The 119,865-nt window shown below is 47.0% G+C and overlaps 1 protein-coding gene across 1 annotated transcript; it reads left to right on the plus strand.

Annotated features, from left to right (window-relative positions):
- Nucleotides 1–1,073: 1,073 nt before the first annotated feature.
- LOC144804345 (bile acid-CoA:amino acid N-acyltransferase-like) lies at nt 1,074–113,788 on the plus strand. Its single transcript, XM_078671911.1, has 4 exons — nt 1,074–1,176; nt 56,959–57,453; nt 69,740–69,942; nt 110,862–113,788. Exons 2-4 carry the CDS (start codon nt 56,991–56,993, stop codon nt 111,456–111,458), a joined length of 1,263 nt encoding a protein of 420 aa, XP_078528037.1. The 5' UTR covers nt 1,074–1,176; nt 56,959–56,990; the 3' UTR covers nt 111,459–113,788.
- Nucleotides 113,789–119,865: the final 6,077 nt, after the last annotated feature.

The raw sequence follows: 119,865 nt of genomic DNA on the forward strand, positions 1-119,865 counted from the left end.
AGCGCCACATACTGCGCTTTCATTTTAATGGCGGGCTGCGACCGCACACCTTTCTTTAGACGCGGGTCAGCTAAAGAAAGTGGCGTGGCCACTATTGAAGTGAAAGCGCGGCATAGGGCCCTTCTACAAACAAGCATTTGGAATCAGGCGCGCAAAACCCATTGGAATCAAAGGGCTTCAGCCCCCCCACCCCCCCCGTCGTGTGTGGCAGCCCGGGCTCAGACAGCTCCCGGCACACACACAGCCGCACCCGAGCACTTCACAGGTCTTTAAAAGACCATGTGCATGTTAAAGAGGCTTTGTTGATGTTTCACCCCTTCTAAGATCCCCTGCAGCGCCACTCTACCTACTGCTTAAAGTTTCAGCCCCCCCCGAAATTTTTTCTTAGCCCCCCCACCCGAAATGTGGCTCTAGTTGCGCTCTGTTTAGAATGCAATAGGTCTCGCATTTGCTCGAGTTTAAGCAATTGGCATTGTACATGACAATGGCTTTTATTTATGTTGTAAAACCACAACATAAATAAAAGGCATTGTCATTTACAATGCCAATAGATCAAACTCGTATAAATGCGAGCCCTATTGCATTACAAATGCTTGTATTTAACTGCATTTCTATTTGCATATGTCCATAGACCTTGAGTAAAGAACTCATTTATTTCACTCAACTATTGTTTATTGTTTAATATCATGGTCCACACACGTCTAAAACGACGGTCTTCTTAGAAAGGGGCTGGAGGTCAGTGTCCTTCCATTTCAGAGTTTTGCATCAGTTTCAAATTCTTTTTACAGCTTCTCAGTGCACAAAAGGGTGGAATGGGAAAGGTGGCGCATAGGAGTTGAAGGAATGCCCCTGGAAACGACTGCGCAATAGTAACAACATCCCGCCTCCTGTCCTGACATGCGATTCACTCCCGGGAAGGATGAAGCTCCCTCCCAGCCGGATCCTGTCTGCTTGCTCCCAGTTTGCACAAGATGCATCTGTCTGTCCTTGGACCGTGGCTGCTGGGGGTTCGTCAATGATTGACAGGCCGCTCGTCCTATCAGCTTTGGGGTCGTAGGCGGGTGTGGTACGGAAGCGTGCACGTGATTGGTCCGATCTATCCTTCCTTCTTCATTGCACACTGCAGAACTTGTGAATAGAGTAGAGTGAACGCCTGGGGCCGTGTTCTCTTCGGAGGTAAGGGGGTCCCCGGTCCCACCAGGGGGGTGCGGACGAGGCGCTGTGTTGTATGGAGGGCGCAGAACCGGGATCGGGGTATTCGCATGTAACTTTGAGAGCCCCGGGTTAGGCTGTATGTAACACGCTATTGAGACGTGTCGAGCAGAGTTGGTATTGTTCCAAGAGAAGGTAGCGCCCGAGAAAATGCAAAACGCAGCACTGAGGTGTCAGAGGGGAAGCCGTGTGGTCGACAGACTATGGCATCTCTAGTTCTGGCCTTTCTGGACCTTGCACCCCCGTTTGTTCTGACTTCAGGACTACAACTACCAGAATGCACAGGGAAAAACACCTGACCTGCTGCAGCTGTTCACTCATGGCGCCGGGAAACTGGAGCGCCCTGTGTATAGCGTCCGAAAAATGATTAGTTATCCATTGATTGAACACGTTGGTAGACAACTCACGCCGACTTTTATCACACAGGTTTTATCACATGGATGTGCAACCCTGCCCGGGTGTCCCAGCGGCTGTCATGGCGGGATCCTTGGTTTTATTATTTTTATTTTTAGAGTTTTATATAGCGCTGGCTAGACCCAGAGGTATCGGAGCTCTTTACATGATCACGATAGTATGAGGCAAACATGGTATCAAAGCATAAAAATAGAGAAAAACAGTGTGAAATATCAAAGTAAAAAACAACATATTAACAAATCATGAAGGAGTAGAACAGGAGCTGGAGCAGTACATTAACAAGTAATTAAGGTAAAGTGGAGTACAGAAATGGGGACGTAGGAGCTGGAGCAGTACATTCGTATCGTATCGTATCGTAAGGGATGCTTATAAAGCGCACTGACACCATGGGTTTCCTGGCGCTGGTTGGAAGTAGAGGAGGCAGAGAAATTAACCAGATTGGGGAAAAAGCCAAGTTTTTAAAGATTTACGAAAAAGTGTCAAAGAGTTAGAAATTTTAAGGGAGAGGGGGAAAGAGTTCCAAAGCTTGGGGGCCAGGTATGCAAATCTCCGGCCCCCGGATCTGCAGAGCTTATAAGAGGGAACAGTCAGGAAGTGAAGATGGGAAGATCTCAAATTGCGGGACGGGCAGTAGGGTCGGATGAGAGATTTTACAAAGGTGGGACAGAGACCAGCCAAAGATTTGAAAGTGAGGCAGCCGATCTTGAAGGCTGCCCTAGAAGCAACAGGGAGCCAGTGGAGTTTGACGAGAAGGGGCTTGGCAGATTGCCACTTGGGGATCCCTAAGGCCAGTCTCGCCGCCTGATTTTGGACCACCTGTAGTCTGCCCACCGATGTTTTAGGCAGACCATGGTAGATCGAGTTGGAAAAATCCAGGCGGGAGAGGACGAGGGCCATGATGACCTGCAGGAGGGCATCGGGTGTCAAAAGATATGCCACTTTCCTGATCCTGCGCAGTTGGTAGATGCAGGACGAGACCACGGTCGCCACCTGCGGCCCTAGGGATAGGGCGGAGTCAATAGTGACCCCCAAGCTCTTCACCGAAGCCACAGGGGTGGGAGAAGGGCCCAATTCCACCGGCCAGAATTGGGGCCCCCAGAAAGTGGAGCTCCTACCAGGAAGGAGGAGCTCCGTCTTACCGGGGTTCAACTTTAGCTGGTTATGGCCCATCCACTGGAGAATATGGGACATAGCTGACTGAAAGTTGGGAATAGCAGAGGGGGAATTAAGAGGGAAGATAAGCTGCAGGTCGTCCGCGTAATTAAACACGGTGACGTCCCACAGCCTTAGAGAGAGAAGAAGGGGGCGAAGATAAAGATTGAAAAGAAGAGGAGACAGAGAAGAACCCTGGGGGACCCCACAGAGCAAATGCTCTCTAGGAGCCCTGAAAGCACCCAGGCTTAGGGTCTGAGACCTGCCCGTCAGGAAGGATCTGACCCAGGCCAGAGCCAGGCCCTGGATGCCAGCCTGCTCGACACGGCGGAGAAGGATGTTGTGATCCACCGTGTCGAAAGCGGCTGACAGATCTAACAATACCAGGGCCTGGGGGGTGCCCCTGTCAACACCGTCCCTCAGGGCATCCAGCACGGCCAAGATCACTGTCTCCGTAGAGTGGCCGGGTCTGAAGCCAGCTTGGTTGACCTCGAGGAAGTTGGAGCTCTCGATAAACTGTGAGAGACAGGTGGTGACGTGGGCTTCCAGGATTTTTGAAAAGAAAGGTAGAAGGGAGATGGGGCGGTAGTTTGCCGGAGCGGCGGGGTCAGCCCCCGGCTTCTTCAAAAGAGGCACCAACACGGCCTCCTTGAAGGAGCCCGGCACCGTCCCGGAAGAAAGGGAAGAATTTAGCAGGGGGAGGATACAGTCAGGTAGAGTATGACAGATGTCCCTCAGAATAGAAGGAGGGCAGCAGTCATCCGGGGATCCCGACTTGATGCGGGTGGCAAGAGTGGCCAAAGAGGTGGGGTCTAGGAGAGGGAATTGTGTAAAAGAAAAAGTGTTGTGGGGGGGGGGAACAGATCCAGCGCCAGGAGCCATAACAGGGATGGTGTCCTTAATCAGTGCGATTTTTTCAACGAAAAAAGTGCTGAGGGCATTACATGCTTCCTGTGTAGGGGCCTGAGTGGGAAGCGTCCTGGGGTCGGAGGTGAATTCATTAAGGATTTTAAAGATTTCCTTAGACTGGCCAGGAGCAGATGAAATTTTACCAGAGGCATAGGTTTTTTTGGCAGCCAGAATAGCAAGTTTATACCCATTGCGGGCAGCCACGTAGGCGTCTCTGCTCACAGGGCTGTAGTCTCTCCTCCACTTGCGCTCAAGCTGGCGAAGTTCCAGATGGAGGGCTTTTAGGTGGGGGGTAAACCATTTGTGGGAGTTACTGTGCCGGGATTGGGGGAACTCAGTGAGGGGAGCAAAGATGTCACTGGCTGTAGTAAGCCAGTCTGCCACGAGGCCGTGGAGCTCGTCGATACCAGTGTCATTAGGTGGCAGAGGATAGGTTTGGGACAGGTGAACCAGTAGTTTGGAGGGATCGACAGCCTTCCACTTGCGGGCCCTGCCATTCTCCCGTGGGGGGACCTTAATCTGGCCGACCGCTGAAAAGGTGGTATCGATCAGGCAATGGTCCGACCACACACAAGGTGTTATTAGTGGGCAAGAGGACGTGACTCCGTGGGTCCAAACATGGTCGAGGATGTGGCCACCCTTGTGGGTGGCAGACCTGACTAGTTGGTTGAAGTTCAGGTTTGAGAGACCCTCGAACAGTTCGGAAGCATGTGGGCCGGCGTCCACGTGTTGAAACCAGTAATTAAAGTCCCCAATGATGATGATACGGGACGAGCAGGTAGCAATACTGGTTAGCTGATCGATGAAGGATGAGGGAAAGGACGGCATGGAATGGGGAGGACGGTATAGTAGCACGACAGTAACTGCGCCTACCTCGGTCCCCAGGCTAAGAACCAGGGTGTCTACATCCGGTAGAGTCATGGCCGCAGAGGCAATAATCTTAAGATCCTTGCGTATTACCGCTGCCACCCCTCCCCCGGTGCGGCCCCCTGATCGGTTGTTGTTGATTAAAAAGTAATCAGGGGGTAACGCAGCCAGGATGTCTGGGAGAGAGTCGTCTGTAAGCCAAGTCTCGGATAACAATAAGACGTCGGGGCTTTCAGACATAAGAAGATGCAGGATGTCGGTTTGGTGCTTGACCATCGAGCGGGTGTTCAGGTATAGGACCCGGATGGACGACTCGGGGGGAGCCGGGGCGGTAAATGATGGTTTTGGAGCAAGCTTAGGGGTTGCAGTGCCTGCAATGCCAAGTGAGGTAATGCGGGCCCAGGTGTCGGAGGAGAGAGGGCAGGCCGAGGCGTGTACATTAACAAGTAATTAAGGTAAAGTGGAGTACAGGAATAGGGACGTATATTGCTGAAACAAATATGGTATGGTGAAAAGAGATCAGGAGGCGGGCACATGTTAGGATCCCAGTAGTAATTAAGGAGGTGGGTTTTGAGGTCTTTTTTGAAGCTGGCACAGGAGGGGTTACACTGCAGGTTTTTTGGGAGGGTATTCCAGATAGTAGGGGCATTGCCAGAGGAGGAGCGAGATTGTGCGGTTTTCTTTTTATGCAGAGGTGGGATTAGGAGGAGGGTGTTAGTGCTTCTCAGAGGACGAGTGGTACCAGCGATGAGGAGTTTCTTGAGAGGTATTGCGGAGTGTTTTGGTGGAGGGCTTTATGAGTAATGCAGGCAGTTTTGTAAGCTGATTTCCCTTCAATGGGGAGCCATTTGAGAGCTGGGGAGATATGATCGAAGCGTTTGCAGTCAGTGCTGAGTCTGGCTGCAAGGTTGATCATAGCTTTAATTGAAGCCAGGTGGACCTTGGGGATTCCGTTGAAGATGGCTTTGCCATAGTCAATACGTGAAAGAACGAGTGATTGAACTGCAAGTTTAAAATCATCGGTGGGTATGAATGGTTTCATTTTCTTGAGGTGACGGAGAGTGAAGAGGGCTTCTTTGGCAGAGTTTTTTATGTGAACGTTAAGGGTGAGGGTGTTGTCGATAGTAATGCCAAGAGATTTGACGGAGTTTGACAGTCCATGACTGAACAGGGAGAGTGTTCTTTTTAGGGGAGAAAAGAATGCTTTCAGTTTTCTTAGGGTTTCGTTTAAAAAAAAAAAAAAAAAACTTTCTTTTAAAGGTTTTGTGCTGTGGAGCATACAATAGAGATTCATCATATTTATGCGATTCAGTACATCATTAACACCTCATGCAAATACCACACGCAAAGATACAATACATGAGACAATGATACATTGGAGCAGGGGTAGTTTCACCCAACCAGTAACATTGGCAGGATAGTTCATCATGCTAGGGGGCATTGCAGTTCTCTAGAGTGACTGCTACCTATGGAGCATCACTCATCGGTGCGATAATTCACACTACTGTATGCAGTTTTATCATGCAGAACAGCTTGACATAACTATGAGGCAGTCCAGAAAAAAAGATAACCATCTATTCCACCATTATACAGTTCATCTGGTGCACCATTATCAATATAAACATAGAACATAGCATAAGAATTACCCAGTCAGGTCCGCCGTCTCAGGATCCCCAGCCTCTGCATTCTCCTCAGAGCCCCCTTCGTCCCCTCCCAGCAAGTACTGCAATGGTCCCCACACATCCCTTGGCCTAGAGGACATGGGTAGCAGTTCTGCATATATAGAAGATTGCTCCTGACAATATACAAGATCATGCATCCATTCTTTGAATTTCGGGGCCCTCCCCCGCCCCATCTACAAGCAATTCTACGCTTTGGCATCAGGAGAGCGATATCGAAAAACTTCTTTACCTGTTTTGGAACATGTATTGTGCATCCCAACAACATCACCAAGGCATCCATATCAAACGTCATGCCCACCATGCACTCCAGTGACCCATGAACCTGCGACCAATACTCATTAATAGCTGGGCATTCCCACGCCAGATGTAGGAAGCCCGTCCCAGGTCTCTGACACCTCATACATCTGTCATTATCTGATAAGTGAAAACAAAATTTCTTGGCAGGAGTATAATATATGCGTTGCAAAAATTTATAGTGGATGACCTTAAATCTGCAGCTACCAGATACACTTTCTGTGATATTACAGCAATATGTCCATTACTCATCTGAAATGTCCTGTCCCAAGTCTTCCGACTAATGCGTACGCTCGGAACCAGTAATTCCTGTTCTACCCGCCTGTATCGTCCTGTATAATTTTGACACTAAATGTGTCCCGTCAGACGAGCTAAGGAGAACATGTAATGGGGAAAACGTCTCCGGCTCCATAGGAAACTCTGGGAGCAACAGCCGCAGTCCCTGTCGCAGACTGATGTATAAAAACACTTCTAACGGCGTAGGATGCACACCCTGAAATAGATGCTCTCTAGTCCGAAACTGTCCGCCATAAAACAGGTCACCCCACATGTTGAGCCGCACCCGTTTGCACATGGACCGAAACCCTGCTTCCTGTAATATGACAATGTTCGGGTGATAGGTGAGGGGCAGTCGTGGCAAATACAAGAGCTGTACTCCCAGAACGCGTGCTATTCGCCTCCATGCATCCATTGTGCAGGTGACCGTTGTGAGAGGAGTCTCCACAGCGCTTATTGGTCCATGTATGGCCCCACTTAGTGGGATCGGGCGAGCCACCTAGTCCTCGGCAGCTAGCTGTGGCATGAACGGCATGGGTGCCATCCAATGATATGCATAGTGAGCCTGTGCACTCAGATAATAAGTCTCAAAGTCCGGGACATCAAATCCTCCTTTATCATATGGCTGTGTGACAATCGCCCATCTAAGACGAGGCTGTCTGTCGCCCCTTACCAACCGCAGCAACTCAGCCCGTAGCGTCTTGAAGAAATAAGCACCAGGATAATATGGGACATTTAGGAAGAGATATAAAAATAGGGGAAGCACAACCATCTTCACAAATGATGCTCTACCTGCCAATGATAAAGGCAGTGAGATCCATCTAGTAACCTTAGCCTCCAATTTAGTTATTGCTGTGCCATAATTCAATCGGAGCGTCTCCTCTCGATCTCTTGAGACTTGTATTCCCAGGTATCTAAGGTCGCTATCACACCATTGCAAAGGGAAGTCTAGCGGGAATTTAGTCACTGCAGGTGTAAGGGGGAAGGACTGAGATTTTCCCCAATTTATGTTAAACCCCGAAAGTCGACCAAAAACTAAGAACTCTCTAAGGAGAGGGTTTAGATTATGTTCAGGGTCTCTCACGTAAAGCGTGATGTCGTCAGCATATAGCGACACCAACAGCTGTCTCTGATTGCACCGGAATGCCTTATCATTATGAATTTGCCGCAACCTGGCCGCTAAGGGTTCAATCGCTATTGCAAAAAGCAAGAGTGAGAGCGGGCAACCCTGGCGAGTGCCCATGGTGAGCTCCATAGCCGATGACAGATGACCATTTACCACTATCTTGGCTGTCGGTTTATAGTACAGCAGTTTAAGCCACTCCACAAAAATGGGCGGGAATCCCATTCTCCTCAGTACTTGGAACAAATGGCTCCACTCCACCGAATCGAATGCTTTTGAGGCATCCAGGAAAACAGCCGCAACCGGAAAGTCAGGAGCTACCGTCTGTATCAGTGAGAATAGAGTGCGCAAGTTATGTGTCGTGGCACGCCCTGGGACAAATCCCGACTGATCTGGGAGTACGATCTTATCAATTAGTAATGTGAACCGGTTAGCCAAAACTTTAGCCAGAATTTTGGTGTCGCAGTTGATAAGCGACAAAGGCCTATAGGAGTCGGCCTTCTGGGTAGGTTTGTCAGGTTTCAGTAGTGAGGTAATGAGCACTTCCCTCATCGTGGGAGGCAAGATCCCCGCCTCCAGAGATTTTCAAATATTTCGCGCAACACCGGGGCCATAATATCCACGTAGCATTTGTAGAATTCGGCTGCTATGCCATCTAATCCCGACGCTTTCCCATTTTGTAAGGACATTATCGCATCCCTTATCTCATCAGTCTCTAAAGGGGCGCCTAAAACCTGCCTATGATCATTACTCAGCCAACAAAGTGCCACATCCCCCAGAAAGTCCTCCAAGTCTGCTTCTTCAGATCTTTGTGTAGTGTACAGAGCCTCATAGTGCGCCCTAAACACACCCAGTATGCCTTCCGTATCATGTCGCAGACTGCCCTCCTATGTTTCTATCTCCAAAACAGTAGTGCTGAATCTGGGACACCTAGTAACCTCTGCCAAAGCCCTTCCCGGGCGTTCCCCTTCTCCATACCTACGTGCCACCCAGTGCCGACCTCTAAATCTTGCTTCTCTTGCAGCTTCCTCCTCATATGCAGACAACACTTTTCTAAAGTCACCTTGTAGTGTCCCCTCCTCCCCTTGCACCATACGTTCCTCAATATTCTTCAGACCGCGCTCCAGGTTACTCATTGTACAGCGGATGTCCCGCAATACTCCAAAACTCTTGGAGATACAGTAGCCACGGATGGTGACTTTCAATGCTCTTCACAGAGCCCTTGTTCCTTTCGAAAAAATCTGTAATCTCTTCCCCCAGTTCTGTTCTGAACACTAAATCCAGCAATGTCTTAGGCTGTAGTCTCCATGCAGGCCTCGGTCTCTCAAATGCAGGTAAATTAGGTGTGATCACCACTGGACAATGGTCAGAATACGTGCGTGGAAGGTGCAGAGCCCGCTCCAAGCCCATGACCAATCCCTGAGACAGTAAGCAATAATCCAATCTCGCCCACATTCCATTGTGTGACGTAAAGTGCGTTCCCTCTCTCACATGGGGGTGTAATCGCCTCCATCCATCTTTCAAGTTCTCCTCCGCCATTAAGTCAACCAGCAGTTCTCGGGATCGATTATGATATTGTGCAGTGCCTTCCATCCTGTCAACTGCAGGGACCAGACTAACATTGAAATCGCCACCCCATATTATATGCGTGGAACCTATATTTAATATTTCCCCCCCATATCGTGGTAAAGAATTCCGGGGTGTTTACATTAGGAGCATAACAGTTGGCAAATGTGACTGTATCCTTGCCTAGATTCCCCCATACAATGACGTATCTACCTTGTGGATCGGCAATTGAGCCTACAAATGCAAATGGAACGCCTTGTTTGATCAGAAGGACTGTCCCTCTAGCATACAAGGAGTAAGAGGAAAATATACGAGTCGATGCCCATCTAGCCGCAAAGGTATTTTGGGACTGGGGGTGTAGGTGCATTTCTTGCAGCATCGCTATCTGGATTCTCTGCCTGTCTAAATACGCCAATACCTGTCTACATTTACGTGCATCGTTTAACCCCCGTACATTCCAAGATAAAATGTTTAGGTTAGGTTCCTTACCCTGCCCCATCATGTCCTCCATCCACCCACGCATCTGTCTCACATTATGATGCATCCAATACTGAGTCCACATATGCAGCATCTTTCCACCAGTACCGCCCCTTCCATCTACAATGTCCCACTTATACCTCAACACCAGCATCCATTGGTAACTGAATTTGCCAACCAATATCGCAAACATCCCCAAAAACACAACTCCCCTATCCACCCACCCTCCGCCTCCTCCCCCCGGAAAGCTCTCCTGCCAGCTGAAATGTGACCAACAATTATCCAGTCAGTGCAACAACATTCCTCTCCCCTACCCTCCAAACCTCCCACCACCCACTGAAGCAACCCAAACTTGCCAGAACACTTTGCCCTCCCTCCTCCCCCACTCCCCAACAACAACACCACCATCACCCAGGTGATACAATCCAACATAGGGCAGTACCCGTTGGGGGAGATCTCTAGTTAGCTACACAGCCACTCCCCCCCCCCACCCCCAACCACAAGCCCTACGACCGTTACGACTTCTGGGCTCAGTCAGGGGAGGGGAAGTGGGCCTGGAATACATTACCACAGGAACAACCGTTAATATCTTTGGTGTCTCGCCCATCCTGTGTCCTCAGTCCCATCGCAACACATTAACAAATCCATGTGTCCTGTACTGAAGTTCAGGGCCTGCTCTGCGGGACCTACACCTCATGATTCCTCATCCGTCTCCTGTGCATTGGCTTGCTGCGCAGACACTCGTCCCGCTCCTCCACGTTGCGCTCGCTTCACTGTTCGCAGGAAATCCTTCACTTGCTGTGGATATGTAAAGAAACGCTGCTTTCCCTGGTGCGTCACCCGAAGTCTAGCGGGATACAACAATGCATTGTCAATCTGTGCCGCACGTAGCTTCTTTTTCACATCAATGAACTTTCGCCTCTCCTCCTGCACCATTGAAGTGAAGTCTGGATAAATCGAAAGTGATACTCCTTCGTACGACAAGTTTTGCTTGGTGCGCGCCACACGCAGTGCCACATCCCGGTCACGGTAATTTAACAAACGTGCGATAATGGGCCTTGGCGGATTCCCGGGCGTCGGTCTTGGTCCAAGAGACAGGTGGGCCCGCTCAACGATGAACTGCGTGGAGAAGGCTTCAGACCCAATGGCGGCTAAGAGTAGTTTCTCCACATATTCCTCCATTCGCCCAATGTTTGTGGACTCCGGCACACCAGTCACGCGAATATTATTACGCCTACTACGGGCCTCCAAGTCCTCATTCTTTACTGCAATTACCCGTAGGAGCTTATCCATTCTCGCAAGCTGCGCCGTGTGACTAGCAGTGGTATCATCATTGTCCGAAATGCGCCTCTCAGTCTCCTTGATCCGTTCTTCGTGCTGGTCCATTTTGTGCGCTATCGCGTTCATTCTGGAGAACATCCGATCGACTTTGTCCACCACGGTAGCGAACCCTTGTCTCATCTCCTGCAATATCTGTTGCATATCCATTTCTTTAGATGCCGCACCACCTCCCGCCATATCTGCTCTACTCAAGTCACCATCCTCCGAGTTAGGCTTGTGCGTCAAAATTGAGTTTTGGTTGGCGGGTGTCCGGTTTTCCCATGTCACCGCTAATACAGGGCTCCTTGAATCCACCACTGCACCACTACGCCGATCTCCTTTGGATATCGCAGGATCTGTCCACCTCGCCTCATCACTCCAAACTGATCAGCACAGCCAGCTCTCAACCGCCCTGCACTCGTCCGTTGCGCATGTCTCAGGGCTCACCGCACTACCGGCGCCTGTCTGGTGTTTCTGCGAAAGTAGATGCCCACAATTAGCAGGGTCTCACCACTGTGTCACCGTGCAGCCAAGGTCCGGATCTCTAATGAGGAAGGGCCCTGGTAATAAACTTTCCACACCTCCACGCCCTCAGCAATGGCCCATGCTCTCCAGCCTTCTGCATCCCAGTGCACTCCGCTAGCGCAGCACTCCTGTTGGTAAAATCCTCGCCCAGATATGAAGCCCGCACCTGGTATTCGCCAATGTATGTTGCGCGTCTAAAGTTCATCCTTCACCAGGTCTTGCCAACTTCAGCCTTCCGTATAGCGGTTATTTATCACGGCACCCCTAGCAGGCCACTTGGCGCCAATTGTGCTTGTCTCCTACCGTCCTGTCCTCGCGCTCATACAGCGCTGTGGCATGCCGCCCGTTATGTAACCAAACGGACCGCTTCTGGCACTGCACGCCGGTCTGTCCCGCTGTTCTGGCCCTCCGGCGGCTTCGTACGCTCTTTCTGCCGTTGTCCGCCGCTGTAAAGCTCACCCACATCGCACTGGCCTCCGGATCATGCACTCCACCTCATGGCCCTCCGCAGCCCGACTCGGATCAGTCTCTCCTTCATGGAGGCGCCGTCTGCCGCCAGTCATACATCCGCCACCAGCGGACAAGGCCCAGGCACCTTGTGGCAAGCCGCAGTCTTTCCTGATTCCGGGGGCCGCACTCACTCCCCCTCACTGCTCCAGCGCCGACCTCTGGCAGCTCTTCCACGCACCTGTGCTCAGGCGAGCAGCGTCAGATCGCCTCCAGAATTTCACCGAGGCTGGGGCTCGTATCTGTCTGCGCTTCTGTTCACTCTCAGCCAAATCACGAACCAGTTGTTCAGGATAAATTAAGGATTTTCTTTTCAGGCAGCAGGAGCCTCACCTAGGCGCGGCCATTCTGCTTGTGCGCCCTCTTGCGCCCTCTCTTCGGGTTTAGTTTGAGATGATTTGAATGGAACCAGGCTTGGATAATGTACAAGGTATTGTTCAGGTGTAAGATGTCCGCATGAGTTTTAATCTTGTAATAGATTTGGGTGTCATTGGCGTAAAGGTGGTAATTGATACTTACTTGTTTAAAATTGAGAGTGAGGGGTTCCATAAAGAGGTTAAAGTGGGAAGGAGAGAGAATAGATCCTTGGGGGACTCCAAGGGAGACTGGAGTGGGTTTAGAGAGACAATTTAGAATTTTCATTTGCTGAGTTCGGTGTTGAAGGTAAGAGGTGAACCATTTGAAGGCGGTGCCATTAAGACCGAAACGGGTCCTAAGAACATTAGGTAGGGCTGAATGATTGACTGTATCGAACCCTGCGGAGAGATCAAGGAGGATAAGAAGGCAGGTCTCGCCATTTTCAAGTGATTAATGGATGGCATCTATGACATTGAGCATTGCCTTTTCGGTGCTGCAGTCTTTCCTGAAGCCAGACTGAAGGGGCGCAAGTAGCTTAAAGTTTTCGATGTGTTTGTCAAGTTGTAGTAGGACACATTTTTCAAGGACCTTTGAGAGAAGAGGGAGGTTGGTGATAGGGCGGAGATTGTTTAGGTCATTTGGGTCAGCATTAGGATTTTTAATTATGGGGGAGATTTGTCCAAGTTGAAGGGAGGTAGGGACAGAGCCCGTGGAGAGAGAGGTGTTGATGATTTTGTTCCAGAATGGGGCTATGACGTGCTTAAGGGTAGGGACAAGATTGGAGGGTAGAGGGTCTTTTGTGTGGGCGGGCGGTTTAAGATTGCCAATTATTTTGAGGACTTCTAGCTCAGTGACTGGGATGAAATTGAGCAAGGATGCATTATTTTTTTGTTGTGAGTTAGAGGAGTTGGTGTCCGGTGAAGTGGTAGCAGGGAGGTTAGTGGAATGGTTGGGGGGTAGAGAAGTGGGTGGGTGAGAAGGGTCGTTTGGGAGCGGGTAGGGGGTTGGTTGTGTGGGAAGTAAGGATTGATCAATTTTGGTATTTTTTCCGAGAAGAAATGGGCAATTTCGTCGCATCTGGCTGAGGAGGCTGTCATTTTAGGAGGTGCTGGGGAAGTTTGGTTACGAATGATATTGAAGAGTTCCCTGGGTCTGTTCTTAGCACGATCAAGTTGGGTGCAGAAGAAGGATGCCTTTTGCTTGAGGATGTGTTTTTTGTACCTGGATCTAGCACTTTCAGAGACGTGCAAGATGTGATGGTGAAGGCTGGTGTCTCCGGGTTCTTTCCACTAGTCTGAGTGACTGTCTTTCATTATTAATCTCTGTATTAAACCAAGAGTTAGAGGTGTGTCTTTGGTTTTTGAGTTTAGGCGGGGCCAGTTCATCAAGAATACCGGTGACAGTATTATTGAAGAGTTCAGTGAGCTCATTTGCATTTTGTGAGTGGGGCATCAGAAGGAGTTGAGCTTAGAGTTTAGATTGTAGAGCGTCTGGGGGGGATGCCTTTTAGGTTCCTTGTCAATTTCGTAGGCCTGTTAGCTTTAGAGGTATCAATGGTGAACAGTATAAGGTGATGGTCAGACCAGTCAATGGGGATGATATTGGTCACGGTGGACAGATCTTCGTTAGACTGAATGACATCAAGTATGGAGCCTTTGGGGCGCTAGAGGGCGCCGGACAAGATGGCCGCACTTACGTGAGGCTCCGTCTAGACCAACAAAAATTCGCTCATTAATCCTTCAGAATCGCTAACCTGTGCCCTGTACCTGGACTGAGAGGACCCCGCTGGTGTCCAGGGCTCGCTGGAATCTTCTGTACCTGTCATCCGAAGCTGCGCTCGGCGCTCCTGGACCGGAGCCGCGCTGAGCCGGGCACTTGCTGGCGGAGACGCCGCGCTCTGCGGGGGAGCCCGCCCGCTGCTGGAGGAGCTGGCCGGGGCTGGGACATTGGCTGATCCCGGCGAGAGCGGGCCTGCGGAGGTGAGCTCTGGGTCCTGCGAGGGTCTCACGACGGCGAAGTCTGTTGGCGGAGTGACCCTGAGGCGGAGCGGAGGACGGCCCGGACTCGGCCCTGCTGGTATCGGTGAGTGGGGCGGGGCGCTACGCAAGCCCGGGGCTGCGGAGGTGGCGCCGGGCCTGACTGGGCCCCGCCACGCGATCTGAGGCTGGTGGGGGCAGGGCGAGGGGATCCACAGCGAGAAGGAGCGGAGCGGAGGCACTCTGCCTCTTGAGCGGGCAATCGTCTGGGGATGTGTTGCTGCGTGACCCTGGACACTAGAGAGCTGCTGCGGTAATTGCTGCTCCTGGATGCCCGGTGGCTCGCGGGGCGCCCGCCATTTTACAGTACCTGCTCCCTGGGTGCAGTAAGCATTGACATTGGACCGGCGCTATGTATGCCAAGTACCACTGACCCGCATGGGAGAGCTGGCGAGAGGGGGACACGAGACTCCTGACCCTGGTGTTGTGCAAGTGTGATATTTATCGAGTACAGAATTACAGGCTGCAGGAGGGCTATAGAAACTTTGGAGGTCGCCCTGGGGAGGTCGATTCTTTCCCGCCGAACGCAGAAGACCTACTGGCATTGAGATAAAGAGCGCTGTAGGTGGTTGGGGCTGGTGTAGGCCCACTGGTATAGGCACTAGGGCATCCCTGCAAACAACACCTGGTATACCTACCATTTACATCTGCACCTTTGCCTGGGTTGTCCTGTATATCGCCATGGGCAGAACGGAGAGGAACCAACCTAAGATCACCTTTGAAGCCAAAAAAACTGCGCCCATATCTTCCCAGACATCCGCTGACGCAGACCAGGGGGGGGCTGCAGGGGGTGCCCCGAATTTGGAATCCACATTGGTAGCCATGCAAAAGACCCTACAATCGATTGAAGGCACAATGGAATCAGTAAATAACCGCCTCGACCAAATGGCAACACAATTTGACCGCCAAAACGAGCGGATGGGGGAAGTGGAACAGAGAGTCTCTGCCACGGAGGACGGTCTAGCCACAGTCTCATCTAAAGTGTTTAATATGGAAAGGGTATTGGCGGTCATACAAGCGAAGAACGAGGAGTTGGAAGGGAGGTCCAGAAGGAACAACGTCAGAGTCACGGGCCTGCCGGAATCAACGAATGTGGGGCGCATGGAGGACTACATGGAAAGAATGCTCATTGACATATTCGGGGCTGACCACCTGTCCCGTGTCTTTATAGTGGAACGCGCCCACCGATCCCTAGCCAAACGCCCACCGCCTGGGGCGACGCCGCGTCCAATAGTGGCCAGAATCCTGAACTATAGGGACCGGGATACTATTCTACGTCTTGCAAGGGAAAAGGGCTCCATTGAATATCAGGGTAACAAAATTGAGTTCTATCCGGACTTCACCATGGCGGTACAGACAGCTCGTAAAGAATTTGCCACGGTCAAGCAGGTGCTGAGAGCTGAGAACGTAGCATACGCCATGTTATATCCCGCACGTCTCCGGATTGGGCCTCCTGCGGACAATAAGATTTTTTCTACCCCTAAGGCGGCTATGGACTACGCCAAAAAACTGAAAAAACGGGCTAAAGAGCTGAACGGCCGTCGGGATGATGAAGAGGAGAGGCAGGATGAGGTCGCTTGACCTGATGGATGCTACTGACTGCGACAGGGGTGCCGTCACTGATCGCTGCGCTATGTTACTTCCATTGTTTTGCCTTTGGTTGATGTTGCCTGATTGTGAGGTCCACTGGCCCCTGTCATGCCTCAGACTCATACCATGTATGCTTTGGCGGGAGGGAAAAGATGGCAGGTGGGGACGTATTGTCTGCGGCTGCATTGATATTTGCTGAATTACTCCTCCCGTTGGCACAGCGGAAGGCAGGGCGGGGGGTGGTGGGGCATGGAGGAAAATGTGCCAGGGCTGCATTACTCGTTGGTGACACGCTCAGTTAGTCATGCGCTGTCTCATCGGGCACGATAACGTCAGGGGCACCACTGGCACTGTGCTGCTGTTTGATAGTTAAATACTGGCTGGCAAGGTCATGGGATCAGGGATGCAGGGGCGAGGATGTTGTTCTTGAGTTTGGTCTACACTCTCGTCATTCCTGGCGAGAGTTGTGTGCCGCTACGCCCCCCGATATGGGAGATCCCCACACACTAATGTTGTTGATACTGTTGGGGTTTGGGACAGGGGGGACAATGGGATTGCTTTGGCATATTGGGCACGCTGAAGTGGGTGGAGGGGTGGGGGTTGAATTTCTGGGGGATGTTGGGGTACTGTTCGTTTACCTGGTCAGGGAAGTGAGACCTATGTTACTCTTTAACTGCGCTTGGAATGTCTGGTACTGGAGCGGTCTTCGAGGTGGAGGGTCTACTGTCTCTTATGTGATGTTGGTGGCTGTGGATGGCCCTCTGAGATGGAAGCCGGGGAAAGACTATTGCATTGAGGGTGGATTGCGGGATTGGTGTTATGGAGGGGGGGGGTAAGATTAAATGCATTACTTGGAATGTGCGGGGACTCAATAGGCCACAAAAGACTAGACAAATGTTTGCCTTTTTGAATAGACATGGCGTACAGGTGGCATTCCTTCAGGAAACGCACCTTCAGGGTAAGGCGGCCGAAAAGGTGGGCAAACAATGGGCGGGGGTGAAACTGGCTACGAAATATTCTTCCTATGCAAGAGGGGTGATGATCCTGATTAAGAGAAATGTTCCATTTGAAATTGTGTATGAAGACATTGACTTGAATGGTAGATACATCTTAGTGCAGGGCAAATTATGTGGCACACTGATAACTTTGCTCAATGTTTATGGACCAAATGTGGATGACCCTGAATTTTATGTAACTCTCTGGAACAAGCTATATTCACTTGCACCTTCGGCTATCATATGTGGGGGAGATTGGAACATCACTCTAGATTCAGACCTAGATAGGAAACAAGACAGAGCTTCTGCACGTAGGAAGGCAGTGGATGCGGTGTGCGAGGGCATGGATGGGTTGCGACTGCTGGATGTATGGAGACTACGTAACCCGACTAAGCGGGAGGGCACCTGCTACACCTCAGCACATGATACTTGGTCGCGATTGGACTACTGGCTAACGACACGAGATGTCAGTGGATGGGTGGTGGGCGTTGACCATTTACCTCGTACTATCTCTGATCATGCTCCCGTCACACTGGTGCTGCAGCTCACATCTCATGTCCCCACTCCTTTCACCTGGCGACTTTCCTCTGGGGTACTGACGGATCAGGTGTTGTCTGTGAAACTAAGGCAGATTATTGAGGAATTTTTTACTAACAACGTGGGATCTGTTGATAAAATGGCTACGGTCTGGGAGGCCTTCAAGGTGACGGTGAGGGGTGCGTGCATTGGGCTGAGGTCAGGGGTGCTCACGTCCGTTAGGGGCTCCATGACCAGGTTGGAAAGAGAATTACTGATTCTGGAGCGGCAACTAGAGGAGGGAGTGAATGGCACGGTTCTAGCAGACATTCGAACGAAAGTGGACGAATATAACGATCTGGCGGAGCAGGAGGTAAAATTCCTCTCCAAGAAAGCCACAGCTAGGTACTATGGCGAAGGGGGCAGACCAGGCAAAGGCCTGGCGGATAGAATCAGGGAGCCATGGGCACGACACTGCACAGTGCAAGAAATTATGGATCAGGGAAAGGTAGTTACTGACACAGAGGGTATACTGGCCTGCTTCTCCAAACATTATGAGCAACTCTATGCACATAGGGATACAGCAGATGAGGAGGAAGTGAATAGATATCTGGAAGATGTAGCCCTGGTGTGGCTATCTAGGGGGCAGCAGGACTTCCTTATGCTTCACGTAACTGAGGCCGAATTCAGAGATGCAATAGCGGCCCTCCCTAGTGGTAAGGCGGCTGGTACGGACGGCTTACCCTCCGAGTTCTATAAAACATATGCGGATTTACTGATCCCGCAGCTGGCACAGGTGTTGGAGGAAGCGTTTGACTGCGGACAATTGCCGCCAACCATGAGGGAGGCACTGCTGGTGGCACTGCCTAAACCCGGGAAACCACCTGACAAGTGTGACTCATATCGCCCCCTTTCACTTATGAACACTGATGTGAAGATAATTGCAAAAATCCTGGCCACGCGGTTACGGTTACTGCTGCCTGTCATGGTCTTACCGGACCAGTCAGGTTTCATCCCACTCAGATCCACTACACATAATTTAAGGACACTCTTTGCTGTACTGCACCTGCTTAAACCTGAACTGCCTGCAGCTGCGGTCATGCTGGACGCAGCTAAGGCCTTCGATTCGGTGGCATGGAAATACATGATGGCTGTCCTGCACCGGATGGGGGTACCGTTCTTTTTCACGTCACTCGTTGCCCTATTATACACTGCACCCACGGCAAGAGTCAGGGTCAACGGCCGCGTCTCTTCCTCGTTCCCGATACAGAGAGGAACGAGACAGGGGTGTCCTCTGTCTCCATTACTGTTTGCCATTATGATGGAACCCCTAGCCTGTATTTTGCGTCAACGATATGCTGAAGCCGCATTGAAATTCCCACTTCGTGCTCTGGCGGTATCAATGTACGCGGATGACATGGTACTGTATGTTAGAGATCCGGCGCTCCACCTGGAGAACATCCTACGCGAATTCATTAAGTTTGGTCGACACTCTGGTCTCACCATAAATTGGGACAAATCTGTGATCGTGCCGCTCACGGAGGCGACCCGCCAGACCCAGCTGGAGTTCCCCCTGGAGTGGGCAACAGAGTCAGTTCGGTATCTGGGGGTCTGGGTACACAGGGACTGCCAGGAGATTATCCGAGCCAACTATGGTGTTGCGGTATCGAAACTAGAAGATCAAGTGGCGCGCTGGACTCGACTCCCGTTGACTCTAGCGGACCGAATATCCCTAATTAAAATGGTGGTGTTGCCAAAATTTCTCTACCTTTTCATTAATATTCCTATCCCGTTGAAGTCGCATTTCTTTGCAAGAATCAGATCGCTCCTAATAACTCTCACATGGGCTGGCAAGAAACCAAGAGTGACCTGGGAGGTGTTGACCAAGCCGTATGCACTGGGAGGGTTCGCCCTGCCGGACATGAGGCTGTACTATCTCTGCGCACAGGCGCATTTTGCGAGTTATTGGTTGAATGCTCCACCATACACCCCACACGTGGCGCTAGAGGCGAGTGCGGTTCTGCCATATCCGCTGAGGGCCATGGTAGTTAATGAACACTCGGTTTTTGAGAAGGGAGAGATAGACACAGTGCGGATTACAGCGACGGCTTGGGAACAACTTGGTCGTAGAGCGGCCCGCCTGCCGTTATATGCACCGGCTATGCCGCTACTTTACCACTCTGATATTTCAGTAACTGGAGAGATCGGAGGGTTGCAAGTCCTGAGGGAGGCCGGATTGCAATCCATGGGGGACCTTTTTCCCGGGGCGTCGTTTCTCTCTTTGCAGGCCATGACGGCTGGATCGGCTAATACATGCATGCCTACTTTTATTTATGCCCGGCTGCGGGCTGCGATAAAGGATTTGTACCCAACATACCCAGAGGAGCCCCCAACACTCGGTGCATTGCAGTTACTTTACACAGCGAAGGACAGGGCTAAATTAGTCTCTAAACTATACAAGGCTGCACAGGAGGATGAGGGTGGGGGGGCGGACCTGGCAAGAGCACGATGGGATAGAAGTCTTCCTGACCCGCTTACTGATGACGAATGGCATGAGTGTTGCAGCATGACGGGAGGATATGTGATAAATGGAAACTTCCGGCTCTTACATTATAAATTTTTGCATCAGTGGTACTACACACCGATTCAACTGGTCAGGTATGGGCTTCGCACTACTGCGTGCTGTGTGAGATGCGGTGCGGATGATGCTGATTTTATACATCTTGCCTGGGGCTGCCCGCGTGTGTATGACTTTTGGAAGGCGGTAACAGAGTGTCTGACGGTTATGACCTCGGTTGAGGTTCCACTTGATGTGCGGTTCTGCCTGTTGGGTATAGCCTCTGGGGTGGCAGCACAATCACGACGTCTAGTGGTACTGGCACTCCAATTAGCCAAGAGGAGAGTCGCTATGGGATGGGGGGGTAGGAGGGCACCAGACATGCAACTATGGCTGAAGGATATGGCACACTGCAGAGACCAACTGACCTGTTATTATGAGGATTTGCCGGAGAGATCTCGCCCGAGAGACATATGGGCTCCATTTACGCTGTATGTCTTGTCTCTAGAAGATTCAGATAGCGAAAGGAATACGATTGCTGATATACCGGAACATGATACTGTATCGGATTGACTGTTGTTTGAAAGCGGTGAAGGTGGCTGCGTGGTGCAATGTGCTCGTGCTGTTGTGCTTCATGAGTGATAAACATTTGATGGGATAGATTGAGCAGGCCGGACTGCATTATTCTGCCCAGCTGCGATCCGAGTATACGCTGTAAGATCGGCGATACGTCACCTAAGATGGCCGTGCACCCTAGGCCGGTTCCTGCGACAACGGAACCTTGAGAGTGGTATATGTCCAATAGTTAGGCTCACTTAGACCAGGGGTGGGAGGGGTGGGAGGGTGTTGGGCTTGTTAGTCGGTTGACTCCGTTCTGCACAATCAGAAAATGAGACCGAGATCACATGAGGGCTATACGGCTGACATCATCGTATGCTCTGACCACTGCAATTTGAACATATATGGTGCCTACAGGAGCTCAGTCTGGGACTGCATTTGTACCAAAGATGTGTATTACTGAGATCTAATGTGAATGTAAGTTGCACTGATTGCGGCCGGCCCTGCCAGGGGGTTGTAGGCACTCCGCTGTGTTTTATTCAACATGTGCAATAAAGGTCTACCAAAAAAAAAAAAAAAAAAAAAAAAAAGTATGGAGCCTTTGGCGTGTGTTGGGGATAGGCAGAGTTGTTTGAGTTCACTGATCTCAAGGAGAGTGGTGAGGAGGGAGATAGTGGGGTCATTGGTATCGTTCCAATAGAGGTTAAGATACCCAAGAAAGAGATTTTTTGAGTTGGATAATGCAGATTTCGTCAGAAGCTCATATCTCCTCAATGAAGGGCTGTGGTGGTCCCGGGGGTTGATAGATGTTGTGTAGGCGATTTGGGACGGAATTTTGAGTTGACAGTTCAGCTTCCTGGTATTCGTGTTAGAGATAAGGGATAACTGAAAATCATTTTTAAAGATAATGCGAGGACCCCCCCCCCAAACATTCCTGTGTATATATGTTAATAAATAGGACTTCTTCTTGTTCTCATGATTTTCATTTAAAACTGTTTTCTTCTGTTTAATTTTAGCGCTTGGACACCTCAGGGCAGCTATGTGCGCTTTACAAAAACCATTTTCATTTCATTTAATTCATTTCTCTGTCTTGTCTATCTTTTCTAAGAATAGAGTATCCAGGAGGGGAGAGTAGGTCAAGTATGCTGGTTGAGTGGTCTTTTAGCCAGGTTTCCGTGAGGAATGCGATATCAATGGATTCACTCAATATTGTTTCCAAAATTTCCGTGGCGTGTAAAACAGCGGATCGGCAGTTGGCGAGCATGCACTTCAGTGGAGTAGGGTTGTATATGGAGGGTGGGCACGAGGGGATCGACGTGAGTTGGGGCAGTGGTCTAGGGGAAGCTGGGGAGGAAGGGCCTCTATTTATACCTATAATAACAGGGATGGGGGCGTAGGGGAGTGGAGGGTTTGTGAGTTGAGTCGGTGGTCTGGGGGAAGCTGGGGAGGAAGGGGTTCTATTAGTGCCTGTGAAAACAGGGATGGGGGTGTGGGGGAGTGGGGGGTTTGTGGGTGGTACATTAGGAAGGTAGGAATTGCAAAGGTCTGCTAGGTCAGACGGAAAGAGATGGTTTAAGGTGCGGTGAGGTCTGTGCGTGCCACAGCGGAGAGGGAGCGATCTCCACCTGTTGTGTGTGGTGTGAGGGATTTTTGAGGGAGGTTGGGAGGGGGTTTTATGGTGGGGAAGGGTTTTGGTGCTGTGGAGGACGACATCTTTTCTGAGTCGGGCCAATACAGTAGTTAAATTAGAAAGGTCACGTTCAATGATTTGTAGGCTCTGGGAAATTAAGGTGATGTGAGGTGTCGAGAGGACGCGGTCTGTGTTATTTGCGGAGGGTGGACTGGTGAGTGAGGGGGGAGATGGGGAAGGAGATGTGTGGTAGATGGTGATGGGGCTGGGAGTTGTGAGGGGTTCGGTAGTCAAATTTGAACAGCCACGTTTGGTGTTGTGTAGGTTCGGAGCCATCCGGTTATGAGGGGGGATAGAAGGGGCGTAAGAGAAAAGAGGGACATGGTCTGGGGAAGGGGAGTGGTCTTGATTAGTTGTGGAAGGTGGCCGGTTGTGTGGGTGGGGAAATTGGGTTGTGGTAGAGGAGTGAGGGGTGATGAAGATGTTAAGTGTCAGTGGAGGGGTTAGGTTGTTCAGGGGGCACGGAGTCTCCAGTGAGGTGGGTGCTTGAGGGGAAAGGACGGTGGAGTACGCGAGTGGTTGGGACAGGGGGAGAGAGTGTGGGGGGTCAGGGGGAGGTGGGGTCATAGGAGGGGAGAGGTAAGTGGGGACTATCATTATTCAAGAAGGAGTCCGCAGAGAGGGGGTTTATGGGGGTAGGTGGAGAGAGGGAGATAAGAGGGGAATGTGAATTATGTGATTGGGGATGGGGGATGTCATTAGCTGTAGAGAGGTCCAAGGAGGGAGGTAGTGAAGTCCATTGTTGGACGACGGGGTTGGTTGGGTGGTTGAGAGTGGAGGTAGAGCAAGGGGGGAGGTAGAGGTATGAGGGGTGCTATTCGTTTGGGGAGGTGGAGTGTTGGGTGCCGAGAGGTCGAGGAGGAAGGACATAGTGCTGAAGTGGAGTTCGAAGATGGAAAGATGGGATGCCGTGGCTTGTATGAGGATGTTACCTGTTTTGAAGATGGAGATGTCAACATCACCCTGAAAGGCTGGGGAGGGAGCGGTAAATATTTTTAATCCAAATGGTATTTTGGCTGATTTAGAGATTGGGAGGTGTTGAAGGAAAATGCTCTTCTATTTGGAGGGGCGTTTGCAGTAAAAGATGTAGTTTGTGATAATGAGGCAGGTGAGGCTGATGTAGTTGTCAACCATGAGTGTTTCCGGGTTACGGATAAAGAGTTTATGTTTGAAGTTTTTTCTAGCATGTTTGGAGAGACTGGGGGGGTAAAGAATGATCCAGGAGTTAGGGCCATGTTTAGCGAGAGTAGGGTCCTGGGGTTGATGGACGTTGGTGTGAGGAGGCATGTTGGGAGGACGAGGGAGGAGGACTATGTGGAGACAGGAAAGTTAAGGAGATGGGGGGAAAGGGAGGAGAGGAGGATTGGAAATCCAAAAAGTGGGGCGCTGGGAGAGGAAGGTAGGGCAGGATCAGGAAGTAGGGTAGGCAAGCAAGGAATTGGAAAACCAAAAAGTGGGGGGGGGGGACGTTGGGAGAGAAAAATAGGGGCAGGGTCGGGAAGTAGTGTAAGCAAGCGAGGAGTTAAAAATCAGGCGCAGATAAGAGAGCAAAACAGATTATATTGCTGAAATGGAGCAATTGAAATTTTAAAATAAACACGATAAATATGATGATATTGATAGTGGCAATGTAAGGAGGTAGGTTAAACAAATGAGGAAAATTGAAGTCAGAGGCAGATTAGACAGCAAAAAAAATAAAACAGGTTAAACATCGGTAATATGGAGTCAATTAAATAGGTCCATAAACACAATACTTATGATGATTAAAATAGGGGCAAGATAAGAAGGTGGGGTAAGCAGAGGAGGGATAAAAGTCAGGAGCAGGTATTAGATAATAAAACTGGTCAACATCGCTATCATGGAGCAAATTAGAATAGGTAAATAAGTAAATAAACATTTTGGGGGTAGATCAAAGTCCAGGTTAACATCGCTAGCATGGAGCAAATTAGATAGGTGATTGTGATAATGAGGCAGGTGAGGCTGATGTAGTTGTCAACCATGAGTGTTTCCGGGTTACGGATAAAGAGTTTATGTTTGAAGTTTTTTCTAGCATGTTTGGAGAGACTGGGGGGGTAAAGAATGATCCAGGAGTTAGGGCCATGTTTAGCGAGAGTAGGGTCCTGGGGTTGATGGACGTTGGTGTGAGGAGGCATGTTGGGAGGACGAGGGAGGAGGACTATGTGGAGACAGGAAAGTTAAGGAGATGGGGGGAAAGGGAGGAGAGGAGGATTGGAAATCCAAAAAGTGGGGCGCTGGGAGAGGAAGGTAGGGCAGGATCAGGAAGTAGGGTAGGCAAGCAAGGAATTGGAAAACCAAAAAGTGGGGGGGGGGGACGTTGGGAGAGAAAAATAGGGGCAGGGTCGGGAAGTAGTGTAAGCAAGCGAGGAGTTAAAAATCAGGCGCAGATAAGAGAGCAAAACAGATTATATTGCTGAAATGGAGCAATTAAAATTTTAAAATAAACACGATAAATATGATGATATTGATAGTGGCAATGTAAGGAGGTAGGTTAAACAAATGAGGAAAATTGAAGTCAGAGGCAGATTAGACAGCAAAAAAAATAAAACAGGTTAAACATCGGTAATATGGAGTCAATTAAATAGGTCCATAAACACAATACTTATGATGATTAAAATAGGGGCAAGATAAGAAGGTGGGGTAAGCAGAGGAGGGATAAAAGTCAGGAGCAGGTATTAGATAATAAAACTGGTCAACATCGCTATCATGGAGCAAATTAGAATAGGTAAATAAGTAAATAAACATTTTGGGGGTAGATCAAAGTCCAGGTTAACATCGCTAGCATGGAGCAAATTAGATAGGTACATAAGTAGATTAACACTTTGGGGGGTAGATCAAAGTCTAGGTTAAAACATCTCTAGCATGGAGCAAATTAGATAGGTAAATAAGAAAATAAACTCTTTGGCAGGGAGGGGTGCCCAAAGTGCTTCAAGTGACGGCTGCTGCCTTCAGTTCCTATATAAGTAGCTCAAGCACATTGGTGGCAGTGCAGTGTGCGCGGAACGAGTGCCCTGTGTGCAGGTTGTGGGCTGTGGTGAATAATGTGTGGAAAGACAACCATTCCTGGATGGTTAATGCCAACAGTTGAAATTCTTCAGCTGACGGTTAAGGCAGGGAGTCTTCTGTGCTGTGAAACCGAGGGAGGGACAGACAGTTAACAAGCTTTCTGGCCAGGGTGCTGGCTTGTCTTGAAAGAAAGGCAAATGTGTACAACTGGTCACTCCGCAAACGCAAAAGAAACTTGAAAACTGGTATTGGCTTTAATTGTTGGAATCACATTATGCTTCCTGATGACACATGTATTGTTTTTGAGTTCTAATGCAAGGGATCTATTAGCTGAGCTGTGAAGTCTGCTTTTAAAACACCTCTCTAAACAAGAAAAACTAAACTGGCAGCCAGGCAATTGAGTAAATCATATTGGAGTTCCATTTCCTGTCGGTGTACATAAAATCAGGACAAGTGACCTGGTTAAAATAATAAACAAGCACGGAATAGAAACCTGTGGTGCGCGCGCACCACAGAGGAGCCGACGCGGGAATCGAAACCAGTGGTGCGCGCGCTCCAGAGGAGCGGGGGCAAGGGAGCGCGAAGACACGTGAGACGAGGTAGGGGATGTGTGTGTGTAAGCGCCGGGGGTTCTGTGTGTATGTGTGTGTGTGTGTGTGTGCGCACGGCGGCGGGGGCGGGGGGCGGGAGGAGGTTATGTGTGTGCGTGTGTGTGCGTGTGTGTATGCGCGGCGGCGGCGGGGGGGTCTCTATGTGTGTTCGTGCGTGTGTGTGTATGCTCGGCGGGGGGGGTTCTGTATGTATGTGTGTGTGAGTGTGTGCAAGAAAAGGCACCATGTACATTCTGGGTATTACTAAAATATATAATTTTTGAATTACTTTTTTACCCTAAAACATTTTGCCTATTTTTTAGAAGCCTATGTCGTACTTTTTGTAATGCAAGTTTAGAAAAATTACATACATATTCACAGTGCTTTCTGTCACAGACTGAGACCGCGTAGCACTTAACATACTCAAGTCACTATTCACCACTGCCCCAGCCAGGAATACATTATGTGGCTCTTTGATTACAAACACAGACCTACGCAGTGAACTAACTAATGGTGGTTTCATAATGGGAAACAGTGTTTACAACGCTGTCATCACATAGCAGTACTTTTACAATGCGGTCGTTACAACGGCCACGTTGTTAGTAGCAATACATTTACATCGCAAGTCATTCGAACGACTTGCTGTAGGGGGCACCAAGGTATTGGATATGAAATCCAACAGCTTCCCTGCTGTTGCACAAACTGGAGTAGGAATAGTAAATAATTATATTCCTAAGTCTAGCGCGCCGTACTGCAAGTTGTTCTAATGACTTGCGATGTAAAAGTATCTCGTAATAACAACGCGGTTGTTGTAACAACTGCGTTGTAAAAGCACGCAATATAATAGCATGCGTTGTAACCTGCAATATTCTTCATAACGTACACTACTGCATTTCCTACTGATTAACTAAATGTATTTTTCATTTATGTTTTGTGTTATTTTATATGTAGTTACATGAGGGTGATAGACCGAATGCTTGCAGCGTCCCAGTCCCCATACTTTTTTAATCCACTTGGACCGCTGCCTAGGGTACAGCGTACTCACAGGTAGGGCAAACAAATAGGGTCTCTGAGAATCTTAGCCCTAAATTCATAATTTCTATTTCAAAGCCCTTGAATAACCAGTACAGATGACTTGCGACATCTCATAGGCTTGATCAAGGGGCGACTCAAACATCTGTCATGAAAACGGTGGTGAATTTCAGGTGCAGTTAAGCACTGTGCACCTCATATGCTGGCATCCATCCATCACACATTAGGGAGAACACATGAGCACCAGCCGTGTGCCTGCAATTTGACGAAGATTCCCATGCGGACCTTGGATACAGAACTTGTTTTAACCACAATGTTTCTCCAAGAAAAAAAACTTACAATCGTACCTTCTCAGGAATGGGCCCCCAGGATTTGGAACGCCCTGTAAAGCGCTCCGATACCCGCAAGAGTCTTGTTCACGATATACAAAACTCTCAAAATAAAATAACATATATTTTGTTAATACCAGTATTGGAGGTACATTGATAGCATGCGTTTCTATTGTGGTCTTTTACCTTCATCACAATCATTTGGCAAGCTATGTATAAAGTTTGGTCATCGGTCCCAATATTTGTTAATATCCTTCCACACAATACGAGAATGTAAGTAAGTAATTTTTTATTTGCATAGTTAATTAAAACCATTGCAATACAACCATTACAATTTTGTCTACACGCAAGAATGTATATATCACTACAAACATTAAAATGTAATCTGCATACATAAAATAGTACAATACGTGAATGAGGAACTAAATAAAACAAATATTTCCCCTTAATTTGGCAATACAAAAACTGTCTTCCCTGACCAGAACATCAATAAGCCCAGTAGTCACACAGTTTGATAGTAGCAGCGCGCGCCCATATTACATTACTGTATCTAAGTCGACATCAATGAACAGCGTTATAGGGTGTCATATTTAAGCTCTCGTGTATCTTAGCATATCACTGTTAACCCCTAGAAACAAAGAGGAATCGAACATTTGCTAGCATTCGCGCCAAGAATTTTCAATTCTATTAAGGACACGGAGGCTTGGATTATGCTTGTCTCAACTTTACTGCAAATCACAGCAGCCAATAAAAACATACAATTAGTTTTATGAAACTACTTTGCCCATGATGCTTGCTCATAAGCCACGCCTCCACAGCCCATGAGAGCCGTCTGTGCAGCCCCATAAACAAAGTCCAGTCAATAACATGAATAAGTCCATAACTTCCTCCAACGTGGAGAATAACCAGGAACTTCAAGCTTAGACTCCTGTGACTATCCGTCGTCTAATCAGACTTCCTATCTGATCCTGAAACAAAGGGGAAATGAAAAAAAAAAAACACGTAACCACTGCATAACAAGACATGTCATAATAATTCATGGGCGGGCAAGCTTTAATACAAACAGTAAAGCTGGGTGGGAAAATCCTCGCCTCCGTGTCCTTAATAGAATTGAAAATTCTTGGCGAGAATGCTGGCAAATTTTTTATTCTATTACAGGACCGGAGGCTTCAGATTATGCTAGTTTAACGCTTTCCAAATACCACAGGTGTAATATCACCCACCGGCTTATAATAAAACGTTTTGAATGTTGATTCTGAGGACCAATCAGCACAACGCATGATATCCTGAATATTAGAACCCTACATGTAAGACTTAGAGGCCATAGCGCCCCTGACAGAGTGTGCCCCAAATTGTGCGAGGTCAATACCAGCCTCCTGCATGATAAATCTAAGCCATCTGGCAATGGTGGCCGCCGCCACTGGCTTCAATGGTTTCTGCAAGGAAATTAACAACTGCGAATAACCTTGTGGTCTCAAAGTACTCGTACATGTTTCATACACCTTTAAACAATGCACAACACATTACTTCTTATTTTCCAGAAAAGCATTGTAATCAATGTGTCTTGATAATGTCTTGGTACGTCCAGTTATATGAAAAGAAACTCCTTCGGGAGAAAATACTCTACCTGTAACGCCGAGAGCTCTCACATCCGATGAACGTCTGCACGCTGACGGGCACAGCAACATAGCTAACTTGGCCGATAACTGCTTCCTAGAAAGGAGATCATTAGTAGGCCAATGATTAAATAAGGAGATGACCAGGGAAACATCCCACAAACCCGTATATTTGGGTTTAGGTGGGTTAGGGACCCGAATGCCCTTAAAGAGCTTGCATACTACCGGGTGCATGCCCACTGGTTTCCCGGCCATTAACTCATAGCCCGCTGAAATGCCCGATCTAAAGTTATTAACCGAGCGGTAAGCAAGGCCTTCGGAAGCTTTATCCGAAAGAAAATTCAACACTTGGGGTAACTCAGCCCGACGGGATCCAAACTCCATTCCAGGCACCAACCCACCCAGCTTTTCCAGGCTGAGGAATAACGATTCCGTGTGGATGGTGCAGAGGCCTGTTTGATGTACTCTGAAGTTTTGTCCGAAACTCCTGGCATTTGCCACTGTTGCCGGAAAGCCTCCATGCCATCAGCGTGAGGCATCCCTCTATGATCATCGGCTGACGTTCCCTGAGAGGGCCCAGGAGTAGCGATGTCGACTCGGGGAGCAACCTGGGATGATCGCAACTCCAGTGCAACAACTTCGGAAACCAGGGCTGAGACGTCCACCACGCCGTCACCAGGACTATCTCTGCCCGTTGCCTGATCACCTGTGTCATCACTCTGGGTATCAGCAAGAATGGGGAAAGGCATACTGCAGTGCGCTCGACTGAAGGAATGCCATCGGGTCCGGCCTCCAGCTGAAGAACCGAGGAATCTGACACGTGAGCCTGGAGGCGAAGAGGTCTATCTGAAAGGGACCCCAAATGCTCTGTATCCACTGAAAGACCCTGGGAAGCAACTTCCAGTCGCTGTAATCCCTTAGATGCCTGGAGTTCCAGTCCGCCACCTGATTGGACTTGCCCGGGATGTACTCCGCAATTACCGAAATCTGGTGGTTGAGGCAATAATGCCTAAAATCCTTTTTGTTATCTCGACCAACAGAGACGACCTCGTGCCTCCCAACTTGTTGATATACCTTACCGCGGACACATTGTCCATGTGGAGGAGGATGCTGCATGAGGTCTGCCTTGGGGATAATGTCCGAATGGCGAATGAACCCGCAAGGAGTTCTAGGCAGTTTATGTGTAAGGACAACTCTTGCGGATAGCCATCTTCCACCTGTGGAAACTTTTCCGCAGCGCGCTCCCCAGCCCCACCGACTGGCGTCCGATTCGATTACCACCTCTGGTTGTGAACCGAAAATTGCTCTGCCGTTCCATGCGTCCATGTGGCCCAGCCACCACTGTAGCTCCATCCGTACTTCCTGGGTTAACGGTAGGGCGTCCGCGTAGGAGAAGCCCTTTTGGAGCTGTTGGATTTTGAGGCGCTGCAAGGCCCTGTAATGCAGAGGACCTGGAAAAATGGCCTGAATTGACGAGTCCAGGATCCCCCACCAACCTGGCTATGGCACGTAGCGAAACAGTGTTTTTGCCCAATAACGCCATGATCTCCTTCTTGAGATCCTTCAACTTCGTCTTGGGAAGGCACAACTGAGCTGACTGGGAGTTTATCGTGAAGCAGAGGAAGCCTATTACCTGAGTCGGTGAAAGGACTGACTTGGGGACGTTGAGTACAAACTCCAAGCTTTGCAGCAGCTCCGTCGTGAGCTGCAAGTGCTGGAGAAGGATGTCTGGACTCTGAGCCATCAGTAACATGTCATCCAGATAAATGATCAGCCGCACACCCCGTTCCTGCAGGTGTGCCACAACCGGCTTCATCACCTTGGTGAAACACCATGGCGTCGTTGAAAGCCTGAAAGGAAGGGCCAAATATTCATACCACTGATTGTTCCACCGGAACTGAAGGAACCTCCGATGAGGAGGAAAAATAGGGATGGAAAGATTGGCTAGTCAGATTAGACCTCAAGGACGCCTATCTCCCTCCTGCAACAAGTCTGTGAGAAGATGGATCCCTTCCATCTTGAAATGGTTGTAAGTCAGAAATTGATTGAAACTTCTCAAGTTCAAGACCACCTCCCTTCTTCTGCACCAGGAAAATGTTGCTTCAGAAACCGTGAGGGTCCCCGTTGCACAGAACTATCACGTGTTTCTGCAGCAAGTCTACCATTTCTCTGTCTATAAAATTGCATTCTTGTAGGGAAAAATGGAGTTGCGCTGGAAGATCTAGCTGACAAGGCCGAGGATAGATCTCTAAGTGAAAGCCCATGACTGTCTGCAGTACCCATGCGTCCTGAGTCAGAGCCTGCCAATTGTGAAGAAAGTGTTGTGTACCACCCCCCAAAGGCAGATGAGAACTGTCCACAACACTCACCTGAGGACTGTTGGGCTGTTGCCACCTCCTTGGAAACGTCACAGGTGGAATCCCATTCTCCTCTGCCACGTCCAAAGTCGCCTCTCTGGGGGCCTTGATTGAAGTTGCGGCCTGACGAGCGACCCCTGCCTCGTCCAGCCCTATTAAAAACACCCTGGAGAAAAACTCTTTTGATGCCTGTCTGGGCTTTGTCGAGGGACGTAAAGGTCCCTACGTATTTGGACACGTCCTTAACGAAGCGTCCTGGTTCTGCATCCACCAGCTCCGTGAGGTTGCTGTCCATGCGAATTAGAAGCGACTTACGTCTTTCGGCCGAAATCACACAGTTGGCTTTTCCGAGCAGACAAATTGCCTGTTGAGTCCAGCCTGCGAGGATGTCGGGGTTCATCGGGGTAGATCTGTCTTTGGCCACCAGGGCCATCTCCAATATCTTCGCCAAGGGCCCGATGACTTCTAGAAGTTTATCTTGGCATCCGCGCCAAGCGCGATCAATGCCTCTTTTCGGATCTTTGGAAAACTTTTTCAAAAAGGTGAGGAGACTTGCATCAATTTCTGGCGTCTCCGCCACCTTGTCTGGGATGTCCGGTCTAGGGCACTCCGACCGAAGTCGGCTGCGCACCTCCTGAGAAAAACCTTTGTGCAGATTATCGTGAATGTAAGCAGAGACCTCGGGCGGCGGGACCCAGTCCGAAGAACGGGGATGCATGATATCGCAGGGGTCAAATGTGAAAGGAGTGTTCACAGGCTCCAAACCTGATGGAGTGGATGTCTTGGCCCTTTTTGGTGGAGGAGGCTCCTCCGAGGTATCCGTATCAGTGTCCCTGCCCGTAGAAGTGGTATCTGTATCAATGTGCACTTTTTGCTTACTTTTGGCTTTAGCGCCAGCATGAGAGTGGTCATCAGGAGCGTTGCTAGGCAGCGTCGACAAGGCATGAGCGTGTGGCCATTTGCGGCCTGCATCCGTGTTTACAGAAGAAGTAGAAGTATCAGCTTTCTTCTTTGCAGGTTCCTTGCCATACCCTTGGCGTTTGGCAACATTTTCCAGCTGTTTTTTAATTGGACGCAGCGCAGCTGCTAACGCCTGGTGGACGGTCTGGGGGACCGTATTCTCAATAGCCTTATTAACGGATGATTGTACTGAAGCATCCAAGGCCTCTACCAGGTTATCCTCCATGACAGCATTCGCCTGTCCCTCATATCCATCCTTCTCATCATCGTTAGGATACTGCACCCAATCCTCCATGGCGTGCAGAAATGACTTATGCAAGTAATTGCAGTCTGAAAACAGCAGAATATGTTGTACAGGGAGGAGTACGGGAGGTGGTGGGGGGAGGGGGGGGTCAGCCCACGTGCACACTAGCCAAAGAACAAGATGTTAACAAGTGTACCCCCTCAGCAAAGCTGTATTCATCAGGCCAGTGGCCTATGCCAATAAAGTATGGGAAGCGTGTGCGCACTCCTAAAGGCAGGTTTATGCAGCCAACCAAGGTGATCTATTAACAGTTAACTGCTCCGGCGATCGTGTGAGTGCAGGCAGTGAAGGGAATTCAAAATTTGCAAACATTCGTGACAAGAATTTTCAATTCTATTAAGGACTAGGAGGCGAGGATTATGCTAGTCTCATTTCTTTATTGAAATGCCCAGCAGCCAAGTAAAAACTACATTACCCAGAAACACTTGGGTGATAACCATAGAGTCTCGTAGTATAAATAAGCACACAGACAATACCACATCCTCTTTCTTTGGTGAGGAGAATCCAGGAAACAGCAAAATAGTTCGAAACAGTCAATGCAACAGCAAAGGCAGTCCATGGAAAAGACGGCAGCTGAGAACCCAAACAGCCGAAGGCAGAACAGGAACAATCTTCAGAGAAGAAAACAGGTACTCCTACGGTGAACCGGAGAGACATCACTTTGGATCAGAGCCTGAAAAGAGACACAAAGCCGTAATACACGTCCAGTATAACAGGAACATGTCAAAACAAGGGTGGGAAAAAATAAGGCAATAGATACTGTGGAAAAACAGAATAATGCATAAACAAGTGTCATTATACACAATGTACAATCCATGGGTGGGATAATCCTCGCCTCCTAGTCCTTAATAGAATTGAAAATTCTTGTCACGAATGTTTGCAAATTTTGAATTCTATTGCAGGACAGGAGGCTCCGATTATGCTTGTTCAAAGCTCTTCCAACACCACAGATGCAACCGTAGGTACAGGTTTAAGGTAAAAGGTCTTAAACACAGAATCAGTCGACCAATCAGCAGCCTTCATAATGTCACTCAAGGTGACTCCCAAAGAAAAAGCCTTAGAGGCCATGGCCCCACGAGCAGAATGAGCACCAAAAACAGAAACATCAATACCTGCCTCTCCCATAAGCCACCGTACCCAGCGAGCCAATGTAGCAGGGGTAACGGGGCGGAAAGGCTTCAACAATGCAATCAACAATTGACCTTGCATATCAGAACGAAGATTTGAAGTACTCACCTCATAAGTTTTAAGGCATTGGACCACACAAAGGTTCGGACGAGCCGGAAAAGAAGGGTAAGAGATAATGTCAGTATTAGTTTTGGTGCGCCTGGAAAGGCGAAATGTAACCCCTTCCGGAGTAAAACTCCGTCCAGCAAGATCCAATGCATGAACATCCGAAATCCGTTTGCAAGAAAGTAAACATAGCAACATGGTAAGCTTGGCAGAAAGCTGTTTGCGAGACAGCAAGGCATTGACAGGCCAGGCTTCCAGAAAACGTAAAACAACCGAAACGTCCCATAAAGCAACATATTTGGGACGCGGAGGAACAGCCATACGAACACCTTTAAGGATCTTGGACACCAGAGGATGCTCCCCCACAGGTTTACCATCAATAGGAATATGGCCCGCCGAAATAGCAGAGCGGAAATTGTTGATGGTACGGTACGCCAAGCCGGAGGCAGAATACAGAGAAGCCAAAAAATTGACAATCAAAGAGACATCAGCCGATGTCGGATCAACTTGTCGTTGAGCACACCAATCACTCCAACGTTTCCATGAACCTCTGTAACGTTTGTGAGTAGCCGGGGCCCAGGCGTTGCTGAGGAGTCTGGTAGCGTCCGTCGAAAGGCCTGACACCGCCCAACGGTCCCCGAAATCCGCCACGCCAGGAGAAGGAGAGAGCCTGACTGAACTAGGGGATGCGGATTCAGAAGTGGATCTAACAGGAGATTCCGCTTCTGAGGCAGAAGAAATGGCAATGCGCAAGTCATTTCCAGCAGAACAGGGAACCACGGTTGAGCCCGCCACAGAGGAGTGATCAGAATCAGCTCCGCCTGGAAACGTGTCACGTAGGCCAGAACCCTGGGGATCATCATAAACGGGGGAAACGCATAACAGAGGGAGGGCGGCCACGGTTGAAGGAAAGCATCCGTCGCCAGAGCCTCCGGATCCGGTCTCCAACTGAAGAACCGGGGAAGGTGGGTATTGAGCCGGGACGCAAAGAGGTCGATCTGACAAGGGCCCCAAGTCCGTTGAAGTTGTCGAAACACCCGCGGATGGAGTCTCCAGTCGCTGAAGTCCCTCGGGTATCTGGAGTTCCAATCCGCCACAACATTGCGACAACCCGGAAGGTATTCCGCAATAACAGTGATCTTGTTGTGCAGACAGTAATGCCAAAACTCCTTGGCGATCTCCGCCAACAACCTCGAACGAGTCCCTCCGAGTTTGTTGATGTAACGGACTGCCGATACATTGTCCATCCGGAGAAGGATACAGCAGCGGGCCTGAAGCGGAGATAGACATTTGATCGCGAACGATCCCGCCAGTAACTCCAAACAATTGATGTGGAGAGAAAGTTCCTGGGGGGACCACCGGCCCCCCGTCATGACCGAGCCGCAGCGGGCCCCCCAACCCCACTGACTGGCATCCGACTCGATCACAATCTCCGGAGAGGACCCGAAGAGGGCTCTGCCGTTCCAGGCCTCCATGTGAGTCAACCACCACTTCATTTCCGATTTCGCATCCTCCGACAGAGGGATGTGGTCGGAATAACGAAGGCCCCTCTGAAGATGTTGAATTTTCAGGCGCTGCAACGCTCGATAATGCAGCGGAGCCGGAAAGATTGCTTGCAGAGAAGACGCTAAAAGACCGACAACTCGTGCCAACGATCTCAATGACACCGTCGGACTCGAGACAACAGAAGTCAATTCCCTCTTGATGTATCGAATCTTCTGACGAGGTAACAGAAGTTGGCAAGAGAGGGAATTGATTTGGAACCCCAAGAAATCTATCACCTGAGTAGGAAGAAGTACAGATTTGGGAACATTGACCAAAAAACCCAGAGACTGAAGAAGATCGATGGTCCACGACAGATGAGTCATAAGCTTGACAGGACAGTCCGCCAGGAGGAGGATGTCGTCCAAATAAATGATCAAGCGAACCCCGCGACTGCGGAGGGACTCTACAACCGGACGCAACAGTTTCGTGAAGCACCACGGTGCTGACGAAAGGCCGAAGGGAAGGACCCGATACTGATACCAAATCCCCAGCCACTGGAACTGAAGAAAGCGGCAATGGGGCGGAAAAATCGGAACAGAGAGGTAAGCATCCTTGAGGTCTAGACGGACCATCCAATCCCGTTCCCTCAGGAGATCCCTCAACAGATGGATGCCCTCCATCTTGAAGTGGCGGTATACTATTCCCGCATTGAACTCCTTCAGATTGAGGACCAACCTCGATCCCCCTCCCTTCTTGTCCACCAGGAAGATTGAGCTGGCAAAGCCCCGAGGATGGCGTACTGTCGGCACAATCGCCCCTTTCTGCTCCAGTGATCGGAGTTTGTCTGTGATGAACTCTTGACTTTGCTTTGAGAAGCGGAGAGGAAAGGGAGGATGGGACTGACGAACAGGCTGATAGAATTCGAGCTTGAAGCCCTGAACCGTGTCCAGCACCCATGCATCGCTGGAGATTGAGCGCCAGTTCTCTAGAAAAAGGCGAATCCTGCCCCCCAGAACAACACTGCATGCAGGAAGAATTCTCACCTGAAGTGGCGGAATCGTGATAGCCGCCGGAGGAACCACCAGCACGTCCTTTTTTAAATTGGCCACGACCTTTTCGTGAGGGATAGAAGTTGGAACGCTGGGAATATCCCGAATCCTGTTGGCCTCCACGATGGGACTGGTACCCCCTCTGGGAGGGCTGTTGCTGACCACGGCCGGAGGAACGTCCCCTACTTCTTCCGGCCCTGTTGAAAACCGGACGAAGGGTCCGGCGCAGAGATGCCTGTGCCTTATCCAGGCCACTGAAGGTATTTACGAAGTTGGTCAGTTCCTTAAGAAATGGCTGGCCGAAAAGCAGACCCTGCGCCGCAGGCCCCGACTCTGAAGTCGCCAATTCGGACAGCTTAGGGTCTAATTTGAGTAAGATGGAACGGCGCCGCTCGCTAGAGAGCGCACAGTTGGCATTACCCAACTGGCAAATGGCTCGTTGAGCCCAGTTAATGAGTTCATCAGGGTCAACCATCCTGTGTGTACTCTTCGCTAGAAAGCCCAGGTCTAACATCTTGGTGAGGGGCCCCAAGAGATCCAAAACCTTGTCCTGGCAAGCCCGCCAAGACCTGTCGAGACCCTTTTTCGGATCTTTCGCAAATTTGCGCAAATACGTTGTCATGGTAGGATCCACCTCAGGCGTCTCCGCCAAGTGATCAGCCAAATCTGGGCGTGGGCATTCGGAACGGAGGCGAGCACGTACCTCCTTCTCGAAGGGTTGACGTATGTGCTGCTGAACGTACTCCGTCACCTCCGGGGAAGGGAGCCAAGCCGTGGACTGAGGGTGGACAATGTCCGCCGGCTCAAAAGTAAGCACAGGAGGAAGGGCTGAAGCATCAACAAAATGTTCTTTACATTTCTTCTTTTTGGGAGGGGGTGGAGCGGGGTCTGAGGACGAAGAGGACCGCAGGTCATCACTCTCGTCATCTTCTACAATAACGGGATGTTTGGCAGAGGACAAGGAATGCGCCAACTTCCGAAAGTCCGAAGCATGTGGATTAGCAGGTGAAGAGGAAGAAGACTTCTTAGCCGCAGGGACCCAACCCTGCTGTTTTGCATAATTTGTCAAGTGTCGTTTGAGAGGCGTGATAGCACGCACCATAGCTTTATTCATAGAGTGCTGGACTCCTCGGTCCAAAGCCTCCACAAGATGTTGCTCCATGGTGTCTGGAGCCTCTTCATCAAATTCCTCATACTCCTCATAGAAATAGTCACTCATGTTTCACAAGTAGTGTGAAATATATGCCCACACACGAGGAATGAAATATATATAGAAGCCAAAGACTTCAAGTAAAGGGGGGTGAAAAAACCCTCACAGTAAGCCAAACTGCAGAAAACTACAGGTTAAAATATTAGAGAGTGGAGGGAGGGCTTACTGACACCAAAAACGTCACCCTAGGCAAAGCCTATGCCAATTATTGCAACCAGAATCTTTTCCCAGAGCCTGGCGTCTACAGGGTCAATCCTGGAGGCCGTGGGCGGTAACGCCGCAGGGGACGTCCTTCTGAAATGCTCCGGTGAGGAAAACAACACGGAGCGCCGGAAAGAGCCAAACGCGCATGCGCGTTGAAACCCGGCCGCCTACCAGGAAGGAGAGCAGCTCGCGCGAACAGCGCGAGGCTGCTACGACCCCAAAACCACTCCACTATTAGAAAAAGAGAACGTTGGCACAAAGCGCCCGAACTCAGGGTGGAGAGCCTCGCACCCAGCCGCGCCGCCCCCGAAACGGAAACCGAACGGAATGGCGAATGAAAGCGCGCGAAGCGCGGAAACAAAGTGGCAATGAAATATCAAATGCAAGCTGCGCAAGCAATACAAAGCGCAATGAAAACAATAATAGTAAGGTAAGAAGCACTTAACTGGCTGCGGAGCAGCAAAGAAAGAGGATGTGGTATTGTCTGTGTGCTTATTTATACTACGAGACTCTATGGTTATCACCCAAGTGTTTCTGGGTAATGTAGTTTTTACTTGGCTGCTGGGCATTTCAATAAAGAAATGAGACTAGCATAATCGGAGCCTCCTGTCCTGCAATAGAATTTCGCGCCGGTGTGCGCAGCCCAATCACGCCCAAAATCTGCCCAAATATAGCCCAATTGCGTGCGATTTGGGCGCGCACACCAGCCGTGAGCCACTCAGCAATTACGGCGTTTGCGGGCCACGAGGGAGGCCCAGACGCTCCCGCATAAGCGCATCAGGGGAGAAAGCTGAGAATAAACATCAAAGGCTCGTGCAGGCACGGAGCACCCAGGTCAGTGTCCGCAATTGGTAAATAACACAAGCGCGATCCGCCCGCGTCCGCCGCCCTGGGATCTAAGGGCGCGAACACCGTCGGGAGGCTTGCGCGATTAAAGGGCACATAAGCTGTTATCGCGCCGCAGGCGCCAGTCAGGAAAACCACAATAGCAAATATAAAGCACAATAACCCTGAAAGAGAGTGAAACAAATAACTGGCATATAGCTATTGCATGAATTACAAACTGAGAATACCCCAGAATATCTCTTAAACATTCGAAAGGAGATAATGAATAGTGCACTTAACTCTTGCTGTGAGCAGCAAAGAAAGAGGGTATGGGGCTGCACAGACGGCTCGTATGGGCTGTGGAGGCGTGGCTTATGAGCAAGCATCATGGGCAAGGTAGTTTCATTAAACTAATTGTATGTTTTTATTGGCTGCTGTGATTTGCAGTAAAGTTAAGAGAAGCATAATCGGAAGCCTCCGGTCATGTAATAGAATCAACAGGAGAACATGTTCAGGGAGCTGTCTCACTCATCGCTGGACCTATACCTAGCCTCTTTACTATGATTTTTCAGAAGCTTTGTCGGTTCAGCCATAGACCGCTTTTCAACACCACGCAGTCATGCTTCAGTGCTTGGCACCTTGTTGGCCTTCCATTGCATTACCATGTTTCTATTAACAATAACCAAAACTAGGCCTATGAACATACATACTGGTGTACTTTTCTTGAATCTAGGCATACATCCAAGTAAGCGCACCAAAAGATTGAGCTCAATAAACCTTTCAGACACTTCAATTAGCAGCTCCTGCATTTCAGACCTGTCGGAGCCCCTTCCAGAGGGCCACGGGGCAAGCAGGAGTTACTGGGCCCACCCGTGGGTTGATGCCGTTTAATCCTGCTGTCCTGGGCTCGGAGTAACTGGACCAAGTACCCCTTCAGCCCTTGACTCAGAGGTGGCGCGAGTCAAGCAGTCCAAGGCTTTTAAGAGAGGAGGAAGAGGCAAGGAGTACACAGGCTCACAACTCAACTTCCATTCAGCAACCGGAGTACATGTCCAGCCAAGGACTTACTTTTATTGAAATAAAAGTGCATTTAAAAAACACGCACAAAGGTATATACAATACACACTAGATAATAAGACTCTTTATAAGGTCTGTATCCTAGGACTGCCCTTGCGGACAACAATGTCCTGCTCTTCAAGCTACGGGCGGGGTTATGTCCCATTTACATGAGGCAACTTCCAGGCTAGGCTCAACTAAGGAGTACGAGACTTGGGGCCAGATGTAGGTAAAATCACTTTTGCGAATCCTTAATAGCAAATTTTACGGATTCGCTATTAAGGACTCGCAAAATTGAATGTAGGTAGGAATCGCTAAAATATTAGCAGATCCTTAAAAGCGAATCGCAAATTGAGATTCGATAATAAGGAATACCTACCCATTCATTCCTATGGGCTAGGAGGCGCCTGCTGCTAATGCGAAAGAGCCCTGGCGCCTGCTGCTAATGCGAAAGAGCCCTGGCGCCTGCTGCTAATGCGAAAGAGCCCTGGCGCCTGCTGCTAATGCGAAAGAGCCCTGGCGCCTGCTGCTAATGCGAAAGAGCCCTGGCGCCTGCTGCTAATGGGTAAGAGCCCTGGCGCCTGCTGCTAATGGGTAAGTGCCCTGGCGCCTGCTGCTAATGCGAAAGAGCCCTGGCGCCTCCTGCTAATGCGAAAGAGCCCTGGCGCCTGCTGCTAATGCGTAAGAGCGCTGGCGCCTGCTGCTAATGGGCAAGAGCCCTGGCGCCTGCTGCTAATGGGTATGAGCCCTGGCGCTTGCTGCTAATGCGAAAGAGCCCTGGCGCCTCCTGCTAATGCGAAAGAGCCCTGGCGCCTGCTGCTAATGCAAAAAAGCCCTGGCGCCTGCTGCTAATGGGTAAGAGCCCTGGCGTCTGCTGCTAATGCGAAAGATCCCTGGCCCCTGCTGCTAATGCGAAAGATCCCTGGCCCCTGCTGCTAATGCGAAGAGCCCTGGTGCCTGCTGCTAATGGGTAAGAGCCCTGGCGCCTGCTGCTAATGCGAAAGAGCCCTGGCGCCTGCTGCTAATGCGAAAGAGCCCTGGCGCCTGCTGCTAATGCGAAAGAGCACACCTGCTACCAGCACATATTGCTCCATGTGGCTTGCCTCTTATTTCACTAATGGCATTGTCGTCCGGGCAAGAGGGGAGATACACAAAGGTTTATAAGTTCATGTTAAAAACCTTTCACTTTTACATTGATGTAATTCAATTCAAATATTCAATTCAAATAATTTATATAGCGCGCTACATACCCAGAGGGTCTCAAGGCGCTTGGAGAAGGGTGGGGAATTACTTGTCGAATATCCAGGTTTTAAGTTGCTTTCTGAATGCTAGGTGGTTCTGAGTGAGGCGAAGGTGAATGGGGAGAGAGTTCCAGGTTTTAGCCGCCAGGTAGGAGAAGGATCTTCCTCCCATGGTGGATTTGTTGATGCGAGGTACAGCAGCAAGGGCTTGGTTGGAGGAGCGTAGCTGGCGGGAGGGGGTGTAGAAGGAAAGTCGTGTGTTTAGGCATTCGGGTCCAAGTTCGTAAAGTGCTTTGTGTGCGTGGGTTAGGAGGCGGAATGTTATCCTCTTATTGACGGGGAGCCGGTGGAGGTTTTTCAGGTGATCAGAAATGTGTTCATTACGCGGGATGTCTAGTATGAGTCTGGCTGAAGCGTTCTGGATGCGTTGGAGTTTTTTCTGAATTTTTGCGGTGGTGCCGGCGTATAGGGTGTTTCCGTAGTCCAGTCGGCTTGTAACCAGTGCGTGGGTGACCGTTTTTCTAGTTTCGGTGGGGATCCAGCGAAATGTTTTTTTGAGCATGCGAAGAATGTTGAAGCAAGAAGATGAAACGGCGTTGACTTGTCTGGTCATCGAGAGTGAGGAGTCCAGAATGACGCCCAGGTTCCGTGCGTGGTCTGTCGGGATGGATGCTTTTCCAAGGGACACTGGCCACCAAGAGTCGTCCCAGGCAGAGGGGGAGGTACCTAAGATAAGGACTTCTGTTTTGTCGGAATTCAGTTTCAGATGGCTGTGCTTCATCCACTCGGCTACTTCATTCATTCCTTCATGCAGGTTGGTTTTGGCGGTGTTAGGGTCTTTGGTGAGTGATAGGATCAGTTGAGTGTCATCAGCGTAGGAGATGATGTTGAGGTTGTGTTGGCGTGCGATGGCCGCGAGGGGGCTCATGTATACGTTGAAGAGAGTGGGACTGAGTGAGGATCCTTGTGGCACGCCGCAAATGACTTCAGTGGCCTCTGACTTGAATGGTGGGAGGCGGACTCTCTGGGTTCTTCCGGCAAGGAACGAGGTGATCCAATCCAGTGCTTTTCCTTGGATTCCGATGTTTCTGAGGCGTTGTAACAGGGTGCTGTGACAGACTGTGTCAAGGCTGCGGAGAGGTCGAGGAGGATGAGGGCGACTGTGTCTCCGTTGTCCAGTAGAGTTCGGATGTCGTCCGTTGCTGCGATGAGTGCGGTCTCAGTGCTGTGTTTGGCTCGGAAGCCGGACTGTGAGAAGTCTAGGGATTTGTTGGTTTCGAGGAAGGCGGCGAGCTGGTTGTTGACAGCTTTCTCGATGACTTTGGCCGGGAATGGAAGGAGCGAGATGGGGCGGGAGTTTTTGATTTCGGTGGGGTCTGCTGTGGGTTTTTTCAGAAGGGCGCTGAGTTTGGCGTGTTTCCAACTTTCCGGGAAGGTGGCGGAGTTGAGGGAGCAGTTGATGACGTCTCGGAGGTGTGGTGCTATGATGGAATCTGCTTTGTTGAAGATGTGGTGAGGGCATGGGTCTGTGGGGGATCCTGAGTGGATGGAGTTCATCAGGCGGATGGTGTCCTCAGTGGAGATTGGGTTCCAGTCATTAAGGATGTTCAAGGGGGGTGAAGGTACGGCAGAAGGTTGGGTGGGTATGTTTCCGGGTTGGTTGTGGAAGCTGTTGTGGATGTCTACAATTTTGTCGTGGAAGAACGAAGCTAGGGAGTTACAGAGGGCTTGAGAGGGAGTGATGTCGTTGGAGTTGGCAGTGGGGTTGGTAAACTCTTTGACGATGTTGAATAATTCCTTGCTATTGTGGGCGTTGTTGTCAAGTCGGTCTTTGAAAGCGGCTTTCTTGGCAGTCCGGATCAGTTGGTGGTGTATGCGGGTGGCGTTTTTGAAGGCGTCCCTGGTGCTGGTGTTTGGGTCTTTTTTCCAGGTCTTCTCAAGTGAACGACAGAGTTTTTTGGATTTCTTAAGCTCATCGTTGAACCAGGGGGCGTTTTTGTTGTGTAGTTTAATTTGACGTTTTTTCAGGGGTGCCAGGTTGTCGGCGCAGTTGGTTAGCCATTGAGTGAGATTAAAGGCTGCTTGGTTGGGGTTCGAAGGGTGGGCAGGGGGGTTTTGAAGAAGCGATGAGGAGATCTGGTCGATGATTTTGTTCCAGTTTCTTCGCAGAGTAGGTTGAGGGTGGTTGTGGGTTGTGGTCTTTTTGTAGATAAAGTGAGCGCAGCTGTGGTCCATCCAATGGAGGGCTGTGGTGTGACTGAAGGAAATATGTTTGCTGGAGGTGAAGATAGGGTCGAGTGTGTGACCAGCATTGTGGGTGGGGGTATTAACAAGTTGTTTGAGTCTGAGGTTGGCGAGATTGTCCAGGAGGGTGGTGGTGTTGCTGTCGTTGCTCTTTTCCAGGTGAAAATTGAGGTCTCCCAATAGAATGTAGTCCTCGGAGGGGAGGGCGTGTGGGGTGATAAAGTCAGTGATGTCTTCACAGAATTGTGCACGGGGTCCTGGTGGCCTGTAGAGGAGAGTGCCTCTGAGTGTGGTCTTGGGGTCGGTGTGGATCTGGAAGTGAAGGTGTTCGGCGCTAGCGAGGTTGACGTCTGAGTTGGTTGAGATGCGGATGGAATTCTTATGGACGATAGCGATGCCTCCTCCTGTTTGCTTGGGGCGGTCTTTTCGGATGATCTTGTAGCCTTCTGGGATGGCAATGGTGATGTCTGGGGCTGAGGAGGCGTTCATCCATGTTTCTGTTAGGAAGGCGACGTCCGGAGAGATGGTGTCTAGTAGATTCCAGAGGTCGATGGCGTGTCTGTGGATCGAGCGGGTGTTGAGCAGGATGCATTTTAGGTGGTTGGTGTCAGGTCTCTGTTTGGTGTTAGTGGATGAGGAGTTGGTCTTGGTGACGTCAAACTTGCAGGAGTAGCATGTGAAGGGTCCATGGGTGTGTCCAGGTGCGGCTTGGGCGCAGTTGGGGAGTCGACCGGGGTTAAGGGCTAAGAGGGTGGAGGCGGCGTATGTAATGCGGGTGGGGAGGATGGTACGGGGGCCAGGGGGTCTGGCGCTGGGCGCGGGCTTGGCGCAGACGGGCTTACCTTTGGCGCACCTTAGCCGTAGCGCGTGGACGCTGCGCGTTGGTGCATCTGCCTTAAATGGAGAGTGGAGGGGGGGCGGAGCGTGGGAGGGGCAGCTGGGAGGCGGGATCTGGGAGGAGACACGGGCTCACAGAGGTAAACAAACACTCCACAAAATGGCAGCCCGGTACCTGAAACGAAACTGGGGCACAGCTGGAGTGCGAGATAAGGTACACAAATAATTAAAAACACTGTGCAGGCGCTTTTTACCTTCCCCGCAATGCAAGGCCAATGTACATAAATTATGTAAGGCAATCAAACGATATCAGGCGCGAAATACGCTCTTATAGGGCAAGCAGGCAGCAGGCATAAAATCAATGAGAACGATACCAGGCGCTGCGTGCACTTCGAGGCGCTCAATCAGGCAGCAGGGAGCAAAGCGTCTGTTAGGAGGCACAGCGCGATGGGAGTGACCACTGTGGAGAGGGTCCAGATGGTCACAGATTGCAAGAGGACGGGGCGAGGTAGCTGTACTCGTGGGTGGGAGGGGCAGCTGGGAGGCGGGATCTGGGAGGAGACACGGGCTCACAGAGGTAAACAAACACTCCACAAAGTGGCAGCCCGGTACCTGAAACGAAACTGGGGCACAGCCGGAGTGCGAGATAAGGTACACAAATAATTAAAAACACTGTGCAGGCACTTTTTACCTTCCCCGCAAATGATGTAATCTCATCTAGTTACGCGAAACACTTCCTCACATTCAAGATGTATACTTTTTTGAGCCTTTATCATTTTTACACTTATAATTTTTACGATTTTTGTTGCAAGATTTGCACATTAAATGCTTATATGGCTCGACATGTGTGCAGGCTCTTAGAGCAGTGGCCATCGCCAACTGCTATTTCAGCAATGCAAAAAATAGTTTTCTATGTGGGACGTGAAGCCAGGTCGGGGCAGGACTGTACTCTCTGATGCCAGAGCAGAGTGAGGAGTGATTTGCACTCCTCGAAGTGCGCATGGCGGTTTGATCGGCCCCAGAGGGCCGGCCAAATCATTACGCGTTCTTAAGATCAATCAATCAATCAATCAAACATTTGTAGAGCGCGCCACTCACCCATGAGGGTCTCAAGGCGCTAGAGGGAGGGGAAGAGGAAGCAGCTACTGCTCGAAGAGCCAGGTCTTGAGAAGCCTCCTGAAGGTCAGCAGGTCCTGGGACTGTCGCAGGAGGGTGGGGAGGGTGTTTCATGTCTTGGCGGCGAGGTGGGAGAAAGACCTTCCACCGATGGTCGTTCGGCAGATGCGTGGGACGCTGGCGAAGGTGAGGTCATTGGCGCGAAGCTGGCGGTTCGGGGTGTAGAAGGTGTTTTGTTCATGGAGGTATGCTGGTGCGGTGTCGTTAGGTGCTTTGTGCCTGTGGGTGAGGGTGAGGAGCTTGAAGGTTATCCTCTTGTTGACTGAAAGCAAGTGTAGGTCTCTCAGGTGGGCAGTGATGTGGCTGTGGCGGGGGATTCCGAGGATGAGGTGTGAAGAGGCGTTTTGTGTGCGTTGAAGTCTTTTTTGGAGTTTGGCTGTGGTTCCTGCGTAGAGGGCGTTGCCGTTGTCCAGCCTGCTTCTGACAAGGGCTTGGGTGACTCCTTCTGGTTTCGGTGGGGATCCATCTGAAGATCTTGTGGAGCACGCAGAGGGTGTTGAAGCAGGAGGAGACAGCATTGTCTTGCTGGGTCATAGAGAGCGTTGAGTTTAGGATTAACCCCAGGTTGGAAGCGTGTGGGTGTAGGAGCAGTTCCCAGCGAGGCCGGCTACCAGGAGTCGTCCCATGCGGAGGGGTGGAGCCGAGGATGAGGACGTCCATCTTGTCAGAGTTCAGTTTCAGGCGGCTGGTCTTCATCCACTCTTCGACAGCCTTCATTCCCTTGTGGAGATTGGATTTGGTGGTGGTCGGGTCCTTGGTGAGGCAGAGGATCAGCTGGGTGTCGTTGGCATGCGAGATGATGTTGAGGTGGTGCGCTCAGACGATGTTGGCGAGAGGTGCCATGTAGATGTTGAAAAGGGTCGGACTGAGGAAGGATCCTTGGGGTACGCCGCAGGTGATCGTGGTGGCATCGGATCGGAATGAGCGAAGGCAGACTCTCTGGGTTCTGCCGGTGTGGAAGGAGGTAATCCAGTTCAGGATTTTGTCACAGATCCCTGCGTCATGGAGGCGTGTGCGCAGGGTGTGGTGGCAGATGGTGTTGAAGGCTGCCGAGAGGTCCAGGAGGATGAGGGTCACAGTTTTGCCGCTGTCCAGCATGGTCCTGATGTCGTCGGTGGTGGCTATGAGGTCGGGTTTGATGGTGTTGAAGGCTGCAGAGAGGTCCAGGAGGATGAGGGCCACAGTTTTGCTGCTGTCCAGCATGGTCCTGATGTCGTCGGTGGTGGCTATGAGGTTGGGTTTGGTGCTGTGATTGCTTCGGAAGCCGGATTGGGAGGAGTCCAGTTTGTTGTTCTCTTCAAGGAAGTGGGTCAGTTGCCTGTTGGTGGTCTTCTCAATGGCTTTCGCCGGGAATGGGAGCAGGGAGATGTGTTGAAAGTTCTTGAGTTCTTTTGGGTCTGCCTTGGGATTCTTGAGTAGGGCGTTGATCTCAGCGTGTTTCCAGCTCTCCGGAAAGGTCGCAGTCTCGAAGGAGCTGTTGATGATCTTCCGGAGGTGGGGTGCAATGATGGAGTTTGCTCTGTTGAAGATGTCGTCGGGTCAGGGGTCGGAAGGTGAGCCGGAGTGGATGGTGTTCATGATTTTGATGGTGTCTTCGTTGTTGACGTTTGTTCCAGGAGAACAGGAGGTTGGTGTGTTTGGTGGGCGTTGAGTCGGTGGGGGGGTGTCGGCGTCTGTCGTCGGTATCTGGGTGTCGAAGCTGTCGTGGATGTCTGCGATTTTGCAGTGAAAGTGGCCAGGGATTTGCAGAGTTCTTGCAATGGTGGGATGTCATTGAAGTGGGGGGTGGTGAGTTCTTTCAAGGTGTTAAAGATCTCTTTGCTGTTGTGTGCGTTGTTGTTGATGCGTTCCTTGATGGAGGTCCTTTTGGCAGATCAGGCACTAAGAAGGCATTCATCCAGGTCTCCGTCAGGAATCCGAAGATGAATCGAGTAGGTCTCAGAGTTCGATGGCGTGCCTATGGACTGAGCGGGTGTTGAGTAGTATGCATCTAAGATGGTTGTGGTTTGCTTTGGTGGGATGGGCAGGACGAGCAGGTGTGCGCTGGCTGGTCTAGCTGCACCACTGGTGTTTCTCCAAGAGGCTGTGTTGCACAGCCCCATGGAGAACAGTCCCAGGCTCCTGGGTAGTGCCTGAGAGGCCAAACGGGCTGATCAGACCAATCACGATGCTGCTCATGCAGCATCGTGATTGGCCGAGAGAGTACGGGAGCCTGAGTGCTTCCGGTGCTTCCAGCCACCTGCTGGTCTTCAGCTACCAGGGCGGAGGTTAGGCAGCATGGCGACGACGGTAAGTTTATTTTAATTTATTTTTATTTATCCATCCTCGTCCCCCTGGCCCAATACCCCCGTTCTGAGGTAGGCACCACAGTCTTCGAGCCAAGCCAGACCGTTACCTCTGCCTTCCCTGTTAATGTGTTAGTTTGTCCACCTCTTGTGCTTACTAATTTTAAAGACACCCTGGCTGTGTCCATATCTATTGTGCTCCTTTGTGCCTCCGCAGTACTCTGCTGTGCTCCTGCCATTCACTTCCTTGATCCCCACTCTCCCAGACATCCGAGAAGCAGTTCACGAGTAAGTAGTAGACTCAATAGCGTTAGTGGGTGACTGTGAGTAGGTGGGAGAATGTGGCCTAACGGCTAGGGCGGTCCACCTTGGTGCTGGAGAACCGGGTTCGAGTCTTCGCAGGGACGCTCAACATTCTGTGATTCTGGGCAAAACACTTAATCTCCCCGTGCCTAACAAAAAAAAATGTATGTGTCCGCCTGTATCTTAACTGGTGCTCATGTAAAGCGCTCCGATACCTCCAGGTTTAGTTCGTGCTATTTAAAATAATACACATTTTATCTTTAAATGGACGTTGCAGTATTGCAGGACAATTCGCCAGCATGTTTGGTAATAGTAGTGTAGCAAGGAAGCCAGGGGCCCTGGTACAAGCAAGGAAAATGGTCTCTTTGACTGGTGTTGGGACAGTAAAATACAGAAATTATCTGGGATGAATGGACCCCTCACAGTTTTGTTCCCCAGTGCTGCTGCTCCAGTGGTACCCCCCCCCCCCAGTTATTGTCATGAATGCAGGGTTTGGGGTCTCAAGCTGAAGATCAGAGGTAACTGGTGTGACTGCGTAAATGATGTCCATGCTCAGCAAGAAATGTGCTTGAGTTAACTGTACAGTCCATGGGCATTAAATACTTTTGCCCCACAAATCTATTTGTGAATGTAAATTGAGGATTACATGCAGAAATACCCCATCTTCCCCACCACTGAAACTTAAAACACTTAACATTTAGAGATGGCGTTTTTTCGCTTGTAAAAACGTCTCTCGGGTACATTTGATGAAATCTCCTTATAATCACAGGGGAGGCCAGTGTTCCAAGGTGTTATTTGTTCTGCCCGCTGTAGTTGAAGATGATAGGGGTTTGCTTACTGACCAGGAGAAAGAGTTTTCAGCGAGGGGACACTCCGTTGGAGTAACCAGGCGCTTTATGAACTGCTAATCTAACCTAATCGCATGATGGACTTTGCGGCGCTGCTGTCGGGTATATTTGTTGCCATTAATCATTCGCCAAGCTAGGAACTGCCCACATGTTTAGTTTGTATGTTGAGTGAAGTATCTTTATACAAATTCAACACTATGAGATTAGATGTACAGATTTAAAATGAATCGCATTGGCTGATAGTGTCATAATTGCCCAGAGTTCAAGATCATCAAATTTCCAGAATGTCACCAGTAGTTGTGAAGACTCCTTGGTTATCCCCAACCCACAGAACTGGATCTGGAGGACGAGCGCAGCGAGACACAAGGTGTGGTGCACACCTGCTTACAGGGCATCAGACACATGCCATTGAACACAATAGGTTCACATTTCACCTCACACACCACAGCAAGAGAAACGAGCATGGTATGACTTGTCCATTACTAAAGGGGTCTTAAGGTTGCCGAACATGTATGCGAAGCGCACATAGATTAGGGTCAACAGTTGTATATGCGCATGAGGAACACTGGCTACACACTAGGGAAATTTGGAAAGGCACACACACTTACTCTACAACGGAAGTCTTGTGCAACTTCAAGCTCTCAGGGACTATCTTATCTGAGAATTTATATAAACTAATCCCCTCGCACTGCACCGATTTGTTAGGCAATCGGTATATCAAACGGTTGAGCTTAAGGGAGTTAATGTCACCTGAAGCAGATCCAGAATCCAAGCTTGGTAGTCCGCTGAAGTGGCGCGTTCTGGCAATTCCTGGCAGCAGCTGCAGCTAAAAATCTCCATTGGCATCTTCAAGAAAAGGGCAAAGAAAAGGGGAAAAAAAGTAATTGATTACAGAACTAGGGGCGCATGTTCGGGCACAAGCGCATCATTAGTGCTAACCAACTAACGAAAGAAGCAGGAGTAACGATCAGGCTTATGCATGCGGCGTATGCGGCAGACGTAATTCAAGTAAAACTCATGCTTGGACAATCAAAGGCTTGAGAGATATTCGAGAACTAGTGTTTAGTAAATTGAAGCGCGTTTCTCGCTTCTCAGTTGTTTTGCACTGAGCCTTGAGCTTAAGAGATTCTGGATTGCTTCTTAGCCCTCCTTGGAACTGAGAGTTCAGAACATTTGCCAGTACACCATGTCTGCACTAAGTTGTTCTTTCACTGATCCAAGTTCTTATTGGGGCAGCCAGGTAACCAGGCTTGAATGAGCGTGGTATGAACGTACAATGTACAACAGTACTAAGATTGTTGTGATTACACAAATGTAATACTTGTGCATAATTGTTGGTAAAGAGGCACAAGCGTGACATCGCATGATCAGAGGTTGGCCTTTTTTCTTATTTTGTCCCTTCCTGTTGGAAAGTGGATTATTGGTAGGGGCAAATGTAGGTCTGCCACTGGCAATCAGGCCAGTAACACAGTATAGGGCTCAGAATAGGTCTTAGAAATTGATTCCTATGCTCAACACTTGGTAACATGGCTGCACGCAGGCAGGCTAAACTTCAAAGACCGGTATGTAAAGCATTTAAAAACAACAATTCAGTAAATAAGACACAACACAAAATAAAAAAACACCAATTTATAAAAATAGGAAATATTTGTATCTTTCAAATGACACTAAAACAATTTTTTTTAAAGATTAGTCACTTTCTAGAGCTTAGAAACCAACAGTGCCCCTTTTCGTCATTTCGTTAGCTCTGACAGGAGACACATTCACCTTTAGCAATTGTTCTGGAGGATTTCTCACCACTCTTGTGCAGCCCTCTCCAGTACGCGGGGTCCAGTTACAACTCCTTCCTGAAGTTCTTCTTGCGGGTCCCAAAGTATCCAACACACAATCCAAGGTTCTGGAATCTACAAGAGGGTCCTTCAAAGGGTGAGACTTCAATTCTCACATCTATTTGAACAAAACCCTTACGAATCCATTGGCAGTACTCCAGGCTGGTGATTCTTGTGGTGATGTTCCAGGTGAGCTCTGTTAACCTGTAGCTTTCAGGGAATCCTCTCTTTAGCCCTTTTACAGCAAAGTAATCCCCAGGTTGTAGCTGCAGATAGTGCAGCCTTCAGAATGCAGGCCTTTTGAAATGCACATCAAACTTCCAGAATGGCCCGTCTTGCTATCTTAAGTTTGAAGAAGCAGATCTGAGAGGCACCACCCCTCTCAGATACTTATTCAGTGATCTCTGGGGTCAAGCAGGAGGCCACTCCTGTCCAATGAGCTCCTGGGTTCCACCCAAAGTCTGACCACTTCCTGCAGAGTGTGGCAAAATGCTAACCCTGAAACCACTGATCTTCCAAAATTCAAAATGTCAGAATTTCCAGCAGGGGGAGCAGAGCTGCCTAAAGACACCCCATGGATGGCTAACCTCCATAGTCACTTCCCCTTGCATCTTCTAATTCTTAAGCCTAGCATCTGTCTTGGGTCAAAGAGGAGGGTTGTAAATTACACTGGGATCCTCGCCTTACTCTTGAAGTCCATGGTTTACGACTCCTCCCCCTGCTCTGGCATTCCTATGCCCAGCAACCTCTCCTCCCCGAGAGGCTTACTAACCTCAAGGGTCATTTATTACCTCTTCAAAGCAACCAGGCTCACCCACTTATATCTGACCAATCAGGGCAGAGCAGTACAGGGTTGAATTTTGGCTTACAGACAAAAAAAAGTCTTATAACTTCTTGTCTGTACATTTTACAATGAATTCAACAGTACCATATTGTTGGATTTATCATCACCATTCTACTGAGTCCTTTAATCCTAGTTTTCTGGCTTTTCTTTATCCAGTTATTAACTAATAACCTTTTCCAATGTTAACTGATGACATGGGATTTGCAATGGGAAAACTGACTTGGGCTGTTATTCCAGCACCAGGGCTTATGAAAACATATTTTGTAAGTATGCAACATATATATATAGGACCCCCACCCATGTAACACCCAGGTAAGACTTTAGGGGTCTGAATATTTAAAAATATTGTAGATCCTCCCTCCACAGTGCTCCTACCACCAAAGTCGATTTTGGGCAGCACTTTATCACAATGTGGAGAGTGAAATGTACAATTTTACTTTACCCAGAGCATATTAAACTCATGTTATAAGAGTCCACCTTATAGATACCTGACCCCCACCCATGGGACACCTAGGGGAGACCCTGGGGGTACCTAATATGCCCAAACATTCTAGGTTAAACATTTTAAGTGCCTGAAACACAAAAGTCTAGTTTGGGCACAATTTACTTTTTAAAAGCAGTCCTGCCACCCAGAGCCACTTTAACAAGCATGTCCAATGCAATAGGTCTAGCATTAATTAAGTTTGATCTATTGGCACTGCAAAATATTGCAACACCAATTGCAACCAAAGTCTATAAATTGTAGGCCAAACAAAATGTGAATTGTTTTTGTAGCAATGGTGGCATGCTGCGCTTTAGATGAATATGTTTAAAAGTAAAGTGTGCCATACTGCGATTGATACAATAGTTAATTGTGGATGCGTTAACAATGGATGTGTGCACTAATGGCTGGTGGTGTGTGTGCCTGTAGAAATTATGCACTGATGGCTGGTGGTGTATGTGCCTGGTGGAAGTGTGCACTGACAGCTGGTGGTGTGTGTGCCTGGTGGAAGTGTGCACTGATGGCTGGTGGTGTGTGTGCCTGGTGAAAGCGTGCACTGACGGCTGGTGCTGTGTACCTGGTGAAAGCGTGCACTGACGGCTGGTGGTGTTTGTGTGTGCCTGGTGAAAGCGTGCACTGACGACTGGTGGGGTGTACCTGGTGAAAGTGTGCACTGACGGCTGGTGGTGTTTGTGTGCCTGGTGGAAGCGTGGTATTTGTTCCCGGTGAAAGTGTGCACTGACAGTGTGGTTGTGTGTGTGTGTGGTTGTGTGTGGTTGTGTGTGGTTGTGTGTGGTTGTGTGTGGTTGTGTGTGTGTGGTTGTGTGTGTGTGGTTGTGTGTGTGTGGTTGTGTGTGTGTGGTTGTGTGTGTGTGGTTGTGTGTGTGTGGTTGTGTGTGTGTGGTTGTGTGTGTGTGTGGTTGTGTGGTTGTGTGTGTGTGGTTGTGTGTGTGGTTGTGTGTGTGTGGTTGTGTGTGTGTGGTTGTGTGTGTGTGGTTGTGTGTGTGTGGTTGTGTGTGGTTGTGTGTGGTTGTGTGTGGTTGTGTGTGGTTGTGTGTGTGTGGTTGTGTGTGTGGTTGTGTGTGTGGTTGTGTGTGTGGTTGTGTGTGTGGTTGTGTGTGTGTGGTTGTGTGTGTGTGGTTGTGTGTGTGGTTGTGTGTGTGTGTGGTTGTGTGTGTGTATGGTTGTGGCTGTGTGTGTGGTTGCGTTTGTGGCTGTGTGTGTGGCTGTGTGTGTGGCTGTGTGTATATGTGTGGTTGTTGTTGTGGTTGTGTGTGTGGTTGTGGTTGTGTGTGGGTGGTTGTGTGTGGTTGTGGTTGTGTGTGTGGGTGTGGCTGTGTGTGTGGTTGTGTGTATGTGTGTGGTTGTGGGTATGTGTGTGGGTGTGTGTATGTGTGTGGTTGTGGGTATGTGTGTGGGTGTGTGTGAGGTTGTGGTTGTGTGTGTGTGGTTGTGTGTGTGCGGTTGTTTAAAGACTGTGATTCGCCCTTAGGGAGCCCAGGTCAAACATCAGAGCCCGTACAGTCAAAGCATGGCTGCCCTGTGCTAGTCAAGCAACACGTTTTTAAAGCGTTGTCATTCTCATTAACACCTTGGCTGCTTGGGATATTCTTTTGCTGTGCTGGATCATAATAGAAATAGGTGTGGTCATGACGAGCTCAGCTTGTCACGAGCACCGTGCCTCATGACGAGCTGAGCTCATCATGAGCACAGAAGGGGTTAAAGTTTAGTTTAGGTTTTGGACACACAAACGGATGGCTGCAATTACTCGTACAGAGAATTTGCATAAAAAACTAGTGATATTAATAGCTGGGTAATAGTGTTTAATTGTGAAAACAGGTAGTGTAAAGCATGAAACTGGATCCTCCTAGGTGTGGCATGAGGCCCTGTGAGTGTTTGCGTATTTGTGGTAAGCTGTTTTTCAAAAAAATTTTTAAAGTGCAGCTTTAGTATTTGAAAACCAGTTATAAAGCATAAAATGTAAATAAATTAAATATACTCAATGAGCTAGTGGCGCATGGATGTAGGAATGTTCCTCTTCTGTGTCTGTATGTCCAGTAGTGCTAATGGAAGCAACCTCGGGGTACAATTCCCAGAGAGGAAAGGTCGACTTACAAGTTGATAGGAAAGTGTAAATAGTCACAGCATGTGGCTGAAAGTCAGTCCAGAATGGTTAGCTTTTAGCTGCAAATTCCTGTTGTCTAAGAGATGGTGAGATAGATAAGCATGAAAGGCCTGCGTTGGAGCCAGTCAAGCAAATTGCTTCAGGGCATGTATATGTCCTGTCTGCAAGTGTAACTGTAAGCAAATGTCAAACAGATGGCGACCCGGATAGGAATAAAAGTTCTTCCCACGCACACATGCTATAAAGACGTTTTGCATAAAATGGTATTATATTGTAAGGTCTGTGACTTAGAGGGGACATATGGATAGGGAACAGGTAATATTATAAGGACATTGATTCTAATACATTGTAGAAAAAGAGTGTTGTATAGAATTAGAGTTGTATGAGCAAAATGTAATTTTGCTTTGGAGCACTCCATGCAGTTTAAAACGTTTTTTATCGTAATATTAATAGCTGAGTAAGTAGTGTTACATTTTGAAAAGAGGTAGTGCAAAGTATGAAAGTAGGACCTGCTATGTGTGGTGTGAGGCACTGTGAGGGTTTGAGTATTTGTTTGTAGTAAGCACCATTCCAAAGAGAGTTAATGGACATGATTTTGAGGCATGGAATATGGGCTATGCATGAGACAGGTGTGAGCGCGCTGAAAGACCTATCAGCCTGATTACATTGTTATGGGGTCACACTTTGCTGGAGCACCAGGCGTGTGCACAGTCTCTGTTGTCTAGCCTCATATGGAAGTGAAAAGTGTTGGGTTAAAAACAAAAAGGTGTTTTGTTTTGTACTTGCTATACTTTTGCCTCCTAAATAAGTTTTCCTTTAGCCAGTAAGACAATTGCCAAATGAAACTTATTAGCATTTGTCTTGAAAGATGAGTTTGCCTTGCCCTTTTGGTGCCCCAGAATGTGGTATAAAGTGCTTAATAAATAAAATAATGCAATTGCTGCGTAATGTGTGCTATAAGGTAGTGGACTCTCCCTTCGTGACAGCACAGAGCTTGCAAGTTTCCATGTCATATGTCCAAGTACCTTAATTAATATATTTTTTTTCTCTTTTCGAAAGAACTGCTTTATTACAACAAAACCAGAGTTACAAAGCATAGAATGTGAATACATCAAATATACTGGGTCAGCTAGTGGCGCATGGATGTAGTACCACACCTGTGGAAACAAATTCAGACTACAAGTTCAAGAAACTATTGGGCTTTGCAAAGCGAGGTGACATATGAAGGGCTTGTGTGTGCCCAAGACTAATATGCGAGATTGTTCTTTTTGGAGCACTTTTTTATGGTATTGTACACTGTGCGCCCCACATGTATGCAGTGGGAGGAGGAGGGGAGGCAGGCAGATGGGAGAATATGTTCGTGCGGAAAGCAGCATGCAAGACACCAATTTTATTTTCTTAAAATGTGCCTACCTGTTGTTCACGTAAACATGTGCAATAGGCTGTAAACTATGTTGCACTGCGTGGTCTGCGTGCGAAAAGTAAGAGATAGGCTAGAAACAAAATACTAGCACGTAGAGCTCTGAGCAACTTCACGAGGGGGCGCAGCAGAATATAAAAGAAAATAAACTGGAAAACGATAAATTACCAGTACTTAGAGCAGGTGTGAGACTGGGAGGAAGAAATGGAGAGAGTTTTGTTTGTGATCACTTTTCGTGGCCGCTTTGATGTTCTCGGCTCACTGAGAACATCAAAGCAGCCGCGAAAGTGAACACGCAGGCTGACAAATGGTGCGTGCGCCCGGCGCACATGCACTGTACCTGATCCGCCTGCAGCCTTTGTGAGCATTTTCAAAATCCCCTTACTAAATATCTCGCATAGTATCGCTTACGCGATAGCTAGGCGAGACCTAAAAATTACCTTGGGCAGAAAGGTCTGCCGGCTTCTAAACTGCCATACCCTATTATATACTAGAGACTGATAGGTAGTTTTAATCCCCCTGCCCTATTATGTACTAGGATCTGATAGAGTAGGTCATGTCAATCACAGGGGTACTCCAACCCTTAGTGTACCCTAGTGTATGAAGCTGTTTTCACTGTATTCTACATGTTGTCAACATAGCACTGGCCCTGGGACTGGTTAAGCAGAGCCCAGGGTCAGTCAGTCAGTTACCACCAGTACCAGTCAGCTAAAAGTTGAGAGGTGCTCACGGCACAGGATGACATTGCAACACTTCCCCCATTCCCTTCAGTAATTCTTGGAAGTGAACGAGGTAGAGTTTACCCCAAAGAACATTGGGGGGCATGGTAGGACTTGCTCCATGCTTCACTTCCAGTGGGCTTGATACCACAGGTTAGTGCTTTGTAATTAGTATTAATGTTCATGGACTGGCACGTTGGTATTGTCCACATGGAACTCCCTATTCACTAGATGGTCTTTCCAAACAAATATAGTCCTGAAGATGGTGCCGAAACGTCAAACATTTACACACATAAGCCCATATAAAGTAGAACTATCCATCACAATTCTTTGTAATTTTACTCTAAATATTTTGGTTGCTAGGCTGAGTTGAGTTGAGCAAAGCTTGGAATGACTTCAAAGAAGAAGGAATGTCCCTCTGAATGAAAACCCCTTAGTAACAATGAAGTGCATATTTTCCAAATCTTCATCTTTGGAAATAATACACGTGAGCTGTTATTCTTTACCTGGCAACATATTAATGGACCTCTAAAAAAAGTTTCCTGAGACGTTTATCTCTCTATTGTTAGCCCTTGCTCTATTCACATACCTGTAGGCCATGACTTGTTCTGGTGTACTGTTGTTAAAGTAAGCATCTAAAGAGTCTGACCTGCATTCTAAGAGAGGTATGGTAATAATTCCTTCTCCTCTTTTGTGCTTTATGTGCTAGGTAACCGCTTCCACACAGAGATCGCCTCCACAATGGTTGATATCACCGTGCTCCCAAAGGTCTCGCTGGCGGATGAGCCCGTCAGAATCTTCATCTCTGGTCTGGAGCCCAATCAGCTGGTGACTCTCAGGGCCTCACTTTTGGATGAAAAAGGATTCTTATTCACCTCACGGGTATTCTACAGAGGGGATGCTTCTGGAGAGGTGGACCTGGAACGGGCAGAGGCCATCGGAGGGGATTTCCGAGGTGTGCTGCCCATGGGCCTCCTGTGGGCCTTGAGCTCCGAGAAGCCTTTCCACCGGCTCATGAAGCGAGATGTGATTGGCAGCCCCTACCGGATCACCGTGGAAGTTTTTGATTCAGTTCAGCTTGAGCCATCACCTACAGTCAAGCCTTTGGCCAGCCAGACATTTGAGCGGTGGTACGTGGCGCCTGGAGTGCGACGGATAGCGATCCGGGAAGGCAGGGTGCGGGGAGCACTTTTTCTACCTCCAGGTGAGTATGTTCTTCTGCCAGAGTTTTCATTCTTTTAGTAGGTGCTTTTCATTGGCCCTCTGTGTTCTTCCAGAATCTGCTGCCTTCTGAGATAGTTCACATAACATCTCTAAACAGTTGCATCCCTTGTCTGTCATAATTTCGATTGGGTAAAAGTTTATTTCTTTTTGGTGTAACGCAGGGTTTGCGTTTTCAATTGTCGCTTGGTGCATCTGGGTGTCTGGGATGCAGACCGTTGTTTGCTGTTTGTTGTGTTGACCAGGGGTCTCCAAAATTTTCTGTAACAACCGCTACTTATATTAAACGAAAATTATTCCTAGCTACTAGTAATATTAGTGTTGTAATAGTGACCACATCAAAAATGTGGCCATGTTATGCATGATAGCAGCAATGGTCACCTGCATCAGGCAGAGTTGCTAGCAGTAATCTAAAATAGGCTTTGCCAGTTTGGAAAGCCTTTACAAAGGTAATACTTAGCAGCCATAGCTACAATGCTCTTGGCACCAAGGTAATATAAGTAATAAGTCTCTTCATAGGTACATGATTTACCTTTCAAATATCCGCATTGTAGGAAGCTGGCTGTCTACATAGTACAACAAAACGAGGTACACTGTGGAAAGTCCAGGGGACCCTTGAAGCGCAAATAACAGTCCCAAGTGAATTCTTTTGTGCTAGTGTGGGCGAGCAGTTTAGGCTTATCAGAGGGTAGTGCTAAGCATTTATAGCACGCACAGAAGCAGTAAATGAGACACACACACTCAAAGAATAAATCCGAGACTATTTTAGAAAAATAACAATTATTTTTATATACATTTTCATACCAAGAACTTCGTAAACAGGTAAGTAATTTGTAAAATATTGACTTTCACAGTTAAGTAAAATGTTCACTTACATTTGTCTTTACCCAGCATTGCTTTCCTATGAAAGAAAAAGCATAAATTGCATACAGTTAGTTCAGTTCGGATTCTGGGGGTCTCCTTCTGGACTTAAGGTCGTACAGGGCCAAGAACCACCAGCAGTTAGTCGTTACCTACCCTGGAACATCCGGGTGCAGATGTGCTGTTTGGGATGGTAGCATTGCTCTCGACACCAATGGAGAGAGGCCACCTAAAAATAGGTTGCAGAGGGAGATTTGGGGACAAGTCCCGGAGTTCCCAATGGGGGCTCGGTTTCTGAGGGCCCTGGGAGCGAGAAATGACAGTCGGTTCTCTGGAACCCAAGCTGGGGCGCTCGGGTGCAGAGTGGTTAGGTCTGCTGGACTTATATGTCACAGGCACTCGTGGTTTTTAGCCTCGCCAGTTGAGGTTTCAAAAATCCGGACAGCTGGGACACTCTGGGAGTGGGTCTCTGTGGTGCTGACATCCCCTGATGGCTGTTTGGTGTTGGAGTTCGGATTGGACTTAACCAGGCTTTGGTTGCTGCAACGGGTCTGTTAGCCTGGGTATTGGTGCTGTGTGGCTCCAGTTGGACCTGGCGTCTTTTTACCTGGCGGGGCAACCTATCTGAGCTCCTGGAGCTCAGCACCATCCTCCTGGATTTTATATAGTTAAAGTGACCTTTGATTGGTTGAAATACCGGTTATTTATGGATTCATGTTTGAAGTTTAAAAGACTCTGGAATTTGTAGTCACAAGTTTTGCTATATTTGGCTGCTGTTCATAAATAAAGAAACTTACAAGCTTAATACTTGCCTCCTTGTTCTTAACAGAATGAAAACTTTTTGACGTGAAAGCTAGGAAAATTTGCATTCACCATCACTGGGAAGTGATTGCAGACAATTTCTTGGAGTCGTCATTCAACAACTACCAGATAACGTAGAAGACCTTTGTAATATGGCACAAACTTTGATTACCAGAGCGCTTCCACACACTATTTATTTTGTAATACGCAGCCATCTTAAAAGGGTTGAGAGTGCATCTACTACACTAGATGCGGAACACATATCTGAATAATAGAAAAAAACAGTCAATATTAAAAAGGGTAGCATTCACTATGAAAGATAGTCGATATGTACCTGTAAACTCAGAATGGATAACGGTGATTACTGGGCAGTGGGATAGTAATAGAACAGGATTTTACTTTATGCAGATTATTTGACAGAAAACTATTTAAATGGAAGAATATTCTACTAGGTCTTCTTTAGAACTTTAAACCAGTTGTCCCATTCTCAGTTTTTGAATGCTGCAAGATTAGCATTTTGTCTTGAAATGCCAGAATTATACAATGCTTAAAAATTCAATGTTATTGCCTTGAGACCTACAGAAATGATTAAAAATCATGAACCACAGGGTGATATTAAGAGAGCTTTTGATCATGGCCATGATACTTTAACCTTGGTAGCGCGGGGGTAAAATGTGAACTCTTGCTTTCACTCTGAACCAGTTACACTTTAAGGCGGTGTAAGCTGCTTGCAGCCATACTGCAAAGTCCTCAGCTACAAGCTCTGGCAGCAGAGAGATCTGCATAATTCCCGATTCTCTAGTCCTAGGACAATGAATGAGGGTCTAAGCCGGACACAAGGAGGATCTACTGTGCCCCCGAAAGCAATGAGACAAGGGGCCTATAAGCTTCAGTTCATCTTGGTTTATTTTAACCTTGGCTCAAAGCAAATTAAAATATGCAGCACCTCCACTTAACCCTCTCTGAATCTTTGAAACAGTGGAAAAACCTCACAGGAGTCAGAAATTGTCAGGCAGTGCAGAAGTGGCTTGGGGTGCTTTAGCTGACCTCCCCATCATCCTAGTCCATCAACACACGGCGGCAGGTCAAAGGCATCCGTGAAGTATTCCTAACTCACCTGTATGTGTGCATGCCCAGCTCAAGACTCAAGAATGAGAAAGCACAGGCCCTGTACATTCCAAGTGCTGAACATCTGTGAGATAGGGGTGCAAATGAGAGAACTCACAGAAACACTACATAGGAGCATTCACCATGAAGAAGGTTTTGTGTGGGAAGTGGATACAATGCTAGTCCATGTGTTACAATGGCAGTCAGTGTGAATGTTAGTAATAGTAGGTTCTTATGGAAGTCCATGAAGGTCTACACATGGCTAAAGAAAGTACAGAAATATTATAAGAGTCCAAAAAGGTTTTATCAGAGATGCAAGGTTCAGAGCAAAGGGCTGACATTGAGTACACAAGGCTGTGCATTAATTTAAGGATTGCGCCCAGTGGATATTTACTTTGGAACATAGAAGCAGTCTTGCCAAGTATCACGCATCAGTTGTGACTCTAACGCATTTCAGTGTGGTGATCCGCACCACCGCACTGAAATGCATTGTCACGCATTTGCATATTGTTGGAGCATCAGCGAAGCGCTGCCTAAAACAGTATATTATGGAGTGTGGCAGGAGCGCGGGCTGCTCCTGCCGGCATGGTGCTGTAGCTTAGCTAGGCTGAGTGCTGCTAGGCAGCTCTCTGGCTGCTATAATGTATCGGAATTATGACCGCTGCGAGGCTCTCAGCTCTCGCACGGTAGTGTGCAGCGCAAATGGCTACTAACGTCACAGCCAGGGGGGCCCCAGTGAGATAAAGCCATACTGCCACTGCCGGGTGAGGTCACATCCTTCTGCCGGAGGCGGGGAGTTTGTTTTGGAAGGAACAGTAAGCTGCGCGAGGGGCTGGTTATTAGTAAATTTGGGGCAAACATCACTCAAGTGGAAACTGGTCACAAGCAATGTGCAAAGTAATTCCCACTCAGGATGAGGGAACAATTTCAATCACTCATAATTAATCACGGCTGCTTCCCTTTTTATGTAGCTCTTCTGTTACAGACATGTGCCAAGTATTTTCAAATTAGACTTTACCTCTTGCAACAGGGACCGTATGATCACAGCTGTGAGGCCATGTCACATCTGAATAGAAACACACACATCCAAAAACCAGTTTGCCAATTTAGAGAAACCAGATTTTGGCCCCAGAGTTCAATCTAATCCGGAGTCTAGGTGCATTCTTTATGTAATTTGTTTAAGGAAGAAAGCTTCAGTGGGGACTGGTGGCAAAGCAAGACTGTGGAAGTGGAAATTGGGGGCAACACTGATGTGAAAAAAAGAAAAAGATGTAGGGAGGTTAAAGGAGTAAGTTAAGAATACTTAAGTGAATGCAACTTGTGCCACCTCTTCAAAACAGCAAATGAAAGACCAGATTGGGAACGGAAATAGAGAGGGAAAAGAAAACAAGGCTCACAAGGAGAAAACCAGTGCAGTTCAGCAGAGAAACAGCCTAAAAAAGAAACCTGAAATGAAGAATAACCAAGCTTCTCCAAACAAAAAATGGGAGAGAGATGGTATGGATAGTGCACATCAAATGGGCATTAAACAACAGAGAATAGTAATGAAATACGGAAAAAGCTCAACTAAACAACATTTTCTCCAAAACCTATATTGCCCACACTGTTAGGGTGGTCTGCTTGTTGAATGTCTTTCATGTGAAAAATGTATTCTAATTTAAAAAAAGGTGTCCGGCGCTGTTCCACCAGGTTTGCCTTCCACCAAGTTCAGATATAGTCTCCCCTGGCTACGCGTGTGGTGTTTTTAAAAGTTAAATGATTCAGTAACATTGTGACAAACACTCTTTAAGTAAGAAGCCTTTTCCAATAATTACATCTGCATGGCTACTTTCTCCATCAGTCCTCTGTGAGGTCAGTTTTTGATGCTGGATCCCCAAGATCTTGCTTATTCCAGCACTTGTATGGATGGACGTTGTTACTGTATGAACTTGAGGATGGATTCCAGAGCAGATTGTTTCTAAAAGTCCTCTTGGTATCTGTGTTTCCGATCAGTAGGGACGCTCAGCCAGCCTGAATGTGCTTTGATGCCCCTCCCGGGTTGGATCTCTGGTCCCAACTATTGTCCATGCACTTGAATCCCGGCTACAAGTCCAATCCTTTGAGGCTACTTGGTATGCTGGTGGGAGACCAGTCATGCCTTCTGGTTGGGCTAGAGTTGATGCATAATTAATAATTCATCCCTGGTGAATCTTCACAAAGGAAATAGGAGTTGTTTTCCCACATCTGTTTCCTTTTACGCCTACATACTCTGGGAGGTTTCACTATCTTTATGTGGCCTGGTCTAGCCTTGACATCTTTCTTTCGTTCCACCCAGAGTGTTTGTAGAATATATTGGTTTCAGGGACCAGCTCCTAGGGCTAGCCAAGGACGCTGCTGTGGTTTCCTCCAGGACAATCATTTTATGGCAGTGATGTAGGTGACACTCCTAGGAGCCTGTGTTTCACAAATATCGTAAACTCTGTGGGTTTTCTTGATCATCCTAAAAACAGAAGTGTTGGGCCTGTCATTCTTAGGGTGGTTTTCCCTCACCTTTTCGCCTGCTTCCCTCCATTATTTTGCTTTATCTTTTTGTTGGACTTAGGACTCTGAGCACTTTACCACTGCTAACCAGTGCTAAAGTGCATGCGTGCCTCCCCTAAAACATGTTGACATTGCTATATGATTTCCATATTTAGTTTACTTATAAGTCCCTTGTAGAGTAGTATACCATATACCCAGGTCCTGTAATCTAAATACTACTCGTGGGCTTGCAGCACTGGTTGTGCCACCCACACAAGTAGCCTTTCAAACTCGTCTCAGCCCTGCCATGGCAAGGCCTGGGTGAGAAGTTTACTGCCACTTCAACTTGGCATTTAAAACCACTTGCAAAGCCTTAAACTCCTCTTTTAATGCACGTAAGCCACCCCTAAGGCAGACTGTAAGTGACCCTAACAGCAGGATGCTGTTTAATTAAAAGGCAGGACATGTACTTTTAAGTTTTACATGTGCCTGGGGTGTATTACCTGTGCCAACGTAAGTTGTTACGGTTAATTTTCTCGAATACTGGCTATACTGTTGTAATCGGTACGTAATTGGCCTCAGGGCCAGAACGTACCAGTAAAAATACCAATAAAATGTGTTAATTAAAAAAACGTTTTACATGTCCTGGCAGTGACAAACAGCTAAATTTGTTTATCACAGCTGTGAGTCCTACTCTTTCCATAGGCTAGCATTGGATATTCCATAAAACAGTCTTAAGCTGTAATTTCTGATTGGAAAGTAGTAACTGCTTAATGTTTAATATTTTTGGAATGGCGGTTGTACATTTTCTTTAGTGGTAAAGTAGGATTTGCCATTACCATTTTAGAAATGCCACTTTTAGAAAGTGGGACCCAAAGGAGATCGGTCTATGAAGTGGACATTTCTCTGCTCTTAGCTTTGCTGTCTGTTTCTGAAGCCTGTCTCCAATACATGTAAGGGCTGAGAGACAGCTACACTTTTCCTCTGGACAGCCCAAACACAGTAAGGGCTCAGTGTGACAAGGGACTCATCTGCATTCTGATAGCCTTCCTCGGAAGCAAGGGGGAGAGCGACTCACACTTACATCTGAATAGGCTGTGTCCTCTCCTCACACAAAGAGGCTGACTATACCCCACAGATAGCCTGGCAGATAGGACTTGGTTAAAAGGGACCCTTGTGCACTTCAGAGAAATCCTCCTATGGATCATTTCTTCCTAACGGGGAAAAACAGAGATCATCTTGATGGTCTTCGGTAGTACTCGGGTCTCAGTTCTCTTATTCTTTCAGCTCCAATTAAAAAAAACTGCCAGGAATCTGCTAAATACTTCACAAACATTTTGAACACACAGATTTTTGTTTCCCAAAGAATTGTTCAAATAAGGTGTAGGAAATTGGGTTATTGATTGAGAATGGTAAAACCACTACTCGCGCTACAACCACAACTCTTGGCAGGCTGAATCACCAAAGTCACTAAATTAACCTCTGCGTAATTCTCTGGTAATGTGGCAGAAAAACAGTCAGGCTTAACTTAGAGGCACCCTGTTAAGTATTTACGCAGCACTCAAATAGTAATGAAAACACAACAAAAGAAATATCCCTCACCAATTAAGAAGAATTGAGAAAATTATAATACATATTTTGATACCAAAATGAAATATATTCAATCATTAGAATCTGAGTTATGTTTTTTTAAATTTTTTTTGCCATAAATAGTGCCTAAGAGATCAAAGCGCAACTTCAGGCGTCTAGTCGCCTAAGATAGGGGCAAAGTCAAACGATATGACTGACCACGATGGAACGCGGTTCGGATAAACAAGGTAGATTAGGCCCATTCTGGACATAAAAGAAATTTCAAAGAAAAGTTCCTGAGTAGCTAAAAGTCAGCAAGGCCAGGCAGCCGTGGGTGTCTGAGAAGAAGGAGGCATCATTGTCGGGGAGCTGTTGGACAAAGTTATGGTGAAGATTTCTCAGTTCTGACTTTGTCAGTATTTTGGAATTACGAAAATCTCCAACAGGACGAAGCTGCAGGCTGAAGTTTATGAAAGCTTCACAAGGTTGGGAACACTTCCTGTGCGAAGCTGCTGAACAGGATTTGCTGCTGCGTACAAGAACTAGCAGGATCTACCATGAAGTCAGGATGACCATCAATGCACCTTGGGCGAATCGTAAAGCATTTACTCTTGTTGGTTCTCAGTACAAGGTTCCAGGACTGGTAGGGAACCACTTTGAAGGCAGGACTCACTTCAGGCAGGGTCCATGTGCACGTTCAAGGTAGTTGGAGCTTTTTGTGTCCCTGTGGTATAAAGCAGCATCAAACAGCAGGGCAGTCCTTCTGAGTATCCTGCACAGGTCCAGAAGTGAACTTAAGAGTTAAACTGTGAGTCCAATATTTATACCTATGCCATTCTTTGAAGTGGGAGAAACATCTAAATGAACCTCTATCTGGAAATCTCCTTCCTTCCTCTTCCCAGGCTGCAAGTGGTCTAGTGTGACATTAGGCTGGCGTCATGTTCCTTTGTGAGTGTGCTAGAGCCAGCCCTTTGAAATGTAAGGGGTTCAGGGAGCAGCACTGCCTCACACATCCTGGCCAGTTGGCCTCTCCTTCCAAAACCTGCCCCCCCCTTTATCTTGCAGTCTTGGAGGAATACACAGAGGCCAACTGCCAGCTAACTATTCACAGTCACATGGCCAAGGACACAGGCTGCAGGCAGCAAATGGTTAGGACAAGAAAAAGCCAACTTTCTAAAACTGGCCATTTTCAGTACTGTGACTTTAAATCCAGCTTTACCATTACAATTCTTGTGAACCAAACTTGATGTCCCTACTTATTCCTAATCAAATCTTAGCTCTTACTAAATTTAATAAGGTAACTCAATGTTACCCTATGGGAAACATAGGGCTCACAGTAGGGAAAAACTAATTGGATAATTTTTCCCTGTCAGGATATATAAAACGTCAAAACGGATGTTCTACCTTTTATTTTTAGTGCACCCCGCACTATGGTTTGTTTAAGGCTTACCTTAGGGGGGACTTGGATGTATTCAAAAGAGAGGTAAATATCTGACAAAAAGGCTTATTATGCCAGGGCAATTTGTCAGTTTACAAATGCACACATGCTGCAATGGGAGATATGAGACATGCTTTATAGGGCTTCTGAAGTGGGTTGCACAATAAGTGCTGTAGGCCCTCTTAGCACTTACTTTACAGGGCTTAGGTACACGCAGTACCACTTTACTAGGAATGCAAAAGTGAATTAAATATATCAGTTGGATGTAAACCATTTTTAGTATTTTTAAAGAAGAGAACACACACACTTTAGAACTGGTTAGCAGTGGTAAAGGTGAAAGATTCCTAATGCCAGGAAAAACAAAATTCTGATATTAGGAGTGGTGAAGGCACGCCGTTTTGGGGGTGACCCTGCAGATAAGGCCAAGCACAACATACGTTTTACACAATTTTCAGAGACAAATATTTTTCATTTTTTCTTTTTGTTAAGTTTCTGTAAATTCCGTATTTGAATATGGTACTGGGTAAGATTCTCTGAGTTCTTATCTTTTTTGAACATGGCAGTTCAGTTTCTGCTTATTTAGTACTAATTCAATAGTTCTAAAATTCTTTTGAAGTGATTTCTGGTTGTACCTAATCTTTTAAGTTTATATTTCTAACAAGAATTATTTTTTATCTTCTGCTTATTTTCTCAAACGTTTTTATCAGCATTGATGTTAAAACACCTGCTTGTCGCTACAATTCATGCCAATTGGCAATCTAGGTCCTGTGTCAAAGTCCATTGTCCAATTACCTGATCTTCTGGGCTCAGATAGTCGCTGGCAAGGCGCCCACTGGGCACAGTTCAGCAGTAAACGAGTTACTGCTGCAAATGGTCAACAAAGCCATAAATGGGTCACAGGGCTACTGGTTTTCAAAATGGACGAGAACCCAGAGAAGGTCTCTCTGAGACGCGAGACCTTCGATCTGTAACTTGTGAAGTTCTGTATGAAACAATTTAAATAGCAAGTATTCACAGAACCTTGGGCATCCATCTAGTTCCCAGTAGGAACTGAGGAAAAGGAATTTATGACATTGCTTCAATAACTTCTTCATACTGTCTTTTCTGAGAACTTTAATGACTAGAAAGATGCCTTGTATGGTTCCAGGTTCATGTCAAAGACTCAACCAGTAGCAGAAAAAGGGCAGAACCTTTGTCTGGAAAAGGAATGATAAAGTTTCCAGCAAAGCCATAAACGGGTCACAGGGCTACTGGTATTTGAAATGAACGAGCACCCTTTGCAGGTCTCTCAACACAAGACTTTTGATCTGTATCTTGTGAAGTTGTGTATAAAACCTTTTGAATGGCAGTGATATTCACAGAGCATTCTCCTGCTTCCACACACTTTGCGTGCTCTGCATAATCTTCAGATGGATCCCAACCAACACCAGAAATTACGTCACCCAGGCCTTCGCAACCAACCGCCTCGACTATGGCAACACCCCCTATTCCAGCATCTTCACCCAGCTCCTCAGAAGACTCCAGACCTTCCAGAACGCTGCAGCCAGACTCCTTCTGGACGTCCCCAAACCAGCCCACCTGCGACCCCTCCACTGTCTCCCCATCCAGAAGAGATGCCAATTCAAGATTCTCACTTAAGTCTATAAAATTCTCCACGACCTAGAAGCTGCCTACCTCAACCATCAACTGAACTTCTGCCAACCTTCTAGACACCTGTGCTCTGCTTCACTCACCCTCGCACACCCCTGTATCCGTCACAGAGCCAATGGTGGCCGCCTCTTATCCTACATTGCTGCCAAGACCTGGAACGACCTTCCCCTCCAGCTCTGTAAAGCCTCCTCGCTGGCAGACTTGAGGAAGAGACTCAAGACCTGGCTCTTCAACAAAGACGCAGCTCCCAGATACCCCTAAGGGTGTCAGTGTGCACTTTATAAATGCTTTTTGATACAGAATTGGGGAACGGTACAGTGTGGTCCAAGGAGCTGCAAGGGCACCACAGTTTCTGTCCTGGAATGTCTTCCCAGAGAAGATTTCTAGACCGAAACTGTGGTACACCTCGTTGACCCTCAAAGCAGACGCCTTCAGTTCAGTTTTCGCCAGCTGGGCCACAAGATCCGCCTGAATCTAGGCCTACTCGCTTCTGAAGATTTTCCCAAGAGCATCAGTCAGTGTGTCCTTTCTCCTTCCCCCCCCTTGTCTTCGAGGGACAGTCTCATCTTCCAGTGCTGGTCACCACAGAATCCAATGTTTACAGTGACAGTTAAGAGCCACAGGCTATGAACCTTATACAAATCTGAGCATTGTTTCAACATAACCACAATTATAATAACCTAATACATCATTAAAAGAGCAGCCTTCACCATGTCCTTCCCCCTTTCACTACAGAGGATGAAATACCACGTATCACTAAAACAGAATATGAGCCATTATATATTTTTATCTGAGATCAAGTTGATGAATACTCAGATTAGCGGCAAAAAGCATGACTCCGTGGGGAGGGGGGGGGGGTATGTACACTAAACACTATTTATTTTATTTTCTTGAGCCCACCCTTTTTTTAAATACATGTTATTCAATTCATTTCTACAGCCTTGCCATCCTATTTTTCTCTAATTCCCTGTCACTCTGTTTCTTTTCTATATTGCTACATTGTGATTCTGTTTCCAAACAGCTCTTCCATCTGTTCTCAAAAGTTCATTCTTTATTCTGCTGTTCTACCACAACACAACACTTTTTCTATATAATTACATTTTCCTTGCTCTTTCTGTGGTCAATTCCTTCCAGTTTTCACTTTAGTTCTTGTATTTTAATATGCTGTTGTATCTTCACTCTTTTCAGTGTTTCTTTTCACTGTGTTACCTAGTTTGCTTCCCCTTTCGCTACTTCCATGCAATGCTTCCACTTCTGTGTATCATGTTAAATAGTACAATTTCCACTTTATACAAAAGTCTAGCTTGCGGTACAGAAACGAACCAGTACAAGTAACATAAAACATTGTGTTGTGTAAGAACAGGAGTGATCATACTCATCAACAGTACTTGATAAGTATGGCTTCTCGTCGAATAGCTCCCTGAGCCTTTGTGGGTGAAAAAAGGGAAATCTAGTTTAATTCAGATATATTGGGTATTAATGGGTACTACTATGATATACTTGTTCATGTGGAATATTTTTGCACTTTACTTATGACTTCTTTACTCGATTAGGGAGACGGGGATTGCCGTTGTACTTTTACTGTAATAGTTTTAGTGGACCTAGGCTATGTATGACATTTAGAGTAGTCTAAATATGTATGAATGCTTGTGGATGCATGTCATAATTTAATTAAACTAATACAAAGTATCTAAAACGAAAAAAAAAAGAAAAGAAATAAGGTTTCTTGAACCTCTATACTTTTATGTAGCACCGGGTTCGCCGCCAGTTCCACATCCACTTTTCTCTGTGCCGTCCCAACAATGAACCTGCAGCTGGAACAGGCATGTGCAAGAATCAGTGAGAGGCACAGGCCAAGAGGATATCTTCAAATGGCAACATCTGTTTGTTTATCTGTTTTTGTATATAGCAATTATCCTTACATGGTAAAAAACCGATGCCTTATCAAAGAAATTGATCATCTGCTAACTTTTGTCACATGGATGAATGTGCATAGGGCTTGCATTGCAATTTCATCTCTTAAAGAGTAGCTGAGCCAGAAAATCTTCATTACGTGTTACTGTCCCATGCAGCGAAGGTACAACGTGTGCCAGTCAATATTATGTCCTGGGGCTCATGCTCTAAATCTGTGACCTCCGCCAATGTATCCTGGTTCTTGTTAAATATCTGTGTTGACTAGGCAAAAGTGCATATATGAAAAGGTTAGTGTGGACATCTGCATATTAACCATATATGCGAGCTCCCATCCAGTATCTGAACTTTCTGAATTATCTGTCCATTGTTTATCAACTTTATTCCGAATATTGACTGCATTGTCACAGCTCTGCTGTCTTTCCTGCCACAGGAGATGGACCATTCCCTGGAGTCATTGACATGTTTGGAGGAGTTGGAGGTCTCACGGAGTTCCGCAGCGGTCTTCTTGCCAGCCGGGGCTTTGCCACACTCGCTTTGGCCTATTTTGCCTACGATGACCTGCCAAATTTTCTGAGTGAAGTGGATCTTGAGTACTTTGAAGAAGCTGCTGATCTTCTCTTGAAGCACCCCAAGGTATGTCCTCTCTGACTTCTTCCTGTCAAATGTAGTGTAACACTGACTTAACATCCCCTGAACAAAGGCTCTCTCCCTCTGCACTCAAATCCTTTTGCAGGGTTCAGCTTCATGTGATTTACTCTTCTAGTAACAATGCTTCAAAATGGTCGTGATGTTGCTTTTTTGCATGTCACGTACATAACAGTTTCTAGGACCAGGTACAATCCGTAATGTAGAAAACTTTGTGTTAGAAATATACCTGAAAAAGTATTCCAAAAACGAATATTAGAAAGGAAACAGCAGGGAATAGTATTCTGAAAGAAAAAGCACAGCAAAGGTGGAATTTCAAGATGGCTTCTTTGCAAGCTAAAACAGGTGGGACTCAGAAATGTAGTCCCACTGCTAGGTTCATATTCAGTCCTAATTCAATAAGCCTGCTTAAGTACCAAAACCAGATTCAGGGCATAGGGGCTTTCTGTAGCGCCTTGCAGGTGAGACCAGTCAGAGTCACAGAAGTTACGAACAAAAGCAGAGTAACAAGAAGGGACTTATGTGGAATGTGGAGAAGTGAACTCCACTCCCCTCAAATAGGATCGTTTTTTTAAAAGGATTAAAAAGTAGGCAGGATTGGGACACATTAAGTAGAGTGAGATGAAAGAGGTACTGTGGTGGCAACCCCAGACAAAAAGAGAACCACAATAGTTTTTTTTGAAGGATTGGGAACATATTCATGATATGGCAAACAATGGCAAAATAGTTACTATTGCATGGAATAACACGAAACATATGCAATTTTTGGCAAGTTGATTAGTCTTCTGTGTTTCTAAACATGACACAAGCAACTGGACACGTACAAACCTTGGTTCCCAGTATCCAAGAACGTACATGCGGAGTCCCGGAGGCACCATCGATGAGAGACGGTATGACATCTGCAAATATCCACAGTGGGTATTTTGGGTATTCTGAAGAACTGCCAAGGTTCCAGACTTCATAAAGCAGCGATAAACGCCCCCTGTCTTAACAATATGACTGCTCCACTTCACTGACTTGGATACATGTTGATGTTGAAATAGTCTCAGAATATTATGCACCCAAACTTATAGAGCAAAAAAGTTACATTTGTGGTGGCTGCAATCTAGCCGGAGTCCCCCTTTCAACTCACCTCTAGCTCAATAGTGAAATAAGATCAAGGTCCATAAGTGGGTCTGTGGATACGTCCTCGATAATCGAAAGGAGTCTTCGGAAACTAGAGATTGCAGAATTCCTGGAAACTCATAGTGAAGCAGAAGATGCAAGATCTTCACAATTATACAGCAAGCAGCGTGGTTGTGCAAGAAGGTCTGCTCGAGGAACTGAATTTAAAAGTTTTACAGGAACCATGGAAGACAGCATAGGTTCCAGCTTTCTATTTTAGAGTCATGATTTAGAAAATCACAAATACCGGCCAATGAAATGCTTTCGCCTACACAGAGTAGAGTAATTCAGTGAGTAAACTAGTAGGTAGAAGCTGGAGATTTCTTTCCACCAAGGTGGTTTTCGCTGATACAGTTAATTAAGACACGAGTGGAAGGCTCATCAGCTCCTTTTTTAGCTCTTTTACCTGGGGAAAAGAGAGAAATGTGGAAATTGCGGTTGAATCAAGAAAATCAAGTAAAATAAATTTGCAGAGAGACAGGAAAGAGGGGAACACAGGATGAACCACCTCAGATTCTCTGTGAAAGCTTTGAGCCACCGTAGGAATGAATGCAGGACCTTTCTTAAAAAATATTTAAGGAACCTTCTTTTCCTTGACGCCTAGGTGACGTGCTAATGTTTTGAAAGACCAGAATTTGAGAGAAGCATCTTTTAGTGGCTCAATGAGAGCTCCTTGCAGCACAAAGCGGCACCTTGAGGCTGAGCCAACAAGACTCTCTTGGGAAGCAGAACAGCTAAATATTCAATTAACTACAAACCTCCCCAAGGTTCACCAAAGACTGTGAGGCAGCCCACTGACTCCAGTGGGTGGCAAGACATAAACATAATGCAACCCCATTCTGCAGTAAAATGAATAAGAATCACATTGCCCAAGGTTCCACAGATTTTACTCCACACCGCTTTTGAAAGTATGCCAGTGATGGCAGCAGGCCTTTCCAGTGGACAGATGTCTAGAACAGTGCTTCCCAAACTTTTTAGTACCACAAATCACTTTTTAGAACTACAATCTTTAGTGGCCATGAAGCAGGAGATTTTTAAATTTAACTACAACATGGTGTGGTAGTGCACTGTCATTTACATGCAGCGCATTTTCCATTTCAATGGCCACCAGATTTGCACAGTCATACAGGTTTACAAGTAAAACTATATTGCACCCAAATGAGAATATGTGTAAATCTAGTTACAGTTGAATATTGTGTCTTGATTTGTTTTAATTCTTTTAAAATCTTTGCTTCCATCACACTTTAAAATTACAAAAAATGTGCTTCATTTTTGCTTCCCTAACTGCTGAATATGAACAGTTCATTTAGAGGTATTTACATTTTCTTGTGTGTTACAAGAAATTACATCAAGCATGATTATCACATAATTCACTTTACTATTCTTTCTTTAACTGCAAAGTGTGATGTGTTTGGAAACACTAATCCCCATGTTAAAAAAACAAATAAGCAGCAATTTATCAGACGACATATCCTGACATTAGACCTCTGTCTTTGAAGCAGCAAATGTAACAAGTTAAATACAGAGTTTAAAGGCATCTTGTTCCATTGATTGAACTTTCATGACCCACCCAAAATCCGCTCATGACCTGACACAGTTTGAGGAACACAGGTCTAGGAGCTTGCACAGACCTTGCCTTCTAGCCCTTGCATTTCAATTGCCACTTCATGTGGATTCTAGGAGTCTTGAGAGTGGAGGAGAGGAGGACACGGTAAAAATCCATTCAGGTGCAGCTGCTGTCTTATGTGCAAGGCTTTTCTGAGGACACAAGCAAAGTCGTTTACACTTAAGCCCTAACTGTGTTGCAAATATTATTCTAGTTACTCATTAAAGAGCTTATGCACAAGGCTTGGGGCCTAGAAAACTAATACCTTGAATGATGATAATAAGTAACAGAGTGTGCAAGCTTGCCACATTATTTTAGAAGCAGGTTGGCATTTGGGGCACTAACAAAGAATAACTGAATGTAGTTCAGAGGAAATAGCCACTCCACTGTCTAGAAAGTTGCATGTAGTGAGTAACGTTACCAGGCCATCTGGTCAATGCTGAGCAAGTATCTTAGGAAGCATGTTTCCAACTAGGAGATTTCTAAAGTATGCAGGGATGAGAAATTACTTTATATAGTTAGGGAAGTACTAATCATTCACCTTACTCAAAAACAATAATGGTGAGTAATCAAATCAAATCAGCTTTATTCGATTAAAAAATGATTAATCATAAAAGCAAGAATACATTGTACATTAAACAATATGCAGAATTACATTTAAATTGATTTCCTAAGTTTAAAAATAGACTTTAAAAATGCACTAACAGAGGCTATAATGTAGACTGACTCCAACCTTTGCAGGGCTATAATTGCTGGTCGACAGTGCCTCACACCAAGAGATTTCAAAACAGGGAGGATCCACCTTTTCCTAGGAATAGAATAAAATTGACACAAAAACATAACATGTAAAGTAGATTGGGTCGATACTTCGTTGCATGGGCAATTACATAAGAATTTGGACCAATCGTTCTGCTAGGGATAACTTAGTAACCTATGGATGATTCCCAAGCGGAAACGAACTAACACAAATCTGTCAATTTCCCAATGCAGTTGCGATATAGGGTTGAATCGTTGGGCAAATGAGTATCAGCTGGTGTGCCTGTACAGAGGTCTTCTTCTATTTCGAGTCTATGCTCATTTAAATAGCCCATACACAGTTTTTTCAAATCCCTCCTCGAGATGGTACATAAGGTGGTGGGATCATTATAATACTCCTGGTGGTCTAAATTCTGGAAAAAGGATTTAATGTATGCTAACCATCTAATCATCGACACCCCTTCTAGCTTCCTAAGATCTAGAATAATAAAACGATTCAAAGACAATTTTTCCGAAGTCCAAATCCTATGCCATTCTAGTATCGGTTGAATTTTTATTGTGTCCTCCAAATAAACAATGACCAATTCTGCGTGACATATATATGTTGAAGTAGAGTCTGGTACCGACAATAAAAACCTTAAAAATTTATTTTCCATGACCTGTAATGAGGTAACATCAATAATCCCCCAGACGCCAGCTCCATAGGAGGCAACAGACACGCATTTGACGTTGTATATTTTTAATAACTCAAGGGGAGGCCTCCTACTCAGTTTCTTGCTAAAATTGCAAAGGGCAGTCAGAGTTCTAGCAAACAAGAACCTCCTGGCTTTCACTGCTTGATGCCAGCTAGAATTTTGGTCAAACAATATGCCCAAATATGAGAACGTTTTAATATATTCGATGGGCTTCTTAAATACAAACCTAGTTTTCGGCCTCATATTCTTTCTATTATAACTGGTCATAGCAAACGTTTTAGAAACATTTATAGTCAGGCCTAAGTTTGACATAAAGTTCTCAAAAGAGGTCATTAATGTTTGCAAAGCCATGGGAGTGCGAGCCATTAACACAGCGTCGTCGGCGTATAGGAGTGCCGGAATAGGTGCGGTGTCTATCTGAGGTAGATCTCTGCAATTTTGTACTACTTTTTTTTCCAGGCCGTTAATGTATAAAGTAAAAAGGAAAGGAGCGAGAACACAGCCCTGTCTCACTCCTTTTCCTATCTTAAAATCTGTAGTACATTGGCCACCTGCCCCATAGCGTACCCTAGCCCTGCATAAAGCTGTTTAAGAAAGGTGATTATTATAGTGTCCACTCGTAAATCCTGTAAAATTTTCCACAGCTTAGCGTGGACCACACAGTCGGATGCTGATAATAAATCGACGAAAATTAAAAATATATCGCCCCTTTTTGCCTCAGTGTACTTATTAATTAAAAGATTTAAATTAAGGCCCTGATCCACTGTTTCCATACCCTTACGAAAACCATATTGGGTATCGCAAATGGTGAGTATATTATAGATATAATGTAGACATACATGATAGTTAGGGTTTAGGTGAAGGAACCCTATTGACTTTGCATGGTCCTACTTTTATCTGCTCCTGTCACAGGCACGAGACCGCACAATACCAGTGGGGTACCACTATTATCGGGAGACGTGTGAAAACACTAGGAAGTGGGAAGTTTACGGACGCAGCAAATTCCAGGACTTTGCCTCACAGAAATGGAGTATAAAGGCTCTCCGCCCCACCAAGTGTGCTGTGGGATGCACTAAAAGCATATGTAAGGGGGCTGGTGACAGCAAAGGGTGTGGCAGATAGTAGGAATGCAAAAGAACAGATGCAGATTCCAGAAAAGACTGTTCGGTATATGCAGAATAAATGCATGAATATGCTGGAGGCATTCAGCTTATTATCAATGCAGATAGGACCAGCAATGATCCTGTTGGTTCTTTTCACAAGATGTATGACAGCGGCCTCTAGTTGGTTGCATGAAAATGCCTTAAAATTGAACTCGGAAAAAACAGTGCCAGACCCCAAATATGCTATTTTTCGATTCCCCCCCCCCCCCTCCTTTCTGGACAGTACGCCCTGCTCATCTGAAGGCTGTCAACAATCTAGGTGTAAACCTTAAACCCAACCTCACGTCAAAGGCTCCGGGCAGTCGTGCTTTCAACTTGTAATTTTGTACTCAAAGTGTTGAAAAAGATTCTTCTCTTCCTTCCTAAGCAGGTCCACGAGGTGGTGATCTTCCATTTATCTTCCTGGAGGTGCAGTAAGTTTCAAATGTGGTGCTTTCCTTATTTTCTGAAGCATAACACCATAAAGGAAAATTGTCTAAAGCTCTGTGCACTAATCTAAAACCCACTAAGCTTTGCTTTTGCTCTGAGACTTTTCACTGCATTACCCATCAAAATATATACTCCTAGTCAAGACTGCAGATTCAAAAGAATATGATGGCGTACTATTTTAACAAACATGGCTTCTCAATATTAAGTATACATAATCGCCTGGATTACTGCAATTCCCACTATCTGGGGGAAGAGAAGGGACTGCTAAGGAAATTGCAAGGCATTCATAATGTGGGAACCAAGGTGATATTGGGCCTTCCTCATTGGTTATCCTCTTCAGAAGCTCCCACTAGAAAAGCAGGTGAAGTTTAAACCACCTTGATGACAAAGCAGTTCATTGAATAGGCCTGGTTATCCATCTAATATAAGAGGCACACCCCCTCTCGCGTGTAGCGCTCCTTGAACACACATCATCTAGCGCGGGTCACTTGATGCCATACAGGGCACCATGCTTTCTCCAGGTGTGATCAAAACTGAGGAATGAGCTTCATGTTTATCTGAGGGAAATCCCATAATTCAATTCAAGAAAGCTCTAAAAATTGGCTCTTTTTGGCATCTAGTGGCATCTAGTAGCTAGCATTATGCCTTTTTTGAGATGAAGTATCTTTCTTATGACAAAATCTTTTAGTTGATCCAGTCTCTGCCTCTAGCCATGTTTTTGTTGGTAATATTTTGTTTGAGCACCAGCACACCCCTTCGGGGTATTTGTTGCGCTGTATAGAACTAATAACCCAAACATATTAATCTGTTATTTTGAAAGTAAAATTCTTTCAGAAACTTCACTCATACTAGTTTTGAATAATGAATGCAAAACAACTGCAAGTTGAAATAATTCTAAATGAAAAAAAAAAACGAAATTGTAGAAATGATGAAAAATGGTTTGTATGTTGTGAGTCAAAGAAAAATGTTCACATTACCTAAGTTTCACATATTCCGTGCCGGTAATGAATACATTGAATGTTATGTGATTATCCATTACAGCTGCATACACAAGAAAAATGCAAAAAAAAACTCTTGTATACAAATCCTAATAAATAGATATGCTTACTGCATTGTTATCAACACAAAAGTTAATACTAGAATCAAGGACTGGAATTTCTGTTTCTTGTTTCTATCAAAGCAGGCATGCTGCCACATAAACAGCAGGCAAGAATATGTTAGGGTTATTCAAAGAAACATTCGGCTAATGTTGGCATACAGTAGGGTATATATTTTAAATAAATTCCACAAGATTGCCTCTGATCCTAATTGTGGGTTCTATTGCATTGTTTGTAATTCTGATGATGAAATACATGAAGCCAGTAGATAAACTAAGGTAATTGTGGGTAAGTGGAACCTGAAAGAAATGGGTTTGCCTGTAAACCACATCTGTTAGTTTTGAGCACAGCTGAACTAGTTATCTTTCTGGCAGTGTAGTAAGCTTTACACGTGGTGCTCTCCTTACTTACTGAAGGATACCACCTTAAATCCTCTTGTTGGCCAAAACATTGCAGTTATTTAGCGCTGAGATGCCCACGGGCCTTCGTTTCGCGCTTTACAAATGTTTAAATAAATAAATATAAATAAATAAATGAAAATTGTCTGAAGCACCCTGTATTAATATAACACCCTCTAAGATTTTCTTTTGCTCTCAGAACCTTTTCATTGTATTATCAATCACAATATATACTTATAGTCAAGATTGCACAAATAAAATAATGGAATGACGTAATTTTAACACACATGGCTTGTCTAAGTATAAATAGTGCAATAAGAAAGGCAATTCGCCAATAGTTGCACATGGCAGGGGTGATGTATGTGGCATTGCTTTTTTGATCAAAGAAATAGATCATATTAACGCCTATTTTTAGGTCTCGGCATCGAGACCTATTGTGGCCGAGTTCGCTCTCAAGGGATACAGAGCTGTGCACAAGCCTACCGGGGTCTGTGGACGCGCACACACACAGGCAGGCACGCGCCGCGCACACACAGACACACAAACACAGACACACGCACGCACACACGCACACACACACACACACACACACACACACACACACACACACACACACACACACACACACACCCTCCCTCTCTGCCCACTCCCTCTCTGCTGCCCCCACTCACCGGGCTCTTTCCCTCCGCAGCGGGTCAGTCACGGCAGCAGGCAGACTCTGTGTCTTCTCCGGCGATCTTCAGCTGATGTGCACGCCCACGCTGCGTCTCGTGCGCGCCCACCACGCTGTTTTGCGCCCGTTGATCCTCAGCTTGTCATTTCATAATTTCCAAGACGTCTTCAGTATTTGCTTTCAGCTCTGCGGTTTGTAGGGTCCGCATGAACGCTCAATATGTTATTATTATTCTGTTTAATGCTGTCGCTCACTGACGGCGGTGTTGGGAGCCCTCACCCCTGTCCTGTGATCTCTGGCTAGGGTGGCATGGAGTCCATTCGCGGGGGTGCCCGCGGTCCTCGGTAGGGCGCCCACCGGTGCCGGCTCCAGGGCAGCGCGCCGAGAGGCGCCAAAGACCCGCGGGCCACCCCTACACGGGAGACGGGCTGGGGTGGACGATACAGTCGATATCTGACCTCCCGGGGCCCGCCCTGCGCGGGGGGCAGTGGCGATTCCTCCATGGGGCGTTTGGGCGCCGCCCCCCCTGCTTTCTCGCCGTGCGAGAAGGCAGAAACAAATGGTAGTTATTAACGACCATTGTTTCTGCCTTCTCGCACGACGAGAAAGAAGAACTTCCTGGTTTACAGACAGTGGTGGTGTTACTCGAGGGCAGGGGGGAGTGGCTTGCCCATTGTTGTTAATACTGACTGTTTGGACAGCCTGAGGCCGCCCAAACAGATAGTATTAACAACAGTGAAAAAGCCACTCCCCCAAGCCACTCCCCCCTGCCCTCGAGTAACTCTCCCCTGTTCTCTCTGTATGCTGCAGCAGCAGCATACAGAGAGAAAATGACGTAGCCTGGGGCAGCCGGCCACACCAATGAAAAACGCGGCATGGAGAGGGAGGCTGCCTGCCGCTCCGCCTTCCTGATGACTTGCTGCAGGACTTCAAAACGAGGACGGCGGGAATGGGGACGATTCTCCGGACTGTAAGTTTACTATTTTATTTTAAATATATATCTTGTAATGTGTTGTTTCCAGTCCAAACCCCTCCCGCCTCCCCCCTCATCTCGTCGCGAGTGTGACCCCATTTCCAACCCCCCCCGCCCGTGACTGTTCCCAGGGGGTAGTGGTAACCCCACTTCAATGTGTGTGTAGATGCAGAACGATCTCCAGCTGAATCCGTTTCTGTTTCACTTTCATCGAGGACCGCAGTGTGGGGTGACAACTAATACACTACCCAGTGGCTAGGTAGGCATCCCTAAGGGTAACTGTTGTGTACAATACAGCCTCAAATTATCGAATGGTTCCCCATGCGGTGCCTGAGGGTCGGGGTACGGGCTGCAACTGGTGACTCACCATTTTTAATCAGTGACTGGATAACATTTTCAGTGCGGTACATGCTCAAAAGATGAAACGGTTTATAGCACTATATTTAGACATTTACATGTGGTAGATGGGCTTTAGGTTAAAGAGTAAATTGCATATTCCATATGCTCAAATGTATGCTACATTTCTAATACTAGCAATTACTGTGTTACTAGGGGTGACTCTGAGCGAGAGAGCGCGAGAATGGGTCCGTGGCACTTTACAAAACATTATCATGTCAGCGGAATGTCAGTGAAGATGTAATCAGCAATCACATTTAAGGGAATGCACTGTTTTGAAATATTGGTTTCGACATTAGTTTTGTCCGTCTCATAGTGCTGTATTTAATTTCTTCCACACAGTGTATTAATCCTGAAAAGTATATAAAGATGCGATGTCCCGCCTGGCCAGGTTTTAAACAGCTGAACTATAGGTAAAATACACAGCAGAGGTCCAGCTAACTCCGTTTTGGGCATGCTGTTACAAATTCATATTACTAAAGGAATGTATGCAAATTACATTACTAAAGGATGGTGTGCAAATATATTACTGAAGGTGCAGGAGTGCACTGCAATTCACATAATGCACATTTTCACTGAAAAGTGCATTACATTTAACAATTGTGCACTTCTACAGATAATTTTATAAAGCAATGATTTGCCCACTCTTTAAAAAAAAAAAAAAAAACCTTCCCAGAACCTCCCTTATGATAGTCAGGCTACCTCGCTTAGCTTGCAACATAACACTCATCCACGACTTTTACGCCCTACCACTTACAAATGTCACTGGGTGCCACTAACAAGCTGCGAGAGGGGACTCTGGTGCTGAACACCCCTCCCCGGGTGCTGCTTGGTTCAGGCAAGGACTTGGGAGGCTGGTTCTGCCAGAGAGCGTGCAGGGCGCAGGGTGTCACTTTAAGGACCCCCGGGTGCTCCACTGAAGAGGGCCATGTTGGGGAGGGGCACCTCTGTAGGCGTGGTGCACACCAGGGCTTGGCACCACAGGCTCGGTCGACTCCATCAATGTGGACCAACCACGGGGGCTCCGTCAGTGGACTCAGTGAGGGCAGGCTGGGGCACCCCATAGCCGCAAGGACACTCCCCCTCTACCTGACCGTGTGGTGGTCTCTCCCCTTAACAAAGACCCCCCCCAGGCAGCACAATCAACAAAGACAGGATGTGCGACTGCACCGGTGCCGTACCCACCAAGAACTGATTGGATGGGGGTCCTCTGTTGCCATAACAACCTCCCGGAGCTATGCTCGCCGAGGACTAGTTGTGTTCAGGCAATCAATCACGGCGCGCGCCCTCTGGCAGCGGACCTCATGGACGCAGGTCGGTTTAGAGGGTCGTCGCTGCCGTAAGGACCCTTCGGCGGTACTCCCACCCAGGACGGCGGGGCCGGACCCAACCTCACTGCGACAAGGACCCCCGGCGCAGCGGCGATCCAGCAGGCTGTACCCTTCCACAACAAAGCAGGTGAGATGGATGTTTGTGTGCACGCGCCATACTTCTCTGCAAGGGCATCGCACCAATCAGCTCCTTTAGGCCTCCCTTTTGAGTCCCCAGGGGCTGGCTCTTGCCTTGTCACCCGTGCCAATATTGGGCGAAACAGTGGACCGACCCCCTGGCAGGGGTGTAGCAACCATTGGTGCAGCTGCACCGAGGCGCAGAGCTCTGAGGGACCCATAATACCCTTATAAAAGGTGTATTTGCTACCCAAATAGCTGCCAAGGCGGGAATGTTCTTGCTTGCACCGGGGCCCTTGGCATGCTTGCTAGGCTGCGCTCTGGTGCAGGCTGATCGCCCTCCCCACTGTCTCATCAGTAACTGGTAATTAATGGCCGTGCTACGGGGTGCTGCTCGCTTGCCAGGTCTGTCCCGAACTGGCTCCAACACACTGCCTTAAATAGTGCGGAAACCCCTTGAGCTCTCTCTCCACCTCACCTAGCTCCTCCAGGTGAGCTGGAGGAGGTGTCTAGGGGCCGCTGGAGTGGGGCAGCATGGGTGCTCCAGGTCAGGCACGAGGGGCAGTAACAGAGCCGTGCTCGGTATCTGGAATCGGGACATCAGGGCTGCTGTAGGTCAGAACAGAGGTGAACTCTCAGGTGTGCGTGAGGCCCAGTACTGGAAGAGTTAGGGGCAGACCTAGGTTGCCCCGCCAGGACTAAAAGTACTGAATGGCAGAGGCGGCAAAGATCTGCTAGCAGAGCCCTGTGTGGGTTGTTAGTGGATACACGAGGGGAGCTCCAGGGGGCTCCCTCAGCAAAAGTGGGCGGTGGTGGGCCAGGGAGAGGGGGCCCCCTCCTTGTATTTTGAAGCGGGGCCCCCTCAAGTTTCGTTAGGCCACTGGGCAGAGCTGTGCTTTTATCTAGGTACTGAAACAGTAGAGGTGGTGCAGGCCAGGACTGAGGTGCACTTGTATTGCTGACACATATGCTCACCCATGTACTGGGAAGGGGAGCATGATGGGAATGTGGTTCATTGGGAGAGCTGTCTGTTAGTGCAGGTACTGGAATAGGAGGCGAGAGGTAGGTGCTTGCCGGGGTGCATGAGTGGAGGTTTGTGTGTGTTTCACTTCTGGACTGGAGGTGCAGTAAACGAACACCAAAAACCGTGCTGGGTAAGCTATCGCCTCTTAATTATGAGTGAGGTAAAGGATACAACAAGGACATGGCTGGTCTCTGTGTGGATTTGGGGATACCAGCTAGAATATTGCTAGCCACTCTTCTGTTGCAGTATTAGTGCGCCTCTGTCATATTAAGGCTCAGTGTTCTATCAGGGTCCAGCTGAGCCCTTGTCAATGCATGACTTGGTCCCTGGTAGTATATACACAAAGAACAATTGGTGGATGGAATGCTGAATAATGTCAAACATTCACCCCAGTACAGAAATCTGGGCCTAAATCCATAATTTTTTTGCTCCCGATTTATTTTATTTTATTTTATGTAGTTTGTAGAGCGCACAGCTACCCCCGAAGGGGTGTCCCGGCGCTAGAACCTGAATCTCCAAAGGAGAGGAGAGGAGCAAGAAGGGAAAACAGAGGAGTAGATCAGAGTCCAGAGAAGAGCCAAGTTTTGAGTCTGGCCCGGAAGATGGATTCGGAGGGACAGAATCTAAGATCGACTGGCAGAGCGTTCCACAGTTTTGCCGCAATAACACTGAACCCTCTGCCACCCATTCTGGAGAGTCTGAAACGGGGAGAGATCAGAAGGCGGAGGTCATTGGATCTCAAAGATCTGATAGAACGGGATATTGAGACACGTTTTTTTAGGTAGTTTGGTCCGCGATCGTTGATAGCTCGGTAGGTCAGGGTGAGGGTCTTGAACTGAATACGGCTGGCCACTGGTAGCCAGTGCAGTTCCTTACGATATGCAGATACTGATTGACGATAGGGAATATTGCCGATGCCAATCCAGTTTAGACCCATCCATATGGAAATCAGTCTTGACCCTGCTACCCATGGGAACAGTCCAACCCGAACTGCTAGGTCAAGTCCTACCTGTACCAGAAACAAGCATCCTAGAACCGGTTTCTGAGTTTCATCCCTCATCAGCCAGGCTGGCTTGACTCCAGTGGCATGGATATCAAACATTCACCCCAGTACATAGATCTGGGCCTAAATCCATTGTTTTATTTTCTCCCCATGCCATTTCAGTTTAAACCCAGACATGTGCAAATCAGTCTTGACCCTACTGCCCATGGGAACAGTCCAGCCCAAACTACCAAGCCACGTCCTCCCTGGACCAGAAACAAGCATCCCAGGACTGGTTTTGGATTTAGGCCCATATCTCTTTACAGGGGTGAATGTTTGACATTGTTCAGCATTCTGTCCATAAATTGCTCTTTTAGCATGTCACCCCGAATGGGACGAGTATGCTCAGACGTGGGTCCCATGATCTCCATGCCTCTAGAGTCAAGCTAGCCTGGCTGATGAGGGGTGAAACCCTGAAACCGGTCCCATGATGCTTGTTTATGGTGTATGGAGGACCTGGCCTGGCAGTCCGGGCTGGACTGTTCCCATGGGGAGCAGGTTTACTGGGGTGAGTGTTTCACATTGTTCAACATCCTGTCCATCAATTGTTCGTTTTGCACGAGGTAGGATATGGCAGAGTCTCTGTCAGGACATTACTCTTTTATCATGATATGGCTGGTCTGTGGTCAGCTATGACTGGACCTTCGTCATAGTATCGCTGGTTCTCTGTTACTAAATAACTGGGCCTCTGGATGGGATCATTCTTGAACTTTGTCACAGTACCTCTGGAGCCTGGCCATGATATTGCCATGGTGCTTATGGCGACACAGCTGGGTCTGTTGTCATGTATGTGTGGGTCCCTGCATTGACGTAGATGAGCGCTTCGTAAGACATTGCTACTGTCATTATATGCCAGCCCCTTCCCCACTAGGCTATGACACTGCACAATGTCAGATTAAACTTGTGCCCCTGGTAGGATATGTTTGACCCTTCTAATAAGGGTATACTGTAAAGAGAGTCCCTTGCTTCTCTGTGTCACAGGACCTGAGCTACTCCCAGGGCTTTAAGTGGGATGATAAAACTGGGGTGGGTCTCAAGTGGGAGTGGCCAATGTAATTAAGGGCGTGGCTTACAAACACCTAAGCTCAAAATCCATGCTTATCATAGTGTGCCACCCAACTTGTTTTTAGGTGTTGCCTGGCGCGCAGGCGAAATCTTTTGAGAAGCAGTCTGGGGCTTTGTCCTGCCTCTCTGTTCCATTGGCTAGCTCCATAAATGGAGGCTAGCCATTGAAACTGAGATGCGTCAGTCATTGTGGGAGCAGATTCGTCGGCGTTCCGGCGATTTTTACTCATCCCGCCCCTTTTAGAACGTCATTGCGGCGGTGGGCAGTGGTTTACTTTTTTTTTTTTTTTTTAGGCTTGTTTTGGTCATTTCTTCGAAGATGGCGGCCGGGCGGTAGCTTACTTGCGAAGCTCCGCAGTGCCGTCTTGAACCAGCGTGTGCCAGTTCCCGCCCCCCTCCCGCTGTTCGTGTGCCCGTTCCTGCCCCCCCTCCCGCTGTCCGTGTGCCCGTTCCCGCCCCCCCTCCCGCTATCACGGCACCTCGGCTTGTTGTCTACTCCGGTCGTCCTCCGTGCGGGGATAACTAATTGCATAATAATGCATTCAGGGAATCTAGCGCTGCAGCGTCCGTGACCCGGTGCTAATAATCAGGAGCCGAGCTGTAGCGCGCAGGGTGGGGCTGGTGATCATTCACATTGGAGGGCGGGCTCACGCAATCAAAAGTGCGCGTGACTTGTGACAGAGGCATACCCGAGAGACACCCCATCATGTACTTCTTTTGAGGCCCCCAGTCTGCAGCCTCAGGTGAGTCTAGTGTCCTTGCAGTCAGTCACTTTGCAATCAATTCTCAGCATGGCACTGGGTGGGGTCACGAGCGCCGTGAAAGGGGCAGTCACAGTATTTCACTGACGCTTCTAGCGTTTGCAAGCGCCTCATTCACATCATTTGGCACTTGACCCCCTCCAGGCTGCTTGTTCCGGTAAGGCTCAGGCGCAGTACTGATGTCTCCGCTCCAGCACTGCCTGGCTCTCGATTTTATCAGCACTGATTCGTGGCCTTGAGAATTCCTGTCTTTAATCATATAATGAGGGCCATCGGCAGCCCACCCCGGCACCCACCTTCGGTGGCCTCTGATGACCAGAGCTCTGCCGAGAACAGGGAAGCAGGACGCGGTGCGCTGCTTCAGCCAGCGCCTTGAGGCGGATTCCCCAGAGCGCTGTAGTGAAGCATCATTCCTTCCAATTCTAGTCTGTGTAGAAGCGGTCTGATTACAGAAGCCTCTAAGAATCCACGACATCACCCATGACTCGGTCCTTCTGTTCTGGGATTTCCATTGCAAATCTTTGTTTTCGACTCTGTCAGTTCATCTGGATCGACTAAACTGACCCAGGACTACAACTCCCAGAGTGCATTAGATTGGAAAAAGACAACTCTGGACGGGAACGCCACATCATCGGTGACTGTCCACTTCCTCGGGCTCCAGGGTCAGAAGCAAAGCTGTCGAGAGGTCGCTTTTGTTTTTCAGCTAGCAGCAGCAAGCATTCTGTGACTCGCATGCCCGTTTTGTAGGAAAAAGTGAAAGTACACTTCCTGGCTGTAAGGTACTGGTAGGCCCCGGCGGTTCTGCGCAGTGGATTTGTGAGCAGGGGCCAGGCGGGGCATGGTGATGGCTCGAGTTGTGCATCGTGGTGGCTCGTGGTGTATGGTGGCTGGCTGCAGCGTGCAGGCAATACATCAAACCCTCCTCACGGTGAATGACGTACCTTTTGTCAACCAGTCAGCTAAGGTGTGATGGCCACTCGAAAAAGCTGGGGGGGGGGAGAAAAACTTTGATGCGGGTTTGGGGGGCTGGCGGCGGGCCACTGCATTGGTTGCTGACCTTTGCTCTACGACTGTATATTTCTTTGAGGATCCGGCCCGGGCCTGTGTGGCAGTCCTGCAGTGTTTACTCTGCTATATTTGTGATCGCAACATTAGCTGAGTAAAGTGTAGGCAGCACGCAAATTACCTTGTCAGCATGTTGATCTGCCGGCAGCACAGTGCTGTTTGTGTACCTCTTGGCGCCATCGTCCATTTGCGAGAGATTAAGATATTGACATTGTAAATGACAATGCCATTAATTTATCTGTTTTCAAAACCAACACATAAATACAAATGTCATTTACAATGCCAATAGCTCTGACTTTGGCAAAGGCGAGACCGTTGTATTGTAAATGCTTGTTCTCAATGTAAACATCCTTTTGAGGACGCTCAGTGGAGAATGTTTGCGTGCTACCTTGTGTGCTTTGCTCCAGTAGCACAAACGTATGGTTCCAATGTATGTGGTGCTTTGTCACGCCCCACGATCAAGCTGCTCAGCCATGCAAGAACTGCAAAAATCAACGAGCAAGAATCCACTATTTTGTCCATAATCTTTGTATTAATCCATTTTCTCCATATTTTCAACGTTCATGATACGGAACAGCATAATTCCTGTCTTTATTGCTTTTTCGATGACACAAACCTAATTGTATGGCAAACATGAATGTACTAAGTCATAAGAGTGTGTATGTGCAAGCCTTGTGCCTGGAACAGCGCCTAGAGCCATGGTCTTGGACTGCCGGCCACCTCCCCCCTTAACACACTGACTGAATTACCCAACTCAACCAGTCAACACATGGGGGTCTTTGGAAGTCAAGGGGGGGTACAGGGCCCCCCCCCCTGGCCGTATTTATTAAAATATAAAAACAAATCAAAAATTTTAATCAAATAAACATTTCTGACAATTATTAAAATGCACACTTTTCAGAAGATTAGATTGACATCCGTTTCGACATGGTATGATGGGCTAACCTTAACAAATAGCTAGTACAGCGTGTTTCCTAACGTAATCTAATCATCCTGAAAATTAAACTGCATTCTAATATTTTTAATAAAGTCCTACGGCAAGGTCGCCAACCGGTGTCAGATCCTTTTACAGCTGCGCTCTCACGTTGAAGATGCGCATGCGCAACCCAGGGCACGTTACACCCACGTGCGCTCCCTGAACTCCATTTAACCATAACAGGAGGGCCCAGACACTCGCGCACCTTAGTGACGTCATAGTGTTGTGAGGGGTGGCTACCAGCCTGAGGAAAGCGTAGACTCCCTCCCCCGCACCCTTTAAAACGGGATATCATATCCTGCCCCTGAAGTTCTGAGAGAGACCAATGGCCCCTCCCGCGGGCGGCCCCTTTCGTGAATGGGTCCGCCCCCCCGTAAGGACCTTAAAATGCTGCTCACCGATTAATGACCTTACCGCCACAGGCCAGGTAGTTAACCGACTATCTGGCCCCCCCCCCCCCCAACCGCCTACACTGAAAGGTCATAACTTCCTAATCCAAAAAACCCCTACCCCTGCTATTTTGTTCCCCACCCCTATGGCATCCCTGACTCTGTCCACTGGACCCCCCAGCCTGTGAGTAGGGCCTTTAATAAACGTCAACTCCTCATTATCAGCCGACTGTTAATCTACTTGGTCCTGAGATGACCCCTTGTGGGATATTCTGTCAATAATGTGTATGAAATAGTTTCTCCAACCAAGTGTAGATCCTCTTTATCGAGTGATTCTTCACCGAGTGACTCCGTGCACTCGCCTAATTCCCCCCCCCCTCTTACGTGCAGCCGGGGGAAAACGCAGCCCCCCATGGTGCAATCTGGGTCCTATCATCGTTACCCCATGTCCTAATATGAACGAGGGTGTGGGGGCACGCCTCTCGAGGGTCCCTGCAGATGCTGTGACCCGGGGTATCCTCTTACTCCCATTCTACTCTTCCCACTGACCTACTGTACAGTCTGCTAACCATCCACACCTCGCCACTACGCTCTGGAAAGTGTTAAGTGAATGGTACTACATTTACCATGGAAGTCCCCACTTCCTGAACCGGGGAAATGAGGCGTTGCATAGGCCTATCATTCCTGGGGTTGCCGAAGCTAGGAATGCACACCCTTGTGTACTGTCCCATCTCTACCGTTGTCACTTACCATTTGGTGATCTATGCATATCATGCTGACACTGGTGGCCCTGCGTGCACAGGCGCCGTTACTGTAGGTATACCTTTTCCTGTTACGGCAAATACTGCCATTTTGTGAAACCACATCCTGCTACATTACTGCCGCCAGCCCAATGTAAGGGCTTACACACCAAAACAATCAACTCTGTGTTGGCACCTCCTGCGTCCTTTGATCGCTCGCCCATCACACTTGCGTTGTTGTTTGCCATCCTCTACCTGACGTCAGCATCCCTTGGGCTGTCCACCTGTAGCAGCTGTTGTGATGCGGAGCACTCCAGATATCCACCATGGACCCGGCCATACATAAATGAAAAAGATAAACACAAACCATTAGTGTTTCTGGCGATAACTGCAGTCTTGTGCTAGTCTTACATTGCCATCCCTTGCCACGTTTGAGATACGATTAGCGTCAGATGCATACTCCTAAACACTTCCGACTAAGTGTTGAGCATAGCCTCAGTTTGGGTTCCCTTGTAGCGTGACTGTATTAGTGTTACGAGGAGTGCCCTGTAAAATGGCCTTCATTAACAAACACTACCCAGTGTGCAGTGCAGTGACACAAAGCATGGAGTCCCCAGTGCATACCATAACGCCCTCATGACTCCTTAAGGATGATTAGGATATCAGTTCAAAAGGAACAGTCCGTTTGTATTGGCACCCACCCAATCACAACTTGATGAGATATACGTGTTCTAAGTATCGAACCCCTTGCGCCTGACTGTTGGCTTGGATCGTGGCTGACAGTGGTAACGCGTAATATAACTAAGGGGCAACCATAACCTATATATATTATTCTCATGATCCCAGACTGAGCATCATTTCCCTAACAAGTTGCAAGTAGCAGGTGGCCCCCCCGCTGCCACACCTGATTGTCCAATCAATTCATAGTATACCGCCACCTATTGTAAATCATGATGCAACATTAGTTTCAACAGATCAGGGTTTAATGTGTTACCGTTCATCAACCCATTCTGCCTCCCCCAGTTCAGCCCTGTTCATCTGCAGATCTGTCTGACCCTCCTGCCCATATAAGAGCACCAGCAGTATCAGAGATGGGATTTAGGCATGGTCGCGACCCTCCTCTTTAGATCCACTCTACTATAGTGAGTTTTTTGCGTGCTCTATGTCCTCTGAGGAAATTACCTGAAACTAACAGGTCTACTATGGAATGGCAATTTCCTGGCTGACCTTTGGTATGGCTGACTTACTTGGGCAAAAAACAGGTGGGGAAGAATTAAGTGCCCAATGCTGTTAAGTCGACTCGCACGTGCATATAGGCCTAGGCAAGCACGTACGCAAGTGTAACTTGAATCAGCAAGCCCCCCGGTCACCCCGAACTAGTATTGTCGATTACGTAGACCACTCTGCCATGTTACCGTTGTAAGTAGCGGGCAGATACCCAGGTGAAGTGAAAACACGAAAAAATTCCCGCACCCAGAAAAATTATTATGGGGTTGCGGGATCAGTTTAAGCAGGGATCAGATTGCAGTGCCCGCCCAGCCCTCATGGTCACATTGTCTAACTACCACATAAGTAGCTACCACGACTGTCTTGTTGCTGAGTCATAAAGGAACAGCGAGGGCACAGCAACTGTTATCCTAATGTCACAGCCTTTAAACCCATGTGGGCAGCTTTTCATGTTCCTTGCACTCAACCATTCTGACAAATGATCGTTTGACGTGTTCTTGCCCCACTGTAGGTGTACCATGGGCGGCATCCCTGGGATTAGAATTAACATATTAAATGCATTTAGATACAGTGCCTCTAAATATAACATTTTTTAAAGCGTGTTGGCTATCCTGCCAATCTGTCATGGGTGCAGCCCTCCTGTGCCTACATTGGACATTCCTGATTTTAAGAAAAAGATAAATTCTTCCCATTTCAGCAGGCAATTTATTATGGCCCTGACCCATCCTTTTGAATAACTTGTGAGCTAACATGGCCCATTGCCATATTGCTATCACCAGTAGCCGGTGGTCACACCGGCCAACTATGTACTGAACCCTCTTGTTTGTAAACAGGTGTGATAGGATGTGAGATAGTACTTAACCTACCTACACAATTCTACTTAAAATTCCCACTGCCTTATTGCCATCCCCAATAGCAGGTGGTCCCCCGGTCTACAGTTCACTGGACCAACTTGCTTGTAAACAGGTGTGATAGGATCTGGGATAGTGCCTTTCCTACCCCACTATTGTACTTAAATGAAAATTCGTGAACATCAGAGGCTGGCAGTTGCTGGTAAATTGAGCCAAGACCCGCAAAGACAGGGGATTGACTCCTGGTCCCGGGCTAGACCTCTGCATCAGGGTCTGCCACTCTAACCATTGAGCCACACTTCTCCACCAAACTGGAGCCAAACGGTACTTGATATACCGTGTAAACATTAATACATCCACTTTGGCCATTCGAAACTGAACTGGACGGATCACGTCACTTCTAGCATGAAAATATGATTCCACTGTGGCTCTTTATACAGAACGGAGTTGGGCCTATCATGTTTCCCCCTTAATCCCAAGATATGTGTTTTAACGGCAATTTGAGCATAATTGATGTAAAACGCAGGGACAGGCTCGAATTTATTGTACAGAATACTCTGTCGCCCACGTGCAGTAATACTCTATCCACCAACCCTCAGTTTTATAGAGATAATGTCTGACAAAGGAAGACACACAATAGCCGCTAACCGATGACCCAGGTCCCGGGGCATAATCAGTAATCAGATACTGACAATTACAATAGAAAGCGTGAGGGAAACGGTCCCGCTGGAAGAGAAACTGCCCTTACAGCTGTATAAGTATCTTGAAATACCTCTAATTACTATGCTCTGGAATAAAACACCCACTCGAATAGTGTACGAGGGCTTTCTACCGGATAGAGCTAGTTAAACCCACCGTGCTTATTTTGTTAAATAGAAACCTTGGGCCTGTGTCCCAGTCAGGCGGCCACAACCGCTCGCCTCACCCATTGCCCCCCCAGCGCTGGGCTTGACATTACTAACACATCACTAACCGAAGGACTTGTAAAATTGTGCCAGGGTGACCTCATCCATTGAGTACACCGCAGCATTACCCAACGTACATCCAACTAGCGTGATTAAACCCAACGACACACTCCACTTGATAACTCATCCTATTTTGTAAGTACTTTGAAATGCACAGCTCCCTCCTTGCTCCAGACACGGGGTAACTGCGCGGAGAAGGCGGGTAGCGTTATCCCTTAAAAACAACCCTCGTCTGTTCACATCAATAAATTCAGATCCTGCAGACAGCGTAGCGCGCGCCAAAACATGCGCATAGAATTGTGGATGAAAACAGGGAATGTGTCTCTCAACGGGGCGTGACCAATGTAATGATTGGTTTAAATTCGCGCAAGCCAGCAGGAAGATACAACCACCAGTAACCTCATACCTACCAAGGTTTTTCTTGAGTCAGATAACTAAGCAGGAACCATGGATAAGCAGCAACTATGGCTCGTATTTAACTTTGCAACATTACTCCACTTAAAGCCCTGGTGACCCCACTACGATGTTTCCAAGGAGAAGGGAAAATCCATTTTTTCCGGGGTTCCCTTCCCCTATAACGCTCTCTGGGCATAACGTCATTCTTGAACCACTCCACAAGTGAGAAGCCACCTGTGCAAAATTGGAGTCATCTCTTTTAATCAGTAAATTATGTAATGGGGAAGGGGCCCCCCCTTCTCTTTCCCGCCGCCCCCTCTCCTGTGAACACTGCCAAATGTGAGGGGCCTCGTTGCAATCTGGCGCCACCTCGTGGCGGTGTCGCGCCCCCGCATCGGAAGGGCCGAGCTGCGCATCCTCCAGCACGTGCTGTATAATGGAGTAATTGCTAGTGGGCATGAAGCGTGGCGTATTTGCTTTTACAGAAGAGCGCCTCTGTAGTGTCACAGTAGGCACGGACCAAAACAGACCAGAACAGCCGCGTTAAAGGCAACAACCAATACTGTAATCTTACTCACACAGAGCCGGCACGGCAGGAGCTGAAGCAGTGCAAGGGGTAGTCAAACAGAAACATACACTTGACAAAGAATGTGTACAAAACGGGAGCAGTGCAAGGTTTCTGTACAAGCTTCACAATGTACTGGAAGCCAAACTGGATAGCAGCAGTGCAAGGGAGTAGTCAAATAGAAACATACACATTTGATTAAGAAGGTGTACAAAACGGGAGCAGTGCAAGGTTTCTGTACAAGCTTCACAATGTACTGGAAGCAAAACTGGATAGTCTGAATATCCGCAACCAAGAATCCCAGGCAGAGAAATGAGCCCCGGGGGTGCCGGGGATTACACCCCCCTCCCCCCCCATACCTGCTACGCATGCGCTCTAGCTACCTCCCCTGGGTCCGGTGCCTAACGAGTGTGACAAATGCAATGAAGGGACCCGATAAAATTAACTTTACCCAGAAAGTCGACTTTGCAGAAAGAAACCTGCCGTCACTGTAATCACAGCGGCCAAATGCACACATTAGTGTTAGTGTGAAAGCGATAAAGAGCTACCTTCACCCGACGAGTCACCGAGCTGACTGTACATTTTACTTTTAAAATTGCTAACCCATACATTTTTTGCACAATCTGCACTTGAAAAATTATGCCCTTCCCGGGGATTGAACCCGTGATCATAGCATTGGCAGCCTCATGCTGCAAACAACTGAGCCACCCTTACGCCATCCCAGTAAAACTATGCAGGCTCTACCGCATCGTGCCGGTTCGCTCCTTAATCATGGCGGAAATTACACCCCACAGTGCACCATAGCGCGGGATTACTCACACTCTGTCCCCGTCGTCTCGCCTGCCGATCAGCCTGCTCGCCACCTGGAAAACCGTGATGCGCGGCCGCCCGACTCTCCCGCTGCCCCGATGAGCACGCTGGTCCGGTTTTCGGCGTGTCCTTCGGTGCTCTCCCGGTCCGACCTCTTGCAAGGCTACGAATTCACCTCGGGATCACGCATCTGCAGAGGAAGAGTAAACAGAAAATTACACGGCCCCACGGTGGGGCGAGGAGCGAGCCTGGGAGCGCGGGCACAAAGAGGCCGCTTCCCGCGCTCCCCAGGCTTTTAACCCTTTCGCCGCCGCGACCCCGCCCCCTCGCCCCGGAAGCACACAAGTACTTCCGGGGCGAGGGCGCAGGGCAAGCGGCCCCGAAAGGGACGGGGTGTGGGAGGGGCCAGGCCCCGCCATGCTTGCGTGGGGGCCTATTGGCCCCCCCTTGTATATCTCATGGTTGATTAGCTGCGCTATACAAATTTGAGTATTATTATTATTGTTTATGTATGGGATTCACATAAAAGGATGGCCCTTTTGCAAATAAACTTTTACAGGGCAAAATTAAAAGTCAAACTATAAAAGTTTATTCAAATTTAAGAAGCATACAAAAGGTAAAAATTAGTCAAATTCAAATCCGCATTAAAATTACATCAGATAATTGCAAATGTGAGAGGATCAACATAAGCTTGCCTCCAAAGCCATTAAATAACTAAAACCAAAGTATAGTTCAGCAAAAGAACTAGCATAAAATCTGCAGTACAGGTCAAGGACAGTGTAAGTATACATCATTTGACCGACTAATGTAGAATCAGCTTACGAGTGGGCTCTAAAGAAGCAAGCCGAATGGCATAGAGAATACTCATACTTTCTTGCTATAAATCCAAGTATAGACAGACTTGCATGGAGTCTGCCATGCGCAAAAAGTCTGGGGTGCGCCCAAAATGGTTAATTTGATAGGTTTCAGGCCGTGAAAACCACACTCACCACAGTGAGATCTAACATATTAGGGCTGCACATACACAGGTGCCTACATATAAACCAATAGCTTTTTGAGAAAGTATGATACGCCATTTAAGAACAATCAGGGACTCCTACTTTCATGCTTAATTATGACTAGGCTTATATAGGAAATGAAGGAAATAACATGACATTTGTGTGCAACAAATCAAAAAAATAGAAAGTCTTCCTGATGAACGAATCCTTAGAGTGTAAAGGTAAGAATTTTGAATTTGTTACAAATACAGAAACATTCTTCTTGAGGAACACAAACAAATACGTTTAGCTCGCCCGAATATAGCACTGTGAAAAGTAAAGACAGAGAAGAGAAAAATACACTTCGAAAACGTATTCATGTACTTTTAAAGACTGAATTCTTTCTGTCACTGTAAAATGAATGTCACTGTAGGTTACTAGGCCAGGTCATGTCAGCTGAAGCCTGGTCATGCTTACTAAAACAATTTTAAATCAAGCAATAGTTTTTTAAAATTAAAATACATTCACAGTGGCAAGGACACTTGGTCTGCAATGGGCTTAACTGCCAATCTATGTAATCCTATAAAACAATGAACCATTAATCTAAATGTACTGGTGTACAATAAGATACAATCTTTTCTGTCATGCAATAAGGTTTTCATTGTTTTCGTAAAATATCCGAGCTCAGAGAAACAATTTTATTTTGGTAGCAGTGAGCAACCAGCTCTGGTGTTTTTAGAAATAGAGAGAATGGTTGCATGCTTGAGGTTTGTTTCTTGATGGACAGCGAGGCATGAGAAGTGGGCAGGGATGAAAGGACCTCAGTGTTTAAGATATCTGTTGAAGTTGGCAGCTGTGCAATTAGTAAAGAGAGGAAAGCAATGATGAACTCTTCACAATACCCTAAATGCAACTTTCTGGAAACACTGAATGTAGCAAAGATAAACCATGTTCCAGCAGCAAATAAGGCTCGCCTGCTATCCTTACATTGCATCTAGTCTCATCACAATGTAGGTATCTCTTGTGTCAATAACCACTGACTCCAGAAGATTTCCCCCCTAGACGCCCCTAATGCTGCTGTGGAATTTCAAACCACCATGCTCCATATTCAACATTGGATGGACAGTAACCATTTGAAACTCAACCCAGGCAAGACGTAGTTGGTGTTGCCTGGGAAGAGTAAGGACTGCTGGGGTCCACACTTCTGGCCTAGTGACCTGGGACCCCCCCACTCCGTCCTCGTCTGTAAAAAGTTTAGGCGTAGTAATTAATGCCGACCTCTCACTTAGAGGACAGCGGGGTGCGGTGATCTCCACTAGTCTCTATCAGCTTTGTAAAACTAGGAACATCGCTAATTTGCTGACCCATTCAGCTCTAATCCAAGTGGTGATAGCGCTGGTTCTTTCACGCCTCAATTTTGCAAACTCCCTTTATATTGGTCTGAGTACCTATGAAAACGTCTTCAAATGGTTCAGAACCAGGCGGCCAGACTAATATACAAACCGCCAAAATGGCATTCTGCCAGGTCCCTGTTGATCAAGCTCCACGGGCTTCCTGTGGAGCAACGTGCGGCATTCAAGACTGGGTGCCTAGCTTTTAAAGCACTGTATGGCAACAGTCCAAAATTTATCACGGCCATGATCAACAAACATGTCTCCCGGCGCAATTTGCGCTCATCCTATCTGCATCGTCTATCTGTCCCGACTATAAAACTCAAGCGCGCTGGAGGTTGTAGATTTTCTTACTTGGCACCTACTCTCTGGAATTCTTTACGGTAACAATGAGAAGCTGTGACAACCTACTTGGCTTTAGAAAAGCACTAAAAACTTGGCTGTTTGGGCTAGCCTACTAATCGGGTCTGTCGTAACAACTTAAGCAGGAGTAGCGCCATGAAACCTTTGGGTGACCGTGCGCTTTATAAGTAAATGATAACATTAACATTAACTGACACATATATATTTCCTTTCAAGAAGTGTTCCTGCTCAAGACGTTTGCATCAACACACACGACAGGAGACACCAACAGCTGCGTCCACCCTGGCCGCTCTCCCACCATTCCACCCTCTGCATTCTACTGCATGTAATACACTCTTAATACACGTAGTATGGAATAACGACGGTAACATAGTTAGAGAACACACAACACCTAGTTATTAATCGCAACAGTATCACAATGGAAAAGAAGGACCAGAGTGGGGCCACAGCACCCATACAGTAAAGAGCAAATGGGGAAAGCCTTATGATGTCACACAAGAAAAGGGAATCTTCACACTGGGTGTCTCTCAACCCACACCACCACACTCAAATGGCATCCTCACACTGGGTGTCTAACACCCCTTAAACATAGCCAGACTCACAGGGCATCTTAGAACAGGGGATCCGTTCACAACACCACACACATAGGGCATTGACGCACAGGGTATCTTTCAACCCTTACACACTTCCCCACTGACAGGGAATCTCCACACAGGAACTCCACTCGACAGGACTGGAATGTGAGTCGCATTAAGGTAGACTGGGATAGGCGAGTAGGGTCGTCACCTTTCCCTTTCATGTTTTAACATGCAGCAAATGTGCAGACACGTTAAAGAGGATTTTATATAAAATAGTCCATATTACTTTTTTCAAATTCTTTTGCTGGATCCATTAACATAAACACTGCAGGTTATCCCCACAGTACACTGCAAGCTGACTCCACTTTAATGCTGCAGGTTTATTTGAATTAAAATCTACCAATTCACATGAATGGGAACAGAACACATAAATAACAGATGCACAGGGGCGGAGCTTGCTCGCGACCAAGATGGCCGCTTGAGCCCTCAGCTCTGTCGCATCGTAGCACCATTCGTCATTTCTCAGCGCCCTATGTTGTGCAGACCGAGGACTGAATGTCTGAGCGGGCCTCGAATCCGAGGATCTTCCTCCGGTCAAAAAACTACTGGGGAAAGCGAAGTTAGGCGACCCGGACTTTTCCCGCCTCGCTAGGCCAGAATTCCCGTGCTGTGGTGTGACGCAGCGGCGGGGGTGGGTTGACGACAAGACGCTGCGGGATCCCGTGCTGTTCGACATCTATCGCCTGCGAGGAATCAGCTTTGCTCCCCCACACCGAGCACCGGACTCCCGAGAGACACACCGCTACCCCCGAGCAAGTAAGGAGTGAGGTGTGGGGCAGGAGTGGAACACAGGGATGGGCAGTCCGATTTCCAGCGGGACAGCACAGGCGCTGCATATTGACGAGCTCCCACCTCTCTGACCCCGGTGCTTGGTTTAACCCTCAGAACCAACGGGGAGCTCAGAGTGGATCTCGGAAGCGGGCTCGGGCAAATAGGAGCCTCGCCCCCCCCCTCCCTCCGCTGGAACCACCAACTGTGCGTGTGGTTTGCATGCACAGTTGCAGAGAAGTATTCCACCATATGAGCTTTGCTCCTTCTGGCTCAGAGGGTGAGTGACTGAGGGAACCCCTGACAAGGAGAGTCCTGCGGTGTTAGGATGAAGGGGATTATCACAAGAAGCACTTAGATGGCCTGACCACCCGGGGTTTGCTGCGCCGGCGTATTAGTCCAGCTCAGGGGTGCCTGGACGGAGGGGCAGAAGAATACCTCAGTGAGGACAGGGGTTGTCGCCATTCCTCACTCCAGCCCCTAGGAGTGGGGTATGGAAGTCAGGTTCGGCCTAATGAAGACCGGAGTCAGGAGGCGCTGAAAAATTGCCGGGCAGTTTGACTTTAGAACAGTACTGACCTGGATAGCTGCGGCGTGATCGGAGTTCGGAAGCTGAGACGCTACCTGATTGTAAGCCTATAGCTGTTCCGCATCTAGGAGCTGCCTGGTGCCCTAAAACAAAGCCCCACCAGCTGATGAGAGTAGAGGGACGCTAGCTGCTGGTATCACTCGGAGGAGGACATCGCTTTGGCGTAGGGTGGCCAGCTGCAGGGTTTTGTTAATTTGGTGGAGCCCACGAGTCATAACCTGACAACTGGAGTAGGAGACCTTGGGTCTGGTGTGCTGGAGAGCCCTGCTTGGATAGTCCCGCTGAGCGCCAACACGGGTAAAGCAGATAGAGCTCAGCCCAAGCTCTCATTCGAGCAGAAGCAATCTAAATCGCATGACGCTTCTACAGAAGGAGCAGAAAGGAGACCGGCAAGCCCTAGGCCGGAGGACCCTATCCCAGATATACGTGAGATGCTGGTGGCTATGGAAAAAAGCCTGCAAAACAGAATCACCTCTTTAGGTACGAAGATGGACGCCCTATCCTATGGATAGAATGGTTGAGCGCTTGAACAAACATGCTGAATGCTTGGAAATGTCCGAGCGGAGACTTACAGACGTGGAGGAAGTGCATACAACATTGGACACAGAGCATAAACAACTGGGAAAAGTCCTACAAATCCTCCAAGACCAAACAGAGGGCTTGGAAGCACGTTCCCGCTGATGCAACCTCAGAATCACTGGCCTGCCGGAATCTACACCGACTGGTAGCGTAGAACTTTTTATTGAGAACCTGTTGGTCAAGCTGCTGGGTGAGGTTTTTTTTCCGGACATGTTTGTAGTGGAGAGAGGGCACCACTCCCCTGGGCCACGCCTGCCCCTGGGAGCACCATCTCATCCGATAATCGCAAAATTACTCAACTATAGAGACTGGGATGTTGCTCTGAGACTGGCGAGGGAAAAGCGAACTCTGAACTATGCGGGCTCTGAAATATCATTGTTCCCAGATTTTACTATCCGAGTGCAGGAGGCCCGCCACCAATTTGTCCCCATGAAAAAACAACTACCCGACATGACCGTAGACTACGCTATGGTGTATCATGCGACGCTTCGGGTCAACAGGCAAGGACGATCCCAAATCTTCACGGACCTAAAATCCTTACAAAAGGCCCTAAAAGACTGGGCTAAGGAGCGACGTCATAGCCCGCAGCGACACCTACAGGCCAAGGTGACTTGGGGTTCCCTTGAGGACCAGCACTAACAGAGCAGTGCACTCCTATATGATAAGTATGTTTTTTTCGGTGAGAGGGGAAAAGAGGGGAGGGTGATGACGTGTTTGATTTTGAAGAAACAGTTTGGGGGGAGCAGCTCCTTACCATATTTGGCGGGAGTGGGGGGGGATACACTGGTGCAATTAAAACCGCCTCGTGGGACGTGTGGTGGGATCATTGGACAGGAAGTAGGTGAATATTGGGAGCGGTCGGCGGGAGGGGCGGGGGAATGTGGGTCTGGTAACAAGCTTGTTGGAATTTCTACAGGTTAACATTCCATCACGGTCTCCTGGGGACTGGGCAGGGAGGAACCTTCGTCTGGCTCGCCCTGTATGTCAGTTATGGCCTAAATATAATTGGTCTGAGAGGCTGCACATCTTTGAACTGTCGATGCACGGGGTGAACTGTTTAATGTTTATACGGTTGTTCGTAGTAGAGCGAGCAACATCTGTCCAAGAGTGTATTACACAAGGGTGTGGACATTTGGATTTTTGGGTGGGTGAGGGGAGGGTGGTGAGAGTTCAAAGGAATGAATCATGACAGAGATGGGGGAGGTCTGTTGTGGGTGGGGGAGGTCTGCAGATGGGGAACCTGTTGATGTTTAAGCTGTACGAAGCCTGGCACATATCTGGTATCAGATGAGTGTTTCATATACCTGTTGTATAGGTCGGGATATAAGGTATGCTCCACTACACATGACGGCAGGACACAGTGATGCCCACACGTTAGAGACTTTAGGCTCCCTGCGCGCACTTACATGGAATGTACGTGGGCTCAATGATAATCGGAAACTGCGCAAAGTGTTGAATTATCTTAACAGGCACAATATTGATACCGCCCTGATACAGGAAACACATCTGGCGTTAACCAGCGCGTTGCTGCGAATTAGAGGACTTTTAGGCAATATTAACACGTCAGGGTTCACTACACATGCAAGGGGGGTGCTAACATGGGTTAATCCTAGGTTGGCTATTTCAATGGTACAATTACACTCAGACAGCAGTGGCCGTTTTGTGATCTCCAAGTGTCAAGGGAAAGGAGTTGATCTCATTGTAGTAAATGTTTATGGCCCAAATTATGACTGCACAGAGTTTTTTAATACCCTTGCTAGCATTGTATATAGGTATCCTGATTCATGCTCTCTTTGGGGGGACTTTAATCTAATCAGGAATCCGAATCTGGATAGATAGGGGGGACTGGCGAGGCGACCATCTGCGGCAGCCAGGGCACTGGAAAAGTGCGATGTTAGGCATGGCTCTGTGCGATGTCTGGAGAACGAGAAGCCCGGCTGGAGGTGGCTTCACGCATTTTTCAGCTTATCATAATTTACACACTCGTATAGATTATTGGTTGATATTCTCACCTCTTATGGGTCGCATTCGTGAATGCTTGATACTCTCTCGTACACTATCGGATCATTCTACACTGTTGCTGGTACTTAACGTGCCCACGAAGACGGTTCCACCATTCTCTTGGCAGTTTCCACCTTATTCATTGCTGGACCCTGTCTTTAAAGACGACATGGCTGAAGCTATCGAAAACTTTTTCATTACAAATGTGGGATCCGTGGATAGTTTTCAAGTTATCTGTGAAACCTATAAAGTCTACATCCGGGGAGTAGCCATGGCAAAACACTCGGGTGTACTGCGATCTGTTAGACAGAGGCTGGCTGGCCTCCAGCGAAAAGTAGGCGACTTGGAACAGCGCCAGCAAGTGTGTAGTGAGGAGGCGATAACGCAGGAAATCAAAGATCTACTGGGCGCATATCAGGATGCTGCTGATAGTGAAATTAAGCATCTGGGCAAATATGCCACGGCCGAGTATATGGTGAAGGGGACAGGCCGGGTTCTGTATTAGCACGAATATTGAAAGCCAAACGAGGTAGAACGCAGATCACTGAACTCAAGTCGGAGGATGGTGAGATTTTGATGGAGGAGGTGACGATAGTAGATAGGTTTAGGCATTTTTACGCAGAATTGTATTTGTCTCGGTCGTCTGGTTCGGAGGAAGAAATTCTTTCCTATCTCACACATATTCAATTACCGTTTCTCACTAACATTCACCAGGAGTTTCTCATGCGACCTATAGAAAAGGATGAGATTGTATTGGCCCTGGCGCGAGCGCCCCGGGAGCGGATGGCCTCAAGGTTGGTTTTTATATAACCTTTCTTGATTTATTACTCTCACACATCTTAATGCTTTTTGACGACATGTGTGTGTCGGGCACAATGCTGCCGCCAATGAGGGAAGCGTTAATCGTTACTATCCCCAAACCGGGTAAACCCTTGGACAAATGTGGATCATATCATCTGCTCTCCCTGCTTAATGTGGATACCAATTTATTCCCTAAGATACTCTCTAATCGGCTCGTGCCACTGGCGCCAGTTTTAGTGGCCCCGGAACAGGCGGGGTTTATTCCGGACAGGAACCTTACATAAAATCTCCGTACGGTGTTTGGTACCATACAACATACCAGCCGGACACTGCAGCAGTTACGGTTTTCCTCGACATGGAGAAGGCGTTCGATTCTGTCAAATGGCCTTTCATGCGGCAAGTTCTAACTAGGATGGGACTGGGCCCAGTCTTCCTCCAACTGATTGGAGTGCTTTATAATTCCCCCAAGGCTCGTATCAAAATAGGCTACCTAGTAACCGATACTATCCCAATAACTAGAGAACGAGGCAGGGCTACCCATTGTCCCCAATCTTATACGCCTTGGTAGCTGAACCTCTCGCGTGCGCATTAAGGGAGTACCATAGCCATCGAGGCATTTGCTTCCCAACCTATAAGATCATTGTGTCTACCTACGCGGATCACACATTATTATATGTCCGCGTACCGGAAAACAATCTTTCTTCGGTCATTAGGGAGGTGGTGCACTTCGGGGCACTATAGGGCCTACGTGTTAACTGGTCAAAATCGATAATTTTCCCTCTCACACCGGGCATGATACCATTTGAGCCGGACTATCCACTGCAATGGTCCACTGAAGCGATACGATATCTTGGTGTCCGCCTTCATACAGACTCGGAGATTGTCTTTAGAGAAAATTACGGCACCGCAGTTAGCAGATTGGTGGATGACGTTGACACTTGGATTGGGTTACCTCTTTCTTTATTGAGTAGAATCTCAATTATGAAGATGGTGGTCCTGCCTCGTTTTTTGTTCCTCTTCACAAACATAACTATTGTGCTACCCTGTTCTTTCTTTCAGAGAGTCAACACACTATTGGTAAAATTGGCATGGGCCGGCAAGCAAGCAAGGGTGATCTGGCAGATACTCACACTACCGTATTATTTGGAGGGGTTGGACGGGCCAGATTTAAATTTGTATTATAGAATGGCGCAAGGCGCTCTAGATTATTACTGGATGCACGGCTCTCCTGATATACCGTTTCTCCGCATGGAAAAACTTTTTGCAAACCCTCTCCCTCTTCCGGCCACGACTTTTGATCCCCCGGATCGTAGGAGGGGGATCTTGGACTCTGTCAATTCGACTCGACATGCATGGCATAGCATGTTGCAATTGCAGGCAGCTGCGCTGCTATATTCCCCGGACATGCCTATTGAATGGACTATATGGTTGGCCCTGTGTAGGGATAAAGGGGTTGTACGTGTGTTACAATCATTGAATATACTGTCGGCTGGAGACTTATTCCAAGACGGAGTAGTTAAGTCTTTGGAAGAGATAAGGGATCCGGTTGTCTCTAGCGATATGTTGCAACGGTTTCAGTTTCATAGAGTGAGGAGGGCACTGTGTGTAATTTTAGGAGACGAACTGCAGGAACCGCCTGAAGTGCTGGAGCTGTCCTACATAATTAGAGCAAAGTCACCCCGCAAAATGGTCACTAATATATATAAATTAGCAATGTCACACAGAGCACACCACTTCATTAAAGCCAGGCTGGCCTGGCAACGAGATTTACAAAAAAACATTGACGACGACATGTGGACGTATTGCTGCAGCAGTACACAACGCATTTCCCTGCACGGCAGACATAGATTGATTAATTTAAAGTATGTGAATAGAGTGTACTACACCCCAGAGAGATTACATAGATATGGTTTAAGGGATACCTTGGCTTGTGAGAGATGTAGAGAGCACCTGGCGGATTTCTTCCACCTAGCGTGGGTGTATACATTCTGGGAGTCTATTTTTCGGGAATTGGAGGACATGGTACATACAGAGCTAACCCCAGACCTGATTCGGGCACTTTTAGGGTACTCTAAAACACTAAGTCAGTACGTAGATTAGGTGATATGGGACTTCTCATAGCTGAGCTGCGAGTAGCGATGTGCTGGTTTAGGGGCCCCTTGCCCCCGATGACACAATGGTCACACGACATGCTTTACTGTTGCACACAGACTGAGATTTTTGCAAATTATTTCCTCCCAGGAGTAGACCCAAGAATGTCTGGGGACTTTATACGTCATATATGCTTGCTAGAGAAGCGGAGGCCAATCCAGAGTTCCCCCTGAACATAGATAGCAATGCTCACACTGCAGCTGTCTAAAATGTAGAGTTTTGTTTGCAGGCAGCGCGGGTCTACCGGGAGTTTGTCATGCGACACGCTGGATAGATTATACATCCCACACGCTGGATAGATTATACATCCCACACGCTGGATAGATTATACATCCCACCGTACATTGACTTCCAAACGACCTTTCATAACTTCGAGTATATCTGTCAGCATTCCAATGACGCAGGCTGAGTATGTTTGGTTTATTATTATGGGTTGCATTATCAGTTTTCTTTATGCATAAAGTATCTTTTAATTATCGGTACACACTTTTGCTGCCTGCCCTAGGGGTTGTTGATTCATAAAGGGGGTGGTGATGGACAGAGCATCTGAATTAAGCAGAACACTCCTACCCAGTCAAGAGATCAGGGCTTGATCCATCACCGTTTTTTAGCTCACTGCACCATCCCAGTTCAGAACCTGGCTACATGCAAATTAGTCTGTCCCTGGCCCAGTGCATCATGGGAACAGGGCAGACCAAACTACCAAGCCAATTCTTTACTGGAAAGGAAACAAGCTTCCGGGGACCGGTTTCTGGCATTACAGCCGTCTTCGGCCCGGCTTGCTTGAATCCTGATGGTGCAGTGAGCAAGGGACTCATGTCTGAGCATACCCTTCCACTCCTATAGTGGCCAAAACGATTCATAAAGGGGGTGGTGATGGACAGAGCATCTGAATTAAGCAGAACACTCCTACCCAGTCAAGAGATCAGGGCTTGATCCATCACCGATTTTTAGCTCACTGCACCATCCCAGTTCAGAACCTGGCTACAAGCAAATTAGTCTGTCCCTGGCCCAGTGCATCATGGGAACAGGGCAGACCAAACTACCAAGCTAGGGGTTGTTGGCTTAATAGCTGTGTATAATTGACCATAACAACATGCTGCTGGCCCCTGGGTTGTAGGCAAATGGCTGTGACTGATTGAATAATGTGCAATAGAGATTTAAACTTAAAAAAAAATAACAGATACACGCCCAGGCTATGGGCTGTCCAACAAAGAGGAGAGTGGTCGGGCATCAGGAAGTTCTGTTTCTTTCAGGGTTCGTTTTCTTCACTCTAAATATATCTCTTAGTTTCTTCTGTAGTTTTACTGTAGACCTCAATAACTCTACACCTTGTTCCTCAAGCATGGTTTCTTTCCTTCATCGTCACCAGTGTTGTAAAAGAGGTGAATCCAGTAGTCCAGGTGTCATGCAGTTCCTATAAACCTATATAGGATCTGCGCGTTTAGACAACATATACTGTAGGATTGGAGTCAGACTGATTCTAGACACCCCTACTGAATATGTCAGCCTGTATACCATCTAGCTCACAGTGCCACTAGAAACTCCTCTTACCAAGGAGAGAATAGTTCTTGGCAACTATCGAACATGACAACCCTGATCCCTCAGGATCGTGGAAACAGTCTACTACTTTTTGCTCAGTCACTTGTGCTCACTTCGTCTCGGAGAAATACCCAGAATAAACGATGGGCATGTTTTTCAATAAGCATTTATTGAACCAGCATCATTCTAGTGTAAAATAGATGTGCAGAAACATCTACTTGACAGTAACAGATATAAATGATTATAAGCACTAACAGAGTAGAAGGATGGTAGATCGCAAATGCTTCATGGAATCACCTGGCAGAGGTTTTGACCGAGACTTTCGGTCGGGACCTGTAGCGAACCTGTTGTCCTGCCGCGGTATTCCGCATTTGCGGCAACTAGCCAATTAATGCTCAAAGAGGGAATCCCCCTCACACATATATAGCACCTTAGCGAGTGCAACACATTTTTACCAATTACACTTTCACTTAAAATTAAGACTGCACTATCACCTATTTATTGGTCCTGAGGAAAGCCAGTTTCAAAAATAAAGGCCTGGCTGAAAAATGTAGACCACACCTGGATGCAGGAGGTCATAATCTATACTCCTATACATCCATCAGCCTTCTTTAATGCTAACAGAGGCCCAATTATTAAAATACTCATTACCCTCGGGTACTGGGACCACTGTATAGCTTTTAATCTTCACCTTCACTCCACTACACTTCACACTCCGTGACATACCTGCTCCGCTGTATTCAGGCGTCGAAGCACACCCGGGACACATTCGGTGTCACTGGGTGGGCCCAATGATGAAGCATGCCACCAACTAGGTTGGTGGGTGAGGTCTTCATGATCAAACCAAATGGTTTACCCCTAAACATACAAATCTGAGTCTCTTCACAATCAGACTGGTCCTTATTGATAATACATATAATCCCTGGGGATACGGACTAGCTACCTAGTCCTCTCTCTCTCTCTCTTTTGATTAACGGCAAAAACCATCAATCACCTCACTTACGGTCAGGAGATCATGCAGGGGAAAGACAACAGCGTTGTGAACAAAATAAGCACAAGAATTTTTAAACCAGTGCTGAGCCTTCCAAAAACCTCATCCATCTCCCAAATACGACTTGAGTTCAGTCTCCAAGATCATCGAGCGGTAGGGGCTGGAGCATTCATCAGGTTGTGCAACAAGCTACATACTTCTAGAGAAGGAAGTTTGGAGGCCTTTTGTGGCAGGAAATTTCAGCCGGTCAGCTTGGGAGACCGTACTGGCGTTCTCTACAAGATTATTTAAAACTCCTGGATGCAGAAGAAATTTGGAGCTCCAACCCATCGCAGCAGGCACTCAAAACCTATGTTAAAAGCAATGTCAGCTCCTGGTCCTTGCACTCGGACAGAGCCCAACTGCTGCAACGTAAGCATGCCTGGTCAGTCATAATCAATCAATCAATCAGCAGATTTGTAAAGCGCGCTACTCACCCGCTAGGGTCTCAAGGCGCTGGGGTGTGGTGGGGGTGCTGCTACTGCTAGAAGAGCCAGGTCTTGAGTTGCTTCCTGAAGGAGAGATGGTCCTGGTCAGCCGAAGGTGTGCGGGGAGGGAGTTCCATGTCTTGGCCGCTAGGTAGGAGAAGGATCTTCCCCCGGTGGTGGTTCTGCGAATCCGTGGGACAGTGGCGATGGCGAGGCTGGCGGAGCGGAGCTGGCGGGTGGAAGTATAGAACATGAGGCGGTTGTTGAGGTATGTGGGGCCCGTGTCGTGGAGGGCTTTGTGTGCGTGGGTGAGGAGCCTGAACGTGATCCTCTTGTTGACCGGGAGCCAGTGTAGATCTCTCAGGTGGGCGGAGATGTGGCTGTGGCGGGGGATGTCCAGGATGAGTCGTGCAGAGGCGTTTTGTATGCGCTGGAGTCTTTTCTGTAGTTTGGCTGTGGTTCCAGCGTAGAGGGCGTTCCCGTAGTCCAGCCGGCTGGTGACGAGGGCCTAGGTGACCGTTTTTCTGGTTTCGGTCGGGATCCACCGGAAGATCTTTCGGAGCATGCGCAGGGTGTTGAAGCAAGATGATGAGATGGCGTTGACTTGCTTGGTCATCGTGAGGGAGGAGTCTAGGATGAAGCCCAGGTTATGTGCGTGGTCTGTGGGCTTGGGGGTGGTACCCAGTGCAGGGAGCCACCAGGAGTTGTCCCAGGCGGAGGGGGATGATCCGAAGATGAGGACTTCCGTCTTGTCTGAGTTCAGTTTCAGATGGCTGAGCTTCATCCATTCCGCAACGTCTTTCATTCCTTCCTGGAGGCTGGTTCTGGTGGTGGCGGGGTCGTTGCTGAGGGAGAGGATCAGCTGGGTGTCGTCCGCGTAGGAGATGATATTGAGGTTGTGTTGGTTTTTAAGCCGGGGGTTGTGGCGCCTCACATGTTGTGCGCCTCACATGTCGTAAACCTACTCAGAGCCGTGGGGGAAAAAAAACTATGGGGCCCTCAGAATGGGTGAAAGGCCATTCCTGTATCACTTGCCTGTTTGGCGCCATACAAACACCAATATAACGTCCAGGGGTTGTGAGAGCAGCAAGAAAAAAACTGAGCACGTGTTATCTCTTTGCCCTGCACTTCTTAAACAATCGAAAGACCTTGCTAAAGGGCGAATGGAACAAACTTGGAGTTCGCTCTTGTCACCAAACCATTCTTGCATCTATCAATCCGGACATTCCAGTGCTCAGCATCTGGTTCACTAAGTTTGTTACAAGATCAGTAAAAAGACTTTTAAACTGCAAGAGCCAGCAAGCTAACAGCTGTTAACTCGTAATGGGGAGAACCAAGCACGATGTGGTTTTGCCAATCTTTTTACTTTACTGTTCTATTTGACAGCGGCAGAATATGGTATTTTGCACATTGTTTATTTATTGTCCTGTGCTTTGTGTGACCTTGAAGTTTTTAATTACGTTATGTAGGGTTTTTACATATTTACAAATATAATTGCACCATTAGTGGTTTAATTAGCAGCTTTTTAACAATGACTAATGTCTTGTCCCATCTTTTTAGCTGATGTTAAAACTATAATGGATCACTCCGGCTCTTAACTGTGTCTTAACAAAAAGGAGTCCTCATCTAGATGAAGTCAACATTTTAATAGCATGAACAAATCGAGAATATTAGGTTTTAAATAATTATTTATTGTTGAAATTCACATCCTCTTATTATGTACTATTTGTTCGCGACGGTATCAATGTATTAGATGGCCGCATTTAGGCTGCTTCTAAAAGAGCACAAGGAAATAATGTAAGCAAAGACACTGGAGTCTAGATAACGCTTGTTTACTGCCCTATGTGTAAATATTTTAGCAATTGTCCGATATACATTTCTATTGATGCATTTCCACCATTGTAATGATTTTATTAATCAAACAATAAAGTATTCTCTCTCTTAGCTGGCGTACACCTATGATGCGACCCTAACTATATATACCCAAGTGTACCTAGCATGTATGTGGGTGTAAAGCCAAGAATCCCTCTAGGATAAAGTCAACCCCATTACCTGAAGTGAGCGACTGTGGGACCCCGTCTTGGTCCCAAGATGGACACCCCGCAAGGGATGTTAGACCACTTCGAGCTGGAGTGTCTGCGTTCAGGAGCCTAAGTGTCTCGCACCAGTGTGTCGCCTGGTTTAGTTCTACAGTTTACGTGCTAGCCTCTTCTAGTATTTTAGCATCAGGATGCCCGTAGGGTTACAGTGCGCTTTATAAATGTTAAAAATAAATAAATACATGGAAGTCCTTTTCTCCTCTCACTATCACACCTAGAGATATGTATATATCGCCCAAAGTGGTACCCCCTGGGGATATACCTTGCTGTGTCATGTCGGGCTAGGATTACGGAAAGAATGACCCTTGTACATAGTTATTATGCAGGAGATGGGAGGCCTGCTGTCCTATTGTGATTTCAAGAATCCTCATTCATAATGAATGAGGCGTAAGCTTTTCGGAGAAAACCCCATGTCAACTTTGGACATTACCATAACTAGGTAAAAGGTCAGTACTAAGAACCGTTATGCTGTTTAAGGGTAGGGGAGAATATAGGTGAAAGGTTAGGTGATTACCTGAACCTATATTGGGGAACCTATATGGAACTATAAGAAGAGGTTTATTAATACTTAGTTACAGTCAGTTCCATGTAGCTGGTAAGATGGTAAGTAAGCTGTTCAGTAAGCCCCACAGGGAGCAGCATCTCTGCAGGTGGGCCCGCGCATTCACTCCAACTGTTTACTCATCCACGCATAAACACACTCAACATTCTAAATTACCTCACACACTGGCTGAGCAGCAACGAGCAGAGCACTCAGGAAGAAAGTATTGTAAAATACACAGGATACAACACTTTTTATGGGTGGGATTTTAGGTTTCATGGATGAGTTGAGTTAAGAAGTGGGGCAGGATTTTTAGGGTTCAGGAATGGGTGGAGTTTAGCGGCACTGAGGGCGCTGTAGGTTAAGAGCTAGAGTGCAGGAGTAGAAAGGACTTTGAGAGTTCAGGGTTCGGAGATGGGGGTTATTTATGCGTGGGGGCATTTTTAGAGGGCAGAGATGGGTGATGTTTAGGGGTGGTAAGAAATAAGCGAATTAAAAGCATCCTAAGTAATTGCTTGACAATGTAAAAGATATAATCTGAAATACTAATTTAGACCTTAAAAAATAAGTATGCAGAAGCCTATCTCAAAAAAACTTTCTATGGATTGGTTTCTCTGAAATGGTAAGAGCCATTCATCCTGAAAATGTCCATAGATGGCAAGGGTCTCGCCATGGTCAAGGACAGGGCTTGCCTTTGGAAGTCTGCACATTCTCATTATGACTCAAGTAGACTAGAGTGCTAAGTGCGTTACCTCCCAGGTTGGCAGCTAAATTAATTTCCTAGAACCGTTTGGTGGCGAGCGACCTTGCAAGAAACACAAACACGTCTTACATCCACCAATACTCCTATTTCCAATACCTTCTAAAAAAAACTCTGATTTATCAAATGAGTGCCTCCCTTCTTGTTACATTAGCCCATCTTCGTCCATAAAGCTCAAGCTCAGGGCATATATAAAACGAATCAAAGTCAAGCTTTGCAAAGTCAACAAAATTAAAGTTAGTGATAAAACAATGTCTCTGTAGTCAACCATAAAGGCAGTCTTCATTACTGAAAACTTTTTTAATTTGTAGTGAATGTTTTATAGTGGCTCTGAAATTTAACAATCTATATCAAACTCTAAATTAGATCTTCTCAAACATTCAGTACTTGATTTTCAGTGGGAAGAGGATGTGGCGTAATGACCAGAGCTGCCGACTTTGGAACTGGGGAACCAGGTTCGATCCTCTGCTTCATCTCAAAATCCTCTGATCCTGGGTAAATCACATAGGGCCATATGTAGGTAATTGCCATTTACCGATTCTAAAATACAGAATTTTACCGATTCAGTATTTCAGAATTGGTAAATGGTATGTAGCAAAAAATGTGGTAAATATTACCGAATCGGTAATATTCGGTATTTTAGAATCGGTATTTACCAATTCGGTAATTCCTATTCATTCATATGGGCCTCGAAGCCTATAGGAATGAATGGGAATTACCGAATCGGTAAATACCGATTCGCTAATATGGTGAACACGTTCAAGGGTGGCAGGGTGTCACATTGACATCCTGTTGCACCCAGAATCGTGCATGTGTGCACATGTGCCACACATACATGTCTGCCACATGGCACAGTTCAAAAAGCACAAAATTGCTTTTTTAAAGGTTTTCGATATTTACCACCAACTTGCAGTTGGTGGTAAATAACGAATCCTTAAAGCACATAAGCACTCTTAAATGTGCTTCCTACATACCCGATTCGGTAAATAATGATTTGGTAAATACAGAATCGGTAAATACCGATTCTGTATTTACCGAATCATCACCTACATTGGAAATGGCTCAATACCGGTTGGTAAGCCTGAAATTTACCGAATTTCGGGTTTACCGACCGGTAATGAGCCACCTACATCGGGCCCTTAATCTTGCCATACCTACTAAAATATGAGTATGTCCTTGTGTAATGAAATTGGTGCTCATTTAAAGCGCTCCAATACCTTTGGATCAAGTTCACACTAAATAAAATTGGAACAAAACAATAGGAATTGTGCAAGAAGTCGGCAGTGCTGTGGAAGGTACCAGGCTGGCATCTGATAAATAGCTGTGAACTGTCTGGAGACGAATCATACAGTGTCTACAGTGTGTGGTACACAAGTGAGCTCCCCCCATTCCTAAAGGTAAAATGTCAGATCACTCTCTGTCTTGACTGGTCAGCTTTTTCGTAGAAGGTGTAATGCCATAGTCTGTAAAGGATTTTGTAATACATTCTCAAGTTTCTGAGAAACAAAATCATAAAAAATAGCATTACACTATGTTGCAGTCAATTTCTTGATCACAAGTATGTTTGTTTTATAGGTCTTGGGTCCCACTGTTGGTGTGGTGTCTGTTTGCAAAGGAGCAGAGATTGCCTTAGCCATGGCGACCTTCCTAAAACAGGTGTCTGCTACTGTCTGCATTAACGGTACCAACAGCATCAACGGCATGACACTACGCTACCGGGACCTCTGTATTGATGGGTCGCCATATGTTCCAGAGCGTGTCCGCACCACCAGTTATGGAGCAATGGAAATATATGATGTGTTGGTGGATCCCCATGCACCGGAACATCAGGACTGTATACTCCCTGTGGAAAGAGCCTCCGGTTCCCTACTGTTTATCGTGGGTGGTGATGATAGGAACTACAACAGCAAACTGTATGCAGATGAGGTGCTTGTGCGGCTCAAGAGGAACGGAAAGACAAACGGTCGCCTCCTCTTCTACCCGGGTGCTGGCCATCTAATAGAGCCTCCGGGCTCGCCTCTTTGTCGCATTGCAATTGCTCCCATTTTCCCACTACCGCTTTTGTGGGGAGGGGAGTTGACAGCCCACGGCAAAGCACAGGAACATTCCTGGAAGGAAATTCAACATTTTCTCAGAAGCCACCTAAAAGGCCCAATGGTCAGCAGGCTTTGATAATTGTCTTATGATCAAATTTAAAAATGTAAAACACAGTCCTTGAACTGGTCTTGAGAATTTACGGTGCTAACAAACTTGTAAACTGAGTCGTTTTAAAATAGTCCAGTTTTAATGTGATCCTTTGCACACTAGATGTAAATACAGTTATTTTTTTCCCAGATTTACAATTATTCCATGCTTGTTCGCCTACATTTATATCAGAAAGTAATCAACGAATATGAGCTACATCTATATATAGTTGTATGACATACAACTATATCGTCTTTACCTCGAAATGGTAAGTATATATCGGGTAAGTGAAATCCATATCAACCCCTAAACCCACTCATCACTAAACCCTAAAAAAAACTTACCCACACCTAAAAACTCTTACTACCCAATACCATTACCCACACCCACCCCTGAACCCTAAAAACTCCCTTACCAACCAATACCCTTAGCCATTCCTAAACCCTAAAAAAAGCCTTTCCACATTATACCCTTTCCCACCCCAAACCCTAAAAACACCCTAATCACCCTATACACTTACTTATACCAAACCCTAAAAACGCCCACATCCCTTAATACCCTTACACACCCATAACTCTAAAAACACCCTTATTACCGAATACCCTACATACCGCTAAATCCTAAAAACACCCTTACCACCCTATTCCCTTACCCATCCCATATCCCTAAACCCCCAATGCCCTTACCCTCCTCTAAACCCTAAAACCACCCTTCCAACCAATACACTAAAAACACCTTTAGCCTAATCCCTAATATATGTATTTATAAATATTTACCTATATATGTATACGATTAAAGGCCTCTAAAAACGTACTCCGTATGGCGAGTCACAGCTATATGTAGGACCTACCCGCCTGTTCTGGTGAGTTGACAAAGGACAGGTTTTCTGTTCAGTCACAAAGTGAAGGAGCAATAACAACACCTTTAAATCTTGTTTTCATCTTGTCACATTTGCTCTGTGTTCAGTGAGTTTGAAATTACTTTTCCTTCTCTGACTGCTAAGTTGCAGGAGTTTGTAAAGTGAACTGTCTGACATGCTTTACAAAGTAAGAAATGAAAGGCTGTATGGTATCAGGGTTTTCACAACACACATTTATATAGCTAATAAGTCAACTGCACCAACATTTCAAAATATCTATATTTCAGTAGTTGTGAAAGCCCATTTTGTAATATGATGAAAAACAAATCAGAGCACTTTACTTAGTGATATGCAAATTATAAATGTTTTCTGAACCCATTTTTACATAATATTGTTAATACACTATATAGTTTTATCAGTAAAGCTGCAAAGTACTGGGAAGGATATTGGCCATTTTTGGAAATGTATTGTGTGTAAATGATTGTGCGCTACCACATCATTCTTTAGTAATATATTTATTAAAAGTTAGGGTTTAAACATGAACTGAGAAACACTCCTGCCACTGCCTTACTGGCAATTCCGTTAGAAAACTGAGAGGCAAGTCAGAATTATTGTGTACCCTATATGTGGGCTGGATTTTTATTACAAACATAGCAAATGTTTAATCTATGTACCAAACAATAGTTTTGTTTTGTACAGCAGAAAGGCTGTACTCACACATTTGAAGATGCACTCATATGTGAGAATAAAGAAAAGGGAGACTCTTTAAAATAAAATATTTGCCAATGATCCCACAATTTGAGACCAGTTTACGGGTCAAATACATTACACTTAAGTTGAGTAGATGATTTAAGTTACTCGACCTACAGGTTTAGTAACATTTTTATGATTTTTCGAGGACTGCTTATACACTTACCTGATGTATATTAACCATTTCATTGTAATGATTTCACAAAGCCAGATCTGGGGACAGGTCTTTGTTCTTTCCGGCTCCCAGTTTCTGGAACGCCCTTCCACCCTCCCTTCATTCTATCACAGTACAAAAAAAGCCTGTTCACAGCTCAGCTGAAGACTGTTTTGTTTGGTGAACTGTAGTTCTGATCCTACCTGACTTCACAGGTACCAGGACTCTTCTTTTGAAGCAGCAGTTCCACTCTACAAATAGCTTTTAATGTATTCATTCAGTGGCATACATCGTAAAGGCTTATGGTAAAGACCTGCGTGGTAACAGCATTGAGTGGCAAAGGACAATTTTCACTACTGTCCATCAATATCTGTGCAGATTGTCAGGTAGGGGAGTTAAAAAAAAAAAGTAATGTATCTAAAATAACTGAAATAGTATAGCTGTTTAAGCTGCTTTGCAATGCAAATGATTTCACATGACTATTGTACTGTAATGGCTTAAACTCATTTACATTCAAACATGAGTAACCGTTTGTCGGCTAAATAAACATGGAAACGTACCCATTGAAGCTTCATTTTGTTCACTAAGCACAAAATAAATATGGATAAATACAGATTAAATGAGCAAAAAAAAAATGTGGATAAATACAGATGGAAATGTAAAAAAAAAAAATACCATAAAACCAAGGGCCCTAATTAGAAAAATCAGACCGGGAATTTTATGTTATTTTTAAGAGGATATGAGAAGGGCTCTGAAACCAAGCACCTCCTTGTCCCATCAAGGTATAATGGAACTTCACCTAAGCAAGTATGAAGAAGGTAGATGATGTGAACAGAGGTTAGTTTTACTAGCAGGACTGCCCGGCCAACTTCTATCCTAGAGCCTCCTTCAACCACGGAGTTCTACTTTTGACAACAGGTAACAGAATACAGGGAAATCACTTTGACACAGCACCATCACCCACTCTTTTCCCTTTAAAAAAGACACACATATAAATACAATCAAACACAGCACATCTTTTCAAACCCTAGGGTGTGATTGCGATCTTGGTGGATGGTTTATTGAACGATGCTGGTTATCCCGTCCGCCCAAATATCAATCCCATTACATCCTATGGGATATATATTGCGGAGGATGGGATATCCGTACACCCTGGTCCCTCTATGAGCCCCTTGTTCACTTCGTCTCACCAATTAATCCACATTGGGAACTGTCTCTCCTAAGTGATTTAGCTCTGCAGTTTAACCATGACAAACTAATTTTCCACTCTGGACTCCAATTATTCAACATGTTGACAGTTCATCACCCCCCAAAAAAATAACTCTTAACTCTTAACATCACCAGTAACCAAACTACCAACCATTTGCCTTAGCACACACTTTGGCATGTAAAACAGACACTCTTCCCTTCACCTTAATCTTGGTTGATTAACTGGCTCTATAACGCACACACACACACACACACACCCTAAAATAATGTCTCTTGGCACCATGTTAACTTGATGAGAACAGTAGCTTGGGTTTACGACAACTCAGTAGCAATGAAAGCAAACTTGTACATCATTTATTTGGGTGGAGTGTTTTTAGGATGGAACAAAACCTTGGTTTATAGCCTTTAAGCCTGATTTCTTCTGTACATGCACTATTATGGGCCTATGAAAGGAAGGAAAAAACAAATCCTATTGTCTGTAATATATGTAGATAGTAAGAAGTGTCTTCTGGTTTGGTATGTGTAACCAAGCATGTTTTAGCAGCCAGGTGACCGGACTCTTTCCCTTAATTCGCTTTGAAAAATAGGCAGAAAACCTAGAAGCAAATATGATCCACCACTCTGAATCAGTGGGAAGTCAGATTGTATGATCTACTCCCCTCTGATGCACCATGTACACAAAGCCATACTAACACTTGTGTTTTGAGCTATATGCAGTTTATTAAACAGATGAGTGGAGATTCTGGGATAAAGGCTGTTTGCCTCATTCAGCCTTGAGTGCACCACATCACCACCACTGTTGATTGTGTAGGGGATTGTGCTATGTGAAAGAATTTTTTTAACAACTTCCTGAACCTGAAATGTCTTTTAACAACTCACAATTCAAGATCACCACATAAAGCGTTGACTTTTTACTTAGGTTTGATGGTTCTCTGAGAAGATTAGCCAGAGGCTATGGCAAGTTCCCCGGGGGCCAAACGGACATCTTGCCCCTGTCAATGTCATCAAGGGAACCCACCCAGCCCTTCCATTTCTGTCTAAGAGGTGCGAGACAGTCGAAAAATTGATCACAAGTTCCACAAAGTTTAGCAGCCACTGATGGAGTCATCATATGCAGTTTACACATTTGAGATGATATTGAGTTTAGTGACCCTAATATCCTCCCTTATTATTAGTACTTGGAAGGCAATTTAAGGTGGTATTAAGAAGAACGGTTTACGTTCTACCCTCCTCAGTAAGACTTTATATCACCATCCAGCCCCTTTTAAAGAATTCCCACCTTCACAACTAATGTCACATTGCAGTCTGCCTTAGGACTTTCGCCGCTGGGAAAATCTTTTTCTGATAAAGCGTCCACAATAACAGGTTTTCTCACCTTCATCTAATGACCAATCACAAGTCTCACATCTGACCTATTTCATTCCTCAAAATTTCACTCATGTTCTCGTATCCTCCACAAACATTTTACTAGCGACAGCCTTCACCCACCCTAGACATAAGCTAGAAGACCCTGCCAAACTACAACTCACACAGCATTTTATCTGATGCATAGTGGTGTGATAAAAAGAATGATGACTTGCTAACTATTCACAACCATAAACAAGCATTGGCAAAGCCAGTAGGTTTGACCTTGGCAGGCTATGCAAGGATTTTTTTAAATTTGTTATTCAAAGCATAAAAAAAGCGAAGAAGGTAAACTTGGCCACATAAATGTAACTGCCATGGCCTACATTAAAATGTTTCAATTTAAATATCTTTTACTGATGATGCCATTTTACTAGTTACATTTTTAAACAACCAGCTATTCTGTTGTAGCAAACATTTTATAAAAATATTATTAAAAAAAATAAAAAGCACAATGTAAAGTATCTTTGTCACTGAATTGGAGATGGATGTGAACAAAGTGTGCAGGCTTTGGGGCAGTAACTCAAAGTGAAGTGAGCCAATGATTAACATGGACTTTACTCACTGGCCCCATACTGCACGCTATGGAGGAATGAACCACATGTAAATGACAATTTAATAGACCAATGGAAACACCCCTCCAATTAATAGATGATTTGACTATAGTCTGGTTAGACAACTAAACCTGTCTACAACGCCATACCTCAAAACCAATTTCGAAAATTGCGAGTCTCAGAGATGTTACCTAGGGGTGGAAGTGGCCTAACCTGTTGCCCCATGCTGTAGTGGGCCAAAGACCAATGTCAATGACACACCGAAAGACCCATGAACGAAGAGGGCTGGATGAAAGACCCTGTAAATTTTATTGAATACCATTGGTCACTGTGAAGTTAGCCGATGGCTGACGTGGACTGACCTGCTGCCCCATGCAGACTGCTGTAGTTTTTGGAAGAAATATAGGCAAGAGAAAACAGACCAATGGATGTCGAGGCCTGACTGAAAGCCCCTATAATATTTAATAACATCAAGAGATAGTGGCTAAAACCAGACTTTAAAAAGACATCTGTACTGTAAATGAATGAACAGGATTATTAAAAGCAATATTGCGGCAACCATGATTTAGCATTGAGGTGCATGATTAGCTAGCTATTGATTAGCTAGCTACTTTTAAAAATTCCTTGCCAAAAGGTGTTTTTCAATCAACAGTTATGTTAGGAATGTCCTAAGACTAAGAGTTTGCTAAAACATGTGTATTTGTACTCAGGATAAGCTACTGGGTGGCATTCTTTTTACTGAGTCAAACTATTTGTTGGAAATTGCCCTTTTTGCAGGGTCATCCCTAAACCTTTTGCCTTCCTCCTGGATTTTTCCTGACCTATTTTTGTTGGCTTTATGACTCTGGGCACTTTACCACTGCTGATCAGTGCTAAAGCGCATATGCTCTCCCTGTGTAAATATGCCTGTGAATTGGTAGATCCCTGATTGGCTTATTTGGTTTACCTGTTAGTCCCTAGTAGTGTGGCCTGTGTGTGCCCAGGGCTGGTAACCCAAATGCTGCTGGTGGGCCTGCAGCGCTGGTTTGCGCCACCCACAGAAGCAGCTTGTAAAGTGTACCTCAGACCTGCCACTGCAATGTCTGTGTGCAGTCCAGAACTGCCATCTTGGCTGTGAAGTGCCCACACTTCCCAGCCCCTGAACCTTCCCTTAGCCTCATGCCAGTCACCCCTAGGGTAGGTGCATTGTGTGTGTAAGGTAGGACATGGCTTGATATGTGTAGCATGTCCTGGTAGTGAATTACCCTCCATTTTGTTTTTCACTGCTACAAGGCTACCTGTTCTCCATAGGTTAGAATGGACAGGCTGGCTATTACATCTTATAGTCCTAACTGTCCCAGGGAACATGGTCGAAATTCGAGTTTAGTGTGCCTGAGCTCAGAAAAATAAAATACATCTTTTAGCAAAGTTGGTTTTAATGTTCTGTGTTTGAAAATACCACTTTTAGAAAGCAGGTATTTTCTTGCCTACGCTTTCCAGTGTGCTCTGCTGTTGTGTTGTGACTGTCTGGGTTTAGAGGGGCAAGGCAGGCTGAGTTAGACCTGGGTTGAATAGAGAGATCTGCATTGAGTACTGGGGAGGGGTAGCTCCTTGGCCTGAATAGGGCTGTGCTTGGCAATGTGAATGCTGGCTCCACCTCCTACTGTGCGTCTGATGGCAGACCCCCTCTTTCTGAAAGGAAGGATGCAGCCTGGTAAACAAAGTGTTCCAGGACTGAGCAGAACTGGCTTTTGCTGGGTTCAGTGACTAGTGCCTTTTTAGAACAAAGATTTTTGGGGTATACATATCTGTGCCAAAACCCCTACAATTTGTATTGCTCCTGGATGTCAAGAAGAACCTCTGTCCGTTTCAAGGAAGGGCTATGCAGGAGAGGACTGTCCTTTTACTGTGTGCTATTTCTTGGGCTGGACTGCAGTAGTTTCCCCTGGACTTGGAAGAAGAGGGAAAATGACTTTTGAGAGGACTTTTGTCAATCACCCAAGGACTAGAAGAGAGCTAGCCTCCTGCTGGAGTCACAGGCACATCGGATTCCCTCCACCAGCCTCCTGATTCCTCCCAGCGAGGATTTCTATCTGCAGGTGAGAGCCCTGTGAGTTCCAGGGCCTCTAGTTCTACTACAGAAAAGAGTGCTGAAATCGTCGCTAACGCCGTTTGCGAGCCGCCGCAGTGCGTAAGAAAAATAATCGCGCTGCTGCCGATGAGCGCTCGCAAACCAAAGATCAGCACATCGCACGTTTGCGGGCTTTTCGAAGGCTCGCATCGAGATCATCGCATCACGACATCGCAGTGCGGATGCCGTGCGTCTGCCACTTTCATCGCATCGCACCCGGATCGTCGCTCCCTCGTGGGGCACCATTTTCTTTCATCGTAACAAGGTCGCATACGCAACCTGACCAGCGCATCATCCTCCCTTGCGGCAAGGATTCAACGCATCGCTGGCCTAGCGTGAAGAAGTCTGTTGCTTTGTCCCGCACGCACCCGCAGACCGGCGCATCATCCTCCCTTGCGGCAAGGATTCAACGCATCGCCGGCCTACCGTGGGAAAATCATCGCTACAGCCCGTTTGCAACATTTTGTCAGTTTTGATACGAAATCCAGGTACTTCGTAACTAAAAGAGTCGCAGAGACCCTTGCTTTGAACTGAGCCCCTATTTGAACACTGAACTCTTTTTCCAGCATTTCAAGAGTACCCCCGTTTTTCAGTATTGTGGCTTTTTACCGTTATTGGTCTTGTGTTAAGTCTATATATAAAGATACTTATTTTTTATAACTATTTGTGTGGTGTCCCTTGGTAGTGTTCTTCACTGTATATGATCATAAATGGTTTACATCCTGCCTCTGAGATAAGCCTAGCTGCTCGTGCTACGTTACCACAGGGTTGAGCAGGGGTTATCAAAGGGTGTAGCCCCCTTACTCTGACTTAGGAAGAAGGGTCCCTACATGGACAGTGGCCAACTAGAGACCCCCATTTCTAACATTGGTGGTCAGCGGTGAGGATCTGGACTTGCATTTATGATCGCATACAGTAATTATAGTGTACACTACTAGTGAGTGCAGACCATAACGCAACCACATACGATGTTGAGGTTTTTTGGTTCTATTTTTGATTTGTTATTGCCAGTATTACTACAATGGGTCTTGCTGAAATGAGACCTACCTTTTACTTAGATGACCTGTTGACCTACAGTCTAGAGGAGCTAAGGGGGTTCTGTGAGGACAGAGGTTTAGCTGTGAGTGGGGAGGAGACTCAGCTATCCTTGCAGACATTCCTGAGGCTTTGGCAACAAGACGGATGGAGATTCTTGGAGTCCCAGTACACCTACCAGGAGGGTAGTTGGTCTGAGGAGGAAGAAAGTTTTATGGAATATCTCATAGGTAGGGAGCCCCTTGCTGAGTCTAGTGCCTATGATAGTGACCGATTCCATTCATGGTCCCCAGAGGAGTTGGTGGACAAGTGGGAGGGTC

The sequence above is a fragment of the Lissotriton helveticus genome, chromosome 1_2, assembly GCF_964261635.1.
Source record: "Lissotriton helveticus chromosome 1_2, aLisHel1.1, whole genome shotgun sequence".
NCBI classification, from domain to species: domain Eukaryota; kingdom Metazoa; phylum Chordata; class Amphibia; order Caudata; family Salamandridae; genus Lissotriton; species Lissotriton helveticus.

Coding starts and splice junctions, on each gene's coding strand:
- LOC144804345 (XM_078671911.1), top strand. CDS start 56,991: ATGGTTGATATCACCGTGCTCCCAAAGGTCTCGCTGGCGGATGAGCCC. Junction 57,454..69,739: donor AGCACTTTTTCTACCTCCAG/GTGAGTATGTTC, acceptor TTCCTGCCACAG/GAGATGGACCATTCCCTGGA. Junction 69,943..110,861: donor TTCTCTTGAAGCACCCCAAG/GTATGTCCTCTC, acceptor TTTGTTTTATAG/GTCTTGGGTCCCACTGTTGG.